Raw genomic sequence first — 128,839 nt, forward strand, 5'->3', positions numbered from 1 at the left:
CCCAAGAATGCCCAGAAATCTGTTAGAGCATTTAATGCTCTCGCACACCTTGTTTGATGTACCGTGGCGCTGAGGCGTTTCTTGTACAATGTAGGAGAATACATTGTAAAGACAGAGGTGTACGGTTGGGTGCATCTGTTCTAAGTTCATCAACTTGAATTGCGTCAAGAAAACCTGTCCGAGTATTCGCACCTGCTTTATTAGGTGCCTACTGCACCATAAATATACAGGCGGTCTTCTTTAACGGCCAAATATTAAGGAATAGATCAATGTAAATCTTCCTGACATTATTGCTATCATTCGAGTGTTCAGATGGTAACCTCCGGATACGGAGCAAGTTGAGCAGTTGTGTGCGCAATTTACGAATGTATGTTAATTATCATTTAAATAATTGTTTTTGGGTGGCTAAAGCAAATTAGCAGTCTGGAGCCTGTCTTCGACATATTGTAGGTGAGCGAATATATGCTTATTAATCATGCTTCTGTAAGAACTAAGAACAAATATTTTGTAATTAAGCGTTCTCTGAAAGCCTAACTGACGCGGTAAAAGATCGTGGATAACATCGACCTGACCGCTTCCAGCCTTGTGAGATACTGTCATGAAAGGCAAGGCTCCGTGAGCATGTTCCTTGCGGCCCGACGACTGCCGATATTTATTCCAATCGTTTTTCCGAAGGCAAGCCGTTTAAAGTTGAAATGTCAATGTAGCAACGAACGTGCGCTGCCGAAAGCGTGCTTGGTCACAGAAACGATGCACGATTGAATGATAGTGCAGATTTAGCGCGTCATTGCTCTCAAGGCATTGCGCTGCCGCCAACGGAAGCAGGATAACGAAGTTCAACTGCTTGGCAGCTTCTTACGGGGCCGTGCCAGCCAAGGGCGGCAATACTGACGTCACAGGCGCATTTTTTTTTTGTGGGTTTCGCTTTAAGAAAGGGATAATGCTACAAATGGCAGTGTCATTCGTTCTTGTCTCGAGGATTTAAACACGGGTTTTAATGCTCTCCACACCGCGTTTGTTTCCAAGAGCAGGTGTAAGCAGGAAAACGTTCACTCACACCCAAAAACACACAAACACCCTCGCACGCACACATACGCACGCTCTCTCTCTCGCACGAACACACACTCTCTTCCTCACAAGCACTCACACGCTCTCTCCATCGCACGCACCTATATCCATGCGCACACAAAGACGCACACTTTTGTCCGCAGGCATGCATGCTGAAAGACAAATACGCACGGTCGCACACGTGCACATTCACACGCCGCCATGCATGCGCCGCAAGCACGCAAGCGCACGCACACATGCACTAACACGCAGATGCAGGCATGCACACACACCGCGAACGCTCACACACGCATACACGCACTTTCGTGCAAGCATATACAAATATGGAGGCACTAGCACGCGCACACACTCTCCCCTCGCACGCACACACACGCACAGTCTCTCTCTGCCTCGCACACACACACACTTTCTGTCTCCATCGCACGCCAACGTACTCTCTCTCACACGCACGTACTCTCTCTCCATCCGTCATAAGCACACACACACACGCACGCACGCACACACACACACACACACACACACACACACACACACACACACACACACACACACACACACACACACACACACACACACACACACACACACACACACACACACACACACACTATACGCACGCACAGGCATCCATGCGCACACAAACACGACGCACAGATTTGTTCGCAATCGTGCATGCTGAAATTCGAAAACACGTTGGCACGCGTACACGTTCACACGCGGCCATGCATGCACCGCAAGCACGCGCACATGCGCACGCACACACGCCGCGAACGCTCACACACGCATACACGCAGTCGCGCGCATGCAAACGCAAATACGGAAGCACACGCCCGCACAATCATACACAGAGCGCACAGGCGCATACAACCCTACCCAGGCGTGTTCAAGACATGCACACGCGAATCACTCTGTACCATCTCGGCTGCTTCTCAAAAACCTGCACGTGCTAACAGGCTGCATAACACTCCCTCTACCATTACCTTAGACACGGCGGCCGCATTTCGATGGGGGTGAAATGCGAAAACACCCGTGTACTTAGATTTAGGTACACGTTAAAGAACCCCAGGTGGTCCAAATCTCCGGAGTCCTCCACTACGGCGTGTCGCATAATCAGAAAGTGGTTTTGGAATGTAAAACCCTAAATTGAATTGCCATTACCTTCTCAATGCCAACAGTAATAAAGCGCTTTATGGTTTAAATTTGGCGCTTCTTCAAGTCATTTTGCCCTCTGGCGGGAGGGTGCAAAACGATTTCCTCCTGTAGTGGGACTTCACCGCCCCTGTCTGACCTTTTTTAACTGCTTTAACGCACCACCAATGTTCTGACTAAGTGCCAAAGTACATATGTTGTTAGAAGGGGCTACCCTCTTGTTGTAGTGAGTTGAAACTTTCTGACCCTCAGCCGATATTCTGAAATATAATTTTGAAAAAAAATTTTCCCATTGAATTACACTTGTGCGTTGCTGTGAAGTTCCGAAGGAGAATGTCCAGAATTCCTGGACATGATTCCGAAGCGCGCGTTATAGGTTCCCGAGTCCACAGGCGTATGTGCCATTGATCTTGGACCCCTTTTGCACGATCACCAGGATCGGCCCATATAATGATTTTTTTCTGTTACCGGACGCCGAAAAAAAAAAAACTACGGAAGTTTGTCATACACTGCTTTCGCTGTAAAAGGCAGCGGTAAGTTGACCGCCAAGTATACATACATAGATTGATTTGTCGGAGCTTTAGAACGTGTGTGAGGAGTGGTGGCGTGGGCGGATGGGGGGGGATATGCCACTTAATTTCGGGGGGGGGGCCCTCCCCCCTCCCCTGGGTACGTGCCTGATGTAGCTACAACACACAGCCACCACCACCACTACATGTGTATAATTTCCATAAATTCGCATTTGCACTCGCGAAATCTCACGCTGCAACTTCTCGTAAGACGCTGATCTTTTTGGCTATACGATTTAGGCGTCATATCCGCTCCACCTTGGCTGCTAGTGCGAATGAAGCTTAAAAACACTGCGTATTTTGTTCTAATTTTATGAAATTGGACACGTGGACTTTTCAGCCTGCCACAGAGATGGGCAGAACGTCGCGAAATGATCGCACGATTGCTGATAAGCTGCTCGTCTTGCTCTGCATCACGTCGAGAGCCCGACGTTATGGAACCAGATACCGATGCACGCACATGCGCGATTGCATCAAAAGATATTCTGGCGGATTCTGGCAAGGAATTGTGGCAGAAGTGGCACCGTGTAGCACAGGGCCAGGATAGCCGTAGCGTTAGGCCTGCTAAGGAATTCAGACGCTGTCATGGATGCAGTTGCAGATCCGAACAATGCGGCACCTGCACTCCATGTGCCCCCGTTCCAATTCATTGCGCGTCTCATCGCTGTTCCCTTGCTGGCTAGACTTCTCGACCGAGTGTTTCAAGTTTACCATGAAGCCAAGACTCGTTTATCGTGGATGGCCGCCCTTGTGGAAGCAGCCGAAAGCACCAGTGCGATCATCGTGCTAGTGTGGGCGCCTGTTCTTAGGGCAGCACTGTCGCCGCAACTTCAGCACGCGGACGCGCTTGCATGTCGTGCCCTGCAGGAACTGGAGCAACGTTACCCGATAGCCTTCCGCCAGCCCGAAGAGATCATCGGCCATGTGGTCGCCTTGGGCCAAGAAAAGGCCACGCAACTGAGGCGTTTCGTCAGGTCCAAGGTACGTCATCGCCGGCAAATGGGTGAGGTCATAACTGTAAATGTTGCCGAAAGTAACGCTAAAGCTGCTATGACACACACCATGTACGGAATGAAACGCAAATATGAGAAAATGAACTAGAAGGCAATTTTTTTTCTACTACGGTCGCCGGTGTGCACGACAACGGGTTGATTCGTTTGACACATTCTTAGTTTCGGGGAGAGTGCGCGGTTACTTCCGATTACGCATCTCATTTTGAAGTAATCGGACATAAACGGGCTAATTTTTTTCATACCATTGGCGCTTCATTCCGAGTGATAGCACACGGTTGGCATAGTTACAGTGCTTTAGCTTTCGGCACAACAGCTTGCCTGACCTGGCTTCCGAACGATATGTTCTGCAGCTGTTTTCTTTCATATTGCTGCGTGCTTTATTGTCACATCACCTTGACATCTGACCATGAGCATGGGAGCGCGTGACATCACGTCATTTGCGAACTGTCGCACTTTAAGAACTTTGTGCGCAAACGCTATGTGCCTAGCTACTCCCCGTGCGCGCGACGTGCCCACAATGGTCGAATATTGTCTGCGGTTCACTGCAGAGGCTGCTAGGTGGTTTCGTCTGCAACGGTGGCCCTAACAAGAGTATCAGCCATGTACAGGGTGTTTTTTTTTGGGGGGGGGATAAGAAATAGACATTCTAGGCGTCTTTCTGCCGTCGCCGTGAGGTTCCGTATAAAGTCGAAGGGCGATAAATTCGTCATCGCACGCCGTATGTTGTATGTGCCAGTGAAAGGGTGCGAGGGTGAGCCGCTGATCGCGGCTCAAACTCACGCACTCAAAGGAGGAAAGTGGGGAGGAAGAGCGCCGTCTTCCGTCGCGCGCAAGGCTCCGAGGGGCAAGTGGGGAGGGCTGGAGGGCGTTATACAAGGGCGACCACGCGTACCTGTCCAGGCCGCTCTATCTTGAAAGCTACCTGTGTCAGGGACAGAGTTCATGCGAGAGGCAGCACGAAGGTCAATTCGTTCGCTTCTGATGCCGCGCTTCTTCACTCCAGCGTTTTGACAGCGAGTTTCCGCAGCCATCGAGTGAGATGTGTTCATGTTTTCTTATGCGCGTGTGATACCATGCTTGTTAATTTAGTTCGTATGCCTTTGTTTACGTGTCTATACGGCCGATAATACTACTATCTTTACTGCGTATAGCTGTGCACTACTTTGCTATCGCAATTCATGCTTCGCACTTTGGGCGAAACGGCGAGTTTTTTTTTGGACAATACCCATACTTTACAAAAAGGCTTTCGCCATGAGACACCTTTCGTTACATGCCAGCTTTACGGCGACGCAGAAACACGTTCCGCTGCTTAAGTTACTCTGAAAAGACTAATTAACAAAACATTTTATTTACTTTTTTATTAGTGCATTGGGGTTATTTCTCTATATGGCACATTTGGAGGCAGCTATATTTTCATCAATCCAATCTTTTAAAGATATTGAAAATCGCACCTTGTTCGCCGTATTCACCATCACATTCCAAAGCTCACTCGAGGCGATATCGAGGCTGAATGCTTTCCGCTGTGTGTCAGACGGCAGCGCCCCGTACATATGTGTCGGGCGAAGTTTCAATGATAGCATTGCGCGGTAAATCCTTACGCGACGCCCAGCCGCACACACTTGCCGGACAAAGCGTGTTGTACCAGCAGGTGCCGCGACTGGTCGAGAGCTTAAGTTTCAAACTTACTCGAGCTTGTTGTCGCGGGACGTGTCGGTCTGGTACGAATAGCGAGGCCTCCTTTCCTGCGCTCCTCCGGCGCTCAGTTTCGATATTGCCTGTATTTGCAGTTGCAATCCGATTAGATATATGTCGAACTAGGCGCAGTTTTCAAGATATATAAAAGTGATGTTGCATTAAAATGTGACTGCCTACAAATTCAGCCTTGAAACAACTGCCCCTAAGGCACTAATAAGAACGTAAAATTTGTTTTAATTAGTCTTGCGAAGATCACGTTATTAGCGGCAAAGTATGTCCGCCTCGCCTAGGAACTCTGTGAATCACCACATCTGGTTGCAAGCTACAGCTCTTTTATGAAAAATCTACTATCTAAAAAAGAAAGCACCCTTTATATAGCATCAAAGTTCATTGAGGTCTGTTTCATCTTTTATGTCTTAAGTTGTACAACAAAATCGGCAACTTAATTTTCTTCCTAGCCGTATGTTTTCCATTTATTCAGTTTATTTAGTTTCTGATGTGCTTAACCTGGAGTACAATGAACTTTGGCTATCTTATTGCCAGGAGAGTGGCTTGTGTTAGGAAACTGCGAACGCGCACGTCTGAACACCTGTTGACGTGGATATAAAGCACAAGCTAACGCACGCTTCGTTTTGAGCCAGTAAGTGCTGGTAGATTCGCGGAAGGAGATTCGCGGAAGGAGATTCGCGGAACATCGCTGCTCGCCCTCAATTGAAGCAGCTCAGAAGAAATGGTAGTATGTTTTGTAAACAGCCTGACGGTTTACAGCTGTAGCTCTCAGCTGTCAACGTGTACGTATGTCCATCTATCGGCAACTCCAGAATCTATTACTTGTGCTGGCAACACTCTCCAAATAAACAAAGGTGGCAACGACATCCAGGTTCACTGTGGCTCTTTTGCTGGGTGATGCGCTCACGCGTTTCTCGTTCGTGGCGTCGAATCGACGTGCTTCGTCAAAGCCGAAAGTATCCTTGCTGGCGGTTACCATATTTTGATCGGTCTCAAGGACTCCAGTGTCAAAACCACGGAAATCGCTGCGCTCTGCGTGCCAATGTCCGGCCGGCCCAGCGAGCTGCATCAGATGTTTTTGTTTAAATACAGAGAACCTCTCAAGTGAGCCGGATGTTTAAAAAAGGAGGTGTTTACGCGTGACGGGCCTCCAAAAGGTGCATGCGCTTGTTCGCAGCACTGCTAAAGTTTCGATACTTGACTGTTGTCGACATTCACAGCCGACTCCGCACTGAGACTGGTGTTGTAGTATATCCCATGGAGCATCGCATAATAAATAGATAGCTACGTCTGTCTTGATTTCAGAAGCCAAATACAGATATTCTGCACTGAGGCTAAAAACTGTAACGCTATCTCGTCATTGTGTCTTGGGATAAAAACAAATTAGAGTTCAGTTTTGAGTCGGGGCTGCACCTTTTTTTTTTAATAGTTAGCTATTACGTATAAGGTAGTCTGCATCCGATGACTGGTAGCTATTCGTGCTTGTAGTGCGCAGTGTTCGAGGTAGGGCTCGGGCTTGCAACTACAGCCGACACGAGCCGCCTGTAGAAATTCTGAAAGCCAAGTGAAAACAACCAATCGGACCAAGTTTAATTTTTTCCCGCAGGTTTCCAAAATTAGCGAATGTTTTCTTTTGGGCAAAGTAACTTGTATTAGTGCAAATGCACGAGCTCGAAATGAACTCAACTAGTTGTAATGGAATTTAGGTGTGTGCTCAGTGTCGGAAAACAAACTAGCAGCGCTGTGCGCAGGTCAAACGCTCCAAAGCTAGAACGACCGTTGCTTGCGGCTGCTTGTAAATTTCTTGCCAGCAAATAAACTGACAATTGAACTCATTGAATGAGGAAACGCAATCTTCTGCTTGCACTGCTAAACTTAAGGATGCTATGAAAACGATCTGTCGCCTCGCTGCATAACATGTATCATGATCAACTTTAGATCTTCCGAGACAGTTGTCATTCGTGCTACCGTGCCTGCAGACAAACGCACATTAGCGAGAATATTCCTGCTACTTAGAGCATTAGTAATACTAATGCTGGAGCAGAAAGCTGTATAGAAACAAAGCCAAACGAAGCTTAAACCTACATCACTACTATTTATCATATCGCCTACCTAAGCGAATCACACTCCGCTATTTGAAACGCCAGCAAGATGTTGAAAGCAGTGTTCTGCTCGCAGGGAAGAAGTCCCGATTGAAGTGTTTCGAACAAACTGGCATAATATTAGTTGTCACCTTTCTCGATGCGAAGTTTCTTTTCTATATCTCTCTCCGATGCGCGGCGTCTGCTTTTTTCGTCATATATATATATATATGTATATATATATATATATATGTATATATATATATATATATATATATATTTCGTACATTTCTGTGTTTTCACCTCTATGGCACACATAATTGTACACAGCAAATCTTTCGACATGCGTTTTTTTTTTCATTTTCGGGCTTGTTAGCGGCGGCATCCCGACGATTTGAGAACTACGAGACATTCAGCGCATGCGGTGATAGGAGGGCTTCTTTCGCTTCAAACCTGAACCAGGATCAGCTGTTTCTCGACGCGGCCACTTGGGGGCGAGCATTTAATTCGAGTCACCGGTAGGCTCAATAGAAAATTAGTGCCCTAAACAACCACTGCGACTGCACCGCATGGCTGTACAAAATTTTTCTTAAGTGTCTCAATGACTACGGCCTTCTGCCACTCAGGACGGCCTCTTGTGTTCGGGTAGCGGCTACGTTCTCAAGAATAGGTAATGTAGAAACGCTTGTGTACAGCTTTCCAAGAGCGTTAATAATCTCACACGAGCGCCGACCGGCACGATTCTCTGCGCTATGTCGCCGAACATAGCCGCGAAAATGTCGACGGCCGGTGCATCGGCACTGAACCGTAGTCTTATCTGAGTATTGTGCGCTATGATATTTCGGTATTCTCCTCATAGCTCCCGGTGCTTACCCGCTTCAAACATAGACAGACGGGTGCACACATGCTGCTGCGCGCATGATGGTTACATTAAGCGGTTAGAAACGATAGACGCGCTGATAAAAGGCAGGGCCTATACGCCGGGGTCATCAGAATAGCGAACGATGCTCTGACACTAGGACGTTCTGCGCGCATTCGGCTACCCTTGCTACTTTCCAGCCGTGCTGCTAACTCCAACGAAATTTCACGAGATTTGTATGCAGAGAAATAGGAACTTTTGTCCAAACCTAGGCAAATTTAGCGCTATGAACCTGAGACGGTGAAAGTGCTGACGCGACAGGGTGTTCTCATTTCAGTCACCGAAAACTTCCTTCATATTACTAAGCGAACTATGACTTTAGATCATACTGTAGAGTAGCGAACGCATATGGCGCCCGTAAACGTCAAGCTGTGGACCCCTGCGCCCCTTAAAGTATACTAATACTGCGATTCTGCCGCTCTTACCTGTATCTGGGTTGTCAGTGTCAGTTCACTCTGGATGAAATACTTAGCTGCAAGCCACGACACAGAACATATACTGGAACACAAAGCAAAGTAAGATATTTTAGAACGAGCTTAGAAATAACATCAAACCGTATAATTTCCCGTTTAATTTTATAGCAGAAGCAAAAATGTGTCACTACAGAAGTCAGTCATGTTGAAAAACTCAGCAACCATACTTTGGTGAAAGCAAGGGCAATCTAGTATTTATTTCTATCCCAGTTAGCTAAAAGATGGCTTTGGAAGTTGGCAGTACAGAGATTCCATTCAATCTCCCGGGGCATAGCATGCCATGTCTGCTACCGAACAAAAGCAAGACACCCATGAAACCTAAAGGAAAGCCTCCCGCGTGGCATCCTCACCTGTGACCATCGGACTTTGCAGTTTTCCAAACGCTGACGCTCACTTCGTGATCACAGTTTGTGCACGCGTCCATGCAGGTGGATGCAATACGGACATTGGCCGCGGCTGCTAAGAATGTGATCGCCCATCCGGTAGCAGCCTTGAAAACTGTTCTTCGTATGCTTTGGATCGATGCTCACCTGGTCGTCCTCATGGCAGATCAACGTATGGACGCGGTATGTACACAGCCTCCGTGTCTCCATGTATGCCGATCTGTCGCATTGTTGTCGTTCGGTGAGTGTCATAAATTGACCCCCTTATTCTCACACAATCCTGGATTCGAAGCTGTTCACCCTCCATGATGATGATGATGATAATTTAATGGCATCCCCATGGAAACGGGGCGGGGCCACATATATAGTCAAATAGCATGCGTGATTTAGTCAGGTATGCTATATATGCTTTTTATCTAGCATTTCTTGTATGAACTTTCTACCCGCCGTGGTTGCTCAGTGGCTACGGTGTTGGGCTGCTGAGCACGAGGTCGCGGGATCGAATCCCGGCCACGGCGGCAGCATTTCGATGGGGGCGAAATGCGAAAACACCCGTGTGCTTAGATTTAGGTGCACGTTAAAGAACACCAGGTGGTCAAAATTTCCGGAGTCCTCCACTACGGCGTGCCTCATAATCAGAAAGTGGTTTTGGCACGTAAAGCCCCAAATATTATTATTATTATTGTATGAACTTTCTGAAAGTTTCTTTTCCCCCTTGAAGATCTACATTGTACCGCTAACTATGACTGTCCGAGATTCGGCCGTATCAATCTTTCCCTGCTCTTGAAGCTTTCTATGTTTCACTGATTCGTCAGTGAGCGCCGAATACGCACTGCAGGAAAGCCAACTTACACATTTGCTACAGCTTAGATTCGCAGTACCGCGCCAGCGTCGACTGGCCAGCTGGTCAGTGCCTGATAACGACGGGAAGCGACGAGCTCAGCAAGAGTTGCCCATGCGCACAAAGTTCACTGGAAGCGCAAGTTGCGTCTGCTAGGCATGGCACCACCCCTGTCGCGATTAACTGAGCTTGCCTGCTTATCGGAGACAGCAAGCGCGCGTGAACACGGGCTTCTCTTAGGATCTGGGAAAAGAAATCAAAGCCCCTTTCTAAAAGAAAGATGGTTGAACGCCACGCTACCCAGGTGAGCTGCCTATCTCTGCATTGCATTACGCGCGTCGCGCAGTGCATTCCCCGTCGTCACCAGGGTAGGCCCCGGGTGCAGCGAACGGCAGAAAAAGAGGCTGCCGTACGCGAACGTAAGCGTGAGCGCAATCATGCCCGTAAGGCGGATCCCGTGTATCGGCAACGGCATGCAGAAGCCATGTGGGATACGCTTGCCCAGTCAAGATGCCCACTGGTCTTGTGATTGTCAGCGTGTACAACAGACCAAACACGTCTCGTTGTGATGCGGAAACGTTCCTGGCAGAAATGATGAAGACCTTAAAGCCACTTAGCAAGCCGATCCTCGTGTGCCGTGACATTAACATCGATGTGGTGAAAGAGCAAAGAGCACGGCAAATAGATCGAGATTTTCATACTAGATCGCTACTCGTTGAAACTGAGGACGCTGCAGAGTCCCACGACGCAACACCGTTCCTGCATTGATCTCAAGTTTGCAAGTAGGCTGTGTCACGTTACGATGGCAGAGCCTTTGACCGTCTACCACAGCGATCACAAGGCAATACTGTGCAAGTGTAGAGTCGTCCGGGAAAGTGTGTGCGTGTGCGTGTATTCAACGGCTACATGATCTAAAATAAAGGCTATGTAACTTAACGAATGTGTCTTCATTCAACGTTAGAAAAATATAATTCTAAACAAGCAATTAAATCACATATGCATAGCATCGGTTCGCTCAGAATTTACTGGGTTCGTTGCGTGGTCGCTGGCTTGGGCATTCACTTTGATTCACGTTGCAATGGGAGAAAGCTTCGCGTTCAACCATCTTTCTTTAAGAAAGCGGCTTTGATTTCTTTGTTCCAGCAATACTGCAAACGTTCCTTGCTTATCTCGACTGCTGAGCGGCTGTCGCTTCCAGTTAAGTCTAAACCTTTGAAGGGCGTTCGTTACCAGCGGTTCTTACTGGGTGAATCCCTTCGCATTGCAATGGGATGTGCTTACTGGTCTCCGGATTGACAACAGCGCCGCCCCTTGAGTGGATAAAACGCTACGTTCTCAAGACATGGGCTCCGAGATTGCGCGCTGGCCGGATTTTCTACAGCCGGCCAATTCGAACGGAGAGAGTGCAAGTTTAGGGGTGGACATGGCCGGGTCCGTCTGTGCACTGCGGTGCTTGCAACCGAGGACTTTTCATGCGTCGGGGAGGCTATCGAGCGTTCCGGTATTGTTACTGCGGATTGTATGACTCGAGAAAAGGATGCTTTTGCGCTGCTATGTGATCCCTTACAGATTTGTAAATGACCACTGATAGACTCTCCAAGGGGCAAAGGGCATGCTGGTGCCTATTCATTCTCAAATGTGCTTATTTTTCTCTACACACAACCTCTCACAATGCATTCACGTTGGTACGTAGAACTGTGATGAACCTGCAAAAGTTCTCATGCCGGAAAAGCATTCTTCGCAATTTGAGGGTTATATAACGTGTGAAAGCTGAGATAGTTGGTAAGGATTCATAATGCAAAATAGGGGTAAGGCGTGCAGACATGGATATGAGAGAAGTGGACAGCACGAGCGCCGACTATCAACTGAAGGAAGCACTGAGGCGAAGAAAGAAAAAACACACTGATCTGCGCATGCTCTGGAATGGTAGCACCACGTGTCAATCGGGTACGCGTGCCGGTCTACGTGGGAGATAACTGTTAAGGCAATTTATCTCTTCCTTATGTAAGGTAGTCGAAGGCTGACTCACGCACGCACTTCCACCATTACTGATATGCCATGCCTCGGCCAAAAGACGCCTATCTTCATTGCTATGCATATACAATATCGCGCATTCATCTTACTCAAGTGTGCAGTTACGATCTTGGCATTCTTGGCAATGTAAGAAAAGACTGGAAGGCGATCCACCGGTTAACGACATTTTATGTTCCATTAGCCTCCGATTGATACACCGCCCCGTTTGCCCTACGTAGAAATGGCCACAGCTAAAGGGAACTTTATATACCGCACCCATACGACAGTCAGTAAAATTGTTGTTCCTTATGTACTTCACTGGACAAATATTTTCTTTTCTTGCCTTTCACCTGCTCCTTTTTCCTCTGCACGGCAGCACATACTTTGCCTAGCTTATTGGGAGTAGTCAAACAACACCTTATCTACTTGCAGCGTTTTTGAGCTTTTGCGATACTGAATAAATGTAGGGAATAGCCACTACTATTTTTTTCTTTGCTATTACTGCTTTCTGTAATCACGTCCGTTCCCCTCAAAATCGACTTATTCAGGCGTTCAGCCATAGCGGCCACTGCCAAGTTAGGACAACCTGCTTGTAATAGGCGCCGGACCTGTGCATTAACACTGGCGCTCATTTTGTGCGTACACAACCTGTTGAGGAAAGACTTCAGGCACGACATGGCAATTTTTTTTGCAACTTTTTACTGGCAACTTTTTTTACTACTTTGGAATGCTTGGATTGAAAGTTTGACAATGGCTTCGAAGATCTAGGGGAGTACTGCTAACACACGTGATTTTTTTTCGAAGACCAAGGAAATGTCTAAAAACTGTATTACGCGTCTCTGTGGAAATTCCGTGATAAACTTTTTTTAGGACGTAGCATGATCCGCCCACGGAAACATGCTGCAATCGCTCGTACGCATAGATTTGGGTGCATGTTTGAAAATCGCAGCTGGTCAAAATTCATCTTGAGCCTCCCACTGCCACGTGACTCTTAATATATCGTATTATTGGCACGTACACCCCTAAAAACTTTAGAGCGCAGATCTAAGGCGCCCGTTCCTGCGTGTAACGCCGGCGTAACCGAGCGAACGAGCACAGCGAAGGATGAAAGAGCGAACGCGGGGCGCAGCGGGGGTGAAAGACGGCGATAGTGAAGAGAGCGCGAAGAATAAAGCGGTGGAGGAGGGTGCAGCGGAACCATGATGGGGAAAGGGGAGTAGGAGGGTAGGGCGAAAGCGTGAGAAGAAAAGCGTAGTGTCGCGCAAAACGGGCTCTGCGGCAACGACCGCTACGAGATGGCGCCATGGTAGCACGCCTTCGTACATTCACCGATACCATGTATGGAAATAAAGCTCTGGAGGAGGAGAGGTCTGTCCGCGTAGGTCGCTGTGAATCGCGTCCCTGCGTCACGCACGTGCCGCCTCTCGCGATCTCCCGATTGCCCTCTAAAAAAGTTTACACCCATTGGGTTGCATATCTGCCACGCAACAATAATCGTAATCTGCCTTGCTTGCGTTTCCTTTCTTGAAAACGCCGCACCCACTACTTTCCTGTTGGCAATGCTATGGCATGCTGATAATGCGCATGCCGTTCGTTACTGAGAAGTACCGGGCTCGCAGCGTTAAAGAAAGAAAATTCGGACAAGACAGATGACGTTTATTGTTGTGTGTCTAGATACGACTCAAAGGGTGTAAACCTTTCTTTGAGTGTGGCGATGCAGTCGCTCCACACTTTGATCCATGTGCAATGCGTCGCTAGAGACAGATTGTCCTCGCCCGCCTATATATCGCGAAATGAAAACACTACAGAGCTGCGCTCAAATTTCGCTTTGCGGAGTATCGTAATCGTCGGTGTATTCTATTTTTCTTCGCCGCAATTGCCACAGTAACGCTATGTTGAGTTAAGTGACCAACTGTAATGAGGGTCCCTCGGCCATTTGATTTAGATTTTGAACCCTTTTCACTAAGAGGAACCAATGTTGCGCGTATTGGCACGCATCAGCTCACAAGCGCAATCATTCAAAATTATTATACTATACTATGTAATTACACTATCATACTAGGTAGAGAAAGGAAACGTTTATGCTTGGCTTTGTATCTTGAGCTCGTTTTTTCAGCAAACGGAAAAACGTAAGTCGCACTATTAAGTATGCCAGTCTGGGCCTGCGTCGCAGTGACTTGTCTTTACATTCCTTGTGGGTCAGTCGAGGAAGCACGTTGATTTCACTAATACAGAGATGCCCCAACGTAAAATGCGCCACACTGCACCTAAGTTTTGTGTGAGGCATGGGCCCCAAAGGAATTTTTGTAGAATAACTTTCGTACTCTTTTTGTGATATTGCTCGAAAAATGAACTACTTAATTCAAGAGCTGTGGATAACAGAATTACAATGCATGCTCGCAGAAAACGCGTGGCAACTCGAACCAAAGCCATCGCCCCATTCTTGGTACGCGCCATCATTCTGAAACAAGCAGCTGCCTTAGGTGACTGCGATGATCGGCGCCGCCCCGTCGAGCCCACTGCATACGCTGCAGGGAGCCTAAATTAGTGTCTTTCTTCGTCTCTTCAACAAGCAAGTTACTCTCACCTGTCTCTTTCTGTGGCCTTATCCCCAAAGTTATAACAGCTGCGTCGAGTGTTGTCTAGGCCAACGTCTCTCGTGTGGCGCACGCAGATAGACGTGTCGATCATTTTTTATTGAACGCGGTAACCGCCAAGAGCAAGAGATACCGAGCAGCCAGCCTCCGCGCTGTGCGAGTGCATTTGGGGTAAATACTGCAGATCTCACGAACTGTGAAAACCAATTATATTGTTATTGTGCACTTGGACAGGACCGCGCCCGCAGTAGAGACGAAGAGGAAGTGGTCAGCTGTCTACTGGAGCTGCGACCTTTGTACCAGTCTGCGCGTTTGCCACTATCTTCCCCCACGTAAATAATTGTATATGCGTTTGTGCTTCGGGTTTCCTCTTCGTTGCTTCTTTTCGACAAACCGACGAAAATAGGAGCATAAGCCCACGAAGCTGCGCGCATCTTTTGCTGAGCAGGATACGGGAAAGTTCTTCACTGCGTGAATCTTGTCAGCATAAATTTGTATGCCGACAGCACTGACAAGGTGGCCAAGAACTTTGACTTCGCGGTGTCCAAAATGGCACTTAGAAGAGTTAAGTTGAAGGCCAGCCTCCTTAAAGACTTCAAGACTAGCAGCCAAGCGACTGAAGTGGTTGTCGAACGAAGGGAAAATACGATGACACCGTCGAGTTGACAAAGGCAGGTGGACCAATTATATAGCCCCGAATGAGAGAATCCACGGTTCTTTCCTAATTGCTGAGGCATTACAAAGTACGAAAGACATAACCTTAAAATGGTGAAGGTCGTCCGGTGTAACGAAAGCGGTCTTCCCGCGGTCAAGTTCATCTATCGAAATCTGCCAATTAGCGGATCGGAGGTCGATTGAAGAGAAGTATTTCGATCCGTGAAGGCAGTCGAGAGCGTCATCAATCCGCGGGAGAGGGTACACATCCTTATTCGTGATCTTTTACTGATGACGATAATGGACACAAAATCGCCAGCTGCCATCCTTCTTTTGGACAAAAACAACCGGCGATGCCCATGGACTCGAAGAGGGCTGAATCACACTTTTGCTTAGGATGTTGTCTACTTCAGCTTGGGTAACGTGGTGCTCTGCGTGCGACACCCGATAAGGTTGTCGGTGGATAGGACTAGCATCACCAGTGTAATTCCCCCGCGGCCGTCTACGTCAGCAGGCGTTTGGTGTGTTGCGACACCACGTACCCGAGCACACGAGGGTTGGACCCTCCCGCGTGTAGCCGTGCGCGGCTTAGCCGTGTCCGGGGAAAGGGGGATCCTGGGGGTTGAGCCGATGCCGGGTGTTGGGACCTGTAAGGCCCCCGGTGGAGGCAACACACTCCTTTGGCCTCTGCTTCACGTAGACGGCACCTCCGGTCTGACTCGACCGGGGGAAATCGGCAGTCGCCTTTTCCTGTCCTCCCCTCCATCTTTCACTTTCCTATCTCCTTTCTCACAACTCTGCTGTCACCTCCTCTCTTCTCGGTTTTTCCTTTTTTTCTGGGTGGCTAGGGTTAATCTTGTGTGGCGAGCTGTCCTGAGTTCAGCCATATTTGATTATACTTGCGCTGTACAGCTGGCGTGGGTAGGACTTTCTTACAAGTTCCTCTATCGCCCCCTTGTAGGACTCCATGGTGGGTGGCTGGCACCGCGGCCGAACTATACAATTTCGCCATGGCACCTCCTCTCTCCAAAACCAGATCGCCCTCACAAAAGAGGGCGGACCGATGTCACGGCTGATTTTTTTCAAAAAAACCAAAGAAATCTTCCCTAAGTATCACGTGATACACAGTGAAAAGCCAGAAAAACCGGCTAGAAAAATATCCCTGTTCACAGTAGCAAGATGTCTGCAAGAAGCCATAGGCACCAACTATAAAGTAACAAAGCTTGCTAGCGGTGACCTACTGCTAGAAATCCAAAGCAAAGTTCGTGTGCAAACTTGCTAATATCGTGTCGTTTGAAGACATCCCCGTCTTAATTTCAACCCACAGATCGCTGAACACAGTGCGTGGGGTGATTTCTGAAATTGACTTTTTGGATCTCTCCGAAGAAGAAATGCTAAATGGGCTTTCCGAACAAAATGTCAGCAATGTTCAGAGAATTAAAATAAGAAAATACAACGAAGAGTTACCTATCAAGCATCTCATTTTGACTTTCACATGCTGCACACTTCCAGAGACAATTGAAGTTGGGTATACAAAAGTTGCAGTTCGCCCATACATTCCGAACCCTCGACGTTGCTTCAACTGTCAGAGATTTGGCCATGGCTCCCAGAGTTGCCGTGGTCGCAAAACCTGCGCGAAATGCGCATCCAAAGACCATGCTTCTGAAATATGCGAAGCAGCACCTCGCTGTGCGAACTGTGAAGGAGAGCATGCTGCATACTCCAGACCTTGTCCCTCATGGAAGAGAGAAAAAGAAATCATTACACTGAAAACAATTGAGAACATTTCATTCAAAGAGGCTAGAAACCGCATCCTAGTTAAAAACAAATTTTCACTCAAACCGAACATGAACTTCGCCGATGTGGTGCGACAGGGCGATCCACCACACCGGCCTCCGGCACCTGCCCAGACCACACATAGTGAGGCTCGGACGGAGCCATCCTCGCCCCCGGTGGTAGCAGCTCACGCTGCTCCACCAGCCGCAAAGCAGGCTATGCCGTCCCTCGAGTTGGCAAGCCTCAAGGCCTCTGCCCACGAAGGGAGGTCTGAAAAAAGTGCCGACGTGCAGTCTGCACGACCCTCCAGCGCCTCTGATGAGGTAATGGAGACGAGCCAGGGTGGTTCCGTGCCGTCAACGTCACAGGGACGGCGGAACTCCTTGGATAGTACTAGTAAAGAAAACCCCCGAATTACGGGGCGAAAACCAATTAAACGTATCCCGACCCAACACACATAAATCAATATGGCGTTCCTAATACACTGGAATTGCAGAGGACTCCTAAATAATTTTAGTGATATAAAAGAGATAATAAATTCTTTCTCTCCTGTAGCAATGTGCCTACAGGAAACGAACTTAGGTCCTCAGCATACAAGTGTACTAAAAAAATACAAAGTCTTTCGCCGTGACCGAGAGCAAGCAAACAGGCTCTCAGGAGGGGTAGCCATCATTGTACAAAGTGGCATTGCAGCTCTTGAAGTCAAAATAAAAACTAAATTTGAAGCTGTGGCAGCCACTTTGCTCTCATACAAAACGATTACGGTGTGCTCAGTGTATTTAGAACCACACCTAAAAATAACCCTTCATGAGTTAGAGGACCTGTTCCAACAATTACCAGAACCCTATCTGGTAGTTGGGGATTTTAATGCGCATTCCAGTTTTTGGGGAAGCGAGAAAACAGATGTAAGAGGACAAATTATAGATTTTATTTTGAGCAATAATGTTTGTTTGTTGAATTCTGGCTAATCAACATACTGCTCCCCAAGCTCAGGAAAGATGAGCACTATCGATTTATCTTTTAGTTCACCTTATATTTTTAACAATTTTAAACGGGACGTCATAGATAACCTATATGGAAGCGATCATCTACCAGTCATAATCACTCTTCCATCCTCACCTGCAATCATTCCAAACAAACCACGACGATGGAAGCGCCAAGCAGCTGACTGGACACTGTTTAGAGAAAAGGCCAATCTAGATGAAGTCTTTTCTGAAGGACTTAGTGTCGATGATCTAAATGAACAACTCAGAACCTGTATTTTAGCCGCTGCCCGTTTAGCTATCCCCCAGACTTCAGGAGTGGTGAGACAAAATCACAAGGCGTGGTGGACTCGGGAGTGCAAAGAAGCAAAGCGAAAACAAAATAAAGCCTGGGGTGTCTTTCGCCGATATCCCACTCAGGAAAACCTCCTAATCTTCAAAAAGGCACGAGCTAAAGCACGATATGTCCGCCGTAATGCCGAAAAGACGTCATGGCAAGCATACGTTTCATCAATAAATAGCACAGTCACATCAAAAAAAATGTGGGAGCAGGTACGTAAGCTCCATGGTAGCCACTCCCCATTTACAATTCCTCTCCTGACAACCCCTGGCATCCAAACAAGTATAGAGGAACAGGCCAACATATTAGGAGAACATTTCGCTGCAGGCTCTAGATCTTCACACTACACTGAGTCATTTTTAAGATATAAAAACGTGGCTGAAAAGCAAAGGCTTCCGATTAGTGGCAGCATAAATGAGCCGTATAATAGTTTAATCACTCATCAAGAAATCACTAGAGTACTGTCTGCCGGGAAACAAACTGCACCAGGGCCCGATGAAATTCACTATGAAATGCTGGCACATCTTTCCGAATCCGCTATAAATGTACTTCTGCTTTTTTTTAACAAGATACTGTTACAAGGGAAAATACCGGAGGCCTGGAAAAAAGCTATTATTGTACCCTTTTTGAAAACCGGAAAGCCACCGACATCTCCCGGTAGTTATAGGCCAATAGCCCTTACCAGCTGTCTGGCGAAATCTTTCGAAAGCATTCTGAATATTTGATTGATATTTTTTCTAGACTCCCGTGAACTACTCGACATCCATCAGTGTGGTTTTAAAAAAACGTGCTCTACAACTGATCACCTCATACGACTTGAAAACACAATCCGAGAGGCATTCATCCATAGACAACACTGCCTTGCCGTTTTTTTGATCTAGACAAGGCTTATGATACTACGTGGAGGTTTGGCATTCTCCGCGACCTAGTAGATCTGGGCATTCACGGCAGGATGTTAAACTGCCTGCGGGACTTTTTGTCCAACCGTTCCTTCCATGTGCGCCTCGGTTCAACTCTCTCAAGGAAGTTCAGTCAGGAAAATGGGGTACCACAAGGGTGTATCTTAAGTACTGCCCTCTTTATTGTAAAAATGAACTCCCTAGCACAAATAATTCCGAAATCCATTATGTATTCAGTTTACGTTGATGATCTCCAGATTGCTTGCACATCATCAAACGTAGCAACATGCGAGAGGCAAGTACAGTTAACAATAAACAAATTATCAACATGGGCAGATAAAAATGGATTCCAGTTTTCCCCGCAGAAAACAGTGGCTGTTGTGTTCTCACTGAAACGAGGTTTACAGCCTGATCCCACCCTACACCTTAATGAAACCGAACTCCCAGTAAAAAACGAGCACAAATTCCTTGGCATTACTTTTGACAAAAAGCTCACTTTCCTACCTCACATAAACGCTTTGAAAAACAAGGCCTCTAGAGCACTCAACATACTTAAAGTCCATTCACGGAAACGCTGGGGCTCTGATAGGGCATGCCTTCTACAAATATACCGCTCCGTCATACGCCCCTCCTTGGACTACGGGTGTATAGAGTATTGCTCTGCCAGACCATCATATTTGAAACGATTGGACCCAATACACAATTTAGGTTTACGCTTGTCAACTGGTGCCTACAGGACGTCGCCCATAACCAGTTTGTACGTAGAAACTAACGAACCCCCACTTGCCGACAGAAGAAGCATGCTGACATGCTCGTATGTTCTAAAAATCCGTTCCTTGCCAAAACATATATGTTACCCAATAGTTAACAAATGCCCATCTAGAATATTATTCACAAACAAACCCCAGGCTATCAGACCACTCCTTCTCCGTTTTGAAGAGAAATTACAAGAGTTACATGTAACGGACATATTGCCTAATATTGCCCAGAAACCCGATCCACTGCCACCATGGTACTGCCTGCCCTCTGTTTGTGACTTCTGATTAACACGATTTCAGAAAAAACTAACGCCGCAGGAACTTATATTACAAGAATATTTAGCACTAAAGGAAAAATATGTGGAATATACACCATTTTATACCGATGGTTCCAAAGCTGCAAACTACGTGGGATGTGCTGTGATACACAATAGCTGGGAAAAAATAGTACGGCTGCCGCAATGTGCATCGATTCTCACTGCAGAGAGTCATGCAGTTTCCATGGCTGTGGAAAGAATAATAAATGAAAACATTGAAAACAGCATCATTTATACAGACTCACTAAGCATTCTTACAGCACTTCAGCCTTGGAATGCAGTTCTGCCAATAATCGGCGACATCCTACACAACATAACACGAGCCACGGGGCGGGGACAAAACATCAAATTTTGTTGGGTGCCGAGCCACGTAGGAATCTGTGGAAATGAGAAAGCAGACGAGAGCGCAGCGAAAGCTCGAAATAACCAAATCAAAAACATAAGAATTCCTTACAGAGATTGCACGAAATTAGTGTGCCATAAACTGAAAGAAATATGGCAGTCCGCATGGAACAATCAAACGAACAATAAGCTACGCCTTGTAAAACCCATCATAGAAGAGTGGAAGTCATGTTCACACCAAGAACGTTTTATTGAAGTTGTCTTATGTCGCCTCCGCATTGGACACACACACCTTACCCATAATTACTTGCTGACAAAAAAAGACAAGCCTGTTTGTAACAAATGCGGAGACGAACTTACAGTAAACCACATTTTACTCTCCTGCAGACAACTTGAGACATTGAGAAAAAAATATTTTACGCCATTTTACAGCGATCGCATTCCTTTTCATCCTTCATTGATTTTAAGTGAAGATGCACTGGTTGGGACAATTCACGTATTTAACTTTTTAAAAGAAACCGGTTTTCTTGAACAATTGTAAAGCCTGACCTTGTTCCCTTTCACATCCACTGACACACCTCATCCACCTTCTCATGTCTGAGAAGAATGCTGAGGTGTTTATTTAATTTGTTGGATTCCTCGGGGTCCTCTATGAAAAAAGGACTTTTTGAGGTTACCCAGCTTTTTCCTACATTATACCTTGCGATTGGCGCATGATGGCCTTAGTTGCTTGTGCGCCATTAAACTCAACATCAACATCAACCAGTGTAATTCTTATGGGTCACAACGGAAGTCTGTCCCAGCGCGCGATCCTCAAAGTCGCAGACGTCGCGATAAGACACCAGGACGCGACAGAGCTACGCAGCCTGTTCAAGAAGCAGGTCATGAGCGATCACCTTTGAAAATAGGCTGGGATCGAACTTTGTGGAACTGATCGGACAGCAGGTGGCTGCCGATGAGGACGGAACATTTAATACAAAGATGGTGGTATCGTCGAGGGGAGAAGCGTTGCCGAGCGACATGTCTTTCAGAATAACTTGCGTAAATATACCAAAGCTTAAAACAATAAGAAATAAACGGTTGTCAGTGATAATCACAGTGGTATGAGAAATGGCAACTGTGCTTAACAGGAAAACATTGATATTAGGAGTGAACAGATAGTCACTGTCCGGTACAGATCGGCAGCAAGTCAAAGGTATATACGTGGCCCGCCTCAGCAGCAATCTTATGAAATCTGTGGAACATAAACGAGGGTCAGCTGATTTTGGAGCACAGCAGTGATTAGGCAGCTCGTTTTCGAGGAGTCCACCAGCGCAGTCAATCAGTGCTGAATGGGCCGATAAAAGGCCGAAGGTCAATCATGGGAACACCGTTCAAGAACAGCAAGTAAAACAAAAGTGTTGAAACCAGCAACAGTTATTGCCAAAGATAATGAGCGTTGCTCAATCGGTGACCTGGCTAACACGAGATGCGGCAAATATAAGGACCTTCTTCAGGCAGAAGCGAAAATGGTTGCTCATCACGGAGATGTGGGATCCAGTATCAAGAAATGAACAAGTGCTGTCACATATGCACCGTAAACTTGTACATCGACTATATGCCATCTAGTCGGCAAGGTGAGAGGCTTTGGCGGAGACGTCGACAATGCAGCGTCACCTCCGGGAGCTGCATCTTTTAGATTCCCGGATGTACGCACCGAGGTCAGAAAGACGGCGACAGGCGACGGGACTGAGTTGACGTAGGCGGCGACGGTGAACGAAAGCGCCATGGAGTCGTACCGTCATTCGCGTGCAGGTTGAGCTCGGCTAGCGGCTGCAAATGATGAAAACTGCCTCCTCAACGAGGGCTGTTCGAGAACGGCATCGAGGACCAGTTGTTGCGGTAGTATAGGGCGACGTGACCAACGCGGCGACTACTGAAGCAAATAGGTTAGTCATCTGGTGTTTGCCGCTATACCATATTGCGAGAACTCCGAAGGATCCTTATGCACGAGTGAAGGACGTTCGCCTGGCCGGAAACTGGCCACCGTGCAAACTGAGTGAGCCGAAGCTCAGTAAGTTTGCACGGCTTTCATTTATTACGAGAAAGCGCTTGATTCAGTCAAAACTACAGCAGTCATAGAGGCATTACGGAATCAGGGTGTAGACGAGCCGTATTTAAAATACTGAAAGATATCTATAGCGACTCCACAGCCACCGCAGTCCTCCATAAAGAAAGCAACAAAATCCCAACAAACAAAGACGTCATGCAGGGAGATACGATCTCTCCAATGCTATTCACAGCGTGTTTACAGGAGGTATTCAGAGACCTGGATTGGGAAGAATTGGGGATAAGAGTTAATGGAGAATACCTTAGTAACTTGCGTTTCGCTGATGATATTGCCTTGCTTAGTAACTCAGGGGACCAATTGCAATCCATGCTCACTGACCTGGAGAGGCACAGCAGAAGGGTGGGTCTGAAAATTAATCTGCAGAAAACTAAAGTAATGTTTAACAGTCTCGGAAGAGAACAGCAGTTTACGATAGGTAGCGAGGCACTGGCAGTGGTAAGGGAATACATCTACTTAGGGCAGGTAGTGACCACGGATCCGGATCATGATACTAAAATAACCAGAAGAATAAGAATGGGCTGGGGTGCGTTTGGCTGGCATTCCCAAATCATGAACAGCAGGTTGCCATTATCCCTCAAGAGAAAAGTATATAATAGCTGTGTCTTACCAGTACTCACCTACGGGGCAGAAACCTGGAGGCTTACGAAAAGGGTTCTACTCAAATTGAGGACGACACAACGAGCTATGGAAAGAAGAATGATAGATGTAACGTTAAAGGATAAGAAAAGAGCAGATTGGGTGAGGGAACAAACGCGAGTTAATGACATCTTAGTTGAAATCAAGAAAAAGAAATGTTCATGGGCAGGACATGTAATGAGGAGGGAAGATAACCGATGGTCACTAAGGGTTACGGACTGGATCCCAAGGGAAGGGAAGCGTAGCAGGGGGCGGCAGAAAGTTAGGTGGGCGGATGAGATTAAGAAGTTTGCAGGGACGGCATGGCCACAATTAGTACATGACCGGGGTTGTTGGAGAAGCATGGGAGAGGCCTTTGCCCTGCAGTGGGCGCAACCAGGCTGATGGTGATGATGATGATGATGATGAACCAAAGTTTCTTTGCTAGGCTTTAGGGGTGAGTTTTTGCGGCTTCTGAAAAAGTTCTTATCTCATAGGCACCAACTTGTGTCTATTGGAAAATTTCGTAGCAACCTGACCGAAATTAAAGCTGACGTCCACCGAGGTTCAATTTTAAGTCCGTTATTATTTAATTTATATTTTAACGATTTATCTAATGTTGTGAACGTCAAGTTATATCAGTATGCTCATGACACTGTCCTTGTTTCACACGTTTGAAGTTACACTGACGCCATCTCTTCTTTACAAATGGCAACAACAAAAGTGATGGACTGGTTTTAGAATAATGTAGTCCATATCAATGCGTCCAAAACTCAACTAATCTGTTTTCACAACCCTGTCAAGCAAGTTACCCTATCGTCCCCATTATATTTGCACACATCATATTGCAATCCCTTTTCGTGTGCCCCTGTGCAATACGCTTGTTCAATTTAATACCTTGGTGTCTTTTTTGACAGTGATTTATCCTGGAACTCTCATTTCGCATATATTTGTCAGAAACTTCGCGCAGTGTCTTGTGTTTTGTATAATATAAAATTTTGCATGCCATTGTCTGTCCGAAAGCTTGTAGTACATGCCTTATGCTACAGTGTAATCCGGTATGGGATATCTACATATGGTTATGGCGCTCAAAATTTGGTAAACCGGGTCAACTCCGTCCTTTGTGGCATTCTGAAGCATGTTGCTTATGATGTCTCCCCCAAACCATATGTGTTCAAAACTTTATCTTTACCTGATTTCAATTCTTTGCTGCTAGAAACTGTTATGTTAAAGCATTTTTGGATAAGTCAGTATAAAATTCCTTATGTGCCTGTTCGTTCCCTGAGACCAAAGGAGCCTTACGTTACACCCCGCTGCAAGACGAGATGTGGTCGAAGACTCCGTAACTATTATGTCCCAGCAATGTTTAATTTACTTCCTGAAAGCATACAAGATGTGAAAACGAAATATGGTCTTAGAAAGGCTCTTAGACACATTCATGCGTGATGGGAAGCCTGTCATGTGTGTGTGTGTGTGTTTTTTTTTCCCCTCACTGTTGTCTAATAACGTGTTACTGATGGCTCTGTCGCTGTCTGCCAAGCACTGCCGTTCAAGCCCACTGCGGCTTTGGCAGGCCCTATTCTTCCACTGTATGATTCTCAAGTCATCAATAAATTATTATTATTATTATTATTATTATTATTATTATTATTATTATTATTATTATTATTATTATTATTATTATTATTATTATTATTAAAAAAGTAGGAAAAGCACCGAACACGAACATAAATCCGTGCATACGTAAAGATTAGTTGAGGTTATGTGATCTCGTCAACATTATCTTATATACAGGGTGTGCCGTTAGAGCCAAACATTAAATATATGCAAATGCAACGTAGCTGGACAGAACAAAAATTATGTTGTTTGCCGTCGCTTGGAGGTACTCAGATTATTTTATTTCATTCCGCCTAATCAGATAATTATTCTCAACTAATTACTCAAGTTCTCTTATATCGTAGTTAGGTAAAAGTGTCAATGAGAAAATTGTAGAGCAACATGAGAAACTCCCGATACAGCTTGTTGTTGCTCGATACGTGCTACATAAGTGTCTTTCCGAGCGTGAAAGAAGCCAGTGAATACACGCAAAGTGCCTCGAGCAGCCAGTCGCGCGGCAATTTTTCGAGTATTTGCTATCCACCTAATACCGCAGTCAATGACGCTCATATATATTTGACAATCTACTACATAAGCTCCATGTGTATACACAATGTAAATACACCGGCAAGCATACCTTGCTATCGAAGTGGTGTCTACGTTGACTTAGAGTACTTTGATTTGCATGCGCTTGCTGAACTAGATCTTGAGCGTGCCTTACGCAGCGCCGCTAAATTTCACGTCGTCCAAGTGCAGCGCGTCAGCGGTACGCCCCACGGCGCTTGCAAATCAGTGTAGCAGTGGCCGGGTTCCGTCGTGGTGGTGGCGCCTACGACAAACGACTGGTTCTATTTGGTGGCGTAAGTCCATGCATGGGTGGAGTTTAGTGCTACTGTGCATTGCATCTTTGCACAAAACACTCAGCAAACGTTCTCCCCGGGACCGCTCGTTGTGTTGGGAAGACCACGGCCATGCAAAATAGCTGTGTACTGGCTCCTCTCCAACGAGCGATGATACGCTGAACGTTGCGTATGGAAGGGAGAAGCCGCATGTGTGATACTTGGACTTTTCAAGATAGCGTAGCATCGACACTATCCCTGCAGCCTATGCTGACATTTCATTGAGTCTAGGGAGGAATAATTGCATGCAAGTTGTAACCTAGAGATTAATAAGCTCGGTAAGCAGGCACGGATTCACTTTTAAGGGGCAGCGGAAAAATTACTACAGGAAGTAATCAGCACGCAGAACCACAAGACCAACGTGAACTCCGAATTTTGTAGGTTTATGTATATCTGATGCTGACAGCAGGAATCAAAGAAATAAAGAAAGGAAAAAATGAATTATGAATCGAATCAAAGAATTCCGGCAGAATCCATGTCCGTATGACTGTCGACGTTAATGCGATTAGCATAAGAGCAACGTAGCAACACGCCGTATTGTTTAAGACACCTTTATTTAGAATTGGCTGTTGCACTTCTGATATTTCTATTGCTTCGGCTATGTCGGACATGGGCAGCATCCGGAATCGGCTGATTTTGCTGTATGACACTCGCTTGCCAGGATTGGCCAAGGCCTGAACGCATGACGGCAACGATATAACGAGGACGCAGTGAATACAATAGAACGACGAAGGCGGTATGACGACGGTGGCCGGACGACAAAGGGATGACGAGACTCAAATGACGACGATGGTATGACGGCGACAGCGTGACGACGATGGCACGAGGACAATGGGATATGACTACTACCTCGTGACGAAAACGGCGCGACGACGACTGTTTCGCGACATCTGTATCACGACAATGGCGTGACGATGACGTCATGACGAGGATGGAATTACAAAGATGGAATGACTACGATGGAACAACTACGATGGCATCACGGCGACTGTATGAAAAGAAATGCGTGGCGGCGACTGTATGACGCTGACGCACTGATGACTGTAGCCTGACAGCGTCAGAATAGCGACTGTATAGCGACAGCATGGTTACAATAGAATGACCAATAGAGAACCGCGTCGATGAAACAATTATGGCGACAATGGCACTACGACATTCGGATGACGTGTCTGAAGTTATGACAACGATAAGATAACAGCGTGACGATGATGGTATGACGACGACTGTAAGGCAATGATGGTGTGACGATCGCTGGCATGACGGGAGTCTGATGATAATTTTAGAATAATGAAGGTGAAAAGACCCCGACGGAATCACGACGACGGCATAACAGCGGATACACGACGAATACTGTATAACCACGACGCAATAACGACCGTGCCACGACAACGGTATGGAGATAATGGGGTGACGATAATGGCGTCACGACGATTGTATGACGACGACTGTACTCGATGGGGACGACGGCATGAGGAGAATCGCATGCGAGGCGGGAGTGAGGAAGATGTAAAGATCGCGAAGTCATCACGACAACGGTACCCGCCGTGGTTGCTCAGTGGCTATGGTGTTGGGCTGCTGAGCACGAGGTCGCGGGATCGAATCCCGGCCACGGCGACCGCATTTCGATGGGGGCGAAATGCGAAAACACCCGTGTACTTAGATTTAGGTGCACGTTAAAGAACCCCAGGTGGCCGAAATTTCCGGATTCCTCCACTACGGCGTGCCTCATAATCAGAAAGTGGTTTTGGCACGTAAAACCCCATAATTTAATTTAGGAGTTGTTGATGCGGCCGCCCTCTCTCGGCAACAGGAAGACGACCGGGAGCTCAAGAGCTCAACTCACTCATATATTTCTTGAAAGGGCGAGTTACGCATGTGTCGAGATCATTTTGAAGGAGTCTACGTTCATTCTAGTTGCGTAATGGAATTCTCTACAGGAAGAACTTCTCTTCAACAGGGGAGAGCTATCTGCTAGTAGTGCCCGAAAATCTCCGCCACGAAATCTTGCAATCATGCCATGACGAAGCCACGTCGGGCCACCTTGGTTACACGCGAATATTGGCACGAATCAAAGAAAGATTCTACTGGCCAAGGCTCGCAGCAGAGATGAAACATGAAGTTCGAACTTGGCTTGAGTGCCAGCGGCGCAAAGTACCACCGACTAAATCCGCTGGGCTACTGCAGTCCGTTGCCGTACCGAAAACGCCGTTTGCTCAAATAGGAATACACCTTCTTGGCCATTTTCCAATATCTGACAGCGGCAACCGATGGGTCAGCGTCTCGACGGACTATCTCAACCGATTCGCTGAAACGAAGGCGACTCCGAGTGGCACTGCAGCTGAAGCGGCATGGTTCTTTATCGAGAACATTGTCCGGAGACACGGTGCTCCGGCGGTCCTCACCATCGACAATGGAACCGCATTCACAGTTGATATTTCGCGCTTTCTGCTCACACTCAGTGGCACAGCACATAGGAAGACGGCAGCCTATCACCTACAAAAGAATGGGCTTAAAGAACGCCTCAACGAAACTATCGCAGACATGCTTTGCATGTACGACCATGTGGAGCACCAGAAATGAGACAAAATAGTGCCGTAGCTCACATTCACATATAATACGGCCACCAAAATGATGCCGTTTGCTTTCATCCATAGTCGAGAAGTCACTACGATGCTTGTTGCTATGCTGCCTCATGGCTACAATTATTAACACGAAGATTCTGCAGAGTTCTCTGAGCGCGCCGAGGAAGCATGACAGCTCGCGCGCGTCAGAATAACTACACAGCGAGAACGTGACGCACGACGATATAATCTCCGCCACCAATTCGTCACTTATACACCCGCACGGTCGACGCTACACCGTGGTCGATGCCGATACTTCGGACCATACGAGGTAATGCGCCGTATTAGCGACGTGAATTACAAGGTCATGGGTGACGGCTCATGCAGCTCCAAACAGCGCCAGCAGGTGCCTGAGATAGTGCACGCTGTGCGCATGAAGCCGTATCTGTCTTAATGATGTGGAAAACAACAAGCTGTTTATCGAGTATAACGAGTACCACTTGATGAACATGGGGACGATGCTAGCTCTGGAGGGAGACTAATGCCGCGTCACCATTTGTGCCAAATACACCCTGACGACGGCGACAAAGACGACGACCGGGCCGCTCGAGAGTACGAGCACGATAAAGAGAAGACAAAGACTTTCTTTTGTGCTGGCCTGCATCCTGCACGTCCGTTTCGAGTACAACGCTGTACTGCGACTTGCCGCAATAAAGCCCCTGTGCATCGTGACCTGCGACAATATAATACGGCCGTTCAAGAAACAACACGAGTCGCACCGTTTGAACTTGTATTCGGCCGAACAGTAACCGCACCTATGGATGTTATGTTGCCGTATAACAAAGAAAATCTAGATGATCTAGATGACGTGACCTAGATGAATTCGTGCAACGAGCCGAGGAAGCACGACAGACGGCAACATACCAAATACGTTGTCAACAATGCACCGACTCCAGCCGGTACAATCAGTGACGTAGTGAAGCTCATTATTAGCCCGGTGACAAAGTCTGGATATGACCCCAGTGTGACGCCATGGAGTGTCTGAAAAGCTTCTCTGCCGATTGCCCGGCCCTTACGAAATACTCCGTCGTATAATTGACGTCATTGCGAAGTGAAATCCGCTGGACACGAGAGCGCAAGACGCCGCAACTCCACGGAAGTTGTATATGTCGTCCGCATGAAACTGTACCACGAGAAGCCATGAAAAAGGAAATGAAAAAGAACGCCTCAGGAACCCTTACTTTATCTCGCGCATCGGGCCGATCTGTTAAGCAGAGGGATAATCCCCCGAACAGTTGGCCACATTCAAGTATTGGGGGCGAGCTCCACCACGGGAAAAGCTGGTGCCACCGTCGGCGTTACGTGGCATGGGGGATCACGTGGACACAGCGGTCCCGTCGGCTGCTTCGGAAATGCCGACGCGAACTGAAAACCAAAGTTGAATATTCTCCCTGCGCTGCGGTTCTGATTAAGTGGTGGTGTTTGCCCGCCTTGGGTATCTGCTTGACAGAATTTGAAAGCACTATAATAGATGATGGCTGCTTTTGGAGGCGTGCAGCATGGTAGGCTACTGCTCGGTGCCGCAGTGCCAGACGTAGGCAAATGGAGCCTGGTGTCAGCCTTATTCACACGTAGCCGCAGGACAAGAAGATCCGTGAAGCGTTGCTCGCGAAACTTAGAACTGGCAATAGCCATCGGCTACAACTCGGGTATGCAGCAAGCGCAGACGCGAGGAAGATTTCTGCTTCGGCGTCGCGGCTGCGATGTTCGGTGAGTAGCCGAAAATCCGCAGTGTTACGCTCGCCCGCACCGGCTGCCTGGCTAATGTCATGACGCTTTATTTGGTCTATGAACTTGATGCTAGATTCTCGCAAGTTCACTGGAATGGAAACGGAGCGGTAAGAAGCGCATTGAAAAGAAGGCATGACACATGGTCAGGTATGAAATAAACGTACTGGATTACGAAAAAGAAGCAGCGGGCAATCGCAGGCTGCGAAGATCGATAAACATACACTGCGATGCAACTTGAGGAATAATATTGAAACGTCCAGCAATGTACAAAAAATAAGACTGAAGTGTCCCGACGGCACACCCCTGTCGCCGTAGGCGTCGGAGTGTCTATAACGAAATTATTTTTGAACAGGTCTGATAGCGTCCACGCAACAATGGTTGCTAGTGTATTGTCAAATACTCATATACTGTTGCCTAAAGCTCTAGGCATGGTGCGAAAATGCGCTAGCAGCGAAAGCGAAACATTCGCGCACTCGGTCGGTGCGAACCCGTGTGATCGCTGCAGTGAGGCTTCACTCTGTTATGCTCGACTAAGTTAGAATGTATTTCACATAGTTTTCTCTCGGTGTTTGCCTACCTTTCACGCAAGAAGCCGGTTCGGGAGACTCGATCGCGCCGACCGCGCGCAATGGCGTTCACTGTACATATTCAGTGAAAAGATAGTGTCTGTAAACGATTCGGTACTTTCAGTTTGCCCAAGATTATTATTTTGACAGTAAAAAGGTTCCCTTGTTATGAGAGTACTTACAGAAATCTCCAGGTGGACATCTGCGTGTTGTTTTAGTTGAGCGTCTCAAGCCAAACCTATGAGGAGCGCGTCGCGTTATCCCTCACAATACGCAAGGGAGGCGATTCCGACAGATGGCGATTCCGTAAGTACTCGCCCCCAATACTATACCACGCCCATCGTTGTTCGTATAGGACACTGTGCGCGCCGTACCGTGGAGTAATTCAGTAACAGACAGCGATCATTGTGGCACGAGTAGCTGGTTGGACCCGGATCGCATGCGCTACGCGCACGAGTGATCACGCGAGGAGAAAATAGAAGGCAGTTGGGGGGGGGGGGGATGCCCGTTTTGAACGCGACTGACGGGCGTTTTCACGACAGTAGCGATTGAGTTATGGCATAGCTCCATAGATAACTTCAGTGCCTGCCTTATGATCAGCCAACCAATGGAAAGTTTTCACGACAGTAGCCACTGAGCTGTGGTATAGCTTCCTAGATAATTTCGGTGCCTGCCTGATGATTTGCGAACCAATGGGAACTATTCACGACAGTAGCGACTCAGTTGTGGCATATCTTCCTAGATAACGTCGGTGCCTGTGATGATCGGTGAACCAATGGGAAGTTTTCACGACAGTGCGTCTGAGTTGTGGCATATCTTCCTAGATAACGTCGATGCCTGCGTGATGATCGGCGAACCGATGGGACGTTTTCACGACAGTAGAGACTGAGTTGTGGCATAGCTTCCTAGATAACTTCGGTGCCTGCCGGATGATCAGCGAAGCAATGGGAAGCGGCCGTCGTTGGAACTATGTCAGTGGCGCTACTTACATATCGTTGTCTGGAGCACACTTTAACATGTTTGGTGCTGGCTGCTGACAAAAGAAGCATGGACATAAAAAAAAAGAGCAGCAGAATAGTTCTGCTTGCCGAATTATTAGAGAAGCAATAAAAAGCAACCGCTGCAGGAACTTTTGCTGCAGGGCGCCACTTACATTGGGGTTGCCAGCTAGGTCACTGTGATGTGTAGTGCGCGACATGGTGCGGTGATCAGGACGGTCAGGAGCCGACGACAAGGAGTGCGCGTGCCGAGGCAAATTCCGTGCTGGAAGGTGAAAAATGACAAAGCCGAAGAGCGTCCGGCACGTGAACGCTCGGCGCAAGAAAAACAACTAAAAGAAGAAAAGCAAACCAATTAGGAAAGACCACGGGGCGTCAGGCAGCCAATCGGAGAATGCCTAATCAGCCAGAGAGAAAAAAAAGCGTGGTGCGCTGGTAGAAGGGGGAGACGGAGGGAGACGCAAGGGAGACACCGGGAGAGTTCCAGGAAGCGACGCCAGGAGGACGTCAGCCACCGGGAGTTGAAGACGGGCCGTCGGGTTCCGGACCCGAGCCACCAGGACTTCACCCGACCGGGGCCTCCTTCCAGCCCGTTCCTGTGCGTCGCCCGTCTACCCGAGCGTGCCGTCAGCTCCTCAAGGCCGGTGAGCTTCTGTGCTCGTAGGTACGACGAGAACAGTCGGGCTACGGGCCCGAGTTCTACGCCAGCTGCCAGGCCAGAACGCCGCCCCCGTCTGTCGTGCCGCCAAACCGCCTGCTTTACCTCCCCAAGCCAGAGCTGGCGCGCTCCGGTCGCCCGGTCAGTCAACTTACACCACGACCTTTGGTGAGACCGGCGCCAACTTGTCGCCGCGTCTCCGCATCGAGACTGTTATGCGTCCCTGCCGTCGTGGCAAGCCCGGACTCGCGCACTAGTTAGTTAGCTTCACACTAGCCCCAAATGTGTCTTACCGCCGTGATGTCTATTTGAGTGTTTATTTTATTCTTTCTATTTCTTTCTATAATTTATTTTACGCTCCTAGTTTGATTAAAAGTCTTTGTGTGTGTGTGTTCGACACCAACGGCTTTGTCCTCAATTGGATTCTCGGAGGCTCCGCCTAAGAGAACCATTAAAACCTTTGAGTACACGAACCGTTGTCCCCATATTTGGGCATCACAGTCACGCAGGTGCACTATTTGAACCGCCCACGACCGCCGCTCAAAAGCATTATGTGAAGATTGCAAACAACTTTGGTCGTCTGCTGCCGCTACTCCGCTGCAATGCAGTACCATGATCGCTTAGCGCCTGGTGAGGGTTGTCGCTATCGTCAGTATGTTGATTTTCAACCTAACCTATGTAAGCGGATGCTTCCACAGACTACGACGGTTTTGCGGTCATTCGATAGGCGCAGAAGTTATCTAGGAGGCTATCGTTCTGAGGACTGATGTGCCCTTAATAAATATCGTTGTTTTATTAATTTGTGCGCCTCAACATCATTACATCATAAGAAGCCAACAAACACTGACACCAAGAACAACATAGGGGAAATTACTTGTGCTTAATAAATGAAATAAAGAAACGATAAATTAATGGAAATTAAAGTGGATGAAAAAACAACTTGCTGCAGGTGGGAACCGGACCCACAACTTTCGCATTTCGCGTGCGATGCTCTACCAATTGAGCTACCGCGGTTCTCACCTGCGGCAAGTTGTTTTTCCATCCACTTTAATATGCATTAATTTATCGTTTCTTTATTTCATTTATTAAGCACAAGTAATTTCCGCTATGTTGTCGTTGGTGTCAGTGTTTGTTGGCTTCTTATGATATGACTAATAAAAATCGGGCTCCTCGGTTAACCCCCTTTCTTCGCGTTTATCAACATCGTTACAGTATCTTGAACAATTTCCAGTAATTCTGTAGTAGTTGCAAACCCTTTGCGAAGGCCGTGTTGCCGGTCGACAATCAAATTTAAAGAAAAAAGGGCTAGGTGCGTGAATATATATATATATATGTGTGTGTGTGTGTGTGTGTGTGTGTGTGTGTGTGTGTGTGTGTGTGTGTGTGTGTGTGTGTGTGTGTGTGTGTGTGTGTGTGTGTGTGTGTGTGTGTGTGTGTGTGTGTGTGTGTGTGTGTGTGTGTGTGTGTTCTCAAATGTTTGCGCATAAGCACAGCCGGGAAATTGGTTCATCGGAAGTAATTATACATGCTTTGTCTATTTTCGGTATAGGAATAAGCTACAAACTTCCAGTCGCTTGGCTACGTCATTTTGTTTTACCAGCTATACGGCAACCACTCTCGCACGCTGGAGAGCCCTTGTACATCCGAAAAAACTGCTTGTTTGCTTCTGATGCTCCATTTGTGCTTTTAATAAGCAACGCTTGATAACGTGCCATGCAATGATGCAAACTTGCCAAGTGACAATGATTTGCTAAGTATAACCTGCAAGAACTTCGAACACCATTCGGTCATATACATTTCTATTCTTAGCGAGGTATACACCTCCACAGATGAGGCCGATCTGTTACACCACGATGGATGCGCATTATACATACTTGGTGGTGCATCTCGTCGGGCAACGTCTTCGCCTAATGCCGTGTCCTTGAAGGCGTCTATCGACGTCGGCGCACAAGAGGCCAAACTTATTTTTTTACGAAATAACTACATCCGTTCCACACTTCCCGCCACCTTATTCATGCGACGGGAATGCCTTACGACTGACTTCATGTTGCCTCTGGAATCCACTGCCTCGTGTTGATTCTGGCCTCTTTCAGCTTTCGTGTTTTTGAAGCTGCTTGGACTTGACCGCTAACATGCGCTTCAGGTACCCAGCTTCCTTTAGCCTTGGCACCTGATCTGCCTCGCATGTTTCCCCCGCTGTACAGATTACTTGGTCAGTGTCGCTGTAATGCTAAGCTTAGCGATCAGCTTTTTAGCCAGGTTCGGGCACGGCCAGCGGTAATCTTACATCCTTTTCTTTAATCCGGATCTGTATTGCCAGTAAAAGCGTCAGACTGGCGGGAGTGAATCCGCACTATGCGAATTGCAGTTAGTCGTCCTCAGAGGCTTCGTTCGCAAACTATAGGCTCTGTCCTTGTACCAGGAAGGATTTCAAGGGATTCTAAGCGAGAAACTGCAAATCAGCTGAACTGGTGAAAAAGAAATCCGAACCTCTATATCACTCAATTTCGTGGTAATAGGTTCATTTTTAAAGGAGAAAATGAGCTCCAATCTTCTATTCTTGAACACCTTGAAGGGGCCCCGAGAGACGACGAAGGCAGAAGGCAGGAGCATACAGGACAGCACTGCCCCTTCGAGATGTTCAACCAGTACCAACTCGCCCAAATGTCGATCCTTCTACAGTATATTTTATTCTTGAATTTCGCGCCACAACCCTAGCGTCGCTGCGTCCGTGTGAAGTCATGCATTTCGAGGTTGTTGTTTCTTTGTGTTATTTGGAGCGTTGTGACTCCCAAAACGTTGTGACTTGCAGTGAAGTCTTTCACCCTTTACAAATACAATGTAGTCAATGATTACAGGAAAATAACGATGCTCCAGCAACGCATTATGCCACAGCACGTAGGTGAGGGAGCTTCAACATGGCTTCGCTACCCGTCTTTCGTCATTGCTTCTTTTCTCGCTAACCAAGCCTCATTTTACGGTAAATGTATTGTTTTATTATTGTATAACGGCAGTTTTCAAGTGTAGCTCAACCTATTATTGTCTCTAGTACCCCTTTAAGGACTTAAAAGCAGAGAAAGCACAAAGAGCTCTGAAAGGGCTTGAAGTTAGGTCAAGCCACCGCTGTTAAAAAAAAAAAGCTCATTTCTACATTATTCACCAGCGGTTTCGTCTCAGCTAGTTTGTTACTATTACTGCACCATAGAGCGCTAATTTTCTTAAACGACACGAAAGCGACGACAAATGCTGCCTACTTCGTCTTCCGTCCGCGTAATTTAGCTTGTGCGCTACATTAAATATTAATTCCATAAATGTTGAGCAGTTACTGTAATATTAGTACGGTGCTTTCACTACTACTATGCGTCTTTTCTCGCAGCTCCTCTACCCTTACTATCGACGCTACAACCCCTTCCTCAACAACGTCTTTACCGAAGTGTCAGTCTTCAGCCGTTTTCGTACTGTCCTGCGCAAACTGTGGACTCTCGCCAAGTTCGTGTTTTGGGACAAAGCGTGGCGCCTGCTGGATAGACGCCTTTCCACGTGGGGTTTGGCACTGAACGACCTGCACTACGCGCTTTCCCACGAGACGCTTGATGAGGTACGTCGAATTTCTGAAGATTCGGGACTCTTATGCTCCCTTTGCTGCAGCATCAGTGTGCATGAATGTTACCAACGCTTTTATGAATGAAGTGTGAACTGGGAATATAGTGGCAACAGGTTCCATTAGAAAGACCAAAGCTTGGGAGGTGTACTTTCATCGTGTTTTATATGCTTCGTTTGCGTCACGGTGCTCTTAAGGCTGCTGAATCGCTCACGCCAGCAGCTTTAGTTTCTTTGTGAGAAAAAAAAATATAAACGCTTTCCAACCACAGGGCAAGGCCGCCTTCCAAGGACGCCTTTCTTACGCGAGGCTCAGCACCATTGTTAGCGGCCCGTCTTCCCACTCTGAGCATATGTCCTTTGAGTGGAAGTCTCCTCCAAGGCATCCTTCTCCCATTTCGCGCCTCAGTCTTGGGCGGCGATTCAGTATCAGTTCACCTCGTTAGGAATGACTTCTCCGATGCGTGAGACAGGTGGCCGAGACCGTGAGCTATCTGAGGTACCCCCGTCAATACGCCGCTAGTAAATTCCCGGTAAGCGCTGAAAGTTTTTGTTTTTATCATTTTATTTTTTTTCCACACTACATTTAAGTATTTAAGTTCGCCGAAAATGTACCGTATATTTTTATTTATTTATTTTATTTATTTCGATACCCTAAAGGCTCAATGCGGGCATTACATAGGGGGGGGGGATTCATCAAAGAAAACTTATAAATATACAACACTGGTTATAGATGGCTGAAGACAGAACTAAACGAGTTACGAAGCCAGGTACAAGTTAAGAAAAAAAATGGCTAGGAACAGAAACTGGAAAATTGCACATGTAGCAAATTCCATAAGAAAAAAAAAACACCTTCAGGAGTTGCAAAACATGGCATCTAACATTTCACGGAACGATACGGCCGGCACGCGCAAAAAAAAGAAAGAACAACGACGCACATCATTTAACGTTGGAATATTCTAAGTATGACCAAAGAGCTGTTTGAAATGATGTTTCAGCGATAGCCACAATGCTAGAAGGAAGCGAATTCCACTCTTCGATAGCTAGGACCAAAGGTGAGTATTTGAATCGTTCTGTTCGAGCGAAAATGGGTTTAGTCTTCTTCATATGATCTACACGAACGGATGTGTGCAGCGGCGGGAGAAGATGTGAACTTGCAAATGGTGTGTTATTGTGGTAGAGAGTGTGGAAAAAGGATAAACGGCTCAATTTTCTGCGCATGACCAGAGGCGGGAGATGGAGCGATATTTTCAGTGATTTTACACTTTGATACCGAGAGTAACGGGAAAGGATGAATCGTGCAGCCTTGTTTTGTATAGATTCTAACATGTTAATAAGATAGGTATAATGAGGGTTCCAGATCACTGACGCGTGTTCTATCACAGGCCTGATTAGCATGTTGAATGCGTGAAGTTTTGTATACTGGTTGGCTTGGTGCAGTTGGTGTTTAAGAAGACCAAGTTTTATCAAGGCTTTGGTAGTAATCAGTTCTGTATGAGTGCTCCAGGATAAATTAGAGGTAAAATTTACGCCGAGGTATTTTACCGACGCTGGAGTTTCTATGATAGTATTATTAACTGTGTAGGCATTAGGACTTGTGTTAGCAGCGGAAGTAAACTTGAGATGTTTAGTTTTGTCTGCGTTAATAACCATTTGCCACCTGGCGCACCAATGAGTTAGTTCATCAAGGTCAGTCTGGAGAGCAATGATGTCTCAAGGGCTTGATATTGCTCGGTAAATTACGCAGTCGTCTGCAAATAGCCTATTGTTGATGTCATGTTCGACGTGATGTCATTAATATATATTAAGAAAAGCAGTGGACCCAGCACCGAACCTTGGGGTACTCCTGAAGCAACACCTGTACGTCTTGATAAGAAGCTCCCTAACTTAACTGACTGAAAGCGGTTTGTTAGAAATGCGTTGGTCCACTGCGTAGTACGTTGGTCCAGCTGCAGGTTGCGTATCTTTATGATCAGGCGGTTATGAGGCACGCGATCAAAGGCTTTAGAGAAATCAATAAAGATGGAGTCAATGTAGAAGGAAGAGTCGATTGCTTGATGGAGGTCCGTTATTAACTCAAATAACTGCGTCTGACACGATAAATGTTTGCGGAAGCCATGTTGGTTGTTATGAAGCAAGTTGTTCTGGTTAATATGAGTCATAATGTTAGTGTATAATATGTGTTCGAGTACCTTGCAACATATCGATGTTAGTGAAATTGACCTGTAATTATTAGGAACGGATCTGTCACCAGATTTAAATACTGGCATTACATAAGCGGATCTCCAATCTTCTGGCACACATGTCGTATCGAGTTACTGTTGGAAAATGAGAGATAGCAGGAAAGCTGTGTGTTGGCAGGTAATCTTTAAGAGTTTCGCGTTGATACCATCGGGTCCTGGGCTAGTGTGGTGAGGTAGGCGTTCAATTGCACGAGCCACGCCAAGCGTGGAATGGGTGAAAATGGAATCTGTATATCGGCCTCAGGAAGCAGCAGTGGATTGTAAATGGGCAATTCGTTCGTAAAAACTTGTGAGAAGTGGCTATTAAATTGTTCTGCACACTGTTCGATAGGTAGAGTGCTGCCGTGGGCGTCCAAAAGAACAGGAACCGTACTAGCGGTTTTAGGATTAACAGTGCTCCAGAATTTCTTAGGGTTGGTTTTTATCAAACTAGGAAGCGTAAAATTAAAATATTTTTTTTTGGCTTCAGAAATTAGTTTTTCAGCTATTTTGGAAATGCTTTTATAGTTTTCCCAGTCTGTAGCTTCCTTTGATCGAACCGCTTTACTAAATGCTCTTTTTTTCCTATTTAGTGCCCTGTTGACATCTGTGGTGAACCAAGGATCGTTGGTACGCGTACTTAATTAGTTTTGGCGCGCAAGAATCTTCAATTTCTTTGAGTTTGTCACGAAACAACTTCCAATTTTCATTAGTCGTACGGTTATGAAAATTGGCCTGAAAGCTATTTGTGAAAGTTTCCAGCAACTGGTTCATTTTTTCAACATTCGCACGTGCGTAGTTGTAGATAAGCTTCCTGGTTTTTGTTTTGTCGGTCCGTGGGAGTAGAAGAGAACAGTGCACAACTTTGTGGTCACTTATTTCTTCCAAGGCGTGAATGTCTGAGAGCTCAGGATGGGTTGTTAGGATGAGGTCCAGGATGTGTTTACCACGAGTGGGCTCGTGAACAATTTGGGTGAGCTGGTGATATTGAAGTAAATGAAGAAAGCTAATGTTCTCCTGTCGGTTATTGTCGGAGCCAACAGTTAGCGTCGTCCAGTTAATCGGGGGAAAATTAAAGTCGGCAGCTAAAAATAGGAGGCAATTCGGGTGCTTAACAAGGATCTGCTCGATAGCGTCATTTAACAGTTCAATGAATTCAGGTTGGCTACTTGGTGGCCTATAACAGGCGCCAATAATGCAAAACATATCACCAAGTTGAGCAGAAACCCAGACTATTTCTAAGGGAGAGTCGATAGGGGTAAGAGATGCATGGAAGTCTTTGTTAATCGCAATGAGCACTCCTCCTCCTCGTCGAGAATCAGCCCCATCTTTCCTAAATAAAACGAACGATGGTGGAAGCGCGATGTCGTGAGATGCAACGTCTTCGGTTAGCCACGTTTCCGTACCCACGATGATATCAGCTGAGCAGGTATGTGCTATAGCTTTGAGTGCGTCTACTTTGTTATGTATGCTGCGGAAGTTTGCCAAGACCAAGGAGATTGGTTTGATTTTGTTATGGTTGGCTTTCTTTTGGGTAGACTGTCAATTCTCGGGGGGTGAGTGCCTCGAAAAAAGTTTTTTTCACGCTATCTGTTGCCGAATCATACCGGTAAACAATTTTTTTTATGTGAAGCTTATCAATTCTTACAGAATAACGCTCGTTTTCTCTCATATTGGCCTTGGCGAAGTCGCGCAGCTTTTTCCGTGCATGTAGGACCTTCGGGGAGAAGTCTTCGTCTAGCCAAACTTTTGGTTCCATGAGATGTTTTAGTTTATGCGCATTTTGAAATGCTTCGAGTTTAGATTTAAAGTTCAGAAATTTAACTGCAGTTGGTCGAGCTTGATCAGAACGTGGCCGGCCAAGGCGATGTGCACGTTCGATGTCACCACACTGTATCTTAAGATGCTCGCTAAAGACATCCTTAACTATTTTTGTTTCTGCATAACCTTCGTGTTCTTCAGCGAGTCCTTTGATAATCAAGTTGTTCCTTCTCATTCTGCTGTTCATGTCTTCGACTACACCTGTAAGTTCATCGTTTGTTTTGCGTATATTTGTCTTGACGTCTTCTACAGAAGAAGACAAGGTGTCGAAGTTTTTCTTCATATCAAGTACAGCGGTCATACTTTTCTATACCACAGCAACACGGCCCTGGATGTTGTTTATGTCCTAATTGATTTGTTTTAGCGTGTTTGACGTCTCAGCATGACATTCTTTTAACAGTGCGAGCACTTCATCAATCTTTGGTCCGGGGTTTGCTTCGACATCTCCCGCACAAATGAAAAGTAGGGTCAGACATGTAGAAAGCAGGAATGAAGTGGGTCTCGGGCAAAGTTCACGGACTAGTCGCGCCCCTGGACTAAATAGATAGACTTGTTCACACACATGTACGTAACAGGAAGAAAATGAGCCGATGCGAGCGCGATGCGTGCACAAATCCACACCCATTGAAACGCAGCAACTGGGATCCGCGGCCACAGGAATATTCTAAAAAGTGATCAATAAGTAATAAGGCCTACCTAGAAAGCAAAGTGCACAAGTCACCAATATGCTCTCGTGGCCGCGAATCCCAGAAATGCGAAGCCGGAGGGTGGCTTTATAGGCGTCCCTGGTGGTGAGTCTGCTCCAGGCGGCGCTGTCTCCGTTTATGACGTCACAGGATGGGTCCCGTTCCGCGGTGTCACGCAACGGAGGCACCAGTAGATAGTTAGGGCGCTCGATGATACGATGGGGTGAAGGGACGATGGCGAGAAGCTTGCGCGGCGCCCAGTCTTGGTAAGCACGCGGCAGGATACGAGTATCTAGAAAGCAAAGTGCACAAGTCACCAATATGCTCTCGTGGCCGCGAATCCCGTGTTATGGCCGCGTTCATGGCCGCATGCATACGGGTGACTCCGAAACCACGATGTTGGGACAATTGAAGGATACTATGTCGTGTCACCTGCTGCGATTAGCAAAGCCCCTATTGCGTCGATAATTCAAGCATGTTTTGAAGCACTTGAGATATACGAAAGTGACTTACACTGACTCGAAGCGAGCGCATCGTGAACGATATTATCGTGCCTAGCTGAATTCACGGCTGCCTGCGCATGTGTGATTGCGGAAGTACGAGGCCAGAACCGTTTAGAAATCGTTCGATATTGAGCTACCCATCGCGATCAGCAAAGCGCATCTAGAGCAGACAAATAAAATATTTTAGGCATGTAACATTTACGGAATAGGCTGCAATAACTTCCGCAGTTCGGTGCCGATATGTGCCTACTGAGATGCCCCTTTTTGCTAATAAAGCGAGCGTATCGTGCACGTTATTATTATCCTAAACACGAGCACTAGTATGCACTCAGTATCACAGAGAAAAAAATATTGTCGGGCGAAAGGAAGACAAAAATATTAGATCTCCAATTACCCCAGTCCTGCGCCAACTGATTCCAACTAGCGCCCGCGAATTTCCTAATTTCATCGCTCCACCTAGTCTTCTGCCGTCCTCGATTACGGTTCCCATCTCTTGGTAGTCATTCTGTAGCAATAATGGTCCAACATTTATCTAACCTGCGCTTTACATGGCCTGTCCAGCTCCATTTTTTTCTCCTAATGTCAATTAGAATAGCGGCTATACCAGTTTTCTCTCTGTTCCAAACCGCTCTCTTTCAGTCTCTTAACGCTATGCCTAGCATTCTTCGTTCCATCGCTCTTTGCGCGGTCCTTAACTTGTTCTCAAGCTTCTTTGTCAGTCTCGAAGGCTCTGCCCCATATGTCACCACTGGTAAAATGCACTGATGTACACCTTCCTTTTCAATGATAACGGTAAGCTTCCAGTCAGGAACTGACAATGTCTGCCGTATGCGATCCAACATACTTTTATTCTTCTATGAATTTCCTTCTCATGCTCACGGTTGCCTGTGATTAAATGACCTAGGTAAACGTGCTCCTTCAGACTGTAGAGGCTGACTGGCGATCCTGAACTCTTGTTCCTTTGCCGGGCTATTCATCATTATCTTTGTCTTTTACATATGAGTCTTCAACCGTGCTCTTACGCTCTCTCTGTTAAGGTCCTCTATCATTTGCTGTAACTCGTCTGCAGTGTTGCTGCATAGGACAATGTCATCGGCAAATCGAAGGTTGCTGAGATATTAGCCGTCGTTCCTTACTCCTAAGATTTCCCAGTTTAATAACTTTAATACTTCATCCAAGCACGCAGTGAATAGCATTGAAGAAATTGTGTCTCCTTGTCTGACCTCTTTCTTCATATATGTCTTCCTGCTTTCTTGAGTAGAATTAAGGTAGCTGTAGAACCTCTGTAGATATTTTCCAAGGTATTTATGTAAGACTTCTGTACTCTTTGATTACGTAATGCCTTTATGACTGCTGGTATCCCTACTGAATCAAATGCCATTTCGTAATATATGAAAGCCATATAGAGAGGCTTAATGTTCTCTGCGGATTTATTGATAAGCTGATTAGTGACATCGATGTGATCCATTGTAGAGTGTCTCTTCCTGAAGCCAGCCTGTTCCGTTGGTTGAGTAAAGGCCAGTGTTGCCCTTGCTCTATTGGAGATAATTTTGGTAAATATTTTATGTGACAGTTGGAGTAAGCTAACGGGCCTGTAATTTTGCAATTCTTTAACGCGTCCCTTTTTGTGGGTTAGTATAATGTTTGCATTCTTCCAGTTTTCTGTGACCCTTGTAGTCGATAGACACTTCGTATAAAAAGCCGCGAGTTTTCCAAGCGGTATGTCTGCCCCATCTTTGATTAAATCGACTGTTATTCCATCTTATCCTGCCGCTTTTGCGCGTTTCATGTCTTGCAAGGCCCTTCTGACCTCACCGCTAGTATTAGGGGGAGTTTCTGTGTCCTGTTCATTACTGTTTCTAATGGAAGTATATTGACTCTTTTTGGTATTGTAGAGGTCAGTATAGAATTCTTTTGCTTCTTTTACTGTATCTTCGAGATGGCTCATGATGTTACCCCGCTTATTATCTTTCAGTGCATATATCTTGGTTTGACCTATGCCAAGTTTCTTTCTCACTAATTTCAGGCTACATCCATTTTTTACGGCTTCTTCATAATAATAATATTTGGGGTTTTACGTGCCAAAACCACTTTCTGATTATGAGGCACGCCGTAGATGAGGACTCCGGAAATTTTGACCACCTGGAGTTCTTTAACGTGCACCTAAATGTAAGCACACGGGTGTTTTCGCATTTCGCCCCCATCGAAATGCGGCCGCCATGGCCGGGATTCAATCCCGCGACCTCGTGCTCAGCAGCCCAACACCATAGCCACTGAGCAACCACGGCGGGTTACGGGTTCTTCAGTCTTTCTCATATTGTAGATACGAACATCACCTATTTAGGCCGCGCTGATCAGTTTTGACAGTTCCACGAATTCTATCTTATCTGTTGAGTTGGACACTTTCATTCTTTGTCATTTCTTTATTAGGCCCGTTGTTACTTGGGAGAGCCTGCCTGCTGGTTGCCTTGGTGCCTTGCCTCCCACTTCTATTGCGGCCTCTGAAGCCAGCCTAGTTAAGGTTTCATTCATTAGCTCTATGTCATCATCACCTCTCTGTTCTAAGGCTGCATATTTGTTTGCAAGTGCCAACCTGAATTTGTCTGCTTTTACCCTTACTGCCTCTAAGTTGACCTGTGTCTTAGTGACCAATTTGGCTCTCTCGCTTCAAATTGAGGTGAATCCTAGCCCTCACTATGCTATGACCACTGCACTTTGCCTTACCTATCACTTCGTCCTGCACTATGTTGGGATCAGCAGATAGTATCAAGTAAAGTTCATTTCTTGTTTCACCATTAGGGCTTTTCCGGGTGAACTTTCTGTCTCTGCGCTTCGTGAAAAATGTGTTCATTATTCTCAGCTTATTCCTTTCTGCGAATTCTACCAGCATCTCTCCTGTAGCGTTCCTAGAATCGATGCCGTATTGGCCAATTGCTTGTTCATCAGCTTGTTCACTGCTTTTCCCACACTTTTGCACTGAATTCGCCCATTACTACACCATACTGAGTTTGCACTCTTGTCATCGCTAATTCAACGTCTTCATAAAATTGGTCTACTTCCTCATCATCGTGGCAGGATGTTGGAGCGTAGGCTTGTACTACTTTTAATCTACACCTCTTAAGTTGGATTACGACTACAGCTACCCTCTCATTAATGCTGTAGAATTCGTCAATATTGCCCGCTATGTCCTTATGGATTAGGGATCCCGTAAGGCTTCATATCTGGGGGACCTCTATAGCAGAAGACATGTCCGTTATTCAGCATTATATAAGCCTCACCAGTTCTAATCTCACTAAGGCCGATGATATCCCAAACAATGTATGATAGTTCCTCAAAGAGTCCTGCTAAGCTAGCCTCACTCGAGAGGGTTCGGGTGTTAAACGTCGCTAGCGTCAGTTTCCATTGATGGCCTGTCAGGACCCACAGATTCTTAGCACCCTCTGCTGCGTTACAACTCTGACCACCGCCTTGCTCAAGTGCTCCACAGCTGCAGGGGACTGAGGGTCATTGGGTAATTGAGTGATTGATTTGGGAGGTAGTGGCCGAATACTGCACCAGGGAGGTCAATTCCTGTTCTTGTGAGGGAGTGGCTTGTTGAAGCTTAGCGGGCCTCCTAGTTTGGTTGTACCTGGATTAGTATAGACCCACTCGCCCTCGGCATCTTTTGCCGGTGACAGGCGTCACTCAAAGCCTGCGCATGTTCAATGGATGGGGTGAATTTCAAATTCATCATTTCAAAAAAAGAAAATCTTATAGAGGGATTTGAGCTTCCGACTATCGCAACCCAGCATTCGACATAGATCAGTCAGATGATCCCGTAGGCGGCGAGGCTACCTTATCGCCGACAAGTACAGCCCAGAGGGCCTTACATGCCTAAAAATTTCTTTGATTTATCCGCGAGAGAAGTGTTTTCTTTATCGCGATGGGTAACTCCATACAGAACGATTTCTAAACGGTTCTGGTCTCGTAGTTCCGGCATCCCACGTGCGCAGACGGCAGTGAACACGGCTAGGCAAACCCTATGGGCGTACCGACGACCGTTCACAGTTGAAAATACATGCTGGCGATCTACAGTACAAATGAAAACCCGCGAAAACGAATACAAGTGCAAATGTAGAAGAAATAACTGGACGCAGACTACGACTTCTTTTCTTTTTTTGATGAAAATGTGTATGTGGACTAAGCAATTGTTGATGTTCCATTATTTATTTGTTATTGTCTGCGTGCTTCTGCAAACCTTCTCATGACTTTTTCTCTTCCTTTAGCGCTGCAATTTCTTTTCTTTTGGCTCGCATTCGAAAGTCAGCTCGAGGCACGTCGCTAGAGTCAGTTTAAGTCCAAATAGTATATCTGAAATGCCTGAAAATATGCTTGAATTATCAGCGGTATACGGGTTTTGATTATCGCGGCAGGAGGCAGGGCATAGTATTTCTCAATGGTTGTAACATCGCAGTTTCGAAATCTCCCGTACGCAAGCGGCCATGAAAACGGCTCTATACGCGATATATTTTCGGCGGTATTGAACAGCACTTCAAAGAAGTGTGGAAAAGACAGAAAATGAGAAAAACAAAAAGTTTCAACGCTTACCGCGAATTCACAAGCTGCGCCTGGAGGGAGGTACACCAAGCAGTTCATGATCTCGGCTCTATGTCTCATGCAGCGAAGTCTCCGAACGAGACGGCACTGGTACTGATGGGCCGCGCAAGGCTGAAACCTCGCGTGAGGAGGGTGCATTGACTGAGACTTTCGCTCAAAGGCAAATTATCAGTGGCGAGGCGGACCGCCGAATAATAGTGTTGAGCCGCACGTAAAATAGGCGACCTTGGAAGCGGCCTTGATCTATGGTTCGAAAGCGCTTATACGACGCCTCTAAGCTACCGCATAAACTTCTGCCTACGATCAGTTAGACCTTGTTTGTACACTTCGCGCGGGAAACCCATTCACGTTTCGTTTCCCGGCGAACTTGCAATACATGTCATTTAGCAGTTGCGGATATATGCTCGTGATCTACAGGAGTGCACACAAAGGGGGGGGGGGGGGGGGCATCTCAGCAGGCACATATCGGCAGCGCGTTTTGGAGATTTCTGCAACCAATTTCGTAAATCGCACGCACCGAACAACTTGTTGATGTATCCAAGATAGACGTGTTTTCCTGATCGCGATGGGTAACTCCATATAGAAGGATTTCTAAACGGGTCTCGCCTCGTAGTTCCGAATCGCACGTGTGCAGACGGCCGTGATCTCGGATAGGCAAACTCTACAGGCGTACCGACGACTATTCACAGTTGCGAAGACGTGCTCGTGATCTACAGCGGTAAAAACGGAAACCCGTGATAACGAATATATGTGCAAATGTAGAAGAAATAATTAGATGCAATCTACGCCTTCTTTTCTTTTTCGATGAAAATCTGTATGTGAACATTGCAATTGTCAAAAGTTATCAACAAGGAGAAAATAAGTGATATTCGAAGATATAACGTGAGAAAGACTGAAGAAGCCGAAAAAATGGACGCAGCCTGAAATCACTGAGACGGAAACTTGACATTTGACAAACAAGATGTATGCATTGAAAGATAAGCAGGGTAATATCATCAGCAATCTCAAAGGTATATTAATAGCAGCGGAGGAATTCTACACTGACCTGTACAGTACCCAGAGAAGCCACGATACCTCAATTCGAAACAGTAATGAACACGTTGCAGAGACTCCTACTCATCAGCAATCTCGAAGTAATATCAGCAATCTCGAAGGTACAGTAAAAGCAGCGGAGGAATTCTATACTGACCTGTACAGTACCCAGAGGAGCCACCATACCTCCTTTCGAAGCAGTAATGAACACTTTGCAGAGACTCTGCCATAAATAACGATGAGGTCAGAAGGGCCCTGCACGACATGAAACGGGCAAAAACGGCGGGAGAAGATGGAATAACAGTAGATTTAATCAAACACGGCGGAGACATAATGCTGGGAAAACTGGCAGCTCTCTATACGAAGTGTCTATCGACTGCAAGGGTCCCAGAAAGCTCGAAGAATGCAAACATTATACTAATCCACAGACAGTGGCGTAGCCAGAAATTTCGTTCGTGGGGGGGGGGGGGGGCTCACTTTGCAGCTCGGCCTCCGCCTAAGAGGAAACATTAGGTTGGATGCTCCTATCTGAATACATGTAGAAGGACAATTCGTTACAGCACCAAATCTGATGAGGTTTGTTGCATATAAAAGAAAAACTTAGCCCCGCAGGGGCGTCTGCGTCAGCAGGCGTTTGGTGTGTTGCGACACCACGTACCCGAGCACACGAGGGTTGGACCCTCCCGCGTGTAGCCGTGCGCGGCTTAGCCGTGTCCGGGGAAAAGGGGATCCTGGGGGTTGAGCCGATGCCGGGTGATTGGACCTTTACGGCCCCTCGGCGGCGACAAGACACCCCTTTGGCTTCGGCTTCACGTGGATGGCACCCCCGGATTAACCCACCCGGGGGATATCGGCAGTCGCCTCTTCCTGTCTCTTCCTCTCGAATCTTCGTCTTTATCTCATACTCTTTGACCTTTCCTGTCTTCTCCTCTCTTCCATTTACTTCATTCTCCTCGGCGGCAAGGGTTAACCTTGTGTGGGATAGCCAACTTTGGTTATAACAGATTTGGTTATAGTAGTGTCGTACAGCTGGCGCATGCAGGCCGTCTTTTCACGGTTCTGCAGCGTCCCCTTGTTGGGCTCCATGGTGGGTGGCTGGCGGCGCTGCCGAATTTTCACACATATCTATGGCAAGTTCATTTCCAACACTTCCTGATCGCCCTCACAAACGAGGGCGCACCGAAGAAGTTTTCAAGTCTTTTGGCCGAAATAATGACAATTTTCCAAGATTTCATGTTGTACATGCGGAGAAAAAAGAAAAGGCAGCGAGAATGATCTCACCTTTTCTTGTTGCAAAGACACTTAGTGAAGCTTTTGGCCCAGGTTATAAAGTCTCTAAATTGGCAAGTGGCGGCCTCCTCTTAGAACTGCGTAATATGACACAGTACGAGAAACTCTCTAATCTAGTATCCTTTGGGAATCTTCCAGTGACGGTCACACCGCACCGCACAATGAACACCACCCGCGGAGTCGTTTCCGATGCCGATCTCATGGAACTGACTGAAGCCGAACTACTGGAGGGCTGGAGCGATCAGAATGGGACCAATGTCAAGAGAATAAAGATCAGGCGCGATGGCAAGGACATTGAGACAAAGCACTTAATTCTAACTTTTGCATCAAGTATGCTACCTGAGACCATTGAGGCTGGCTACATAAAGATCCGAGTCAGACCGTACATCCCCAATCCTCTCCGATGCTTTAAGTGTCAAAGATTTGGCCACAGTTCACAGAACTGCCGAGGCCGCCAGACTTGCGCAAAATGTAGTGCCCAAGAACACCCATCTGACAATTGCGAGAATGCTCCACACTGCGTGAACTGCGATAGGGAACACGCCGCGTACTCGCGGTCCTGTCCATCATGGAAGAAAGAAAAATAAATAGTCACAATCAAAGTTAAGGAAAATATATTGTTAAAAGAGGCACGCAGGCGGGTAGCATACCTGCCAAAGAAAAGCTTTGCCGAAGTGGCGCGTCAGGGGGCAGCGTCACAACGGCCTCCGGCGGCTGTCCGACCCACACGCAGTGAGTCGGCAGTTACACCATCGGCCCCCACGGTGGTTGCAGCTAGCGCTGCTCCACCAACCGAGCAGAAGGGACCATTGACCCCGAAGGTGGGCGCAGCCGAGGCTGCCCCAACCTCCCCGGCCCCTTCAAGCGCTGGCAACAGCCGGCGCAGCCAAATCTCTCAGGGAGCCCCATCGACCTCCGGGCTGGTGGGCGCAGGGGTCTTGCCCTCCAAGGCGGGACTCCCTCTGAAAACTTCTCGCTCGCGAGAGCACGTGTCCGGAGTCTCACTAGAGGCAATGGACACAACACCTATCCTCAAGGCGCACCAAGCGCCTAAGGAGCGGTGAGGCTCCCTCGAACGCTCCAGAAAGGGCAAAACTCCCGTTACAGGGCCTCGAAAGGGCTCTGTAATTTAATCTCTAATTTTCATAATCACTACTTCTGTTTCTGTACACACAGCACCTATTGACCTCCAATATGGATACACAAATACTTCAGTGGAACATCAGAGGTCTTCTTAGGAACCTTGATGATGTGCAAGAGCTTATCCAAAAACACAATCCAACAGTGCTGTGTCTACAGGAAACACAACTAAAACCACAACATACAAACTTTCTCCGACCGTATGTCAAGTTTCGCAAAGATCGCGATGATGCTGTCGTATCATCAGGCGGTGTTGCCATTTTGATTCATAAAAGTATTTCCTATCAGCTTTTACTGCTACAAACGCCCCTTGAAGCAGTGCCGGTTCGAGCTGTTCTTCTAAATAAACTCGTCACCATTTGTTCGCTTTACGTACCCCCACGCTACAAATTAAACAAACATGAATTTCAGTCATTTATAGACGAATTGCCAGAACCCTATGTTGTTCTTGGCGATTTCAATGCACACAGCTCCCTGTGGGGCGACACTCGTACAGACGCGCGAGGTCGTCTTGTTGAACAGTTCCTTTTTTCTTCAGGTGCGTGCTTGCAGAATAAGAAGGAACCCAGGTATTACTCCCTAGCAAACAGAACCTTTTCTTCAATAGATCTTAGCATAGTTTCCCCGTCCATACTTCTCGAACTTGAATGGGAAGTTACGAACAATCCTTACGGGAGCGATCACTTCCCTATAGTCATAAGAACATCTAAAGAAAACGAATATCCTCTACAAGCTCCTAGGTGGAAGATAGACACAGCCGACTGGGAAAAATTTCGAACTCTCACTAACATCTCATGGGTCGACATGTCTTCTTTAAAAATTGATGCTGCTGTGGAGTATCTGACATCATTCATAATAGATGCCGCATCAAAATGCATATCCGAAGTGAGTGGTCTGGCATGCAAACGACGTGTACCGTGGTGGAATAGCGAATGTAGGATCCCCCGCAGGGGCGTCTGCGTCAGCAGGCGTTTGGTGTGTGGCGACACCACGTACCCGAGCACACGAGGGTTGGACCCTCCCGCGTGTAGCCGTGCGCGGCTTAGCCGTGTCCGGGGAAAGGGGGATCCTGGAGGTTGAGCCGATGCTGGGTGTTCGGACCTTTAAGGCCCCCCGGCGGAGGCGACACACCTCTTTGGCCTCTGCTTCACGTAGACGGCACCCCCGGACTGACCCACCCGCGGGACATCTGCAGTCGCCTTTTCCTGTCCTCCTCTCCAATCTTCGTCTTTTTCTCTCGCCTTTTTCATCTTTCCTGTCCTCTCATCGCTTCTCCTCACTTCCTAGTTTCCCGGCGGCAAGGGTTAACCTTGTGTAGCTAGCCAGCCTTGGTTATGCTGTATTTGGTTATAGCAGCGATGTACGGCTGGCGTTGGCAGGGTTTCTCTAGCAGGAACTCCTGTCAGGTCCCCCTGTTGGGCTCCATGGTGGGTGGTCGGCATCGAGGCCGAAAACCCTATTGTACTTATGGAAAACGCTTTTCCTAAACTCCCTGATCGCCCTCACAAACGAGGGCGCACCGAAGATCTCTTTCAGTTTTTCGGAAGACAAGTCCAGAACTTTCCTAGATATCATGTTATTCACTCAGAAAACCCAGACAAACTAGTGCGTAACATTTCACCGTTCCTTGTTTCGAAGTCTTTAACTGAAATTTTTGGAACAGGATATAAGGCGTCGAGAATGACAAGTGGTGATCTTCTCTTGGAGCTCCACGATAAGAAGCAGTACGAGAAACTGCCGAAACTTGTCTCATTTGGGGAGACCCAAATAACAGTAACTCCGCACCGTACCATGAACACCACCCGCGGCGTTGTCTCGGACGATGACATGCTAGAGCTCACTGAAGCTGAACTCTTGGAGGGCTTCAGCGAACAGAATGTCATAAATGTTAAGCGAATTAAGATGAGGCGAGATGGTAAAGAGATCAAGACGAAACACCTGATACTCACTTTCGGTTCAAGTGTTCTCCCCGAGTCCATCGAGGCCGGTTATATCAAACTTCGTGTTAGGCCATACGTGCCCAATCCTGTTAGATGCTTCAAGTGCCAAAGGTTCGGCCACAGTTCACAGAACTGTCGAGGCCGGCTGACATGTGCCAAGTGCAGTGACAATGAACATTCCTGCGAAACATGCCAGAACACTCCACATTGTGTCAACTGTGATGGCGATCATGCCGCATACTCGCGGTCCTGCCCGTCGTGGAAAAGAGAAAAGGAGATTGTGACAATCAAAGTCAAAGAAAACATATCCTTCAAAGAGGCACGTAGGCGGGTGTCATACCTGTCTAAGAGCAGCTTTGCCGATGTGGCGCGTAAGGGGGCAGCGTCACAACGGCCTCCGGCGGCTGTCTGACCCACAGGCAGTGAGTCGGCAGTTACGCCATCCGTCCCCGCGGCGGTTGCAGCTAGCGCTGCTCCGTCTACCCAGCAGATGGTGCCACCGACCCCGAAGGTGGGCGCAGCCGAGGCTGCCCCACCCTCCCCCGCCCCTTCCAGCGCTGGCAAGAGCCAGTGCAGCCAAATCCCTCAGGGAGCCCCATCGACCTCCGGGCTGGTGGGCGCAGGGGTCTTGCCTTCCGGGGCAGGACTCTCTCGGAAAACCTCGCGCTCGCAAGAGCGCTTGTCCGGCGTCTCACAGGAGGCAATGGACACTACACCTTTCGTCAAGGCGCACCAAACGCCTAAGGAGCGCCGAGACTCGCTCGAACGTTCCAGAAAGGGTAGAACCCCCGTTACAGGGCCTCGAAGGAGCTCTGTAACCTAAGGCATCACCTCCGTTTCTGTAAACACAGCACCAATTTTTCTTTAAATATGGATACACAAATCATTCAATGGAATGTCAGAGGTCTTCTTAGGAATCTCGATGATGTGCAAGAACTTATCCATAAACACAATCGAAAAGTGCTGTGTTTACAGGAAACACACTTAAAATCAAAATACACAAACTTTCTTCGACAGTATGTTATTTTCGCAAAGATCGCGATGATGCTGTCGCATCATCGGGCGGTGTTGCAATTGTGATTCAAAAAAGCATAGCCTGTCAATGTTTACAACTACGAACTGCTCTTGAGGTAGTGGCGATTCGAGTTGTTCTGCTAAACAAACTTATCACTATTTGCTCGCTTTATATATCCTCACACTACAAACTAAGCAAACTTGAATTTCAGTCCTTTATAGATGAATTGCCAGAACCATATGTTGTTCTTGGCGATTTCAATGCACATAACTTCCTGTGGGGCGACCCTCGTATAGACGCGCGAGGACGTCTTGTTGAACAGTTCCTTTTTTCTTCTGGTGCGTGCCTGTTGAATAAGAAGGAACACACATATTACTCTCTTGCGAACAGAACCTTTTCGTCAATAGATCTTAGCATAGTCTCCCCGTCTGTACTGCCTGAACTTGAATGGGAAGTTACCGACAACCCTTACGGTAGTGACCACTTCCCTATATTGCTAAGGTCTCCTAAAGAAAACGAATATCCTCCACAAGCTCCGAGGTGGAAGATTGATACAGCTGATTGGGAGAAATTTCGAACTCTCGCTAGCATCTCATGGGCTGACATGTCTTCTTTAGAAATTGATGCTGCGGTGGAGTATCTTACAACATTCATAGTAGATGCGGCATCAAAATTCATATCCGGAGTGAGTGGTTTAGTATGCAAACGGCGCGTCACGTGGTGGAACGAGGAATGTATGACCGCCCGTAAGAACCAAAACAAAGCGTGGGTGTTGCTACGCGCCTCTCCCGCTGCGGAGAATCTAATTAACTTTAAAAAAGCAAAATCCGAAGGCAGGAGAACGCGCCGACAGGCCAGAAGAGAGAGTTGGCTGAAGTTCTTATCGAGTATTAACTCGTTTAGAGACGAGGCCAAAGCCTGGAACAGGGTCAATAGGATTAGAGGGCGCCAAACATATTCACTCCCTGTGGTAAACACACAAGGCGATACCCTGCAAGATCAGGCAGACTCACTTGGGGAGCACTTTGAGAGCGTGTCGAGTTCAACCCATTATTCTCAGTCCTTTCTCAAATATAAACAAATAGAAGAATGTAAGCCAATAATTAGAAAATCCAGACAGAATGAACCCTATAACCGGCCTTTCAGTATTGCCGAGTTGAGAGCTGCCTTGAACACATGCAAAAGCACTGCACCGGGACCTGACAGAGTCATGTATGATATGATCAGAAACTTACATACTGATACAGAAGTTGCACTACTCAAACTTTACATACCCCGCAGGGGCGTCTGCGTAAGCAGGCGTTTGGTGTGTTGCGACACCACGGACCCGAGCACACGAGAGTTGGACCCTCCCGCGTGTAGCCGTGCGCGGCTTAGCCGTGTCCGGGGAAAGGGGGATCCTGGGGGTTGAGCCGATGCCGGGTGTTCGGACCTTTAAGGCCCCCCGGTGGAGGCAACACACCTCTTTGGCCTCTGCTTCACGTAGACGGCACCCCCGGACTGACCCACCCGGGGGAAATCGGCAGTCGCCTTTTCCTGTCCTCCTCTTCAATCTTCGACTTTCTCTCTAGCCTTTTCATCTTTCCTGTCTTCTTTTCACTTCTTCTTACTTCCGAATTTCCTGGCGGCAAGGGTTAACCGTGTGTAGTATATCCAGTCTTGGTTATATGCATTAGGTTATAGTGGCGGTGCATAGCTGGCGTGTGCAGGTTGCTCACAACCTGTAGCGTCCCCTTGTTGGGCTCGGTGGTGGGTGGCTACCACCGCCGCCGAATTTCAAACCATATTATGGCAGAAGCTTTTCCGCGACTTCCAGATCGGCCTCTGAAAAGAGGCCGCACCGATGCACCTTTTCAATTCACCCTCCGAACCGACATAGACAACTTCCAACGTTACCACGTCTTGCATAGCGAAGGATCACAAAGCATGCGTAAGCTATCTCCTTTCTTGGTGGCGAAATGCCTCGTAGAAAAAATTGGCAAAGACTATAAAGCCTCGAAAATGACCAGTGGAGACCTACTTATAGAACTGAGAAACAAAGAACAAGTGCCAAAGCTGTCCGAACTCGCCAGTATTGGTGAAATCAAAGTCACGATTTCTCCCCATCGCTCCCTAAACACCAGCAGGGGCGTTATCTCAGAGGAAGATTTTCTCAGCTTGAGTGACGAGGAACTTCTCGAAGGGTTCCAAGAACAGAATGTCATTAAAGTACAGAGAATTACAATCCGAAGAAACAATGAACAACTCCCGACCAAACATGTGATCCTCACATTTGGTACTAGTATTCTTCCCACTTCTCTCGACGCAGGATACCTAAAGATAAATGTCAGGCCATATATACCGAACCCGAGGCGATGTTTTAAGTGCCAGAGGTTCGGCCACGCATCACAATCATGCAGAGGCAAAGAAACATGCGCGAAATGCAGTGCCAACGATCACCCATCTGAAAACTGTAACGCTCCCCCACGCTGTGTGAACTGCAAAGGGGATCATCCAGCGTATTCACGATCATGTCCCTGTTGGAAGAAGGAGAAGGAAGTGATTGCTCTCACAGTAAAAGAAAAGATTTCATTTTTTGAAGCAAGGAAGAGGCTTTCACTCTTACCTCAAATAAGCTATGCCAATGTGGCGCGACAGGGGGCAGCGCCACATCGGTCTCAGGAGTCTACAGAGGTCACAGTCAGTGGTCCTGTAGCAACTCCATCCGCCCCCTCGGTGGCAGCAGCTAGTGCTACTCCACCATCATCCAAGACGGCCCTGCAGACAGTCGTCCCGCAGGTTCCCAGGCTAAACAGAACGCCAAGGCCCGAGGCGCGTGTCTCGGCGCCTGGCTCTCGATCATCCAGCGCCTCAGAGAAGGCAATGGAGGTCGACACTAAAACCCCGGCGTCATTGACGCCAAAAGAACAGCGCTCTTCTGAGCGCCCTAAGAAGGACAAGGTCCTTATAACTCTACAGAAAAAGGGACAGGCAACCTGAACGGTTACCGCCCATTAAACGTGTACTGTCCCGTATCGCATGTCACCTTTAGTTTTTTAAGTTCGCAAACACCACTACATTTTTCATTTTAGAAACATGGCTTTCATTGTTCACTGGAATTGCAGAGGTCTTATACACAATATAGGTGACATCAAAGACATTATCAACACTTTTTGGCCAGTTGCAGTGTGTCTCCAAGAAACGAATCTTGGTCCAAAAAATACTAACATCCTCAAAGGTTTCACCGTTGTCCGAAAAGACCGCGAACACTCAAGCCGTTTGTCAGGAGGAGTCGCCATAGTCGTTCAGGGCGGCACCCCTACACGAAATGTTCAACTGAATACTTCTTTCGAGGCTGTTGCCGTCACCGTTCTATCGCATAAAACCATCACCATCTGTTCACTTTACATCCCACCCCATACTCATTTTACTATTAGACAACTGGAAAATCTAATACACCAGTTGCCGGAGCCTTTTATTCTGGTAGGAGATTTTAATGCCCATTGTAGCCTCTGGGGTAGCGACAGAACAGACCAAAGAGGGCAAGTAATCGAAGATTTTATTTTGTCTAACAGCATATGTCTTTTAAACTCGGGTTCACCAACATATTTCTCACCAAGCTCACGCAAATTCAGCTGTCTAGATTTAGCCTTCTGCTCACCGTCTGTTTTTAGCGATTTTAAATGGGAAGTCCCCGACACTTCATATGGAAGTGATCATTTGCCGGCATTTATCAAGCTCTCATCCACATTACCTACAATAAACTCTAAGCCACGTCGCTGGAAAATACATCTTGCCGACTGGCCGCTTTTTATGAAACATGCAAAACTTGAAGATGTCTGTTTAAATGAACTCAATGTAAATGAAATCAATGAGAAGTTCACTACAGTTTTAGTTTCAGCGGCAGAAAAGGCAATACCTCAAACATCCAGTCTTGTGCGCAAAAAAAGTTTCCCCTGGTGGACCCCCGAGTGCACAGAAACCAAAAAGCTTCAAAATAGGGCCTGGGGTATGTTACGAAGACACCCCACCTATACCAACCTTTTATGCTTTAAACAGGCCAAAGCCAAGGCACGATTTATCAGAAGGCAGGCAGAAAAATCATCGTGGAAGAAATACGTATCTTCCATAAACAGTACAGTTACGTCTAAACGCATGTGGGAACAGGTAGGAAAGTTTCGGGGAGATTACTCATGTTACACAATACCGTTACTTACAAGTCCAGACACACAAACAACAATACAAGAACAGGCAGATATACTTGGCGAACATTTCCGTGATGTATCCAGTTCAGGAAATTATACGAAGGAATTCTTACAGTACAAACAGTCTGCTGAAAAACAGAAGCTACCCACTACTGGCGCGTTAAATGAACCGTACAATTCCCCCCTCACACAACAAGAAATAAACAGAGTCCTTTCTGCAGGTAAAAACACAGCGCCAGGACACGACCGTATCCACTACGCCATGCTGGCTCATCTATCCCAGGCATCTGTAGAAGCTCTCCTTAAGTTTTTCAACATAATCTGGGAATCTGGTATAATGCCCGAAGAATGGAAAAAAGCAATAGTAGTTCCATTTCTAAAAGCCGGTAAATCCCCAACATCCGCAAGCAACTACAGACCCATTTCCCTCACAAGCTGTCTGGCAAAATCATATGAAAGCATTATCAATATTAGACTCTCATTTATCTTAGAATCAAGAAACCTCATAGACCCCCACCAGTGTGGATATCAAAAGGGCTGTTCAACTACTGACCATCTTGTCCGTCTAGAACATGAAATTCGATATGCGTTTTTACACAAACAACACTGTCTTGCAGTTTTCTTCGATTTGGAAAAAGCCTATGATACCACATGGAGATACGGAATTTTAAGAGACCTGGCTGACCTCGGCATCCGTGGTAAAATGCTAAATTGCCTAGCTGATTTTATATCTAATAGAACATTTCAGGTACGTCTGGGTACAGTACATTCTCATACGTTTACACAGGAAAATGGCGTTCCACAAGGCTGTGTTCTCAGCACGACACTGTTTATAGTAAAAATGAACTCAGTTAATAAGATTATACCGTCGTCTCTTATGCACTCTGTTTACGTAGACGATCTCCAAGTGGCTTGCCGCGCCTCAAATTTGCCAACCTGTGAAAGGCAACTTCAAATGACAATAAATAAGCTTACACAATGGGCTAACAAAAATGGTTTCCGTTTCTCCACACAGAAAACAGTTACTGTTTTGTTCTCTCAGAAACGAGGGCTACACAGCGATCCAGTTCTAAAATTGAACGACACCATACTGCCGGTGAAACAAGATCATAAGTTTTTAGGAGTAACCTTTGACACTAAACTGAACTTCCTAACTCACATAAAAGCACTAAAGATCAAAGCAAATAAAGCTCTAAATATTCTTAAAATTTTGTCCCATAAGCACTGGGGTTCCGACCGAACCTGCCTTTTACGTGTTTACCGGTCTCTTGTGCGTAGCCTTTTAGACTACGGCTGCGTGGTTTACGGTTCAGCCAGACAGTCCTACATCCAACGACTTGATCCGGTACATAACCTCGGACTGCGACTGGCAAGTGGTGCCTACCGAACTTCACCTATTCCAAGTTTATACGTCGAGTGTAATGAACCCTCCTTACAGCAGCGCAGAGCATTCCTCACATTTTCCTACGTACTCAAAATTCAGTCATCACCCCAACACATATGCTACAACATCCTCACACAATGCAACACACGCTTACACTACACAAATAAACCGAACTCGATTAGGCCACTTGTCCTGCGGTATGAGCAATACTGTCGGGATTATGACATTCCCCACGAAGTCCTCCAGGTTGCCAAGAAACCACAACGGCTGGCTCCGTGGTACGATTTCACACACTTATGTGATTGGACGTTAACACATCTAAAGAAAAGAGACATCCCACACGAACACATTATACAAGAATTCCGTGCACTTCAGGACAAATATCAAAATAACATGCAATATTACACTGATGGCTCTAAAACAAAAGACCACGTGGGTGTGGGGGCCGTAGCGGAAAAGTGGGAAACAAGTATTCGATTACCACAACACACTTCTGTTTTCACAGCTGAAGTTTACGCTATCTGGGTTGTTGTTAAAAAGATTATAACTGATAAACACGAACATGCAGTCATATACACTGACTCTTTAAGCTCACTGAAAGCTCTACAGTTGAAATCTGAGTGTGAACCCCTGATAGGAGACATTTTAAACATGTTGGTGCTTAACGAATACGGGAGGTCAATTCGTTTCTGTTGGGTCCCAAGCCATGTCGGGATACCAGGTAACGAAGCAGCTGATAGCTGTGCATTGATGGCAGCATACAAAAATATTACAAACACGAAACTACCATATAATGATAGCATCCGTGCAATTAGAAAAGCCTTCACGGTAAAATGGCAACGCGAATGGGACCGTTGTGCCGACAACAAGCTACATCTCACGAAACCCATAGTAGGCGAGTGGAAGTCATGCAATCATCAGGAGCGGTTCATCGAAGTAGTTCTATGCCGACTACGCATTGGGCACACACACCTCACGCACAATTACTTACTTACGAAAGAAGACACACCAACATGCGAGAAATGTCAACAGCCACTAACAGTTATGCACATATTACTCACATGTATGCAGACTGAAACACACAGACGAACACTTTTGCACAAATTATATGAACAACACATACCTTTACACCCCGCTCTAATTTTAGGTGATGATCCGCTAGTCCCATTATGTGACGTCCGTAAATTTCTACACGACACTGGGTTTTTACATAAAATATAGATTAACAAAGCCTTTTCCTTCATAAACGTAATTTTTAAACACCTCGTGTTTGGCGCAGCATAGCCTCAGCCGCTTTTGCGCCATTAAACCCCCATTTAACTAACTAACTCAAACTTTACATCAATATTTTAGCTGCGGGATACCTCCCATCTGCATGGAAAGAGGCGATTGTGGTTCCTGTCCTGAAGCAGAAAAAAGACTCCTCCTTGGCAGCAAGTTATCGTCCGATAACTCTTACGAATTGCCTGTGTAAGCTTTTTGAAAAAATGATTAACCATAGACTCATACACTTCCTTGAATTCAACAATATACTCGATCCCTATCAGTGTGGCTTCAGACAAGGGCGGTCAACAACTGATCATCTTGTGCGGATTGAAGGATGTATTCGCGATGCCTTTGTACACAAACAGTATTTCCTCTCCATATTCCTCGATATGGAGAAGGCATATGATACAACATGGCGCTACGGGATCTTGCGAGATTTGTCGGGAATGGGCATCTGTGGAAATATGTTGAAAATAATTGAAAGCTATTTGTCCAATCGTACCTTCCGTGTAAAAGTCGTCAATGCACGGTCACGTCCCTTTACCCAGGAAAGTGGTGTACCCCAGGGAGGCGTGCTCAGCTGCACTCTCTTTACCGTTAAGATGAACACACTACGTGCTTCACTACCACCTGCCATTTTTTATTCCGTATACGTAGACGATATACAAATAGGCTTCAAATCCTGCAACCTCACAGTATGCGAAAGACAGGTACAGCAGAACTTAAACAAAATGTCCCAATGGGCAGACGAAAACGGATTTAAGGTCAACCCCCACAAAAGTTCTTGTGTTCTCTTCACAAGAAAGAGAGGCCTGGTCCGAGATCCTTGTGTAGAACTGGGCGGACAACAAATTCCTCTCCCCCGCAGGGGCGTCTGCGTCAGGAGGCGTTTGGTGTGTTGCGACACCACGTACCCGAGCACATGAGGGTTGGACCCTCCCGCGTGTAGCCGTGCGCGGCTTAGCCGTGTCTGGGGAAAGGGGGATCCTGGGGGTTGAGCTGATGCTGGGTGTTTGGACCTTTAAGGCCCCCCGGCGGAGGCAACACAGCCCTTGGCCTCTGCTTCACATAGACGGCACCCCCGGACTGACCCACCCGGGGGAAATCGGTAGTTGCCTTTTCCTGTCTCTCTCTCCCTCCAGCCTTCGTCTTTCTCTCACTTTTCATCTTTCCTGTCTTCTCCTTCCTCCCGCTTACTTCCAAATTTTCCAGGCAGCAAGGGTTAACCTTGTGTGATTAACCAACCTAGGTTATTTCATATTTGGTTATAGTGGTAATGTACAGCTGGCGTTTGCAGGCCGTGTTTCACAGGTCCTGTAACGCCCCCTTGTAGGACTCCACGGTGGGTGGCTGGCGTTACTGCCGAAATTACAATCTCTTATGGCTTCTTCTTTTCCCCCCTTACCTGATCGCTCCCTCAAGACGGGGCGCACCGATGATGTTTTCGAATTTTTTGCCCGTCAAAAAGAAACTTTTCCTCGTTTCCATGTAGTGCACTCCGAAACACCAGACAAACCAGTGCGAGCAATCTCACCATTCCTCGTGTCCAAGTCTCTCACCCAAGTTCTTGGTACAGGTTACAAAGCATCCAGAATGGCAAGTGGTGATCTCCTCTTGGAGCTCTGCAACCTGAAGCAATATGAAAAGCTACCTAATCTAGTATCATTTGGCGACGCCAAAGTAACAGTAACACCGCATCGTACTATGAATACAACCCGTGGCGTAGTCTCCGATGATGATCTCTTGGAGCTGACTGAAGCTGAGCTCTTGGAGGGCTTCAGTGAGCAGAATGTCATCAACGTTAAGCGAATTAAGATGAGGCGTGATAATAAGGAAATTCAGACCAAACACCTGATTCTTACTTTTGGCACAAGTGTTCTGCCCGAGTCCATCGAGGCCGGCTATATCAAGCTCCGTGTTCGTCCATATGTCCCAAATCCCTTGCGTTGCTTCAAGTGCCAGCGTTTCGGTCACAGTTCACAGAGCTGTCGAGGCCGCCAAATCTGCGCGAAATGCAGTGCTCATGAGCACACCTCTGAAACTTGTGAAAACTCTCTCCATTGTGTAAACTGTGAAGGGGAGCACGCTGCATACTCGCGGTCGTGCCCATCGTGGAAGAAAGAAAAGGAAATAGTTACAATTAAAGTAAAAGAAAACATAAGTTTCAAAGAGGCACGCAGGCGGGTATCCTTCCTGCCAAAGAACACCTTTGCCGAAGTGGCGCGTCAGGGGGCAGCGCCACAACGGTCTCCGGCGGCTGTCCGACCCACACTCAGTGAGCCGGCAGTGACGCTATCCGACCCCCCCCCCGGCGTATGCAGCTAGTGCTGCTACGCCAACCCAGCAGACGGGGCCATCTACCTCCGGGCAGGTGACCTCAAAGGCCTCGTCCAACGTGCCGAGGCCTTCACGCCAAACAAACCGCTCGGAAAAGCGTGTCTCCAGCGCCTCGCAAGAGGCGATGGACACAACCACGAGCAAGACGGCGCCACCAGCGCCTAAGGAGCGGCGAGGCGGTCTCGATCGCTCCAAAAGAGACAAAACTCCCGTCACGGCGCCAGAAAAAGGCCCGTGAGCCAATATCAGTCTCTTAAACACACAGCACCCTACACCTATAGCATAATGGATACACAAAAACTACAATGGAATGTGCGAGGACTTCTACATAACCTCGACGACATTAAAGAGCTCCTACATGAATATAGACCAAATGTGCTGTGTGTTCAGGAAACGCACCTCAATCATACGCAAACTAATTTTCTCCGACAGTACGCTATTTTTCGTAAAGACCGTGATGACACTGTCGTGTCGTCCGGAGGTGTGGCCATTATAGTTGCCAAAAGTGTTGCTTGCCGGGAATTAAGACTTCGTACGCCCCTAGAGGCAGTTGCTGTCCGAGGAGTGTTGTTTAATTAATTAGTCACGGTTAGTTCCATATACATTCCTCCGAATTACCATCTTCACAAAACAGAATTTCAAAACTATATAGATGAACTTCCGGAACTTTACATAGTTGCCGGCGACTTCAACGCACATAACACTCTGTGGGGAGATTCTCGTTGCGATGCGAGAGGTCGCCTAATTGAAAACTTCCTCTCCTCCTCAGGAGCATGCATAATTAACAAGAAAGAGCCGACGTACTACAGTGTGGCACATAACACGTACTCATCAATAGACTTAAGTATAGTATCGAGTACACTAATTCCGTATATTGAGTGGAGTGTTCTGAAGAACTGCTTTGGGAGCGACCACTTTCCAATTATTTTAAACCTAACGAAACAGGATGCATGCTCGCCACATTTTCCGCAATGGAACATTAACTCAGCCAACTGGGAATTGTTCCAAGAGTTGACGTATTTAGGCGATGATAACATTGCTGGTTTTAATATAGACGACGCTGTGGCATATATAACAGGTTTTATTATTGACGCTGCAACTAAATGTATCAAGCAAGCTAACGGTTTGGCAAGCAAACTTCGCATCCCATGGTGGAACGACGAATGTCGGAAAGCACGAAAAAATCAAAATAAGGCCTGGAGATTGCTTCGAAATTGTCCAACCGCTGAAAACCTTGTTAAATTCAAACAAGCCAAGTCACAAGGTCGGAGAACACGTCGACGAGCAAAGAGAGAAAGCTGGGATAGGTACATCTCCAGTATAAATTCATACACTGATGAAACAAGAGTATGGAATAGGGTAAATAAGTTAACAGGCCGGGAGTCACATCCCCTACCGTTAGTAAGTAGCCAAGGTGACAGCCTGGAAAATCAGGCGGATTCTCTAGGCGACCACTTTCAATATATCTCCAGTGCATCGCACTATACAGAAACATTTCTAAGACAAAGAACGCGAGGAGCGGCATCCCCTAAACCGCAAAGGCTCATCGAGTGATGCTTACAATTGTCCATTTACTTTGGCGGAACTTAAGGCGTCTCTGGCTTCTTGCAACCACTCGGCGCCAGGTGGCGATCGTATCATGTACGAAATGATTAGGCACCTACACCCTGAAGCTCTGGAAACACTTCTATCTCTTTTTAATAGCATGTGGGCGGCGGGGTACATTCCATCTTCCTGGAAGCAAGCTATAGTTATTCCCATACTCAAACAAGGGAAAGATCCGGCCTTAGCCAGCAGCTACAGGCCAATAGCGTTAACAAGCTGTCTGTGCAAAGCTTTTGAAAAAATGGTAAACCGGCGCTTAATCAGCTTCTTAGAGAGCAACAATAAACTAGACCCCCTTCAATGCGGTTTCCGAGAGGGAAGGTCAACAATAGACCACCTTGTCCGCATTGAGGCGAACATTAGAGATGCGTTCATTCATAAACAGTTATTATTTTCAGTGTTTCTGGATCTAGAGAAAGCGTACGACACGACGTGGCGATACGGGATCCTCCGCGATCTTTCCGCGATGGGTGTCCGTGGGAACATGTTAAACACAGTTGAAAGCTATCTCTCTAACCGCACTTTTCGCGTAAAGGTTGGTAATGTCTTATCGAAATCATTCACCCAAAAAACTGGTGTTCCGCAAGGAGGCGTACTTAGTTGCACACTTTTTATTGTCAAAATGAACAGCCTACATACAGTCGTTCCACGGACAATGTTTTATTCCGTTTATGTTGACGACGTACAAGTTAGTTACAAATCTTGCAATGTTGCTGTCTGCGAACGACAAGTGCAGCTTGGGGTAAACAAATTGTCTAAATGAGCAGATGAGAACGGCTTCAAAATAAACACTCAAAAAAGTACCTGCGTACTCTTCTCAAACAAGAGGGGGGTAGCACCACTGCCTAGTATTATGATCAAGGGAGACCACCTCTCTGTGAGCAGTCAGCATAAATTCCTGGGAATCACTTTAGATTCAAAGCTCACGTTTATTCCCCATATTCAAAATCTGAAAATAGAATGTTTGAAAACAATGAACCTCCTCAAGCTTCTGTCACGCACTACATGGGGTAGTGATCGAAAGTGTCTATTAAACTTATACAACAGTCTTGTCCGCTCCCGCCTTGATTACGGAGCAATAATTTATAACTCTGCAATACCAAGTGCATTAAAAATCCTAGACCCCGTCCACCATCTGGGTATCCGTCTCGCGACGGGCGCTTTCAGAACAAGTCCAATCCAGAGCCTCTACGCTGAGTCAAATCAGTGGTCACTTCATCTACAACGGTCATATAGCAGTTTCACATACTTCCTGAGAGTACAAGCGAACAATGAACACCCTTGTTATTCAACCACAAACAATATCACCGCTGCTACGCTCTTCCATAACCGGCCTGCAATGAGGAAGCCGTTTGCTTTGCGTGTGAGGAACCTAATTGAGGAAATGGGTGTTCCCATCCTTGAACAGTGTCCTATGACTCAAGCGAAACTGTTACCGCCATGGCAGTGGCAGATCATAGACTGTGGTATGTCGTTTGTAGATGTCGGGAAACATGCGCCAGAGGCACAAATTAAAATGCATTTTTTAGAACTCCAGTATAAGTACTCTTGCACTGAGTTTTACACGGACGCTTCCAAGTCGGATGCAGGGGTTTCTTACGCAGCCACCGGCCCATCCTTTTCAGAATCCGGCGCACTCCACTCGGAAACTAGTATATTTACGGCAGAAGCCCAAGCACTGTTGTCGACAGTGAAGCATATAATGAAATCAAAACTTCGAAAAACAGTCATATATACAGACTCTCTAAGCGTCGTAAAAGCCCTGAATTCACTCTCTAAACACAAGAACCCTGTACTTGTTGAGCTCTACTCCGTTTTGTGTAGAGCATACATATCTAACCAGCATATCATTATATGCTGGGTACCTGGCCATAGAGGTATTGAGGGAAATGTTCTAGCAGACCAAATGGCCAGATCAATTACATCGCAAGCTACTCTTACCGCTGGGGTCCCTGCTACTGATCTGAAGCCTCTCTTACGAAGAAAACTACGGAACCACTGGCAATGCCTGTGGGACGCGGAAACAAATAAGCTCCACGTGATAAAACCACAATTAGGATTCTGGCCCTCTGTAGCAAAATCACGCCGAACGGATGTCCTGTTCTGTCGTCTCAGAATAGGACACACGTTTGGCACCCATAATTTTCTACTCACCGGAAGTGACCCTCCAACCTGTGGTAGATGTGGGGATAGGCTTACCGTCCTCCATGTCCTCCTGGAGTGCCGGAAAGCCGAAGCGGAGAGAAAGAAACATTTTCCTCTTGCATACCATTACCACATTCCTCTTCACCCGGCTATGTTTCTTGGCAGAGAGCCCCTTTTTAATTTCAAGGCAGTCCTCAATTTCTTAAATGAAGTTGTCCTACATGTTATAAGCCCATTACATTCGTAGAGCATCCTCGTTCCAGAGGATGCCGCTACGATATTTGTTGCATAGCACATGCCTCCAGACCCTTGCGTTTCAAGAGCTCTAAGGAGGCAGTAGTGCTCCAGCCAATCTTATAACCTTATATATTTTTACACATCGTATCATTCTTTTTAAATGCATCTTAATGTTCATAGCACACATCATACGCCATCGCCATAATCTTATTATACAGATTTTACGTACTTTAGAGCAACTACACTTTAAGGCCCCTTTACAGCCACATCGCTCAATTTCATGGAAATCATTAAGTATATTGCAAACCCATTATCATCGACATGGCGCTCTTTGGCCATACATGGCCCTTGCGCCATTAAAAATCACATTCATTCAACAAATTCCTCTCAACAAAGAACACAAATTCCTTGGTGTTATTCTTGACTCCAGGCTCACTTTCATTCTTCACCTAAAACATCTTAAAGAAAAATGCCTTAGAACAATGAACTTACTTAAAATCGTATCCCACACAACGTGGGGTAGCGACAGACAGTGTTTATTGAATATTTACAAGAGCCTAGTTCGATCACGGTTAGATTATGGTGCCGTAGTATATCACTCTGCCGCACCGAGCGCGCTTAACATGTTAGACCCCGTTCACTATCTGGGTATCCGTCTTTCAACGACAACATATAGACTTTCAACAAGCCCTGTTGAAAGTCTATATGTAGAGTCAGATGAGTGGCCACTCCATTTTCAGAGAACGAACATCAGCTTAACGTATTTTCTCAAGGTTTGCTCTAATAAGGAACATCCGTGTTTCGCAACTGTTCACGACTTGACGTTTGAAACACTTTTTCATAACAGACCCTCTATGAGACTTCCTTTCTCACTGCGTGCAAGACAACTTAGCACGGGAATGGATGTCCCAGTTCTCGAACAACGCCTAATGCCTCCAGCTAAGCTAGTACCGCCCTGGGAGTGGCAACTGATAGAGTGTGACACATCCTTTATAGAGGTCACTAAACATGCGCCAGAGACACATATAAAAATGCACTTCTTGGAGCTCCAGTACAAGTACTCGTGCACAGAGTTTTACACAGACGCTTCTAAGTCGCATGCCGGGGTGTCCTACGCAGCCATTGGCCCATCCTTCTCGGAATCCGGTGTACTGCACCCTGAAAGAAGCATATTTACGGCTGAGGCCCATGCACTATTGTCGGCTGTGAAACATATCAGAAAATCAAATATTCAAAAAACAATTTTATTTACAGACTCTCTAAGCGTCGTAGAAGCCTTGAAGTCACACTGTAAACACAGAAACTCCGTAATTACTGAGCTCTATTCCATTCTCTGTTGAGCGTATATGTCTAACCAGCATGCAATTATATGCTGGGTGCCTGGATATAGGGGCATCGAGGGTAACGTTCTAGCAGACCAGATGGCCACATCAATTTCATTGCATACAGTTAATCCTACGGCTTCGGTCCTTGTCACAGACCTGAATCCTTTTTTAAGAAGGAAACTGCGAAACCACTGGCAACGTAAGTGGGACGCAGAAGTTAATAACAAACTGCACGTGATAAAGCCACAGTTAGGTTCATGGCCTTCCGTAACAAAATCACGGCGAACAGATGTCCTATTCTGTCGCCTCAGAATAGGACACACATTTGGCACACATAACTTTTCACTCACTGAAAATGATCCTCGAACCTGGGGTAGATGCGGGGAGAGGCTGACCGTCCTCCACGTCCTGCCGGAGTGTCGGGCAGCCGAACCTGAGAGAAGGAAACATTTTTCTTTAGCATACCGGCAGCACATCCCCCTTCATCCAGTAATGTTACTCGGCCCAGAACCGCTATTTGACACCAACGCAATTCTAAGTTACCTGAAAGATGTTGTGTTGCATGTTTTAGCCCCACATGTTCGTAGCATCTCCTCTCTTCAGAGGATGACGCTGCGATAGTTCTTTCGTATTGCACGTGCCTCTAGGTGTTTCAAGGGCTCCGGCGAAGCAACAGTGCTCCAGGTATTTTACCATCTCATATATTTTTTATTCTGCGTCATTATTTTGCGATAGATTTTAATGTTCATAGTAGTCGTCATTTGTCGTCGCCGTAATTTTATAGCAAGTAGATTTTACGCACTTTACAGCGACTATTTTTAGGCCACTTTACAGCCAAGTCACATCTTCCATAATACATTAACATTACCACTTGTCATGGCGCTCTTTGGCCAAACCTGGCCCTTGCGCCACAAAACACCACACATCATCATCAATGTAGGATCGCACGTAAGAATCAGAACAAGGCGTGGGGGTTGCTACGCGCTCCTCCCACTGCAGAGAATCTTATGAACTTTAAAAAAGTAAAGTCCCAAGGCAGGCTAATCCGCCGACAAGCCAAAAGAGAAAGTTGGCATAGGTTTTTATCGAGTATTAACTCGTTCAGAGACGAGGCCAAAGCCTGGAACAGGGTTAATAGGATTAGAGGGCGGCAAATATATCCACTCCCTCTGGTAAACGCACAGGGTGATACACTGCAAGACCAGGCAGACTCACTTGGGGAGTATTTTGAGAACGTGTCAAGTTCAACAAATTATTCACAAAACTTTCTCAAATACAAACAAATAGAAGAATGCAAGCCACTCATCAGAAAATGTCGCCAGAATGAACCGTACAACTGTCCTTTTAGTGCTGCCGAGTTGAGAGCTGCTTTGAGCGCATGCAAGAGCTCTGCGCCGGGATCTGATAGAATCATGTATTAAATGCTCAAAAACTTACACAGTGACACGCCAGTTACACTACTCACACTTTTCAACACCATCTGGGATGCAGGGTACCTTCCAACCGCATGGAAGGAAGCCATTGCGGTCCCTGTTTCGAAACAAGGCAAAGACCCTTCCTCAGTGGCAAGCTACCGCCCGATAGAACTCACAAGTTGTATTTGTAAGGTGTTTGAAAAAATAATAAATCGCCGACTCATTCATTTCCTTGAACAGAAGAAAAATGCTTTATCCTTATCAGTGCGGCTTCCGAGAAGGGCGCTCCACAACTGACCATCTTGTACGTGTAGAAGCAAGTATCCGGGACGCATTTGTACACAAGCAGTTTTTCTTATCCATATTCCTCGACATGGAGAAGGCCTATGACACAACGTGGCGCTACGGTATCTTGAGAGACTTGTCAGAAATGGGCATTCATGGCAATATGCTGAACATAATAAAAAGCTACTTGTCCAATCGCACATTCCGGGTAAAAGTCGGCAATGTACTGTCACGTTCTTTCATACAAGAAACTGGTGTACCCCAGGGAGGCGTGCTTAGCTGCACTCTCTTTATCGTGAAGATGAACACGCTTCGTGCTTCATTACCGCCGGCCATTTTCTATTCTGTCTATGTGGACGACATTCAAATAGCTTTTAAGTCCTGTAACCTCACAGTATGCGAGAGACAGGTACAGCATGGCTTGAACAAAGTATCAAAATGGGCAGAGAAAAATGGATTTAAAATAAATCCTAACAAAAGTTCTGTTGTTCTTTTTACACGAAAGAGAGGCCTGATCCCGGATCCTTGCTTAGAACTGTGTGGACACCAAATACCTGTAAACAAAGAGCACAAATTCCTAGGTATTATATTTGACGATAGACTCACTTTCATTCCACACATTAAATATCTGAAAGAAAAATGTTTAAAAACAATGAACCTAATGAAACTTCTATCTAAGACTACGTGGTGTAGTGACAGAAAGTGTCTAGTGAATATCTACAAGAGCCTAATTCGGTCACGATTGGATTAAGGTGCCGTAGTGTACAACTCTGCCGCCCCGAGCGCGCTAAGGATGCTGGATCCTGTCCACTATCTGGGCATCCGCTTAGCAACTGGCGCTTTCAGAACAAGCCCGATCGAAAGCTTATATGTCGAATCGAATGAGTGGCCGCTCCACTTGCAGAGATCATACATCAGCTTTACGTATTTCCTTAAAGTGCACTCTAATCCTGAACATCCATGTTTCAATACTGTCACTGATATGACGTGTGCTACAATTTTCCGAAACCGTCCGTCTATAAGACAGCCTTTCACGCTGAGTGTAAAGGAGCTTAGCGATGATATGCATGTCCCTCTCGTGGAGCACCCCTTAATGCGCCCAACCAAGCTATTACCTCCTTGGGACTGGCAGGTCACAGAATGTGACGTATCCTTTCTAAAAGTTTCAAAGCATGCTCCAGAGGTAGAAATTCGAATGCATTTCCTAGAACTTCAGTACAAGCAGTCATGCACAGAGTTCTACACAGACGCTTCCAAGTCACATGCCGGAGTATCCTATGCAGCCGTCGGTCCTTCTTTTTCGGAATCCGATGTACTACATCCAGAAACAAGTATCTTTACGGCAGAGGCCTACGCTGTATGGTCGGCTGTAAAGCATATAAAGAAATCAAAACTCCAAAAAGCCGTTATATATAGAGACTCCCTAAGTGTGGTGAAGGCCTTAATGTCACCCTACAAACATAAAAATCCTGTACTTACTGAGGTCTACTCCGACATGTGCAAAGCTTATCTATCTAACCAGCAAATGATCATATGCTGGGTACCCGGCCACAGGGGAATCGAAGGTAACGTTTTGGCAGACCAGACGGCAACGTCAATTGCACTCCCTGCTGTTAATAATACTGCTTTGGTGCCTCTCAAAGATCTGAAACCTTACATACGAAAGAAACTGCGAAACCACTGGCAACGCATGTGGGACGCAGAAATAAATAATAAACTGCACGTTATAAAGCCACAGTTAGGTTCTTGGCCCTCCCCAACAAAAGCTCGGCGAACAGATGTCCTATTCAGTCGCCTCAGAATAGGACACACATTTGGCACCCATAACTATCTGCTTACCGGAAATTAACCCCCAATCTGTGGTAGATGCGGCGAGAGGCTTACCGTCCTCCACGTGCTCCTGGAGTGTCGGGAAGCCGAAACGGAGAGAAAGAAACATTTTCCGCTTGCTTACCAACATTACATCCCTCTACACCCGGCTATGTTTCTTGGTAAGGAACCGCTTTTTGACACCAAGGCAATCCTCAACTTTTTAAATGACGTTGTCCTACATGTAATAAGACCATTAAACTCGTAGCGCATCCTCTTTCCAGAGGATGCCGCTGTGATAAATTTTTTATGTAGCACATGCCTCTAGGCCCATGTGTCTCAAGGGCTCGAACGAGGCAGTGGTGCTCTAGTGAATTTTAGAATCTTATATATTTTCTATTTTGCATCATTCTTCTACGATGGATTTTAATGTTCATAGTATTCGTCATTAGTCATCGCCATAATTTTATAGCACGCAGATTTTACGCACTTTACAGCGGCTATTTTTAGGCCACTTTACAGCCAAGTCACATCTTCCATAATACATCGTTAACACTACCACTTGTCATGGCGCTCTTTGGCCAAACCTGGTCCTTGCGCCATAAAACACTACACATCATCATCATCAAGAAACACTTAAATTCTAGTGACTGTTTCTTTCGATTTCTCGATTTAGGTCGTCAATATTTTATTGAAAAGTGGCAAAAATCAAAAATCTTCGGAAATCGAGACAATGAAGTTGACAACTCTGTAAATCAGCAATGAAAATTGATGTCACAATTCTGTGAATTGCACATAATAGTAAATCTACAGCGCACAAAACTCACATGTTACATATGAGTCTCAAAAAATTAAGTATTATTGAAATACGGCTCTTGCAGAACCCTTGTACACCACGTAACCAATTCATGTGAGATACAAATTGGTATGCCTAATTTGTCCGCTTTGACTCTTATAACAGACGCCGTTTACAGAACCCCGATATCTACTCTTGATGCAGAGCTTTTGGTTTGTAAATGTCATGCTTCTATTTTTTTCGCACTTTTGAATTTTTCAAAATATGTTAAACAAAATGGAGGCCCGATATCGAAATTCAGCTTCCAACGGATGCTAGAATTTAAATTTCGCTCTCAAATGCAACATATTACATTAAAAGCGATCCAGAGGTTATCTCAGAAAAGCGTTTCAGCGTTTTACATGTATTTGAATAGGCAGCGTCGGAGTTGGGCGCGAGCTAAAGCTTCCTCATAAACAATTTGCCGAGGGATCAAATACATGAATAATAACTGCATTGCCATTGCCAAAGACACTACAGCCGAATTGTTGAACGCTACGCACTGTCAAAACAAGTAAGATATGTATTTTTTTCATGAAGGAACATACCCGTATGTGCCAAAAATTGGGCCCAATATAACTGATATTAATGCTTTCATGTCTTTCTCGCAAGTTATTAAATAATAACTAAAGAAAATATCACACGAACTTTAGAACTATATCAGTTCGAAACCAGCTAAGCCGTGCATGCCGCTGATACAAAAATGTAAAGGCCTTGAAATGAACATGTTGAGGGCAAATATGGTAATGAAACTTTGTCATTCAAGATCCTTGTTTACATTCTTGTACATATGGAACGGCCAGTGAAAAATCTCAATGACGTTGTCATTTGTGCCAATGTATTACGCAGGAGCAGCTGTCACCAGTCGTGTACCGTGTGTAATTGCACCGAAATTGTAGTCGAAGCAGAAAGCACGTATAAAAGCAGGAGTTCTGCAGAATATACGAGGGTGAGTCAAATGAAATTTAGCCAATACTAATATATGACAAACGGGGTACTTTATATAAAAGTAGCCTCTATGAGCATTTAGACATTTGCCCCATTGACTAATGAGTCGCGTAATTCCCGTCTCATAAAGCTCCTTGGGTTGCTGCTTCAAAATCTCTGGAACTGACTTTCACGTCATCGTCCGAGACGAATCTGGTTCCCTTGAGCTGTTTTTTCGGTTGCCCCAAAATGTGGAAGTCGCAAGGCGACAGTTCTGAGCTGTATGGCGGATATTGCAGAGTTTCCCACTTGAACTTCGCCAGTTTTATATTAACCACATCAGCGACGTGTGGACGGGCATTGTCGTGGAACAAGATGACCCCTTTCGTCAATTTTTCACGTAGTTTGTCTTGATTGCGACAAGCAGCCGATCCAATGTTTCACAATATTGGAAACAATTAATAGCCTCTCCAGGTTTAGCAAATTCGATACAATGGCCTATACGATCGAAAAATAAAAGTCAACAACGCCTTTCCGGTGGAAATAATGGCCTTTGCTTTCGTTGGGGGTGGTGAATTCGAATGTTTCCATTGTAAGCTTTGCCGTCGTGTTTCAGGCTCATAGTAGTGGCACCATGGTTCGTCTCCGTTCACGATTGCGGACGAGAAATCGTCTCCCTTATTGTGACACCGGATCAGTTGAGTAAAGGCAGCGCCGAACATCTCCGTATTCTGGCGGTGGTTCAAGATCTTGGGAATCCATTGTGCACACGACAGCCGATAACCGAGATGTTCATGAATTATGGCGTGAACCGAACCGTGACTGATGTTCACATGCTCTGCCAGTTCATCGATGCTTGTCTTCCGTTCTTGTCTCATCAGCTCATCAACCTTTGCAATTTTGTTAGGGGTGATTGCAAGATAGCTTTGGCCCGGTCTTGGATCATCTTTCCAACTTTCACGTCCTTCTTTGAATCGTTTGCTCGAACGCTTCACAGTGGCCAATTAATACAATGTTCAACGTACACGGCAGCCATACGGCGACTAATTTCTTTTTGGGAAATACCTTCAGCTCTCAAAACCTCAGGGCACCACACTACTTCTAGAGCGTCCATTATGTCGCGCAACCATGTTCAACCCAGTGCATGAGAGCATTAAACAACCTTGATACTCACAACTGCGTGTCACTTTTGTAAATGAGAGATGCCTGCTATCTACGCGCAGGCCTTGCAGATAATGAACAGAACCATAATTGCGCGGAGTGGGTAGGCTCACTTTCATTTGACTCGCCCTCGTACATTAGAAATGCGAAGACACAATGGAACATACAAATGCGAAGTTACAGCTTGATAAAGGGCAAAAAATTGACACTGGAAACGAAGTTCACTGTACGTATACACAAAACCCCGAAACAATCTAAACATACGTATAAGTCTCCAATAAATCTGCGTATCCAAGAAAAAGTCACGGTATATAATGGGTCAAACAAGGCAAAGAAACATGTTGCGCAATCGCAGATTCGCAGAATCCTAGATGCCGCCGCAATTCCATCCACTCCCCCCGATGTATTGCGCGCGACGGAAGGCGGAGCGCTTGCTCCGCGCTTTTTTTCCTTTGCGCACACAAGACTGAGCCACCATTGCCGGCTCACGCATTCCACCCCCCCCCCCCCCCACACACACTATGTTTTCACTCGCACGTTCAGCATGCGGCGCGCGGTCACGATGTTATCGCCCTTGGACTTTATGCGGAACATGAGGGCGATGGCGACGGCAGGAACGCGCCTAGAGTCTCCATATAATTGCTGTCGCAATAATATAAGAGTATCCGGTAGCTGAAGCATCCCATGTCCCATTACTTTCCGCAAAGAAGTAACAAAATAGAACTTTCACCATGCGACAATTCGCTGCGCCGCAACGTTCTTTTTTCCTATTTGTGGGGCAGGGGAACCGTAAAGAAAAAAAACGCAAAGGAAAGTATGTTGGTCACTATCGAATACCTACTTTGGGCAACTAATGTGGCTATTAAAGGAATATCAAAGAAAACACGAGATGCTTGGTCTACTAAGTACCATGCGCATACTACTCGGTATCCTACACAGGCGAGAAAAGACTTTCTGGAGAAGTTGCGCTCAAGCGAACGCGGCGCAATCCGTCTAGTCCCCACATTGATGGCGGCGAGCGACCATTGTTTCTTTTTCTCGTCTGCTAGCTAGAAAGCGTCCAAAACTCTGCCAGGCGAAAATGCACTCGGCCAGAGAAAACCTAACGCGCACCGAAGTGCGCCGCGCGGTAGTCGGGGCAACACGAGAAAAACGCATGCGCTCTGGCTGGCTCTGGCAGCCCCCGGGTAGGGGAGCGAGAACAAAAAAATGATGAGGCTCAATGTGTCCGCGCGATTAAAAGTCAAAGTAGAAAAAATAAATAAGAACGTAGTTACCTTGGCTGGCTTTAGTGTCTTCACTGGATGCTTTGGTGCAGGTGAAAAAAAAATGTTGATATTTTTTATGTGACATGACGGCACGAATGAACCACCACAACGCTTCCTCTCATCGGGCCTCGCTGCGGGCTTTGTCAACTTGTCTGATAGTGTGTTGATTTGGCTTGTCTCGTTGCATGGCCCGATGTACGACTTCGGAAAAGTTAAGGCACTTTGGCGTCAAATACTTATGGGAACATCAAACTTACAAAGTTCCGCAATTGAAAATCTAAAGCACACGTTTGGAAATCTCAATGCACCTTCTACATCAAAAGTTTGAGAACATTATACCCATAAAGTTTCGGAATTGATATCCACGCGCTCCGTAGATGCCATTATAGAGTGAGATTCCGCGGCCTCCGCGAGATGCCGCGGTGAGCCCGTTCGCCATCAAAACGGGCTTGAAACTTTGTGCTTGCGTTATGTGATGCCTGGTGCATGAGCGTTGCCGCGAAATCCACCCTGAGTTCGCAATTTTCGCGGTGAAATGGCTTTTCTAGCGTGAAAAATACGTTCTAGACAAAATCCAGAATGATTTCCTGCGCCGGGGGTTGCTTTGGTCGGCGGTGCATGGACAGCACTAAAAAATTTCGAAGGGGGGGGGGGGCTGAAGCCCCATAAGCCCTCCCCCCCTGTCTACGCCCCTGTCCACAGAAAGGGAGACGTTAAAGAATTGAAAAATTATGTGCCCAGTACTACGAGTATTATATAAAATATTCAGCAAAATAATCTCTAATAAAATAAGCGCAATACTGCACTTTAGTCAGCCAAGCGAACAGGCTGGCTTCAGGAAGGGATACTCTACAATCGATCACATCCAGGCCATTAATCAGGTAATGGAGAAATCCGCAGAGTACAATAAACCTCTCTATATGACTTTCATAGAGTACGAAAAGGAATTTGATTCTGTAGAGATACCAGCAGTCATAGAGGCATTATGTAACCGAGAAGTACAGACCATTTAAAAAAAATACCCTGGAAAATATCTACAGCGATTCCACAGCCACCTTAATTCTACTCAAGAAAAGCAACAAGACACATACAGAGAGGCGTCAGAGAAGGAGACACAATCTCTTCAATGCTATTCACTGCGTGCTTGGATGAAGTATTCAAGCTATTAAAATGGGAAGGCTTAGGAGTAAGGATCCCGAGCGAATATTTCAGCAACCTTCGATTTGCCGACTACATTGCCCTATTCAGCAACACTGCAGACGAGTTACAGCAAATGATAGAGGCCCTTAACAGAGAGAGCGTAAGAGCGGGGTTGAAGACTCATATGTAAAAGACAAAGATAATGATGAATAGCCCGGAGAAGGAACAAGAGTTCAGGATCGCCAGTCAGCCTCTGGAGTCTGTGAAGGAGTACGTTTACCTAGGTCATTTAATCACAGGCAACCGTGAGCATGAGAAGGAAATTCATAGGAGAATAAAAGCGGGTTCGATCGCATACGGCAGACATTGTCAGCTCCTGACTATAAGCTTACCATTATCATTGAAAAGGAAGGTGAACAATCAATGCATTTTACCAGTGTTGAGATATGGGGCAGATACTTGGAGACTGACAGGGGAGCTTAAGAACAAGTTAAGGACCGCGCAAAGAGCGGTGGTACGAAGAATTCTAGGCAATGCGTTAAGAGACAGAAAGAGAGCGGCTTGGATCAGAGAGAAAACTGGTATAACCGATATTATAATTGACATTATGAGAAAAAATGGAGCTGGGGAGGTCATGTAATGCGCAGGTTAGATAACTGTTCGACCATTAGGGTTAAAGCGTGGGTACCAAGAGAAGGAAAACGCAGTCGAGGACGGCATCAGACTAGGTGGGGCGATGGAATTAGGAAATTCGCGGGCGCTTGTTGAAAACGGTTGCCGCAAGACAGGGCTAAATGGAGATAGCAGGGAGATGCCTTCGTTCTGCAGCGGGCATAAAATAGGCTGATGATGATGATTATCATCATCATCATCAATTATCCGTACCCGTGAAACAATAATAACGCTCCGGAGGGCTTGCATACACAATTTATAGTAAATGCGCTAATAAGCCCACCCACTCTGAACTTTGCCTACACACCACCCGTTACCTGGGTCCTACATTAACCAAACAGATACAAGGCACTTCCTTCAGTTCACCGAGGACAGTGGGCGGACGTTGTATCATGAATAGAAATGGCGTAAAAAGAAGGATTGATCAAATTGTTGTGACGCTCCTAAGATAGCCAGTAACGTGAGCCCTTTACAACGGAGCTGTATATGGCTAAGATACCATAGAATTTTAGCGTTGGCACACAAAATATATCATCATCAATGGCTCAAAAAATGCGATGGCTCATAGGCCCGTAAGGAAGAGGCTACAAGCACTCAGAAAATTGAAGCGAACAACGGTTACATTCCTTCTTATCACGCATACAACATACAGAAAAGCATGTAGAAAACTGTCATCATCAATGACTCATACCCCGTACTCGGAATTCACAATACCACAGACGAATTAATTGAAGCACAGTTTATTGCATAGATCTCCAGGCTCTCGTGAACTAAGCCGGGAATCAAAATTCTTGATGAAGCTGGTCAACTCCCTATACAGGCACCCCTCAACCGACACCCCCTGTCTAAATTAGCCCGTAAAGGTATAAAGGTTGAGTCCGTGCCGAGGAACATCCACCCAATATATAACGAAGGTCGCGGAAGAGCGCGGGCTAGAGCCATCCTTTGACGAATCGATCCTTACGAGGCAGATGTATTCTTCATATGGCATATTCTTCAAATATGGCAGCGAAGACAGGTTTGCAATCACGGTCGTTGACGCGCGCGGAACACTTATCAGCTCCGCATCAATTTACGCTAAACACGCGAACGAGGCGGAAGAAACCGCGATAGCCTTGGCTCTTCAAGCCGCAAAAGGCCCGGCGTCCATTTTCTCCGACTCGCGCACGGCGGTCAGGGCTATCTCGTCCGCTCTAGTCTGTAAACACGCAGGCGACATCGTTAAGATGCTTTTGTATTAATACGCGAGAAGAAACTGCCGGTCATACCATAGCGTGGTTCCCTGCCCACATGGACGATACAACTAACCGAGCGGGTTGGAACCCTAACAAGCGGGCCAACTGCCTGGCGCGTGAATTCACGAACCGCGCCCGAGCTAGCGGTCCGGCTCTCCCGCAGGATTGCCTCTTCAAAGATAAACTTACAACCTTTCACGAAATTACGTCGCATTACAGACACAGCAGGAGAAAATTCCCTCCCTCCAGCCCGAAACTGACAGGGCTCAGGCTGTTACTTTCAGGCTTTTACAGACGAGATCGTACCTCACCCTGAGAGCGCTTACTTGGATAGACCCGAACTTTCCGCAATCGTGCTCCAAATGCGGTCACGCGTGCTGCTCCTTCGACCACATGCTCTGGCTGTGCCCGTACAACGCGGGCTCCGACTTTCATAACAAGTCTAAGTGGGACGCCTTGCTGAAGAGCTCGGATTTCCCAAGCCAACTACAGGCCGTCCAGAGGGCCCGCGACGTCGCGGAGAGTTAAGTCACTGGAAAAAATTTTCAAGTGACTCTACGGAGAGTCACCATCTCCCTGTCCCGTCGTGGGCGGAGCCACCAACTTGATCGGGGAGCCTTCGGTTCCCCCCAGTCAAGTTCCTCAGGACACTCTAATAAAGTTCTTGTCACTGTCACTGGCTCATAGCCGCAAGGCTCATGGCTACTCACTTTGCGTGGGTTAACTGCGATGCCACTACCCCTGTGGTCGTGGTCGGTGATTTTAATGCGAATGTTGCGGGATCGAAAAGGGTGCAGTTTACGCGTTTCGTGTTGCTGACGTTATCACTTCCAATGATTCACCGATCCGGCCAAACCGACCACCCAGCGGCGCACGGGCATGTATTTCAAAGGGTGTGCCTGCAGCTGCGAGTGTGCGGATCAGTAGGCCTCTTCAATTATCACACCCTCACAGCAGGGGCGTAGCCAGGGGGGGGGGGTTGCTTATGGGGCTTCAGCCTCCCCCCCCCCCGTGGTTTTTTCGTAGTCATGCCCCGCCGACCAAAACAACCCCCGGCGCCAGAATTCATGCTCGATTTTGTCTAGAATGTCGTTTTCACGCTCGAAAAGACATTTTAGCGCTAACATTGCACAATCGAGCTGGATTTCGCGGCAACGCCCATGCACCGGAAGTCACATATTCTAACTCCAAGGAGCTTCATCCGAGCACAAAGTTTCAGAGGCGTTTGGATGGCGAGCGGGCTCGACGCGGCATTTCGCGGAGGCTGCGGATTCTATAGGGAGCGCTTGGGCCACCCCCACTTCACCTGTCTCTCACGCGACGTCACGAACAGCTCATAGGTCCCCATCTGATATTGCGTGTACACAATGATTATGCATGATTTGACCGAACAAAAGAAAAATATTTATTTCTGATTCGACGCCTTTTCTCCATTACCCCTTGGCTACTCGTCAAAAGTTTTCGGGCTGCACTCATTTCACCTGTCTCTCACGCGACGTACCAAAACCGCATGAACTCACCGCGTCAAAGTGACGTGTACGCGTTAAAGATGCTATAATATGCCAAACAAAACTGAATTTTCTTCTGAATAGCCGCAGGCTGCCCCGTTCCGAAAGGAATAAAAGATGGCTGCCGCCGATAGCTCAGGCACTGGACTCGCACCTGCCGGAGAGCACGGGTTTATTTGCGTGTAATAAGGGTTTTTGCGTATCCGTGTAACGTTTTCGAGCACTTTCGGCACGTTTACGACCTCGTTCTGCCTACTATTTTTTGCTGACAATCCGTTTTAGCGTCAATGTTAAGTTTCCGTTGCATGCCGCCGCTATTTTCGACGAGCCAACGCAAGCTAAGTAATGGAGAGCGGACCAATCGTAGATGTCGGCACCACCCTCTTCTCCGGTTATCAATTTTCAGTGCAGTGGCTCGGCCCCATCGAATCCCTCTCCACTTGAGTGTGCTCCTCGCCTCTTGTGAGCCAATTAGATAAGTCAAGCTGCTCGATGTAGGCAATGTTATTTGTTTTTCAAACAAAGAAAAGTGACCTCCTATGAGAGAGGAGGGCGTTTGATTGGTCTGTTCAGACAACCATGTGGGTGAACGGCTGATGCTTGCGTCGACGATTACGCAAATTCGACATCAGGAAATTGGAATAAAAACATATTGGAATAGTTTTACATTATAAGGCCCTCGCTATAAACATATGACGCCAAAGGTGCATTGACTTTCCTAAAGTCGTACACCGGACCATACAACGAGACAAGCGAAATAAACACACTATCAGACAAGCTGACAAAGCACACGGCGAGGTCTGATGAGACGAAGCGTTGTGGTGGTTCACTTGTGCCGTCATGCCATAGAAAAGAATATCAACATTTCTTTTCATCTGCGCCAAAGCATCCATGTCAAGACACTAAAGCCAGCAAAAGTATCTACGTTCGTACTTATTTTTCTACTTGGACTTTTATTCGCGAGGATACACTGAGCCTCTTCAATTTTCTTGTTCTCGCCACGCGCGTGCTGCGGGAGCCAGCCAGAGCGCATGCGTTTTTCTCGTGTTACCCCGACCACCAACAACATGCTTATTTGTCTTGTTTGACACATGATATATAGTGACTTTTTCTTAGATACGTGTATTTATTGGCGACTTATACGTATATTTAAATATCTTGTTGAGAGGTTTTGTGTATATGTGCAGTGAACTTTGTTTCCTGTGACACTTTTCTGCCCTTTATCAAGCTGTTAATTCGCATTTGTATATTCCATTGTATCTTCGCATTTCTAATGTACGAAGGCGAGCCAAATGAAAGTGAGCCCACCCACCCTGCCCAATAATGGCTGGGTTCATTATCTGCGAGGCATGCGCGTGGCACAGAGGCATCTTTTATTTACAAATTTGACACGCAGGCGTGAGGATCAAGGTTCTTTAATGCTCTCTTACACTGGGTTGAACATGTTTGTGTGACATAACGGACACTCCAAAAAGTTCAACAGCGTGGTGTCATGAGGTTTTTGACAGATGATGTTTCCCAAAAAGAAAGTAGTCGCCGTATGGCTGCAGTGTACTTTGAACGGTGCATTTCACTGGCCACTGTGAAGCATTGGAGCAAACGGTTCAAAGAAGGGCGTGAAAGTTGAAAATACGATCCAAGACCATGCAGGTCATAGCCACCGTGCAACCAACCCCAACACAATTGCAAAGGCTGGCTAGACAAGAACGGAGGATAAGCATCGATGAATTGGCAGGGCTTGTGAACATCAGTCACGATTCGGGTCAAACCATAATTCATGAACATGTCGGTTATCGGCTCTAGTGTGCACAATGGATTCCCAAGATTTTGAACTGCCGCCAGAAGGCGGAGAAATTCGGCGCTCTTGACTCATCCAATCCGGTATCACGATGAGGGTGAGCACATTTTGTCCGAAATTGTGACCGGGGACGAATCATGGTGCCACTACTACGAGCCTGAAACACGACAGCAAAGCTTACAGTGGAAAGATTTGAATTCATCGACCCCAAGAAAAGCAAATGTCGTCATTTCTGCCGGAAACGTGTTGTAGACTTTTTTTTTCGATCGTAGGGGCCATTGTATCGAATTTGCTAAACCTGGAGAGGCTATTAATTATTTCCGATATTGTGAAACGTTGGATCGGGTGCTTGTCGCAATCACGAACAAACGACATGGAAAATTGAGGAATGGGGTCATCTTGCGCCACGACAATACCTGTCCCCACGTCGCTGATGTGGTTAATATGGAACTGGCAAAGTTCAAGTGGGAAACGCTTCAAAATCCGCCATACATTCCAGTCTTGTCGCCTTGCAACTTCCACATTTTGAAGCATTTGAAAAAAAAAACAGCTTAAGGGAATTAAATTCGTGTCAGACGATGACGTGAAAAAGTCAGTTACCGACTTTTTTTGAAACAGCAACCGAAGGAGTTTTATCAGACGGGAATCCCGCAACTCGTTAGTCAGCGGGACAAATGTCTAAATGCTCATGGAGACTACTTTTGAATAAAGTACCCCGTTTGTCATATATTTGCATTGGCTCACTTTCATTTGACTCGCCCTCGCATATTTTGCAGAACTTCTGCTTTCTATATGTGCTCTCAATTGCGACTATAATTTCGGAGCAATTACTCACAATACACGACTGGTGGCAGCTGCTCCTGCGCCATACATTCTAACACAGGACAGCGTCAGTGAGATTTTTCCCTGGTCGTTGCATACGTACAAAATGTAAACAATGTTCTTGAATGTCAGAGAGAGAGAGAGAGAGAGAGAGAGAGAGAGAGAGAGAGAGAGAGATGCAACTGTGAGAAAGGCAGAGCGGCTAACAAAGCTTTTTTTTAAATATTTGCCGTCAACTTGTTCATTTCATGACCTTTGCATTTTTCATAGCGCCATGCACTGCTTTACTGGTTTCAAACTGATATAGTTTTAAAGTTCGTGTGGTATTTGCTTTACTTCTTAAATATACAGAAAACATTGAAGCATTGATATCAGCTGTTACGGGCACAATTTTTGAGACTTACGAGTATATCCTATTATGAAAAAATTCATATTTTACTTGTCTTGACAGTGCGTAGCGTTCAAGAATTCGTTTGCAGTATCTTTGGTAATGGCAACGCGGCGGTTATTAGTGTTTAATGTATTTCATCCCTCGATAAGTTCTTAAGTTCTATAAGGAGGAGGCCGAGCTGCAAAGTTAGACCCCCCCCCCTCCCCCCGTACCGGATTTCTGGCTATGCCACTGCCTGACAGCCCCGGACTGCTTGGGACTGCTGTTCCGCATCCCATTTCCTCTAAGAGCTTCGGAAGCTCCGCCTACCAGTCCCAGAGCTGCCTGAATCGCATTGGTTTCTCATAGACCGGAAGTCACGGACCGTCCGCAGGCTTTCAGAGTTGTCAGCAGATATTTTATCCGACATGAGCAAGCAGCAAGCAGACGACCGCTGTCTTAAACAGATGCGCGCGGCGTTTGAGACCATGTTCTGAAGGAAGCCGTGTGCTTCTGCATGAATTGCGCGTCGCAGTCGCAAATATGGTGCACTCAGCTATCCCCTGGATTACATCGGCGCTCTTTGTGCCATCATACTTGTTTTTCACAAGCAGTGTAATTCCTGCAGATTTAGTGTTCGTGTTCTTTAAGGGAGAAGCACATGCTTGCTTTTCTTGAAGTGTTTCGCAAAATCTGTCATCTTTACTGTTACATGCGCAATAAAAAGACAGATTTCGCCTTTCAGGTAAGCGAAACTGGTGTGCGAGGAAGCATATCATATTGCATGTGGCTATTTCGTAGCGGTAGCTCGATGGCGCGTAATAATCGGAGCTTCGCCGATTGCTGTTGACATATATGCTGATTCCTTCAGTTATCAAGTACGAGCGTTTTCTTTTGGACATTCAGAATTAGTAGACGGCATGCAGGTGCTCTGTCCTAGACACGCGTCGGGCCTTTAATAGATGCTCTCACGAGCTTTGAGTATCATCATCATCATCATCAGCCTAGCTACGCCCACTGCAGGGCAAAGGCCTCTCCCATACTTCTCCAACTACCCCGGTCATGTACTAATTGTGGCCATGTTGTCCCTGCAAACGTCTTAATGTCATCCGCTCATCTAACTTTCTGCCGCCCCCTGCTACGCATCCCTTCCCTTGGAATCCAGTCCGTAACCCTTAGTGACCATCGGTTATCTTCCCTCCTCATTACATGTCCGGCCCATGCTCATTTATTTTTCTTGATTTCAACTAAGATGTCGTTTACCCGCGTTTGTTGCCTCACCCAATCTGCTCTTTTCTTATCCCTTAACGTTACACCCATCATTCTTCTTTCCATAGCTCGTTGCGTCGTCCTCAATTTCAGCAGAACCCTTTTCGTAAGCCTCCAGGTTTCTGCCCCATATGTGAGTACTGGTAACACACAGCTGTTATACACTTTCCTTTTGAGGGATAGTGGCAACCTGCTGTTCATGATTTGAGAATGCCTGCCAAACGCACCCCAGCCCATTCTTATTCTTCTGGTTATTTCAGTCTCATGATCCGGATCCGTGGTCACTACCTGCCCTAAGTAGATGTATTCCCTTACCACTTCCAGTGCTTCGCTACCTATCGTAAACTGCTGTTCTCTTCCGAGACTGTTAAACAATACTTTCGTTTTCTGCAGATTAATTTTCAGACCCGCCCTTCTGCTTTGCCTCTCCAGGTCAGTGAGCATGCATTGCAATTGGTCTCCTGAGTTACTTAGCAAGGCAATATCATCAGCGAATCGCAAGTTGCTAAGGTATTCTTCATCAACTTTTATCCCCAATTCTTCCCACTCCAGGCCTCTGAATACCTCCTGTAAACATGCTGTGAATAGCATTGGAGATATCGTATCTCCCTGTCTGACGCCTTTCTTTATAGGGATTTTGTTGCTTTCTTTGTGGAGGACTACGGTGGCTGTGGAGCCGCTATAGATATCTTCCAGTATCTTTACATATGGCTCATCTACACCCTGATTCCGTAATGCCTCCATGACTGCTGAGGTTTCGACTGAATCAAACGCTTTCTCGTAATCAATGAGAGCTATATATAAGGGTTGGTTATATTCTGCACATTTCTCTATCACTTGATTGATAGTGTGAATATGGTCTATTGTTGAGTAGCCTTTACGGAATCCTGCCTGGTCCTTTGGTTGACAGAAGTCTAAGGTGTTCCTGATTCTATTTGCGATTACCTTAGTAAATACTTTGTAGGCAACGGACAGTAAGCTGATCGGTCTATAATTTTTCAAGTCTTTGGCGTCCCCTTTCTTATGGATTAGGATTATGTTAGCGTTCTTCCAAGATTCCGGTACGCTCGAGGTTATGAGGCATTGCGTATACAGGGTGGCCAGTTTCTCTAGAACAATCTGACCACCATCCTTCAACAAATCTGCTGTTACCTGATCCTCCCCAGCTGCCTTCCCCCTTTGCATAGCTCCTAAGGCTTTCTTTACTTCTTCTGGCGTTACCTGTGGGATTTCGAATTCCTCTAGGCTATTCTCTCTTCCACTATCGTCGTGGGTGCCACTGGTACTGTATAAATGTCTATAGAACTCCTCAGCCACTTGAACTATCTCATCCATATTAGTAACGATATTGCCGGCTTTGTCTCTTAACGCACACATCTGATTCTTGCCTATTCCTAGTTTCTTCTTCACTGTTTTTAGGCTTCCTCCGTTCCTGAGAGCCTGTTCAATTCTATCCATATTATAGTTCCTGACGTCCGCTGTCTTACGCTTGTTGATTAACTTAGAAAGTTCTGCCAGTTCTATTCTAGCTGTAGGATTAGAGGCTTTCATACATTGGCGTTTCTTGATCACATCTTTCGTCTCCTGCGATAGCTTACTGGTTTTCTGTCTAACGGCGTTACCACCGACTTCTATTGCGCACTCCTTAATGATGCCCATGAGATAGTCGTTCATTGCTTCAACACTAAGGTCCTCTTCCTGAGTTAAAGCCGAATACCTGTTCTGTAGCTTGATCCGGAATTCCTCTAGTTTCCCTCTTACCGCTAACTCATTGATTGGCTTCTTGTGTACCAGTTTCTTCCGTTCCCTCCTCAAGCCTAGGCTAATTCGAGTTCTTGCCATCCTATGGTCACTGCAGCGTACCTTGCTGAGCACGTCTACATCTTGTATGATGCCAGGGTGCGCGCAGAGTATGAAGTCGATTTCATTTGTAGTCTCACCATTCGGTCTCCTCCACGTCCACTTTCGACTAACCCGCTTGCGGAAAAAGGTGTTCATTATCCGCATATTATTCTGTTCTGCAAACTCTACTAATAATTCTCCTCTGCTATTCCTAGAGCCTATGCCATATTCCCCCACTGACTTGTCTCCAGCCTGCTTCTTGCCTACCCTGGCATTGAAGTCGCCCATCAGTATAGTGTATTTTGTTTTGACTTTACCCATCGCCGATTCCACGTCTTCATAAAAGCTTTCGACTTCCTGGTCATCATGACTGCATGTAGGGGCATAGACTTATACCACCTTCAATTTGTACCTCTTATTAAGTTTCACAACAAGACCTGCCACCCTCTCGTTAATGCTATAGAATTCCTGTATGTTACCAGCTATTTCCTTATTAATCAGGAATGCGGCTCCTAGTTCTCGTCTCTCCGCTAAGCCCCGGTAACACTGTACATGCCCGCTTTTTAGCACTGTATATGCTTCTTTTGTCCTCCTAACCTCACTGAGCCCTATTATATCCCATTTACTACCCTCTAATTCCTCCAATAACACTGCTAGACTCGCCTCACTAGATAACGTTCTAACGTTAAACGTTGCCAGGTTCAGATTCCAATGGCGGCCTGTCCGGAGCCAGGTATTCTTAGCACCCTCTGCAGCGTCACAGATCTGACCGCCGCCGTGGTCAGTTGCTTCGCGGCTGCTGGGGACGGAGGGCCGGGGTTTGATTGTTGTATTCATATAGGAGGTTGTGGCCAAGTACTGCACCAGGGTGGCCAATCCTGCTCTGGTGAGATGGTGCGTTACCGGTTCTGGTCACCGGGATCAGGCCGCACTCCAGGCCTGTTTATGCAATTTTCTCAACACACGGTTTTTTTTGTATTTTCCGGTGGAGAATTGCGCGGCACCGGGATTTGAATCACGGTCCTCTTGCACTGGAGACGGATACTCTACCGTCCCCGCAGGAGTTAAATTAAAAAAATTGAATTATGGGGTTCTGCGTGACAAAAGCACTTTCTGATTATGCACGCCGTAGTGAAGGACTCCGAAAATTTCGACCACCTGGGGTTCTTTAACGTGCACCTAATTTCTAAGTACACGGGTGTTTTCGCATTTCGCCCCCATCGAAATCCCCCGCAGGGGTGTCTGCGTCAGCAGGCCTTTGGTGTGTTGCGACGCCACGTACCCGAGCACACGAGGGTTGGACCCTCCCGCGTGTAGCCGTGCGCGGCTTAGCCGTGTCTGGGCAAAGGGGGATCCTGGAGGTTGAGCCGATGCCGGGTGTTTGGACCTTTAAGGCCCCCTGGCGGAGGCAACACACCTCTTCGGCCTCTGCTTCACATAGACGGCACCCCCGGACTGACCCACCCGCGGGAAATCGGTAGTCGCCCCTTCCTGTCCCTCTCTTCTCAAACCTTCGTCTTTATCTCTCACTTTATATCTTTCCTGTCTACTTCTCGCTTCCATTTACTTCCTTTCTCCACGGCGGCAAGGGTTAACCTTGTGTGGATATCCTACCTTGGGTACACCATATTGGGTTATAGTGATGGCGTACGGCTGGCGTCGTGCAGGCTTGTACACAAGCTCTGCCGCGTCCCCTCGTTGGGCTCCGTGGTGGGCGGTCGGCGCTGTTGCCGAATTTTATATATTTTAATAGAAACTTCTTTCCCCAAACTTTCTGATCGCCCTCCTAAACAAGGGCGCACCGAAGATGTCTTCAAGTTTTTTGGACACCAAATCCAGAATTTCCCCCGCTTCCACGTTATTCATTCTGAAAAACCAAACAAAGCAGTCCGAACCATTTCACCATTCCTTGTCTCAAAGTCCTTGACCGATGCTTTTGGTCCAGGTTACAAGGTGTCCAGGATGGCGAGCGGTGACCTCCTCTTGGAGCTCCGCGATCTGAAACAATATGAGAATCTACAGAAATTAGTGTCATTCGGGGACACCCACATAACAGTAACGCCGCTCCGTACAATGAACACCACCCGTGGTGTTGTGTCGGATGATGATCTGCTTGAGCTGACTGAAGCGGAACTCCTGGAGGGCTTCAGTGAGCAAAATGTTATCAATGTTAGAAGAATAAAGATAAGGCGAGATGGTAAAGAGATTCAGACGAAGCACTTAATAATCACCTTTGGTACAAGTGTCCTGCCCGATTCAATCGAGGCCGGGTACATCAAGCTTCGTGTTAGACCGTACGTGCCCAACCCACTCCGTTGTTTCAAATGCCAGCGCTTTGGCCACAGCTCGCAGGGCTGCCGAGGCCGCCAAACTTGTGCTAAATGTAGTGCCCACGAACACACATCTGAAGCTTGTGAGAATGCTCTCCACTGTGTAAACTGTGACGGGGAGCACGCCACATACTCGCGGTCGTGCCCCTCCTGGAAGAAAGAAAAAGAAATCGTAACGATCAAAGTTAAAGAGAATATTTCATTCAAAGAGGCACGCAGGCGGGTATCGTACCTGCCTAAGAAAACCTTTGCCGATGTGGCGCGTCAGGGGGCAGCGTCACAACGGCCTCCCGCGGCTGTCCGACCCACAAGCAGTGAGTCGGCAGCTACGCCATCTGCCCCCGCGGCGGTTGCAGCTAGCGCTGCTCCGCCAACGGGCCATCAACCCCGAATGTGGGCGGGGCCATCAACCCCGAATGTGGGCGCAGCCGAGGCTGCCCCAACCTCCGAGGCCCCTTCCAGCGCTGGCAACAGCCAGTGCAGTCAAATCCCTCAGGGAGCCCCATTGACCTCCGGGCTGGTGGGCGCAGGGGTCTTGCCTTCCGGGGCAGGACTCTCTCGGAAAACCTCTCGCTCGCAAGAGCGCTTGTCCGGCGTCTCACAGGAGGCAATGGACACTACACCTGTGCTCAAGGCGCACCAAACTCCTAAGGAGCGCCGAGACTCGCTCAAACGCTTCAAAAAGGGCAGAACCCCTGTTACAGGGCCTCGAAAGGGCTCTGTAATCTAAGGCATCCTTTCCGTTTTCCGTAAACACAGAACCAATTTACTTTAAATATGGATACACAAATCATTCAATGGAACATCAGAGGTGTCCTTAGAAACCTTGATGATTTGCAAGAACTCATCCACAAACATAATCCAAAAGTGCTGTGTTTACAGGAAACACACTTAAAATCCAAACACACAAACTTTCTCCGAACGTATGTTACGTTTCGCAAAGATCGCAATGATGCCGTCGGATCATCGGGTGGTGTTCCGATTGTCACTCTTAAAAGTATAGCCTGTCAACCCTTACAGCTACGAACGCCCCTTGAAGCAGTGGCGGTTCGTGCTGTTCTCCTAAACAAAGTTATCACTGTGTGCTCGCTCTACATACCGCCACATTACAAGTTATCTAAACATGAATTTCAGTCCTTCATAGATGAATTGCCAGAACCCCACATTGTTCTTGGCGATTTCAATGCACACAACTACCTGTGGGGCGACCCACGTATAGATGGGTGAGGACGACTTGTTGAACAATTCCTTTTCTCATCTGGTGCGTGCATTCTGAATAAGAAAGAGCCCACATATTACTGTCTTGCCAACAAAACCTTTTCTTCAATTGATCTCAGCATAGTTTCTCCTTCTATTCTGGCTGAACTCGAATGGGAAGTTACAAACAATCCTTACGGAAGCGACCACTTCCCCATACTGCTGCGAGCAGCTAAAGAAAACGATTATCCACCACAGGCTCCCAAGTGGAAGATTGATACAGCTGACTGGGAGAAATTCCTAACTCTCAGTAGTATTTCATGGGATGACATGTCCGCGTGAGGAATTGATGCTGCTGTGGAATATTTTACAGCCTTCATAATAGATGCCGCAACTAAATGTATATCACAAGTAAATGGCTTGGCATGCAAACGGCGTGTCCCGTGGTGGAACGAGGACTGTAGGATCGCTCGTAAGAAACAGAACAAAGCGTGGGGGTTGCTATGCGCCTCTCCCACTGCGGAAAATCTGTTTAACTATGAGAAAGTGAAATCGCAAGGCAGGCGAACACGCCGACAGGCTAGAAGAGAGAGTTGGCAGAAGTTTTTATCCGGTATCAATTCGTATACAGATGAGGCCAAAGTCTGGAACAGGGTTAATAGGATAAAAGGGAGACGAACATATTCCCTTCCTTTGGTAAACACACAAGGTCAAACACTGAAAGATCAGGCAGACTCCCTTGGGGAACACTTTGAGAGCGTGTCGGGTTCAAACCATTATTCGCAATCCTTTTTGAAATACAAAGAAATAGAAGAATGTAAGCCAATAATACGAAAATCCAGACAGAATGAACCCTATAACCGGCCTTTCAATACTGCTGAGTTGACAGCTGCCTTGAACACATGCAAAAGTACTGCACCGGGACCTGATAGAGTCATGTATGACATGATCATAAATTTACATAATGACACCAAACTTACACTACTCACACTTTTCAACGCTATTTGGGCTACGGGGTACCTACCATCCACATGGAAAGAAGCGATTGTGGTCCCTGTTCTTAAACAGGGCAAGGAACCTTCCTTGGCGGCAAGTTACCGTCCGATAGCCCTTACAAACTGTATTTGTAAGCTTTTTGAAAAAATGGTTAACCGCAGACTTGTACATTTCCTTGAACTCAGCAATATGCTCGATCCCTTTCAGTGTGGCTTTAGACAAGGGCGGTCCACAACCGATCACCTTGTGCGCATTGAGGGAAACATTCGCGACGCCTTTCTACATAAACAATATTTCCTATCCGTATTCCTCGATATGGAGAAGGCGTACGACACTGCGTGGCGCTATGGAATCTTGAGAGACTTGTCGGGAATCGGCATCCGTGGCAATATGCTCGTCCTAATAGAAAGCTATAATACGACCGTACATAACGTGTGAAAGTCGGCAATGTATTGTCGCGACCTTTTATACAGGAAACTGGTGTACCTCAAGGAGGTGTACTTAGCTGCACGCTCTTCATCGTAAAAATGAACACGCTTCGTGCTTCATTACCGCCAGCCATTTTTTATTCTCTTTACGTAGACGACATACAGATAGGTTTCAAATCCTGCAACCTTACAGTATCTGAGGCAAGTACAACAGGGCTTGAACAAAGTGTCCAAATGGGCAGATAAAAACGGATTTAAAGTGAACCCCAACAAAAGTTCTTGTGTGCTTTTCACTAGAAAGAGGGGGCTCATTGCAGAACCCAGTATCGAAATGTACGGTCAGCGAATTCCTGTGAACAAAGAACACAAGTTCTTGGGCATCATATTTGATTCTAAATTAACTTTTATTCAACACATAAAGAATCTCAAGTTCAAATGCTTAAAAACAATGAACTTACTGAAAGTGTTATCTCACACAACATGGGGCAGCGACAGGAAATGCTTAATGAATTTATACAAGTCTCATTCGATCTCGGTTGGACTACGGTGCCGTGATCTACCATTCTGCAGCACCGAGCGCGCTAAAGATGCTAGATCCAGTCCACCATCTATGAATCCGACTGGCCACTGGAGCTTTCAGAACAAGTCCCATAGAAAGTTTATATGCAGAATCAAATGAGTGGTCACTCAGAGAGCATACATCAGCCAAACATATTTCCTGAAAGCCCACTCTAATCCCCAACATCCATGTTTTAATGCCATCAACGATATGACATATGCTACGCTCTTTCATAATCGTCCTTCTGTAAGACAGCCTTTCTCGATGCGTGTGAGGGAGCTTAGTGATGAAATGCATGTCCCACTCCTCGAGCTCCGCCTAATGCATCCAGCCAAGCTGCTACCTCCTTGGGATTGGCAGCTCATAGAATGCGATATCTTTCGTGCAAGTCACAAAGCATGCTCCAGAGATTGAAATCCAAATGCATTTCCGGGAACTCCAGTACAAACACTCCTGCACGGAGTTCTACACAGACGCACCGAAGTCACACGACGGGGTGTCCTACGCAGCCGTCGGTCCATCGTTCTCGGAAACCGATGTACTGCATCCGGAAACTAGTATCTTTACGGCTGAGGCCTACGCACTATTGTCGGCTGTGAAGCATATCAGGAAATTAAAACTCCAGAAATCAGTCATATATGCGGACTCCCTTAGTGTTGTGAAGGCCTTGATGTCATTCTCTAACCACAAAAATCCGGTAATTAATGAACTCGATTCCGTTCTGTGTAAAGCGTATATAGGTAACCAGCATGTCATCATATGCTGGGTGCCAGGTCATAGGGGCATCGAAGGTAATGTTCTGGCGGACCAGATGGCCACGTCAGTTGCATCGCATTCTGCTAATCCCACCGCTGCAGTTCCTGTCACAGACCTGAAGCCCTTCTTACGGAGGAAACTACGGAACCACTGGCAACGCCTATGGGACGCGGAAACAAATAATAAGCTCCACGTGATAAAACCACAGTTAGGATTCTGGCCCTCTGTAACAAAATCACGCCGAACAGATGTCCTATTCTGCCGTCTCAGAATAGGACACACATTCGGCACCCATAATTTTCTACTCACCGGAAACGACCCTCCAACCTGCGGTAGATGCGAGGAGAGGCTTACCGTCCTCCACGTCCTCCTGGAGTGCCGGAAAGCCGAATCTGAAAGAAACATTTTCCCTTAGCATACCGGCAGCACATTCCCCTTCATCCATTAATGTTACTCGGCCCAGAACCGCTATTTGACACCAATGCAGTCCTAAGTTATCTGAAAGATGTTGTATTGCATGTTGTTAGCCCCACATGTTCGTAGCGTCTCCTCTCTTCAGAGGATGGCGCTGTGATAGTTCCTTCGTGTAGCACGTGCCTCTAGGCCCTTGTGTTTCAAGGGCTCCCGCGAGGCAACAGTGCTCCAGGTATTATTACCATCTCATATATTTTCAACTCTATGTCATTCTTTTACGATGGATTTTAATGTTCATAGTATTCGTCAATTGTCATTGCCATAATTTTATAGCACGTAGATTTTACGTACTTTACAGCGACTATTTTTAGGCCACTTTACAGCCAAGTTACATCTTCCATAATACATCGTTAACACTACCACTTGTCATGGCGCTCTTTGGCCAAACCTGGCCCTTGCGCCATAAAACACTACACATCATCATCATCATCCCATCGAAATGCGGCCGCCGTGGCCGAGGTCCGATCCCGCGACCTCGTGCTCAGTAGTCTAACACCATAACCACTGAGCAACCACGGCGGGTCCCGCAGGAGTTGTACGCCTCATTTAACCTACAGTGGTGCCCTATTTGATCAGTCAAGGCGGACCAATCTGAGCTCGGTTATACCGCATGGATGGCACTCGGCTAGAGAACCTGGTATTGATGACCTGCACATGTGTGGCCACACATAATTGAGGATATATAATTTTTTTAGGAGGGTTTCCGTACAGTGATAAAATGAAAGAAAAGACATTAAAAAAGAAAGAAAAATGGAACATAACATGTGATTTGAGCTATTGATCCTTCAATGTTGCCCGGAAAGGTAGCTCAGTCGGTTGGTTCGTCAAGCCAACGGTTACTTTCAAGCGCCATAGCTCCTGCTCCGAGCCTCATACTTATGTGGAAATGGACTGATGTTGTCCACGACAGTCGATTCTGACTGGTTGGAAGGCATAATTTCTTGGAAAAATGGCCGCCAGAGGAGCAGCGTGAACTCGAGCGGCTTTAGAGACTAGAAAAACTGCCTTAAAATATTTAGACTTGAGGGGAAGATTCGTTAACAAACTATAACACGGCAATCAGCACTCGAATACGACGAGAGAAACTATTGAGACGTGGAAAATTCCCTTGAAATAAATCTGGTTTGCGAGACAAATGCTTGTATATATATATATGTATATATATATATATATATATATATATATATATATATATATATATATATATATATATATATATATATATATAATATTGGCGGAGAGAAAAGTTTATAACAGCTGTGTCTTACCAGTACTCACGTACGGGGCAGAAACCTGGAGCCTTACGAAAAGGGTTCTACTTAAATTGAGGACGACGCAACGAGCTATGGAAAGAAGAATGATAGGTGTAACATTAAGGGATAAGAAAAGAGCTGATTGGGTGAGGGAACAAACGCGAGTTAATGATATCTTAGTTGAAATCAAGAAAAAGAAATGGGCATGGGCAGGACACGTAATGAGGAGGGAAGACAACCGATGGTCATTAAGAGTTACGGAAGGCATTCCAAGGGAAGGGAAGCGTAGCAGAGGGCGGCGGAAAGTTAGGTGGGCGGATGAGATTAAGAAGTTTGTAGGAACAACATGGCCACAATTAGTACAGGAGCGGGGTAGTTGGAAAAGTATGGGAGAGGCCTTTGACCTGCAGTGGGCGTAACCAGGCTGATGATGATGATGATGATGATTATATTGGCGGCTGCTTTCTGAGTGAAAAGCTATGTGGCCCGACTATGCATTTTTGGCTATGTCCGTGTGGGAAGTCCGCTTAAATTTCGGAAGCAATGAGCTAGTTAAATGGACCGGTTAAGGTGCACGAAGAGCGAGAGCGCGACGTAAACTTGCGAACACGTTCTGTGCGCTCAGGCTGCGATCTCACTATGAAAGCTTCATGGTTGTGTCGGCAACGTAGCCTCTGAGACTGCACCATTTCGGAGGACACGCTAATGATTTCGCTGGGTAGAGGGGCTGTCTACGAGTAGCTAAAAGCAGACAACAGCGGCTAGGAGAGTAACTTCCGGTCATGGTGCTTTCGAAGGAAAACTCGGACAATCACCGACATCTAGATCACATGACAGTGAACCGCTCTTCTGTCAGGACTAGTAAGACCGCAAGCCGCAGACTGTCCGCGGACAGTCCGCAACTGCATAATCGGAGAGGTCCTGTGTATGTTTGCACGTGTACTTATTTATGCTTTTCTCGGGGGCTGCACTTCACCCATCAACAACTTAGTTATCTCTCAGGGCAAGACGCGCCGCATGATTCGAACTTACTGGAATGTTATTGGTGGTTCTATCCGGTCTCTCTTGTCACCATAGCTTGTGTAATCTGATTGCGTATGCGACGCAACTTGTGTAGTACTTGTTGGAAAACACGCGGGCACCAGCAATTAGTCTGGACCCTTCGATGACTCATGTATAAAATCCGACGCGCTTGACGTGCAGATCAGATTACGACGATCGCCGACTGCGTTCGCCGCTTTCGTTGTGCAATGAGTGTAACTTGATTTTGTCGGCACAGGTTTGCCTAATAGTTATCTACAGTTTTGCTGCTGTGTTTTTCCACGTCACTAATACATGACATCTCGTGGAGGTGCTTGCGAGTTTATGTACCGGACGCGCCCGCAAAGCCGCGATCCAAGCCCGCATACCGAAGACCGTACCAAATTCCCACTGGACGATCGAGCAAGCCGCAGGCAACAAAACCTCGCCCCGCAGCACGGAATTCCACCTGAGGCAACCAAGAAGAACGTGACCAAGTCAACAATCCCAACGGTAGCCCCAGTGTCCGCCATCGTGCTGCAACAGCCAAGGGTGCTACGGACCTTTCGTGGCTCATCGTTTGAAGATCCAGAAAACTGGCTGGAAATACACAAAAAGGTCGTTGCGTTGAAGTTCAAGAACTAGAACTTCGACGACAAGCCGCGCCATGTTTACTTCTGCTTGGCAGACGCCGCCAGCATGAGATTTGAGAATCGAGAGTCCACCCTCACAACATGGGGCCTCTTCCGCAGCGCTGTCTTGAAGGTCTTCATGAGCGTCGTCCGCTAAATGTGAACTAAAGCGATACTGAACTCACGGGCACAACTCCCAAGCAAGAACATTGCGGTCTACACAGAAGAAATTATCATCCTATTCCGCCACGCCAATTCGGACATGTCTGAAGACAAGAAAATTCGCATCCTGGCGCGTGGTTTGAAGCAAGATGTTTTCGACGGATTGATTCGAAATCCACTCAAGACTGTCACCGAATTTTTAACGCAGGCTACGGGCATTGAAAAGAAGCTGGAAATCCGTACCCGGCAACACAACTGCCAAGTGCTGTCGCCGAAAAGCGAAATTCCAGCACTAGCCTCCGACGAACTGAGAGAGACAATCAGAGTCGTTTTACTGTGCAATATGTTCTCTTAATCGCAGCCTCAAGTGACGTCGTACGCGAAGAGATGCATGAGTCACTCGGAGTCCCTCAATCGCCGCAGCCTCGGCCATAAGTGATCATCTACAACTCCTTATCCCGCTGTCCCGTTCCTCATACGCGCCCACGGCAAGTCCAGCAGTTCCGTCCACAGCAGTTCCCTTGTCCACCACCGCCGTCGCCAGTGCGACAACCCGTTGCCACGCGCAGTATTCGAAGGAAGACTCGTTTGGCCAGCCCCCGACCACCGGCCTCTCTGCTATTATTGCGGAGAAGCCGGCCACATCAACCGCCGATGTCCTTACCGCGACATAGGACTGCGAGGGTTCGCCGTCAACGCACGGCGCCCGCAGCAATGTGAACGCCCACGTGACATCGCCGACTATCTCGCTGCGACTCAGTTGAGCCCTCCACGATCCTCCCGTTTGCTGTCACCAGGCTGCTACCTGTCCCCGCCACGCCGACCATACACTGATTCAGCCCGCTGCCGCTTTGCAAGCCCATATACGAAAAAAAAAACCGATGCAGGGGCGGTTGTTGTTCGCCGAACTGACGAAGACCCTCTGTCGCCGATGAAAACGTCAACATCCCGACGAAGTCTGGAAGCAAGGAATACGCCGACAGAAGAACTGACGACGTGGTGTTCCAGCGACATATGAACATGACACAGCCGTGAACGGACGCCAAGGCCAATCTGCAACGCAAGATAACCACCGACCTCGATGGGCTTCTCGACGGCCACGCATTCACCGCCTTAGTCGACAAACGCGCCGTCTACTTCGTCAGGGGTAGACCCATTGCCGCCCAGCAGAAAAAAGTTGCATGGGAATGCCCTAAAATCAGGACGCTAGAGAACACCTAACACCGACCGGAATCTGCACGGCGAGAATTGCCGTTCATGACTGAACCTTCGTTATCCGTCGTTATCCTCCAGCAGTGTTCACGAGACGTATTTCTCGGCATTGATTTCCTGAACCAACACGGCGCAATCGTCGACTTGAAGCCGAAGTCGATAACGCTATCCGAAAACCACGCGATAGCACTGGAGAGCTCCCGTAGTAACCGTGCCATGAGTGTACTCGAAGAGCAAGTCAACATCCCGCATCGTCATTTCCGTCGGCACTGAAACACCCGCAGGCGTGGGAGCAGTCATCGAGGGCGACCAACGCTTACTGCTGGACCACGAAATTTGTGTCGCAAAAGGGATCGCTCGACTGAACGGAGGAAAAAGGTAATTGGTGCCGACAAACTTCAGCCACGAATTCAAACAGATTAACAAGGGCACGACGATCGCATACATCAAATAAATTGTGGAAACCAACATTATGTTGGTCCCTTTGGATTCTGTCGGTGTACCTCGGCGGTGATAGTTGGGTAACCGGTCTTCAATATTATCCAAGCCCCCATGTGTAAGCAACAACAGCTCGAAAGTCTTCTCAGACTATATATATATATATATATATATATATATATATATATATAATTCTTTTCTATGTCATCTAGGATTCGGCAAACATAAGTCACAATGCATCGCATTATAACCGAACAATCCGCTCAACCACTCCGCCCAGTGCCCTCACCGAGTGTCAACGCCAGAACCAAGGGCTCTAAGGCAACAAGTCGACGAAATGCTTCGCGACGACGTCATCCAGCCGTCGAAAAGCCCGTGAGCATCTCCTGTGGTCTTAATGAAGAAGGCTGGAACTCTACGCTTTCGCGCCCATTATCGCCGCTTTAACAAAATGACGAAGGCTTATACCCTCTCCCATGGATAGACGACGGATTAGACAGACTCTGCATAGCTAAGTACATTTTGTTGACGGTTATCAAGACTGGTTATTCGCAAGTTGACGTCGACGAAAGGGATAGAGAGAAGACGGCGTTTATCACGCTATACGGCCTCTTCGAGTTCAAGGTGGTGCCATTTGGACATTGCTCGGCAACGTTCCAGCGCGCCATGGACAGTCTTGGCAGGACTGAAGCGACAGAATTGTCTCGTCTACTTGGATGACGTTGTAGCCGGCCACGAATTTCGAAGATCATCTGAGGCTGCTGCAGACAGTACTAGAAGGGATCAAATCATCCGAATTCACCCTGCAACCGTAAACAGGTCGTTTCGCTTAGGAAGAACTTCTGTGCTTAGGCCATGTCGTCAGCCATGGGCGTATGTGCCGGGGGGGGGGGGGGCAAGGGGCACAACCCCCCCACGGTCAATACAGGGGGGGGGGTGCAAAGTCTGTCATTTGCCTCCCCCACCCCCGCTTTTGAAAGGGGGCTTTGGCACTTTTGGTCGCACGCTCGAAAGTCCATTAAAACTACAGCTGAAACTAAATTTTCTTTCTTAGAAGAGTGACCACGTGAGTAGTGCTTTTGTTTACTAAGCAAAAGACAATCGTCGCTTGGACAACGACGATTGTCTTTTGTGCCTTCTCGGGACGCCCTGTAGCGGACGACGCGCGAGATTCGCCATGCACACTCGCGTTGCGGATAACACCTGGCGCTGTACAGTTCCCACCCTAACAAACTGTCAGCTTGCGCAACTTGCATCATGCCCAGCTTTTTCCTACCGCTATATCCGTATTCTAAAGCATAGTCAGCTTGTTATATTTATTCTGCGGATGAGGGGGACGTCTGGATAAAGTATTATAATCAGCCGCGCCCAATAACTGGCGCGCCATACGGCCTGAAATCGTTGGATTATCAAATGCTGGGGCTATTTAATCTGTGTCCATTGCAGCGTTCGAACCTTAGTATCTTATCACGATCAGAAATCTAATTGAACTTTTTACAGGTGTAACTGTCAAATTTTATTTGTGTAATCACTACTTACCATAATTATGCTAGTGAAAATGACTTCAGTTGAACTCGCAGAGCCAGTTCAATATCTATAGAACACTTGCTTGAATTTTTTCCAAATGCATTTGTCACTTATGACTAGCGATTTCATTTTTAGGCTGTTTCTAAATAAGAGCTACAATATTACTTCCTTCTGGGCATGAGCAAACGCAGCAGATATTTCATATTTCGAAAAATTGAGGGCCACTTCTTGGTGATGCGCACCGAAAATTTGCACTGTGCGCTCTGTAAACCGTAACTGACTGGTCGCTTTATTTCAATTTTTATGCGTTATACACGGCATTTGGTTGTTTCCCCCCGGTATCCTCGGCAAAATATATGGGGCACGGTGTTTTTATTTATTCGACGCACGAAGCTATGTTCCGACTGACGAGAGATATATGTTTATTCTGTGTAGGTTCATTACTGCCTTTGTTGAAAGCTACTCATTTAAGCGTTACAGGGTGTCATACTGCCGCTAATCGCAATGTTTCCTCGAACAAAGCACGAGATGCGAGCGTGAAATTTCGTGAAAGTAGAAAGATTTTAAGTGCAATGCGTTGCGAAGCTGTCAGTTTCCTGCTCTATATGCAAGTGTCGCAGATAATTACTAAACCCTGGTGTTTTCATGTATTTTCGTGAAATACCTTCATTCACAAATTACGATCGACTGTCGATAAATGTCAAATTTACGAAATTTAATCCCAACGGGCTGGAGACTACATACAGAAAACAAGTCGAGGTGGGAGAATGAGTGCGCACTTGATAGTGACCCGTCATAATTACATAGTAAATAAACATTCATTTATTGTACCATCAGTTACGCTGATTGTACCAGCAGTTACGTTAATTAAATAAATTGAATAACCCGCTCGAATTACATGCACAGCTTAATTATTGGACACAAGCATTAAAACAAGGGAGGAAATAATCTTTCGCGATTACTAACGAAACGTCCCACTTCAAACGTCCCGTCAAAGACGGTTGTGCCTCAATGAAAGTGGTCGTGTGAAGCCAGACATTTGACTCAGAAGTGAAAATGGTGTATTTTAAGAAATGAGAATGTACAATTTAATGCTCATTGTCTATTCCTTGCAATCACTGCACAGTTATGGCAAAAATAAGTCGCGTTCACAAACGTGTATGCCGTGACTGAAGGGTATATAATGAGAACGGTTGTTTGTTTCTCTATAGTGGCCTCGGTGAGCTAAACGAGGCATCTTGTTTATATCTAGAGAAAATTCGGGGCATGGAATTTCTTTCTCTATGCTTTGACGAAGACGCCGATACGGAGATCCACACCGACGCAAATAGCATAGGCCTCGGTCCCGCGCCAGTTCAAAGGAAGAACGGAGTTGAAAGCGTAATAGCTTACGCGGGCTGGTCACTGTCAACAGCGGAAGCGAATTATTCCAGGACGGAGAAAGAGCGTGTTGCTGTCATTTGCGCTACCGTCAAATTTCGGCCTTACGTATACGGCAGCCACTTCGATGTGGAAAGCTACCACCACGCGGCTGGCAAGGATCCTTCAGGCCGCCTAGCACGATGGAGTCTCAGAGCGAGCACAGCGAAGGATGAAAGAGCGAACGCAAAGCGCAGCGAGGGATGAAAGAGTGATAGCGAAGCGAGCGCGAGTGGGAAAGTGGTGGAGGAGGGTATGGCGAAAGCGTGAGAAGAAAACCGTAGTGCCACACAAGACGGGCTCGGCGGGTGCGACCGCTCCGAGATGGAGCACGAGACAGAACGCGCCACACGAGATGGGTTGTCCGCGCCCGTCAATATATCGGGAAATGAAAACACATATGTATGTAGCGGCACTCAAATTTAGCATTAGAGAGTATCATAATCGTCGGTGAACTTTTCTTAATCCGGGCGATTTGCCGCAAGGCATATGTAGTACAAATGAGGGAAGGAGGCATAATATAAACGCATGCAATCTTATGTGATCTACTGAATCATTGAGCTAACACGTTTGTCCTCTGCGCTAATGTTTCTCCGAGCTGATATCGTTTCCTTATTACATATAATCAAGCGGACCCTACGCGATTGCTATGTGCCCGGCCAACCTTAAGCGTTGCATTCGTTTTTTTTTTCTTTTCCAGACTCTCGATGACCCAGATCTGGCCACAGTGCAGCACGCATTCCTTCTCTTGGTGACCCTGGCCGATCGACTTGATCTCGCCTACTTTTGCTTTTACGCCCACGTTTTCGGGTACTATCACCTCTGGGTTACGCTTCCTGTGAGTGGCCGTTCCATACTACTTTCCCTAATCAAGTTACAGCGGAGTTGGTCAGGAAAGTGCATATTGAGCGTGTCTGGTCAGAAACCTTAAAGGTGAAATGGCAGCGCTTGAAGATGGTGCAAAAGATGAAATACAAGAGCATTTGATTCACCGTGTTTGGGTTTGTTACCATCTCGGGCTCGTCAACTGTCGCTATCTCTTTGTCACAATATTAATCGAAGTAATAGTAGGCTAATTCAACTTCTTAGTCAGTGCCCAAGTTATGGGCCTGCCAAAGGCACGCAGTTTTGGCTGAGTGTCAGTTCCCGGTGGTGCAAGCATTACACAGTCATAGCAAACACAACATCGCAGCCGTGGACAAACACGGTAGTAAGAGAACAAGCGAAATAAGTACCGTCAAGATTCGAGAATGACATCTGCCACACTTGAGAGCTTTCCGTGTTGTAGTTTGATGCGTATCTTCTGGCAAACCATCAAGCGTCGCACGGAACATAGTGTGCGTGCACGTTCGCCGCACTCTGTCTTTACATGCGGCACAATGATGCACTTGCTGGGATGAAGTGGTCGAACACGATTGTAAAACGCACAAAACTCCCGATGCAAAAAAAATAAATATTTCTGCACGACAGCTTCCTAGATCAGCGCCTTATCATGCTAATGGAGAACTAGCGTCACCTGAGCGTACGGTACCGAGGTCAGTGAGCTCGTGAAATGAACAAAAATTCTACAGAGCCATAAAGGCGATGAACAACACCTTGACTTCACACTCCGCTAATTACCAGGCAAAGGCCTAGTAGTTAGTTTCCTTATTTCATTTAGTTTAATTTATTTCGTGTTATTTACTTGCTGTCGACATATTTTGCGTTACAGAACAAGTTAGACCAGGTGGTCACATAACAATGATCAAAACAATGAAAGGTCTGACTGAGCGGTCACCTTACCACTTTGGGCACGAAAATCAACTAAGCCTAGCCTTAATTTCAGTAAACTTATTGGCAGACCTCTGCGGATAGGTCACCCAGAAGAAAGCATAGGACGTGTTGTTTTAGCGCAAGTGACGTGCAGGTCAAGAAAAGAAGTGAGCGGTCGAGCGCGATGAAAAGACGGAGACTGCTGACTGCTAGCAGGGATTGGCAGTCCGAGTCAGCGTTATTAAAACGCCTTTTGTTTAACCTGTCGATGGGATCGAGTTTGTGTGCGGCTACTGGTACGCCGTATTCAACAAGTTTGGTGCCGAAACCCCGGAAGAACGTACGGACGGCTACGAGCTGCGTTGTTGACGACGGGCAAGCTCAAGACGAAGCGACTTCAGGACGATCCCTGAACAGTCGGAACACCAACGAGGCAAGTGCCCTCTTTGGTAACGACTCCGCAACGCATTAGCAGCTCGACTCCATCTACGGAAGGCTTAACATAAATAATGATCAATTCAACAAGATGAATGCGGAACTGCTGAGAGTTTCATCACGGAAGAAGACTTCTAAACCGAATACGAAACAACCCTTGAGTGTGAAGACGACGCGAAGCGTGTGCTTGCTGAGCTCAACAGCAGGCGGGACAACATTTGAAGCACGATGGCTTTCGCAGCAGAGGACTCAACTACCCAGACGGTCGCTACACTATCGAAAAGAACGGGAAACAAGCTACGGAAACTCACTATTGCGCCCTTCTCTGGAGACGTGTACAAGTGAACCAAATTGTGGGAGCGATTTGCTGAGATATCTCATAACAATGCAAGCTTTACGGCCACGGAGTAATTTTAATATTTGCGACTGTTTCTAACAGGAGACGTGGCTTCAGTGGTTGCGGGTCTTCCGACAGCACAATGACGTTACCAGGATTCAATAGCTAGGCTGAGGAAGCATTTCGGGGACAAGACGTGCCAGGAGCAAGAATACTTCGCAAGGTTTTGTCTGCTGACTCGTAATTCCTTCATATGGTGACATAGCAGTGCTCTCAGACAGCTATATGACCACGTACTCGTCAAAATACGAGGCCTGGGATTATCGGGGATGAAAAAGACGTCATTTTCATCGATGCTGTACGACATCCTTCTGCAGGCATTACCGCTAGGTGTCATAGTTCGCTACATAGTACCTGCGCCACATGAGCTGAGTGACACAGCAGACAACGCTGTCTCTTCTTCTGGATTAGATATCCTACGCAAGCTCCTTCATGCCACACTGAAGAGCCTGGAGAAGATTGTTTACCTAGATAGTAACGTGCGACACAGCGGCGGTAAACTTGCGTCCAGTCAGCCATCTCGCGGTCTCAACTGGAAGCCTGTTTTTTCTGTTATCCATACGAACCCGGCTCGCGATTCTCATAGATGCCAGAAGGTGTGCGTGTGTTCTGCACGTCGGGCCAGCACACTACAGAAGCGTGACCTACTGGTATGGCCCTGACGCAGAAGAAGCAAGTGATATATCCAGCGATAAACGATGTTTCCAGTGTGCAATCAAAGGTCACTGGGCACGCGACTGCATAAGAAGGATCTCTTGCTTGAGGCGCAGAGGTTGCCACGCCTCTAGTATGTGTGACCCGCTCACAGCTCTTTGCAAGGTGTCAAGTACGACAGCGCAAGTACGACCGTTTGCACATCTGTAGGAGGGCGATAACATAGTAATGACAAATCCAACGCTTGTTTCTTGCGAAGCTTGCGACCTTCGGCAATCAATGGCAACACATGTCGCTACGTGCGAGGCGTCTTCGATGGTGGCCGCCAACGTACCTTTGTTACCGATGATCTGTAAATACACCTGTGCCTAAAATTTATTGGGTCTACACAAATAGCCCTCAGCATATTCGTCAGCACTTCAGACCAGGCGGCCGAAACACGACGAATAGCGAAGCTGCGCTTACAGAGTCCGTTTTCTCACGCGAAAGATGTGCTGAGCGCCACGGAGATTCTGCACGTCTGCCAGGACATCAAGGAAACTGAAATGGAATTATATTTTGTTGCCTCATTCAAGAAATTGGGAAGAGACGTAGCCATTGTACACGATTAGCATGCAGCTATTACTTCAAGAACTGTGGACACGAGGAGAAAGCTGGGATGGAGAATCGCCCGACGACCTTAGTGAAGAATGCAAGGCTGGGTTCGAGAGCATCCGTAACTTCGAGAAATAGCGGTTCCTGGCTATCACGAAAGACGATAGAATTTACCCAGCGTGTGGCACTTGCACATCTGCGACACCAGCTCATATGCGTACGGAGCCGCGATTTACGCTCTGACGGACGTGGTCGAACGACTCATGCTCTTGATCGCCAAGCCATATCTGGCTCTTGTTAGGAGAACGACGGCACCACGTTTGGAACTTCTGCTTCGCGCAAGACTGCCAACCTGCATGAACAGTGTACTTACTAGCATTCACTTTGAGTACGCCATGTGGACCGACTCTTTGATTGTATTGTCGTCGATTCGAGGAGACTGCACAAAATGGAAGCAGTTCGTGGCAAATTGTATTACGTGGATAACGTGCAGAAGAAAACCATACCGGTGGAGATATTGCCCTGGATCGGAGAATCTCTCATGTGCTAACACGTGGCGTAGCCTTTGACAAAATGACTTTCAGCTCTAAATGCTGGCATGATCCTGAATGGCTACACGGACAACGGACCAATGGCCTTTACAGCTGTTAACTTCGTTGGACATTGACGACACTCAGAAGTGATGTAGCAGCTGTTCATGTAGCACCGGCAGCGATAGTCTTCAGTCCAGTTGAGCCTTTTAGTAAACTTCAGCGCTTGTTGAGGATCACGCTCGGTGCTAAGAATTACGGTTGTTGCAGACACAAGACAGAAAAGATTGGTCACTTGAAGGCGACAGAAGTCATTTATGCTAAACACTACTGGCTTAAGGACGCCCAAACGCAAGGGCTTCTCTACAGAATGCAGCTGCATAGCACGATGACGACCAACGGAACCCACGTCCCGTATCGTCGATCTCCGGCCATTAAAATACACCAACCGCATTATCAGAGTCGGCGGACGGCTCTCGATCATGAATGCAAGGAATGAAGCAGTTAATAACAGTCCTAGAAAATCGTTCTTGCTCTACTCTGGTACTCCTCAGAGCTCATCATAACGTATTGCATGGTGGAGTGCGCGAGACGCTTACGCTGATGAGAGTCCTGGATTTGTGTAGCGGGTATCCTAGACAAAAAAAAATGATACATAGTTGCTGTGCGTATAACCGTTTCGCAACCACCACAGAAAGTGCTCCAAGCGCACCTTTACCAAGTGACCGGATAACGCCGGCTAACCTTTTCGAAGTTGTTGGTGGGGACTTCGCCGGCCCATCTTAGCACGGGCACAAGACGAACACGCCAAGTGGTATGTTAGAGAAGACGCCGAAACGTCGTGTCTCTTAATAAATTTTACTTGGTCGCGCACGTCTTTCTTTGTCATGTCTCATCCCGACCAGACAAACTTCCGTCTAACTCGATTACAATTGTTATGCAGCACTTTTTCACCTGTGCTGTTTGGCGAGCAATTCACCAGGACCTCGTTGCCAGCATGACGTATGAGGCATTCCTATTGTGCCTGCGGCGTTTTATCAACAGAAAAGGGCTGTCTAGCGTCATCTGCTCGGACAATGCACGGACCTTTCAAAATAACATCAGCTGAGCTAAAGTGGCTCTTTCAGATGTGCGGAGGAAAGGACGTCGCGAGACATCTCCACAATTGGATGTCACGGAAATTTATCGCGCAGAATGCCCCATGGTGGGGACTATGGTAGGAGGGGCTAGTCCGATCAGTGAAAGCTCCGCTGAGCACGGTTCTCGGTAGCGCCTCCCACAATAAACAAGAAATAACCAAAAAATGCTGACAGAGGTAGAGGTTATTAATTCCAGGCTTGTAATTTTTGTTCACAGACGAACGCGAACCGTGCCCTTTGACGCCTTCAGATGTATTAATCAATCAGGTGATAGAGAAATGTGCGGAATATAACCAACCCTTACATATAGCTTTCATTGATTACGAGAAAGCGTTTGATTCTGTTGAAACCTCAGCAGTCATGAAGACATTACGGAATCAGGGTGTAGACGAGCTGTATGTAAAAATACTGAAAGATATCTTTAGCGGCTCCACAGCCACCGAGGCGCCGTTTACAGCGCGGGATCGACTTATTACTTACCACGACATCTGCACACACTACCGATTAGACCGCTTAACCTTTCCGCCACTCATGGGCAAATCCCCGCGCAGGTGCTCGCACCTTTCCGTCCCCTGACCTCCTCCACCGCATTCATCCCGCCATTTACCTTTCTCCCTCTTGTAAATTCTGTGTCTTTCCCAAAGCAGACTTAAACCACACCATGTAGGGGTGCCCTAAGCACCCCCTTCCCCCTTTCCTCAAGCAATTATTATCTAGTGAGGAGCAGTGGGAGGCTGCCTTGCGCAGCTCCAGGCCCGATCTTCAGGAGGCCATCCTGGAGTGGGCTGAGAGGATAAAGGAGGCCTACTTCAAGTAGTTCCACCCCTCACCCTCTATTCCATTGCCCCCTTCCCTTTTAAGAGGGATAAATAAAGTTTTTCATCATCATCATCCACAAAGAAAGCAACAAAATCCCAGTAAAGAAAGGCGTCAGGCAGGGAGATACGATCTCTCCAATGCTATTCACAGCGTGTTTACAGGAGGTATTCAGAAATCTGGATTGGGAAGAATTGGAGATAAAAGTTAATGGAGAATACCTTAGTAAATTGCGATTCGCTGATGATATTGCCTTGCTTAGTAACTCAGGGGACCAATTGCAATCCATGCTGACTGACCTGGAGAGGCAAAGGAGAACAGTCGGTTTAAAAATTAATCTGCAGAAAACTAAAGTAATGTTTAACAGTCACGCAAGAGAACAGCAATTTACAATAGGTAGCGAGGCACTGGAAGTGGTAAGGGAATACATCTACTTAGGGCAGGTAGTGACGGCGGATCCGGATCACGAGACGGAAATAATCAGAAGAATAAGAATGGGCTGGGGTGCGTTTGGCAGTCATTCTCAGATCATGAACAGCATGTTGCCATCATCCTTCAAGAGAAAAGTGTATAATAGCTGTGTCTTACCAGCACTCACCTACGGGGCAGAAACCTGGAAGCTTACGAAAAGGGTTCTACTCAAATTGAGGACGACGCCACGAGCTATGGAAAGAATAATGGTGGGTGTAACGTTAAGGGATAAGAAAAGAGCAGATTGGGTGAGGGAACAAACGTGAGTTAATGACATCTTAGTTGAAATCAAGGAAAAGAAATGGGGGGGGGGGTTTGGGCAGGACATGTAATGGGGAGGGAAGACAACCGATGGTCATTAAGGGTTACGGACTGGATTACAAGGGAAGGGAAGAGTAACGGGCGCGGCAGAAAGTAAGGTGGGCGGATGAGATTAAGAAGTTTGCAGGGACGACATGGCCACAATTAGTACATGACCGGGGTTGTTGGAGAAGTATGGGAGAGGCCTTTGCCCTGCAGTGGGCGTAACCAGGCGGATGACGATGATGATTATGTATTGCTTGGACGCCGGCTCACTACTGTACCATGCAACATGGTTGAAGTCATCGGCAACTCGAGGCGAGCAGATACCATTCGTCGACATGCCTACCGGAAGTTCCTTACAGACAACTTCTGGAAGCGATGGCCAAAGGAATATCTGCTTCAACTCCAATTTGTTCATTCGTAGCCACGAGACCAGCCACTGAGGCGCACAGTAACAACGTTACAACGCGTCATTATTCATTGGTCAGCGGCCGCTCAAGCGGCACCTACCTAGCCCTCCCCCCCTCTCCCTGGGCTATGCAACGGGTCGCTTCGCTTCCCTTGGCTGTAGCGCTCCATGTCAAGCGTGGTGGTAAAGCCTAGAACAAAAGAACAAGTACATCAGATGACAAACTAGAAAAATAACGCAACAACCTTTAAAGAAGTTTTCCCCCAACGATATTTCAACCCATGGACCCACACTTACGAGCTCGACGTTTTCCGCAGCTCTATGAAACCAGAAAGGAAATGCCGGCAAGACAGCCCGACGTTTATCGTTGTGTGGCAAGATACGATTCAAAGGCTGCAAAATTTGCTTAGAGTGTACACTCTTAGAAATACGTCACCCCCTCTTTTTGGGGTTATCTTGTCCCACAACAATAATCGTCATCTGTCTTGCCCGCGTTTCCTTTCTTTAACGCTGCGAGCCCGGTACTTCTTAGTAACGAACAGCATGCGCGTTATCAGCGTGACAGAGCATTCTGGACAGGAAAGTAACGAGCACAGCGTTTTCAAGAAAGCAAACGCAAGCAAGGCAGATAACGATTATTGTTGTGGGACAAATTTACACCCCAAAGGGTGCAACTGTTTTAAGAGTGTAGAGTGTATGTATAACACACTCTTAAGCAAAATTACACACTTTTCCCACACAGCAATAATCGTTATCTGTCTTATCCGCATTTTCTTTCTTTAACGCGGCGACCCCAGTACCTTCCAGTAACGAACGGCATGCGCGTTATCAGCACGACATAGCATTCCCCACAGGAAAGTAGCGGGCGCGGCGTTTTCGAGAAAGGAAACGCAGGCAAGGCAGATGGCGATTATTGTTGTGTGGCAGAGATACACCCCAAAGGGTAACTTTGCCTAAGAGTGTACCCAAGGTATCGCGGCAGGATCGATAGTCAACGTCGTAGCACAAGGTATTGCAACGCATGCGTAATGTAGATACGCGATGGTGTCTTTCGCAGCGCATAAATGGGTTTACACTCTTCAAAAAGTTTACAACCTTTGGGTTGTATTTTTTCCCACAACAATAAATCGTCATCTGTCTTTCCCGCATTTCTTTTTCTTTAATGCTGCGAGCCCAGTGCTTCCTAGTCACGAACGGCTTGCACGTTATCAGCTTGACACAGCATTCTCGACAGGAAAGTAGCGAGCGGCGAGTTTTGGAAAAACGAAACGCAAGCAAGGCAGATGTCAATTATTGTTGTGGGACAAGAAAAGCCCCAAAGGATGTAAACCTTACTAAGAGTGCAGCAGAAGTTTCCTCTGAACTTTTTTTAAAGCATTTAATGCGCTGATCAGAACACCACCATGTACTATTAGCGATTCGCCGAAGCCTCAACCTTGTAATGCGAATGCTGTGGTTTCGGCTCCCCACGGCGGCACGTCATCTTTTAGGCCGCCGCTGTTGAGCCCCTTCATGCGGCTATCGTCGGGGGTGGCGTAACCGAGCGAACGCGTGCATCAAAAGGTGAAAGAGCGAACGCGGAATGCGAAATGAAAGACGCGAGCCGCGAACGGCAGAGACATGGCATGTGCGCGGGGAATTGATGTGCGGTCGCGCCCGACTGCTCGATGCGTACTCGTACGTATGTGGTCTCAGCCGGACAGCTCGTTTCGTGCTATCGTCTGCTCGCGTCAGCTCTCGCTCGCGCATGTTTATGCTTAGTTTGGTCTCGTTCGCGCTTGTTTCGATTGTCATGGTTTGCGATTGTTTTGTAATCTGATTGCATGCGCGACGCCAATCGTGTGACACTTTCTGGAAGCCACGCTGCGCCAGCGATTGCACTGGAGCCTCAGACGAGTCATGCATAAAAGCCGACGCGCTTGACCAGCAGATCAGATTTTCGACGATCGGCGACTCTCGTACATGTCTCTATCAAATTATTGACCTCAATATACCGCGAAACGAAAACACGTACGGAGCTGCGCTCAAATTTCGCATTAGGGAGTATCGTAATTGTCGGTGAAACTTTTCTCCTCTTTCATTTCCCGCTTGTTGATCACTTCCGACATTTTCACTTTAACCACAGCTAATTTCTCCTATGTATGCCTTGGCATGATTTTCTGGTGGCTTTATATAGTCATGATTAACAAAAATCGAACTACTTTGTTTCCCCTTTTCGCTCGCGAATTTTTTATGTCGTTTGAGTGCTGCAGAAAAAATAATTGTCAGGGACACGAAGGATAACACATTTTTTAACAATCACACGAAAAGCACTCAGATGTTGTATTTTTCAGCAGAGGGCTTCGGCAGCACGCCTACAGACAATCTAAACGCTTTTTTGCCATCCCTATCAGCAAACGAATGCAATGCTTTGAAGCAACAAAGCCCTATTACGTAATATCAGACCGTCTGTCGCAACGAAAGCTTCATTGAGAAAACTTCACTTCTCTTCACCCCAAATACAACATAGAAAGCTCGTAATTTTAAAAGTAATTTCCATGAGTGAGCAAGTCGCGCGTTTCTGAACAACTAGTAAAACGTCGGCGGGCTGCTAAAAAGACGGTTCATTTTGGCCTTAACTTATCCTTATCTTGTCTGTAAAAATTTAGGTGTTTAACTCGTTGTATTGACGGAATGGCTTCTGGTGGGGAAGCGGCATGATGAAAAAACAGAACGCCGACCAAGGAAAAGCATTAAGTGGAAAATTAAGACCTCTCGATTCCCACACGGAAGCCTTGTTAACTATGAGACTAATGCGAAATAGCCTTGGACGGCATTTTTCTTTCATCAAATCTAGGCGCGTATTTTATTGTTTAAGTTCCATTCAGACTTGGAGGGAAGAAATCCACTTAATAAGAATGTTTGATATCCAACTAATTATACGGTGGCTGAATTCCTGAAAAAGTACAAATGCGCTGTCACGATACAGAATGAAAACAAACTTCATCAAAATATATTCTTGAAGTCGTAGAGATAGCGATCGATTTAGACATAAATGTTGTGTCATTGATGAATGAAGAATGTTTGCACAGCGCCATTTTTCATTCAGCCATGCAATATTATTTCAGACAGCGTATTAGGGGTCTTGGAAGAGTGACATTTTCGAATAGAGTCTAATGCGAATATTTGAGAAAAACAAACATGAGATATCAATCATACTGATTTCAAATATCTAAACAAAGGCAAAATTAAAACATGGCTGGAATACGTTTAGAAAAATAAAAGCCTATTTACGTTATCGGAGAGACAACGAGGAAAGACGATATTCTAGTTGAAATTAGGAGGAAATAATGTAGCTAGGAGGGGCATGTAATGTATAGGGTGGACCATTGGAGTTACAGAATGGGTGCCAAGGGAAGCGAAGTGCACTCGAGGACTGCAGAAAATTAGGCAGGGTGATGAGATTAGGAAATTCCCAGGCGCAATGTGCAATCAGCTAGCGCAAGACGGGGGTAATCGGGGGTCGCTGGGAGAGTGCAGTGTACATAAAGATAGGCTGATCATCATGACGTTATGTGACACACACACAAACACGCATGTATAGTGTGGTTAATAAGTGCATTTAGGGTTTATTGAGATGCCAGTAAGAGAGAAACATGTGACAGATAATTGTACCATGACAATGAAAGTAATGAAACAAACCAACAGCACGTCAGCACGTGTATCATTGTGTTCGTTGGAAGAGCTAGAGCACCAGGTAATAGGTAATAGGTAATACTAGAGCACCAATCATCATTTTCGAACAGTGCAAACCTGGTGAGATCGGCCAAATAAGTTGTGTAGCGTAAATCGATACGACCAATTCGTATAGCCTCGAAAATGTGAGCCATGCTTATTTGCCCACACAAAAACTATTGTGCAGGCGTGATCTTCTCCACGCGTTCAAACAGGAACTGCAGTTCACCCGCAACAGAATCATTAAGAGGTTACTCAGTTTTAACGCGACAGCGACCTCGTGTCGCAGAAAAGCCGGTGTCGTCTGCGTCGGTGTCGGCCGTGAGTGATAAATCCCAGAAGGCACTTCATAAACAAAAGCATCTTGCAATATCGGCTGGTGGGAATCGAACCAGGGTCTCTGGAGTGTGAGACGGAGACGCTACCACTCAGCCATGAGTTCGATCGTTCAAAACAGGACAAAATCGCCTCTAGTGAATGCGGTGTTGCCTTAGAAACGTGCCGTAGAAAGTTATACCGCGGTGTATATCGGTAATTATGACCATGTAAATTACAGAAGTCGCAGTTTCATAAGTAGCGAAGTACGTTTCCGCTACATTTCTTCTGCGCTCTGTGCACACGCAGCGACATTTTGCGGCAAACACCGAATACCCCCTCCTCGCAATGTACGTCGCTGCCCCGACACGTGGCGCGCCACTCGCTCCATGATCGCGCCGCCTTCATGGCGCGTCGCGGCCCGGCCCGTCGCGTACCGATCGCGACGTTTGGCTGGCGTAGATCGTTTGAGTAGGGGCTGCGAACGGGGTGCGATAACGCTATCGCGCTCCACTCTTAAAGGCGAAGCTTAAGCGTCCTCCAATTTTTTATTAGCTTTCCACCCTGTGGACAGCAACTGTTGTTATTCTTGGTAGTATTCGAATAGAAAGAAATATTCGAAAACTTCTAATAGTGAAGTCTCGTACCCAATACAAAACCAATATAAAGCACTCATTGGATTTGTATTACACTGTTCAAATATACGCACAACTCTACTATTTATTAAAATTCGTTCCTTGGTTTGAATGTCTGCTCTGTTCAGAACACGTCATGCAGGCCACACCACGTAAATTTGTTTGCAACTGAAATGTAAATTTTGGATATGCGCGTCGTTGTGCATAAAAGCCATGTGCAACAGTGTTTCATCAAGGCATGTGAGACACGCCACCTAGTGCTCGCTCTGTGCCTTATCCGAAACAATGTGCTAACCAAGTGGCCCCAATCGCCACTTCACTGGAAAGTCAGATTACACGTTGTTGATGACGCGTTAGATATTTCTGCTGGTGCTGTTAGTGTAACGTATATGTCTATTATTTCAGCCGCTTCAAACAAACATTTGCCTCTGGCAAGCTTCGCAAGCCATTAGAGCATCTTTCCTTGCCACCATCGATAATGTTTACCAAAATGCACACCCTCCATTATGCATGCATTTCCTCAACACGTTTCAAGATTTGCTTGGACAAAGTAGATTCATATAAGATGGATTTATTTCCCTCGCGCAATACATGTCTCCCTCTCCCTTTGTTGCGAAGAACCTTCCTCGAATAATTGGAATTTTTGCGGTAGAATGGGTTTATTTTCTCAAAGTGCATGATCAAGGTTTGGCCTAGGTTAAATGGCGCTCTACACTCAGTTATGCACTACTCTCCTCGTGAGTGCGTAGGTGGACCCTGCCATGACTTTTAGGCTACCACCGAACCTTCAACGAAGCTGTGCCAGTCTTCTGCACAGACTAAGGCTGGGGGTAGCGTTTACGCGCGGATACGTGCACCTCATGCGACGCACCGAGTCTCCACACTGTGAGGTGTGCAATGTGACTGGTACTATAGGTCATGTGCTTTGTGACTGCCCTAAGTACGTGGAAGAGCGTGAAAGGTTGGACAACGACCTTACGTGTCTCGACAGCGCACCGTTGTCGGAGGACGTTATTTTAGGCCCTTGGCCAGATCCTCAATCGAGTTTCAAGGTCATTCAGGCATTACTGAACTTTTTAAAAACAACGGGCTTGGATTGCAGACTTTGAGCATGCCAAATTGCTTGCGATATGTTCTACTCCTTCCTTCTATCGTCATCGTCACCCATCATGCACCTCTTCCCTCTTTCTTTCCCTCTTCCCCTTCCCCCAATGCCGAGTAGCTGGCTAGAGGGATATACCTCAGGCCGACCTCTCAGCATTTCATATCATTAAACTTCTCTCTCTCTCTCTAGGTCATGTCCATAAGCAGCACGCAGCGTTAGCGGGATCTTTGCTTTTGACGCTGACTTTCGCCATGTTTCCCCACTGTGTCGCAGGAACCTCCCAATGAAATGTTCCGCGCTGTCATACTGCCGGGCGGGACTCCTGAGGAAGACATCGACGAAGACAGTCTCGTCGATGACGTCGATGAAGACGGTCTCGTCGAAGACATCGACGAAGACGGTCACGTCGAAGACATCGACGAAGACGGTCACGTCGAAGAAATCGACGAAGACGGTCTCGTCGAACACATCGATCAAGAAGGTCTCGTCGAACACATCGACCAAGAAGGTCTCGTCGAACACATCGACCAAGAAGGTCTCGTCGAAGAAGAATAGCGCCTCCATGCGTGCCTTTGCGTTCTTTAATGGCTTCTGGCGATAAGTTACGAAATACGATGTTACAATTTATGGGCCCCACAAAGCCCGAACACTCACTCACAGATCGTCGGCTCATCTACCTGAAAACCAACCTTACTAGATAAACCAGTGAGGTTTGCTGCGACCAGACAACCTGACTAGTTTTTATATCTGTAGTATAAACACTTTTAATGTGCTATTTAGCACCCACACATCAAGTTCGTTTCAGTGCTCGTTTTCCCATTTAAGGGAATAGGAATGGTTCGGTGCAGGCCTGCACAAACAGCTGGAAGTATTCGCTCAAGCTTGTATGAGCTTTTACTGCTTTACCTTCGGCAAAAATGTAGGGTTAGGTTACAGATTTTTTACGCAGATATACTGTAGAGCTAACTGTTAACAGTGCATCTGAAATCATCTAGTTTGGCATAAGTATGTGTTTTAACCTTTAATGCCAGATCAACGAAAAATAGAAAAAGTTGTTCACGTTAACTTCTGACCATGGAGATTACAGTTACAAAAAAGTGTTGAGTTAAAATTTGCTTAGTATACCGATAATTAGTGTTTGGTTCGTTGATTTTATGATACTTAGAGCTTCAGTCCACCGCATGAAAAACAAAACTGCGGGCTTTGCATTATACATCCCGCACTTATATAAGCATTTTGAAGCATCAAACTCAGCGTAGCCTATGTGATACGTTCGGCATTACATGCTTAAACACTGCTGTAAAAGCGTGCCAATTGAGCGGGACGGAACAAAGAAGGAAATCAAACTGAGATTCTCAATCTGAATTTTTTTCCTTTGTCCTCTTAATTTGTGCCTTTACAGCACCGTTTAGACGCATCCTCACCAATTTGTACACAAGGAAAGAGACGTCATTTATTCACCAGAAACGACTTTCCTTCTTAACGATGAAACCGCCTAGCAGAGGAAGCTGTCTGTTTTACAGACCTTTAAGGCTTTAGTGGAGCCCCCAAAAGACTTCGAACATAGCAACAAAAGCAGTCAGGCTACACGTGGGCACACCTTGCGTGTTATAATGTCAATACAATAATGAATGTATGATTCTTTCCAGGCACATCTCAAGCGATCGGATTATTTCTACAGAGGCTTTACCTGGGGTTCAAACTTTTTTTAACTCTAGCATTTATTAACTAGTCAGTAGCCTTTATCTTCGGGCATGTAAGCTTTACTTTTTAACGTGTGCGTTGTCCTGAAGGTATAGTCACAACTCCACTTATAGAAAAGACCGAAAATGGGGTGTTCGGCTATTTTTTGACACCTTATACTCCTGGAATATATCGATTGTTATAGGTACGATTGTGTATCGGACGCTGATATAATCTCGGGCTTCAGAAGAAAGGTAGTGTGTACTTTTGCGTTGCCGAGTTTTCGTCTACAGCTTTCTTTATTTCAATTCGCTAACTACAAGCTACACTTTCTTGAATTAAATAGGATGTAGGATTCATTAATTAGACAACAATAAATAATTGAAGGTTATAAAAGGTGTTTCACTTATGCTTTACGAAATGTTTAGGACAGCAACAGTTCTCTCGGAGCGAGGAGCTGTACTATGCCTACCTTAATCTTTGCAAGAAATAAATTTCAATGTATTCTTGAAAAGCTTTCTTTCAATCTCATAATTAACTATTGCCCAAATCAGCTGCTTCGCCTATTTTTGGCATCAATACAGCCTAGTTGATATTGTGGAAACCATTGTACGTGGTGTGGGACGTCCTGATCTGTGGTACGCACTCTCGGAACGGCCAGCCGTCAGGGCTGACTTCGCCTAAAGACTAAAGCTCGGCAATTTTCGTTCTTGGAAGAAGCTTAAACGTAGTGAATTTTCGGTCTTGTCTTTCATGAGAGCCACAGCAGAGTCCGTGAATTCGCACGTTTCCAGAATTTCCGTTGTTATAATCAGCGATGCAATGACCCTGCGTGAGCCTAAAGTGAGGACGGCACTGATCCCCTCGCTATCATAACATATCTTAGTGTTCGCTGCAGATACCAAGCGAAGTATAACGAATATTTAGAAAACATTCCATTACGTAATGCTCTGATAAAAAGCCGCTTCTATTGGCAATTTTCGCGACCTTGAGGCGGCGTCACAATCGAGCGCCGATGTCAATTGGATCCAGGACTCCGCCGATGCTCAGCTTGAGCTTTGTCACATATTTTCTCGATTTTGATAATAATTCACGCTATTTTGTTGAAGGTGAAGAGCATGTTGGCCAAACAGAGTTTGTGATTAATGGCGTAAAAGAAAGAGAAGACCATGCAGTGGAAGTCGTCGGCCTGTGCGTGCAAACTTCTGCCGTGCAAGCGGAAGCGCATATCGTGACGGTGTGTTTCCGAGTTTTCACTGAAGTCGACGTCACTGATGCTGAGGCTTCCTGTCAAGCTGGAAAATCGGAGAAGCGCGAGTACGTCTCGTGTACGCTGATATACTCCTACTGCTAAGAAATAATTTGATTTGATAATTTGCATAATACAGCAGGCAGTCGGCTGACACGGCTCACCGCGGTGCCTCGCTCGCTTTTCATTGCAGAAATCCAGACGACTAGTGCATTAGACGCGCCAGAAACCTAGTGAAAGCGAATATTTGTATATGTTGATTTCAATACCTTGTTACGAAGTGAAGGTGAATACGTGTGCTCGCGAAAATTCCGAATGGGCTTCTCCTAATACGTTGTTACTTTTTACCGAGTGCTGCCACTTCGCACAGCCGGTGATTTTTCGCGTCAGAGGCCGCGAGCACGCAGCAGTTATTTACACGTATTGCTTTATGTTCGCCTGGCGTTATGCGTGAGGCTTCCACATGATAAATTTGCGCTTAGCGGAGGCTAGGATGTAAACTAATAGGCTACGTGCCGTAGATTACGGCAGATAGCCTATTACGCACGGGACCAAATTGCTGCCGCGGCAAACAGATTTCGATGCGAGCGAAATGTGAAAACGCCCGGGTACCTTGCATTTGGTGCACGTTAAAGAAACCCATGTGGTCAAAATTAATCCGGAATCCCCCACTACGGAGTGCCTCATAACCATACCGTGGTTTTGGCACGTAAAACCCCGAATTTATTCGGTACTTTTAGATCGGACGTAATATCTTGGGATTGTTCAGTACGACCCTAAAATGTTTTTCTTCGCCTTTGTATCAATGAAGCTCATAGGGTTTTCATAGGAACGGGCTTACCGAAATACCCAACCTCAGCTGCGCCGGCGTTGTATGTGCCCTGGAATAGAACTAGAAGTCAGTGAAACAGACTTACTCGGCAGTGGACCTGGCAGAGCTATGGTGTCTTGATTACCACGGCATCCCCACACATGCTGTACACTCATCAGGACAGCACAAAAGTGTTGCTTGCTCAAACTGCACATTCGCTGTCCAAGTGCCCTGCTTCGTGTACCATGTATTCAGAAATGAACACTCCGCGTCATGCTTAAAAAGCAGGATTGACGCAACGATATTTGAGCCAAATTGATTCCTTTGTGTTTACCGCTTCTCTGCAAAAACCAATCGTGCAATCATTAGGAGAGCTGAAATGGGAGCCCTCTGCGTTCGGCGGACTTGATCTGTGCCGCCCGTAGCATACGACAATGAATATGCGATCGTCTACATTTAGCAGCATGTTAGCGAGGTTTGCCGAAGGTACGACACAGAACGTGATAAATATCTTCAAAATGTTTTAGGAAGTCTGTCATGATGTCACGTTGTAGTGACGGCGAAGAAGCGAAACAGCGAGTAACGAAAACTCTATTGGCGAAGTTGTGCCTGGATACACGCGACACTCACAGCAGGACGACAGCGGCGAGCACAGTCCTTGATAGCCGAGATTTCATCTGCAGGTATAGAGCCGGCCTCTATTTATACAGGACTCGCCATGCATGCCAGCGTTATTTGTGATGCTCGCGCATGTTCTAGAACGTACACTAAGTACTGCTCCCTTCAAGGAAGCAATCATCACGCTTAGACGAAGATTATTTTGTTATACGTGGTGTTCTTTTTTAGTTGCAACAGTTTCATTTAAATTCGATAAGGCGGGCATTACTTAGATAACAAGTAAAAATACTTAATTGGACCTTTTAGACAATTACGCTAATAACCTTTTTAATTGCTTAAGGAACATATTTCAATCTACGAACTGCAGCTAGTGAGTGTGCAAGGCATATCCACTTGAAACCAATTCTTAAAACCGCATAAGTTACGAGAAATTATTTTTTAGTGTGCCCAACCAAATGCGTTGGCGTGCCAGTGGGATGCGATCTACATAATTCATTCTTAGTCGATATGTCTCGCTTACTCGCTAGCTACTATTCGCATGTTCATGCACCTCTTTTAGAGTGATAAATTAGAAGGCATTTATTGTAACTGTGATAATTATTCAATAAAGGATTTTGATACATTGCAGAACTTATTGCCGTCTGATCGAGTCTTTAAAATCATGCAATATAATTATGCTATCTGCCACAGGCGACTCTTTGAAAGTTGGTGCAGCTAAAACAAGACACCCTATAGAACCGGCGACCACATTCAAAGAAGTTCCCATACATGAAGGTCGACAACCTTGTAGCAGCGTTTGGCTGGTGAATGTGGCCATCGGAAAAACAATACGCACTTGTCAATGAATTCATCCTCAAATTTTCATATAATCCAAGACTCGTCACTGTAACGTGTTGCCCTACGCGCACTAATCGTGGAGCGATTTAAATTCGGGATACGATTGCCAATTTCATGAAATCTCTCTAATTGTCTCAGTGCAAATTGAATTGAATTCTGGGGTTTCGCGTGCTAAAAAGAGTAACGATTTGATCATGAGGCATGCCGTAGTGGGAGACTGGATTTATTTTACCATCAGGGGATATGTAAAGTGCCCCCAATGCACTGTACAAAGGCGTCATTGCATTTCGCCCCCAACGGAATGCAGCCGGTGGGGCCAGGATTCGATCCCGTGACCTCGCGCTTAGGTGTGCAACACCACAGCTGCTAAGCCACCACGGCTGGTATCTCAGTGTAAAAGCATGCAAAGCTAGCGACAGCTGCGTCAACTCGGGATTCATGTTGAAAGGCGAAACGATTGTATATTTATGACCACAGGTATATGGGAGAACGTACGAAGAAAAAGAATTAAGAGCTTTAGCTGCACACCAGCCTACTTATACCACTTCGCCCTGAAAGAAAAAGCACAAAATCATGTAAGTTCTCGTACCTGTAAAAAATGAAGTCATCGTTGCGGGCTCACCTCTCCGCAGTTTTTTGTGCCCATATCTCCCTCTTCGTGTCACTGGCATTAAAGGGAAATGATGGAACGATACCGTTTTGTCTATCTGCAAAACGGTGCGCAACAATGCCCTGTATCTTTTCTTTCTTTGCAGCCCTTTGGTGCTCCGCCCACATATAAAGAGGGCTTGGCTTGCGACTGGTCTGCGCAGCAGACGGTTTAGGAATTCACTAACACGGATTGCGGATAGAATGCTTCGCGGTGCGGCGTCCGTTTCGTGGAAATCGCGAAGAGCCGTGAGCCCCTGGTTCGGTAGCTACGGCGTCGTTCTGCTGCACGCCAGGTGACGGACTTGATTCCTGGCTGTTATCGTGAATACAGGCCCCGGTGTGACGGGCAGACCACGTGGGAAGTGGGAAACAGGCAATCGATCATTGATTACTGTCTGCTGACAGAAGGAATTCATAAGTTGAGAGAAATGCTTATTGACGAGGAAGGCAATAACAGCATAGGGAATGACCGTAAACGCATCATTTTGAAAATGGCATACGCAATTGGGAAGGAGAGCAATGAGGACAAAATGGCCTTTCTAAAATTGAACGCTGAGCAAATAACAAATACAGTCACTAATGTATATAGGGAATAACTTGGCAAATGACCAAGCAAAGAATGGGATTATAGTGAGCTTCTAAATGTAATAACCACAGAAATGCGGAAAGAGAAACACGAAGCTCGTTGGAAAGGAAAAAAGCAAACCGAGAAGCTGGTGGAAATGGGAGATACGAGAAGCTATCAACGAACGGCAGAAAGAATCCCAAGAGCACAGGCAGTCAAAGAAGGCGCAATTGCCGCAGGATGAATTAGCCAGTAAATGGGAAATATACCGGAAGAAAAAGTATATGGTTCAAATACTGGTGCAAGCAAAATTAAAAGTTGAAAGTGAACGTCGGTTGTAAGCAATACGTGAGAGAAAGTAGGCTGCATCTAGAATATTTTGGAACCACATAAAATTAATATGCAGGCAATCAACAACAATACAACATATCCTAGACGAAGATGAAAACAGACTGGAAGGAGAAGCGGCAATAAATTACATCCATAAAATAACGACCCAATCTTTCTAAGGTAATGACGAGGTTGTAATTGAAGAAAACAAGAGCATGAAAGAGAACCAGATGGAAAAGGAGCTGGTGCTGACAAATTTAAACTGGAAGAAAGCCTAATAAAAAATTCCGAAGCGCACAGCCACAATACTGGACGATGCTCCCGTTAGGCTGATTAACGAACCAGGACCATAAAGTAAGAAGCGGTTTCTAAGATAGACGAATGCCAGACAGTTGGCGAAAAAGAATGAATTTAATTTATGAAGGTAAGGGGGAGAAAGATAGCATTCGCTGATATAGACCGCTGACCATTACATCGGTAATATACAGGTTAGCAATGCAAGCAGTTAAGTTGAAGCTGCAAGCATGGGCCGAGAATAATGACATTTTGGGAGAACTTCAGATGGCTTCAGAATAAGCAGGCGTCTGGATGATAACTTATTTGTACTTACTCAGTGTATGAAGCTATTCATAGCAGAAAGGAGACCATGAGACGTGCTCTTTTTAGACATTACAGGAGCCTATGACAAGATAGACCACTGCATTTTGTGGTATATTCTGGAAGGGAAGGCCTGGGCGACGACTGTATACAACTTTTGAGAGAAATTGACCTAGAAACTACCGTTTGCGTTCAGTGGGAAGGGACGAGGAGTGAGGAGAAAGCTGATATCAAGAATGGAAAGAGGCATGAGTGGCCTTTATCCTCACTGCTGTTTAAGATGTACATGGTGAGGATGGAAAGGGCGCTAGAAGGAAGTAATATCAGGTTTAATCTCTCATACAAACAGGCGGGTATAGTAGAAGAGCAGCACCTTCCAGGCTTATATTATGCGGGGGACGCTGTGTTGCTAGCAATAACAAGCAAAATCATCTGCGGACAGGAAGGCGATAATTTGGGTTTGAAATTTAGCGTTAGAAATCCAGGTGTTACGGTATTCAATGAAAACAGTGAACAGACAGTGGCAATACAGGGCCACGAAATACCGCTGGCAAAAGAATATACCTTGGTATAAGGATCGACATTTGGGCGAGTTGGTACTGGTTCAACATCTTGAAGGGGCAGCGCGAAAAAACGACGACAGAAGGCAGGAACACACAGGACAGCGCTGAACTCACAACTAACTTTATTCGAAGGCATACATACACTTAAGTACACAACCCTTGGTATATGGATAAACGATGCAAACAGGTATGTGGAAACACAGGAAAGAACTATAACAGTAAAGGGGAAAAGAAACGCAGCCTTTATGCAACACAGAGCGCTGTGGGGATACAATAGGTATGAGGTGCTCCGGGGCATGTGGAAATGTGTAATGGCTCCAGGACTTACTTTTGGAAATGCAGTTGTTTGCTTGAAATCAGGGGTACAATCACGACTAGGTGGCGACCAAAGGTCAGTGGGACGCCTCGCATCAGGCGCTCACAGGAGGACTACAAATAAGATGTGCAGGGTGATATGGGCTAGACAAGCTTTGAAGTTATAGAAGCTCACAGTGAAATTGAGTATGAATTGGGACTGAGAAATAGGATATGGAAGTAAATGGGCTGGGAGAGTGTTCAAGTATTCGTAAAGAAATAAGATTGATTCACAGTGGAGGAAAAGAACTAGTAAACTTACCAGCATGTTGCTCACCTGTATGGCGAGCAACATGGCAACAAAGAACGTCAAAGAATATGAGATAATCGCGTGGGCGGTGGCAAAGGAAAGGAAACATGCTGTTAGTAACTACTTAAGAGGAAAAAACGGAATGTGAACAAAAAAACAATTTATGATAAATCAAAGAGAAACTCACTACTTTTCAAAGCGACATCAGAATGCTTCAGAGCACACACTTATAAAGCGAGGTATAAGAAGGAAGAAGAACCGCGTGCTTTCTGCGATAAAGCTAAGGAAACAATGGAGCATGTTTTATTAGAATGCGAAGATACCAGTAAAGTGGATTAATAAGGAATCCATGAGGCATATCTGGCCTCCTTGAAGCCGTTTCCTGCCCAGCTCAAATGGATGAGCTGGGCAGGGAAGTGGCTGGAGGGCTACGGTGGAGAGATGCGGCACACACTTGCGTCATTGGCAGGCAATGCGGAAGCGTACGTATTTATGGACCAAGTGTACATGCCACGCCAATAATGTCGTAGGCGAAGCCGTGTGTAGGTCTGCGACACCACACCGTGACCACACTGCGGGTCAGAATGAAAAGCGGAGCATAAATCTTATCGAAGGTGACGGGCCACTACTAAGAGCAATGTGCGGCCGTCATTGTGGTAGTGGCGGCGGTATAAAAGTAAGTCATGGATGGTGAAATGCTGCACCTGTCGGCGTAACGCTCTAGGTGGCGAAGCTTCCGGAGGATTTGACAAAACATCGAATACCATGACGATCCATGGGCCCTTTCGTTGTTCCAAGGCCCTGTCCAGGGGTGCTATGCAGAAAGCGCCGAGTTTGGCGAAACTCGGGATCTTCACGAGCTCTTGCGACACCCCAAGATGAAAGCACAAATGGTACCGAGACACAGTTAATCTTTCGACAAGCTTCCAGTTTCATTGGTTTATCTAGATTCACTCTGGGTGGCTATCATTCCTTGGGCCTTGCCTTCTGGGCGGTCGACAAACTGGGGCTCACGTGATCATACCGTCGGTGTATGGTCGTGCCTTCTTTCACTTGTTTGTCGTTCCACCGAGTGCATTACATGCACAAGCAAGTTATGAAACAAATGCATTTAGTACAATACTATTAGTTACTTTAATGTGGTTTAGAAGCATTTTAAAGCTTACAAGATGTGCACTGAATGTGCGTTAGACTAATTTGTAATTTAGCACGCTTCGCATTATACCACGAGGGAACGCTGTGGTGGCGTCATCACATCCATTCACTGGGCGAGCATGGCGGCTAAGCATAGAAGAGGCCCAGTGTAAACAAACTCGTACAACGAGCTTGCAGTGCGCGACGTAGCGATCAGGCTCGACGATGACCACTATTTCTTGGATAGTTCTGTTCCTCCGTGAGCAATCTTTCCGTGCACTCCAAAAGACTGCCAATTGCTTCGGCGATTTTACAGATCGCAACGCGCACCTACTGTTCACGGCGCAGTGCTGAAGAAACAACTTGTCCGGTGCTGCTTCTGCGAGTGCGCCGAGTTCCTCCACTCTGCGTGACTGCGAGCCTCACGAATATTGCATAGTGTGTGCAAAAGGAAGACAGCCTATATAGCTACGATGCGACAAGGAGGTGGTGCCGACGATGGATCTCGCTACCAACACAGTGAAGGAGACGTCGATAAACTGCAGATAAGTATATTTCTACTATTTCATATTTAGCATAATAATAGTGCACGAATTAAGTCACTTTCGTAGTAACGAACTCAATGTCCAGCAGTTTAAAAAAGGCATTGAGAACCATTGACTGGTCATGCTTTTACATGCACGTGGGCCCGCGAAAATATGGAAAAGATGAAGGTGACCTTCACTAACTTGGTGAGATAACAGAAATTCATGAGTGACATTAAGCCCGCAGAATCTATGGAAGAGTATCTTTATCCAGGTGAAATATCAATAGCAGGTACTGATATAAAGCAGGAAACTTATACAAAAATTTCATGGGTTGAACAGCGCATGGAAGGCATTATCGAATCGTGATCGCCATGTTACCGATATCCTTGAAAAAAGTTTAGAATCATTGCATTCTACCGGTTATGCAATATGGAACATAAACCTGGAGATTAACAAAGAAACTCGAGAAGTCGAGGACTGTGCAGAAAGCGAACAAAAATTGTTGGAGATAGCATTAAGGCAATAAGACAGTGGCGTAGTAAACCGTGGCAAATGATATGCTAGTTGAGATTAAGAAAAAAAAATGGAATCGGCAGGCAGGCCATACACGTCTTCAATCACTAGTTGCCAGTTCATAACAGGTGATTACATAAGCGTGACAGAATGGATGTTAAGGAGAGAGAACTGCAGCCTGGGATGGTAGAAAATTGCGTAATGGGAGAAAAATATGTTTGTAGGCATAGGATGCAATCAGCTCGTATAAGACGGGATTGTAGGGAGAGGCATTTGTTCTGCAATGAACAAAAATAAGTTTGTGGTGCTGACAGTAGATACTCGTGAAGGTGCGGGGACACCTCAGCTGCTGGCACACTAATCAACATAATTAGTTGTGAAAAAGAGAACCCCAGTTATGAAAAATAAAGCAATGTTGTCCCGACACATTGCTTTATTATGCATACTACACTAAAGGCTTCTACAGTTAAGGACACTTAGTACCAATAGGGCAACGAGCATTTTTCTTTGTATATAACGCTTTATATGCGGTTCATTCATTCCAATAATCCACTTTTCTTTTTGCAGCAGAACATTCTGCTGCTGGAGGCACTCAACCGCCTGGTGTAAATAGGCGAGCGCCAGGCACGTGCTCTTGAGAGTGTGGCAGAGGTTCAGAGGGCTGCTCTGCAACCGTAGTATCTCTGCCCTCACTGCTCTCCAGTCGAGCGCCCAGAAGACACCTTATAGGAGCTTTCAGTTTATTATTTAAGAAAATGAATAAAATAATTGCAGTAGACATTGTGCTGTGCCTATTAGGGTGCTTGTAACATGCACTTGGTGTCTCTTCAAAATAGGCAAAAACATAAGACAACCTGTCCCACTCTTGGACCATGTAAATGAGAAATACACTAATGCAGCATACACGTCACTGTGCTGTTTCTTCTTTCTATGTGCAAGAATACAGTGCGTGTTGATTAGCCACAAGATGAACGGCGTGTGTAATTCACAATGAAAAGACAGGAAACAGCAGGAGCTTAGTGATGCCATCACCTATAGAGTGTGCATGACTGCAACACTCCCCGATTAAAACATGCCATTACATGCATGTTCGATACCACATATTCTTTAACAATGTCATATATTTGCATGTACTAATTTTCACACAGCTTAAGCCCTTGCATAGCTCACTTCTGACGTATCCATTTCATAGGCCAAACAATAGTACACTTTGTCCTTTTGTGTTGTATGAAAAGCGGCATCCTCTACAGTCGGATACAACTTGAAAAGACAGGAGAGGCCCCGCCCAGATGACCAAAGCGCAGCAGCCGATTGCCTCTACGTCTAAAAAAATAGTCCCTCTCCAACGAGCAGGTATTAGTCTGTCCGGCGGCACGACGTCAGTCTAGAGTGCGTGCCCATTGGTGCAGGCTTGTGTTCACCTGCCTTTAAAACGCAAATTCCGCGGCCTCCTAAAGTTGTATCCCACTATAGAATCACGTAATGCCTTGCACCAGTTGCATAGACTTTAGCAACTTGCTAGCACACAGTGTTCAGGAACAGAAATCTATAAAGCCATCCAAGCAAAGCTGGCTGGCCTCACTTCCATTATGAGGGGCTGTAAAAAGGTCTCGCCAAATATTCCCATGACGTCCTTTAAAAAGAGGTTGTGTTTGGCACTTCTTTAGAATCAAAAACAGATTACAGTAAACTGTGTGTACGTCAAAACAAACTGAGCTTGGTTATCTGCACAGGATGGAATGGAAGCTTGTGCTTCACATAGGAAACAAACTGATCTGTCCAGTACAATTGTTGAGTCCGGTGTGGCACCTATTATGTCAACAGTGTCAATATACAAATTACACTTTTCAAAAGCCATTCATTTCACCATTACTTTTGTATGACGGTTCTTTAGATCAATGCTTGTATTACATGAGCAGGTGAATTTGAAAGCAAAGCTCTGTTAGCAAACCTTCAGACTTCCATAATTGTGTGACAAGGCAATGGCATGTTGTCGAATAGCTCACACTTCCTCGGTCCTGCACCAAAGAAGCCCAATGCTCTATTTGAAGTTGGATCGCAGAACAATTCGACGGCACACAAAGAAGAGTAACACACACAGCAGAGCGTTCTGCTGTGTGTATTTCTCTTTTGTGTCCTGTCGATTTGTTCTGCAATTCAACTTCAAGCTTCTATACCAATACACCCAGTCTTCAACCTCACCAATGCTCTAGTTATTAGGCCACAATGGCGCACATCTTTGGAATGTCCCAACACAAATTAGCTCTCCCGAAAAATCACAAGTGTTAAATATTGCAGCACAGGTGTGTATGCACGTGTCATATTCTTTACCACTAAACTCACAAGAATCAAAGGCGCAAGCATTAACCAGACTTACTGCTGCCGTTACCATCATCATAATGACACCAATGGAAAGACAGTGCCATGTTTTAGTAAAGCGAGTGCCGGAGGGAAAGGTGTGAAAGCGAGGCTTACAATAAAAATAGCGGTCACATGTTCAATGTCACTCATCCTACTTTGGCATTGCGGCAAGCTTTTACTCGCTTGAGCATATCATGTTTTGTGTAATCATTCCTCTAAAGCTGTGCAAAAGGTCCATTTGATCTGGAATTCTTATTTTTATCATGGCGAGTTAAAGACCCACTTTTCATTGGCATCTCCACATTTGTCCTGATATGCAATTTTGCCCCATTATGAGACGAAAATAGATGATTTATCCACCCAGAATAACGCTGCCTCCCCCCCCCCCCCCAAAAAAAATATACACTGAACCTCTGGCACATGCATCAACAGTGAACAGAGCAAACAATCTGAAGTATTTTCTTCATGCAAGCCAGCACACTAAGAGACTCAATGCATTTTCATTCCGCCACAAAAGCATTGGCACAGCCTGCTTGGCGCAACATCCACGTCTCGCACTGCAACAAATTGTGCAATGCCTCGCTGTTTCGTAGTGCTGCCGATAGATGACGCATGACCAAAATTCAGCATTATGCATACTAAGTAACTTCACCAATGAAGAACCCCAAGTTCTTTATGAGATTAGCATTCATAGATTACTTCACACAATTTGTTATATCCATTTATCTATTTATACATAATTAACCTCTTTTCGAAGAAAGTGAGCCATTTGGAAGGCACCCTGACAGACAAGTAGAACATTCGGCAAAAAAATCAGCAACCAGCGAAAAAGTCAGTATCATAGGCAGCCGCATGTGAGATGTCGGCAACACAAAATTTAAGTCGGTTACACAGAAGTGACAAATTTGGCAATATCGCGTGTCTAGACATTGCTTCAATGCTAATCACAGTAACTCTAACATTGAAGGCGCCTTAATTCCTACGTACGTTCTGTCGACACACCCGACTACGTTCGTAATGTTCCCGCGAAGTAGGAAGCATTCTTTTATATAAGCCCGCTCAGCCGCAGTCTTCAGGAAAGCTAGCCGCCGCTTACGCACTGCCGCATCGATAAGCGCGTCAGACACATCTCTAACACAGTGGCTAACAGCAGTTTGATGACGTCCACTGTAACGCTCGGCGCCGACGCTTCCCTGAAAACTCCCAGTCCCGTAGAAACGGAGGGTGCCGAGGTCTTGCTCTACGATGGTGAGCGAATGAAGCCCGCAGACGAGAGTCTTTGCCTAGCTCGTCACACAGCAAGCGCTCTGATGTCTTCGACAGGCGAAAATGACACTGAAACTCCACGTCGGTCATGTAGGCGAACGGGTCCAGACGGTCATACTGAGGCTTGCTGCCGCTGGATGCAATGACACAGGCTGCTGCTGCCGCCGCCATGTTCCCGAGTTGAACTCGGAGGGGGTTTCGCGATGTACGAGTTTAGCACGAGTTCGCCTGTCAATCAAAACCAGAGGTCACGCCCCGCGCGAGGCATGCAACTCTTGTGCGTGCACCCATCACGGTTGGGCCACGCCCCACTTATCTTTCGGCAACAGCGACGCGGCGTCGAGCTGAGAGGCATCAACAATCTTGACCGCCGACATAAAACACGCACAACGCACTGTCATCGGTGATGTACTGAGCACCACTATCAAAATCAAAGCGTTGACTGTCGCTGGCTTATGTATACATCTTCTCGGGCTGAGATGGCCCCACAACACGGTTTCATTGCCTGCATTGTGTAGCACACAGTAAATAACTAACGGCACGTCACTGTAGCTGCTTGCAAGGCGTCGATGCGCCGAGGGGGATGACGATGCTGAGGAGTGCGTATTGCAGCAGTCGTTGAGATGGCTGCTCTGTCATCGGTGATGTATCGGAGCCACAACGTCGTAAACACGATGAGCGGCCGAGAATCGCTCGCTGTTCTAGACCCAGTGCAATGGCATTTCTTCATCACAAGCAATGCGCACTCAACAGCTCCAACACCTTTCTCCGTTCGAAGTCTCATTTCATAAATGCACACAAGAGCCCTCACTTGCCAAAATGCGACTGCTGCGGTGTCGTTACGATATCATCTGCGATTGCTGCTGGCTCCAGCAGAGGTAATCCGCAAGCACCTTGTACTGCACAACACACTCCAATACTGCGTACCTGCGCTCAGAGGCACCTTCACTGCGCAAGCGATGACAACCGATGCATTGTGTCGCTGGGAAGCACGCACTTCACAATGTGTCGCAGAGGCTTCGGGCACAAAGATAAACTGGTGCATTTTCACTGAACTGTGTCACTAAGGACCACGGAGGAAGGAAACTGAGGAGAGGCCCAACCCCCTCCGCGCGCTAGGAGAGAAGTGTGGAGGAAATGACGTAGTTGGTTTTCCTTTGTTTTGCTGCTTTCTTTATTTCTTTGCTGTAGTGGCCCCGCCTTTCGGGCCACAATGGCGGTTTTGTTATTGTTCTGTGCGCTCGCACGTGTTGCTCCGTAGGTTTCGTACCGTGGCAAAGGCGCCGTGCGGGTAGGTTTGCGTTGGTCTGCGTGTTTTGTTACGCTGCGTTATCTGGACCGTGCTCTACCGGATGTCGCTGTGGCCAGGTGGGACAGGAGGACCTAAGTTCGTGAAATGAACGCGCATGCAACGCTGTACGCAACGTACCGCGCCACGGCAATGGCAACGGACGAAGGAATATCCGCGGGAAATTTTGTCCTCTTTGGCGGAACCATGCTA

At 46.5% G+C, this 128,839-nt stretch overlaps 1 protein-coding gene across 2 annotated transcripts; it reads left to right on the forward strand.

Annotated features, from left to right (window-relative positions):
* The first annotated feature begins 3,297 nt into the window (after positions 1-3,297).
* Positions 3,298-115,195, forward strand: LOC142578112 (uncharacterized). 2 transcript variants are annotated; one of them, XM_075687523.1, is made up of 5 exons: positions 3,298-3,767; positions 9,405-9,542; positions 36,050-36,271; positions 100,461-100,598; positions 113,303-115,195. In XM_075687523.1, exons 1-5 carry the CDS (start codon positions 3,372-3,374, stop codon positions 113,582-113,584), a joined length of 1,176 nt encoding a protein of 391 aa, XP_075543638.1. In that variant the 5' UTR covers positions 3,298-3,371; the 3' UTR covers positions 113,585-115,195. The 2 variants fall into 2 exon arrangements, with proteins under 2 accessions (XP_075543638.1, XP_075543639.1); XM_075687524.1 differs by lacking the exon at positions 36,050-36,271.
* Positions 115,196-128,839: the final 13,644 nt, after the last annotated feature.

This window comes from Dermacentor variabilis, chromosome 4 (assembly GCF_050947875.1).
Source record: "Dermacentor variabilis isolate Ectoservices chromosome 4, ASM5094787v1, whole genome shotgun sequence".
NCBI lineage: Eukaryota > Metazoa > Arthropoda > Arachnida > Ixodida > Ixodidae > Dermacentor > Dermacentor variabilis.

Bases quoted from the DNA above. Each gene is read 5' to 3' on its own strand.
- LOC142578112 (XM_075687523.1), top strand. From the start codon at position 3,372: ATGGATGCAGTTGCAGATCCGAACAATGCGGCACCTGCACTCCATGTG. The intron at 36,272-100,460 runs GTACGTCGAATT...TTTCTTTTCCAG, and splicing joins CCCACGAGACGCTTGATGAG to ACTCTCGATGACCCAGATCT. The intron at 100,599-113,302 runs GTGAGTGGCCGT...ACTGTGTCGCAG, and splicing joins ACCTCTGGGTTACGCTTCCT to GAACCTCCCAATGAAATGTT.